The following is a 144179-nucleotide window of genomic DNA, read 5'->3' on the forward strand; positions in this document are numbered from 1 at the left end:
TACACCTCTCAAAATTGAGGAAAAAAAATTCAATTCGAGAATAATTAACATGAATATGTAATTTAATTTGAAGTTTTTCCCCAATTTTGAGATGAGTACAATATAGAGGAATGAGAAATTGAGAGAAAAAGAAAGAAAAGGAGGGAAATAGGGTGAGAAAGTAGTTAGTGGGCCCGACATAACATCACACTTCAATTCGAGCCAAGTAGTTGGAAATTTTGATTTTATAAAAAATAGTAGGTGGTAAATTTAAAAAAAATAATGTAAGTTGTAATTACTAAAACAACAACAATTGTAGGTGGTAATTGTCAAAAAATTCTAAAAAAAAAATTTGCTTTTTTTTTCGCTATCAAACTTCATTCACTATGTTTGGATGCTAAGAATTTAAATTTTGATTATTTTTTTATTTTGATTATTATTTTTTATTCTTGCTTTAATTCCTTCTCTTTTACTTTTTATTTATTTTTTATTTTTTTATTTATTTATTTTCTTTTTTTAACTTTTGCTGTCAGCATGGCCGGCTAAGGACCTGTGCAAATAGGCCCTTAGCACAGGGCCCCAATATGTTTAGGGCCCCAAAATGTTCTGAAGCCCAGTGTAGATGGTTGATCTGATTCTTTCCGCCATATACTCCTTAATCTCCTTCAACTTCCATAATTAATTACTATATACTTGTTCATTCTTTTGTTTTTTAATTACCAAAGTAGTTAAATCACTTGATTTTGGTAATTGATACTCATTAATTTTGGTAATTTAATCACTTGACTTTGGTAATTGATAGTACTTATTTCTAACTAATTTTTCTGAGTATCTTATTTCTCCTATTTCCTCCCATGCTCCGAAATCCAAATGTATACAGTTCTTAATTTTTTTTGGTTCAAAGTAGTACCAAATTATCATTCAATCAATTGATTGCCGCCTCCAAATCCGAACAAAAGGAGCTTCATTTCCCTAGTTTTAGTTTTTTATTAAGTTTTCTTTTTAACAAATAAAATAAAATAAAATAAAAAAATTCACTATTTTTTAATGAAATGGTTATCTTTGCGGGCTATGTGATTTGAGAAACTCGCGATCGGTAGAGCCACGGAGTTTTGTTCTCTACTCTCTTGTGTCTATATAAATGGGATTTTCAACTTTTCTATTCAACTTGGCTTACTGATGGAGTAATTTTTTTAATTAGTTGGACTAATATTGTTTTCAATTTAAAGTATGACGTCTATTTTTTTTTTAACTGTACCTTCGTTTGCTATTTTGGGGAAATAGCTAGCCTTTTTAATCTAGTTTGCATTTGTTTTTTTGGGTATTACTGGTTTTATTACTATGTTCTAAAGGCATCAAGGGCTTGTTTGGTAAATGGCTTTTTAGGTGCTTTTTTATTGGCTTTTGGCTTTTTATTTGGTCAAACATCCAAAATTTGTGTTTGGTTAATGGTTTTTTCAGCCAGCTGAAAAGTTGACTTTTAAGCCAAAATGAAAAAGCTACTTTTTTATTTGGTCAAACATCCAAAATTTGTGTTTGGTTAATGGTTTTTTCAGCCAGCTGAAAAGTTGACTTTTAAGCCAAAATGAAAAAGCTACTTGGAGTAGCTTTTGGCTTTTGACTACCTAAGTTACTAATAACATCCAACAACCAATTTTACCAAATATGTTTTTAGACTAATAAAAAGTCAAACAGCCAACAAAAAAGCCAATACAAACAGTCAATCAAACCAGCCGACAGCCAACAGTCAGCACCCAATTGTCAAACAAGGCCCAAAATTCAAACATTAACATAAATTGAATTAATTTTTAATTTCAAGGAATGCATTACCAAATATTATTTAAATTGTCTCTATCAAAAAAAAAAAAATTACTACTGTAGTAATTTAAATTAAAAGTAATTTTAGGGACCTGATTTTTATAATTGGCACAGGGCCTCCGAAATACTTGAGACGGCCCTGGCTGTCAGTTATCTTAATATTATGAAATTGAATACCTAAATGTAAATTTTGAAGTGCAAAACAAAGTAAAGATTTTTTTTTCTGTAAAATTGTAGAAGATGATCACATATTTTGTTTTGCTGATTTAGTCATTTACTATAATTGAGCTCATAAATTATGTAGTACCGGTTTTCTCTCTCTAAAATTTGAGAGCATCTCTCACTATAAGTGAGCTTGTCTAGCTTTTTGCTAGGGTTCTTATCTCCTTCTTCAAGGAGCCTTTCTGTTTGCTTTCTTCCAGCATATCTCCATAGCCCTTCTAGGTGGGAAGGGATTTGGATCGTTATCTTGTAATTGTGGTGATAATATCCTCCTTTTTCTTTATCCAAGGTGATTAGTTTCTTGGTTTTGTCTCTAATACTCGTTTCCCATGAAAGCCATCCACCTTTCAAGAACTTTTTCTTCTCCCAATATTTTCTGAGCGCCCCTCTTCGTTTTCTACACCCAATATAATTTGAGCAGTTAATGCTCCTTATTCTACTGGTGCAGTCACATAATAGCTAGAGTCGGCTAACCGTTTTTAGCATATTTATTTCTCTGATGTTTGCTTCCCATGCGTGCTTGTGTTTACTCTTCCAAGAACTCAAGTTGCATGTATAAATGTACTTGCACTCAGCCTTGAATTTTCATTCCTAAACTTAACTTCTCTTCTTCTTTCTTGTCTTTTCTCCTTCTTCTTATTTCTGTCCTCTTCTCCATCCCCCTTCTCTTATCTTTATTTCGTATTCTCTTTGTCTGGAACTATGAGTAATAATGATAATCATCCAAATTCTCATAATGAACAACATATTCAAGATCTGCGTGGGGGACCATTAATCCCTACCCCACAAGATTTCAGCTTAGATAATGTGACAATCGATTTTAACTCGTGCGTCATTGGTCTTTTTGTTGGACCACGACCCCCCTCTGAGCATTTTGTGCAACACATTGTTACCTCTCGTTGGATAAGGAGGGGGAAATTTTAATTCACAGATCTGGCCCGTTCTTTTTGTTTGAATGCAGATCAAGCAGAGACCAATAGAGTCTCATTCGTGCAAGCACAACCACGATTGATGGTCGATTAATAAATTTCAGGAGGTATCAAGTTGATTATGTACCTCACCATATGAGCTTTACTCTAACAAGAGTATGGGTGAGGGTGTATGGTTTGCCCTTAGCATACCTCACCTCTAGCTGGGCACGACAGATCCTTCGGCACGTGGGATATATAGAGCAGCTAGATCATGAAGGAAGTGAGCTCCCAATGCAAGCTGAATTAAGAGCTCAAATGTTAATTGATCTCTTTATCCCTTTAATCCCAGGATGCTTCATTCCATTGGAGGGAGATAGGGTAATATGGGTATACTTGAGATACAAGGGGATCTTCAAGTTTTGCAAGTCTTGTGGACGGGCGGGCCATTCGACTTATAGGTGCACTCTTCACGCCGCGATTGCAAGAAGAAGAGTAAGGCGTAGGCTCGAAGAGGTGGAGGCCGACAGTGTCAGGGTGCTATACGGACCAGCCGAGTATCCCTTTTACTCCAACTACATCCGCGGCTTGCCGGATTGGTATCGGTTCAGGAACACGGGCCTCGATCTGCGACAGTTTGATGCTCCGGAAGACTCTCCTCTCTATAGGAGATTTCCAAGGGAGGATATGGGGTTTGATGAAGGTTATCAGTTTGACGAGCCCCAATCATCTCAAGAGAGTGACGATAGTGAGCAGTTTCACACCGGAGAAGAAGAGTTATCAAACGGAGAGTCCGAGCTTGTGGAAATGGATGAGGAGCCGGTGCAGCCGGACCTCATGCTCTCACCAGGGCGACGCTTAGGCCTAAGCGGTGACCCGTATGCTGAGTTTATTCGAGAGGGTTTGCAAAACCCTAGTTTGGGAAACCCTAATGTGGGTATTTTTCGACAACCAAGGGTTGAACATCAAGCAACAGTTGGTCTTTTTCCCCCCACCATGACCAGTTCGGGCTTAAGCCCAATCAGGCCCGTCGCTGCTATGGGTTCTTCGGGGTTTGCTTTGGGCAGTCTTCCCAACTCAAACCGGCATCGATTTGCAAACTCGACTTATGAGGTCGGTGAAGGCTCGTCTGCTCAGCAAGGAAATAGGCGAGGAGGTGGGCCAGGAACCATTTTTCATACAATGGGAATTTCAGAATGGGCCACTTCGCCTATTGAGTTTGAAAGAAGTAATGCCGTGATTTATGGAAACTCAGAGGGGTACAATAGGGCTATGGTTGCCCCTCCCGGGATAAATATTGGTGGTTGGTTGGAAAGTTCTTCAATTATGGCAACTAGGAGGATTGAAGATGATGAGTTTCAACCGGATGATGAGTATGTAAGCATTATGGAAGCAAGTACAATTCTAGCTTTGGGAATTCGGCAAGCAAGGAGGGAGGAAATCCGGGAAATTCATCGTACTAGGAGGAATACTACTCCACCTTTCCTTCGTCTCTCTCCATCGGATTTAGCGGGGCTTCCAAATCTTCCTCTCACGGAGTTCTACCCTCCTAACACCCCGGTATCGCACCTTAGCTCTTTCAATTTCACGGATTTATTTAACTTTGATGATAGTGCAAATGACAAGAAACGAATTAGGGAAGCAGTTGGCCACCTTCCACACTCTTATGATGGGGATTCGATGAGATACAATGAAACTGACTATGAATGGGTTGAAAGAAAGAGGCTCAAAAGGCTTCATAGGTGGTCCGAGAAAGGTGGTTTCTCGATTTGGCTCAAAGATGGAAAAGGGGGGAACAAGTTTTCTTCCAAGGCTATCTCCGATCCCGATATGGCTAGGGAATTTGGGGTGGATATTGATGGTGATATCCGGATGAGGGGTAAGAACAAGCGCCCTCAAGACATTTCTTCTTCATCTTCGGAGTCCTACAAGCGTCAGAAAAGCGAGGAGGTTACTTCGGCCTATAGGGAGGTTAGGGATGATATGGACATCGATCTTCAGTTGTCTTTGTTTGAGTCGGCAAAAGCTTCATCGAAGGGTAAGGAAGCTGCTCCTAGTCAGCCCCCGAAAGGGATATGAGTGTTGTGGCGTGGAATTGCAGGGGTCTAAATGATCCACACTCTCTTGCAATTCCCTACCTAGTGTGGCTCTATCGTTCTAAGCTTCCTATGTTTTTGTTTGTCTCAGAAACTAAGATGGATTTTACTAATGCGGCGGATAGTTTAAGTGTTCTAGGTCCTACTTCCTATTTTGGTTGGAACTCGGAAGGAATAGTGGGGGTCTCTTAGTCTTAGTATGGTCAAATGATGTAGTTGAATGTTTGTATTCCTCTAAAAACTTTATCCTTTGTAAGGTTTATGAATGTAATGGAACTTTTAAGTATGTTTTGTTCTTTTATGGCGAGCCTAGAGTAGAAAATAGAAGAATTGTATGGGAACAACTTCAATGGTTCCTAGAAGAGTTTAAAAATGTCCTAATCATAGGGGATTTTAACCAAGAAGAGAGTGGGAGTGACAAGTTAGGAGGTTCGACTCAAATTAGAGGAATTGAAGCCTTCCTAGATTGGAGGTTTAGTAGCAATGTTACGGAGGTTCCTTTTTCGGGACCAAGATTCACATGGAGCAACAAAAGAGAAGGCAATGAGCTCATCCTTGAGAGGCTCGATCGGGCTTACATTACAGAGGAATGGTTCAATCACTCCCCCGATGGGAGAATTTCTCATGAGCCAATTGTATGCTCCGATCATGCTGCTATCACCTACTATGATAAGGCTATTTCTCCCTCTTCTAATAGGCCTTATCAGATCGAAAATTGGTGTCTTTCCTTCCCAAAGATCAAAGAAATGGTAAGAGATTCTTGGAAAGAGGAATTTCAAGGGTCACACATGTTTCAGCTTTCAAGGAAGTTGGATAAGCTGAGATCCAAGCTCCAATATTGGTGTTTGGAAAACAAAAAGGTTTGGGGGATCAATTGGAGGAAACTCACCAAAGATCTCCAAAATACAGGCATGAACATCAATTCGCTTCAGGAAGGGGAAGGTTACATCCAGCGTATAAATCTTCTCATCCCAGAAAGTCAGCTGAGTTTTAGTTTCTGGAAACAACGAATGAAGGCGAATTGGGTGAGGTGTGGGGATTGCCCCACTCCTACTATGTATAGGAAGGTGAAGCAAAGGCAATTAAACAACGAGATTCTTACTCTAAGGGTTGACAACGACACTTAGGTAGAAGGGCAAAAGGAGGTGGAAGAGGTAATCCTCACCTCAATTAAGGAGATCTACAACCCCGTCACTAGCGATAACCATGGGCAAGACATCGACCTCCTTCTTCGGCAATTGGATATTCCCTCCCTCTCGGAAGAGGATCGGCTTTGGTTGGATAGGGGGTTCACGGACGGGGAAATCAAGAAAGCTATGTTTGATATGCATTGCTCCAAATCTCCAGGCCCCGATGGCTTCACAGTGGATTTCTTCAAGGCTTATTGGGAGGAGGTGGGGCAACTGGTGGTTGATAGTGTGAAGCAGTTCCTAAGGTCAGGAAATATGCTGAAAGAGTGGAACCAGTCCCTACTAGTCCTGATTCCAAAGGTGAAGGTTCCGGAAATCGCCAGTCAATTCAGACCGATAAGCTTATGCAACACGGTCTATAAATGTATCTCGAAATGTCTTGTTAACAGGCTAAAGGTAGTGCTCCCCAGTCTTATTACAGAAAATCAGAGTGCCTTCATTCCAGGGAGATACATGGAGGACAATATTCTCCTGAGTCATGAGCTTATGCATCTCATAAACTCAAGGAAAGGGTCCAATTTTACAGCAGTCAAGATAGACATGTCAAAGGCTTACGACAGGGTGGATTGGCTTTTCCTTCTTAAAGTTTTACGTGCTTATGGGTTCTCAGACCATTGGGTAAAAATGGTCTCACAGTGCATCTCCACGGTAAGTTTTAAATCAGTCATAAACAGGAAAACCTCCAATCACTTCGCTCCTAAGTGCGGGTTAAGACAAGGGGATCCTCTCTCCCCGTACCTCTTTATTTTCTGCATGGATATCCTCTCCAGGATGCTGTCTTTGGCGGTGGATATAAATCAATTTCAAGGCTTGAAAGCATCGCGCAGGTCCCCCTTGATCTCTCATCTCTTCTTCGCAGATGATGTTATGATCTTTTTCAAGGCAAACGAGGAAGCTTGCGAATGTATCACAGACATCCTTCAGAGGTTTGGGAAAGCCTCTGGGCAACAACTAAACCTCCAGAACTCTTTTATAAAATTCTCGCCAGGGGTCGACAACGACAAAAGGGTAGCTGTAAAAAGAGTTCTTGCCATGCCTGAAACTGGAAATATGGGAATTTATTTAGGAGCCCCGATTGATATACAAGGTAAAAAGAGGTCACACTTTCAATTCTTAGTGGACAAAGTATCGGAGAAAATTGTATCCTGGGCCTCTATGCATCTCTCTCAGGCGGCAAAGTTAATTCTCATCAACACCGTTCTAATTAGCATGTCAGCTCATGTCATGAAGTGCATGAAACTCCCTCAAAGCATCGCAAACAAGATAGACTCTCTAATCACGCGGTTTTGGTGGTCTAACAACGGTAACAATGGGCTACACTGGGTGAGTAGAAGTGTTACTCAACTCCCGAAGAGTATGGGTGGCTTAGGGATTAGAGGTTCTTCAACCCTAAACGATGCCCTTCTGTTCAAGCAAGCAACAAGGATGCACCACAATCCACAGCTCCTGCTCTCAAGGGTACACAAGGGCTTCCAGCCTTGTGGTATCTGCAATATTTCCAAGCCGTTGGTCAGGAAAGGAAACCCCTCCATGGGAAGGTCAAGTCTACAAAAGGTTGCTTAGGTCTTCAAAGATGGGTTTGCATGGAAGGTTGGAAATGGGGTTAACATCAAGGCTATCAGTATGCCCTGGGTAAAAGGGGAGATACCTTTAGCAAACTCAGACCAAACTTTAAGGGCCGCTTCGGAATGGAGAGTGAAGGACTTTATTGATGAGGTTACTAGTTCTTGGAAAGCAGGGAAGATCAGGGAATGTTTTGATTGGAATAGTGCAAAATCCATCCTCTCGATGGAGCTTTCGTAATCAAGAGAGGATGACTTCCTTTACTGGAAATTCCACCCATCGGGAAGGTACACGGTTAAAACTGGCTATTACTATTTATCCAAAGATCTGGGGCTAGATAAAACCACCTTCCTAACTAGGGATCAGAATTTTGTAAAGCTAATCTGGAGAATGGATATTCAGTCGAAATGGAAGCTTTTCCTATGGAGACTCTTTCATGATAGTATCGCAGTCAAAGCTAATCTGGCTAGAAGGGGAATACAAGTTGATGAGATTTGTGATCACTGTAGGGTGGAGGTGGAGGACAGCCAACACCTCTTTAGATTCTGCAATCTGGCAAAGGAAGTATGGGAGAATGGCTCCCTTACCATTTGCCATGACTCTCCTGAGTCCAGTTCCTTGAAAGGCTGGATTCAGCACTATATCCTGCTCTTTTATAGCGAGGATGGCAAGTACAGTACCCGATGTGCATTGTTTATTGCAACTTTATGGGGGCTATGGAAGGCAAGGAATGAAAGATGCTTCAAGGGTGCTAGAGGTACGACAGGGCTAGTGGGGGAACTTATAAATTTAGCAATGAAAGACCACGAGACTTTTACACAACAGGGGAACTCAACCAATGGGGTGGTGGTCAACAATGGGAACGACCCAATTATCCCCCCGGGGTTTAACTATGTTCATCTAGGGAAAGAGAAAGTAGGATTTGATGATTTCATAGTGGAAGTGGATGGCTCCTGGGATAAGAAGTCTACAAGAGCAGGGATTGGTTGGGCGGTTAAGGCCAATTCCCAGGGCTATGCCATGGATGAAGGGGGAAAACATTGAGCGACTTCGTCAGCCCTCCATTGCGAGGCTTGGGCTTGTCTAGAAGCGATGAAATGGGCTCAAGCTAAAGGTAAGCAAGGGATCCTTATTTTATCCGACTCCATATCTCTTATGGACAACTTACAGGATAGTCTAGGTAAGGAAATTTTGATAACCTGGATTCTAAAAGAGATAAGGGAGGTCGGGTCGGTATTCCAAAGATGCACGATCTTGAAGGTTCGTAGGGATCAAGTTCAACGGGCGGATGACATCGCGAGAAAATGTAGGACTACCCTGGCTAGTTATTCGTAGTTGTGTGTTGCTTTTGCTATTGTCAAAAAAAAATATAATTGAGCTCATTTGTCCATACCCTTCTTCCAATCTCTCCACTCTAAATATATGAACATGAATACACACGCGCTATTTCAGTATCACCCAAAACAAAGGCAATAATAGTGACAAAAAATTAACCTAAACAATTACTCTCACTTTCCATGTATAAGCATTATTTAACTCATTTACAATTATATAGAAATGAAAAAAATTAAATTTTAGTCTAGTAATTATTTCAAGTTTTGCTCAGTTTGCTTATACGTAGTATGTACCGAGCGTTTCATCTGTACACCCAGATGCGTATAGTGCACCCGATAAAACTAAAAAAGGTGAAAAGAACATACTAGTGTTTGAAAAAGAATATACATGGTTAACAAAAGAACATGTTTGTGTTTGATAAAAAGCATGACATTACAAAGAACATAAAGTCTTTACAAAAAAAACATGATAATACATTAGAAAACATGTTCTTTTTCATGATTACAAGGTGGTTGAATTTAACATTTTTTTTTTTATGTACATACATTAAAGAACATATTGTATAATGTAAAGAAAATATAACTCAAACTCAAAGAACATAATGATCAAACTCAAACAACATATTATGCTCGCGTGCTTTATAAATGTCTATAATATTCTTTAAAATATGCATATTTCCGAGTGCATTATAAAAATTTCAGTATTCACCCATTTGTCATCGGTTGCTCCTTGTAGGGAACAATTGGTTGTATGGTAGATGAGCTGGAGAAAATGTTGAGGGACTATAAATTAACTAAAAATTACGGGCAAGTCATGATTATCCCTATTCCATTGATTATTTTTAATTGAAAACTAGTGTGTAGCCCGTATGTTGTACTTGCTACTTTAATTATTCCTTGTGATTATATGTATTTGATATTTATAATTTTTTTTTTTAATTAGACCTTGTGATTATAACATAGTTGATAATTGACTTAAATGGTCAAATAACCGTCTTTCTTATAAGAGGTCAGTGGTTCGGATCCCCTTATCATATGATTCAAGTTGATTGAGTAATGATGATGTGGCATAATAAGAGACGGAGTATGTGACGTGACGTGGTATACTTTAACTAGATTTTGAAGCTAATATAAGGTCGAATAATACAAAAAAAAACTTCTGAATATGGCTACTTTTGGCGCTTACATTCGCATTAGCCGCCCTAGTTATTATTTAAATAAATTAGAGTAGCTTAAAAATTAAGCTTCATTAAATAAATCTGACCATCCTAAGAAAGTCATTTAATTAGTAATAATAATCTAACAATAATAATTATTGAACATTACCGACATCAAAGAAGAGCATCTAGCAGTGGCAATGACGATGTTAAACACATGTTGAATAGTGGATTTTGATTGCATTCATTATTCACAAGTGACATCGTTATAAGACGTAGGACATTTTGTTATGAACGGCTATAAAAAGGGATTCAAAGTAGCACCAAAAAGAAAACAAATTAAAAGACACATATCAATATATGATATAATCAAATAAAGATGAATACAAAGAAATATGTTGAGGTTCTCTTGCTGCTTACTATGGCCATCATTTTGATGATGGCCTATGGTGCGGCTGCCCAAAGCGTACCATTGTCGTGCGCAGCAGCCGGAGAAGCTTGTGATATTCTACCAAATAATTGGTGTTGTTCCGGCTCAACCTGCAACCGCTACTTCAGCGGTACATGTGTGTCGTAGATCAACCTATGAGTTTGTCTATCAAAATAAATAAGCTACTTTTGTACTTCTACTTTATCATAGTAGAAGATCTTGTATGTTGTTTTGAACAATCTTTAATTTCATGTTCATTTCACATATTCTATATTTACTGCTTTTAATTAACTCATGCATGTGTTGTTGTACGTGGTTTAGTGTCCCTTATTACTATTGTACCGTGTGTTTTTTTATTTTGTGATATACACTATGTTCATTGTCTATCGATTTTCTTTCATTTATGCGAATAATATGCTTTATGTTTTTTTTTTTAAATATTTTTATTTTTATTTTTATAATGTTTGCTTAATATACTACTGATTCTCCCAAGGGCGGCAATCATGATTTTGTACTGGACTCATACATACTCCCTCCGATATGTTTCATAATAATCGCAACACTTTGAATAACAAACGTGTCAATGCATAGCTATTTAAACATATAAAGGGCTAATACAATAAAAATATACGTAATGACTAGTCCAAAAATATATTACATGGCAACATATGTTTTTCATATATTAGTATAAAGAATAATCAAAATAAGCACATAAATAGTACAAAAGTCAAATTGTATTGATCATTACGAAACGGCGGTAGTGTATATATACGGATTAGAAAGCATTTAATTAATAATCTTTTTTTTTTAAAATCAATTAAATTACTTCATATTTGCTAATACTTATCAAAGTAAATCAAGTAATATATAGAAGACAAATTAAATATTACTATAAAATAAATTTTGTATTTCAATTATTTTGATTATTGTCTTTGATTTCAAAATATAGATTGATAGAATATAGGATTAATATTCTTTGTATTCTGTTATGGAAGGATATATTTTGTAGATATTCTGTAATTATCTCTTGAGATTTCCTAACGTGATTAGGACTCACGATTGTACCCCTATATATATTGATTAATGGAAAACACTCCAATCAGAGGAGTTTCATAAAATCTAACATGGTATCAGAGCTTTAGGTTAGGTATGAGCAGTTGTAAACCTGCGCAGACACCGGTGGATACCCAATCCAAGCTCAGTGCAGATGCTGGACCTAGATTTCATGATCCAACACTTTATCGCAGTCTTGCAGGTGCATTACAGTACCTCACTTTTACTCGCCCTGATATAGCTTATGCAGTTCAGCAGGTTTGTCTATTTATGCATGATCCCCGAGAGGCTTATTATGATGCATTGAAACGGATTCTGCGATACATTCAGGGTACCATTGATCATGGGTTACATTTATATCCTTCAGCTCCGAAGAACTTGATTACTTATACAGACGCAGATTGGGGCGGGTGTCCTGACACTCGTCGCTCCACTTCCGACTATTGTTGTTTTTTGGGTGACGATCTTATTTCTTGGTCGTCTAAGCGTCAACCAACTCTATCTAAATCAAGTGCAGAGGCAGAATACCGAGGCGTCGCAAATGTTGTTTCCGAGGCTTGTTGGCTCCGTAATCTTCTATTAGAGCTCCATTGTCCTCTCCGGCAGGCTACTCTTGTTTATTGTGATAATGTCAGTGCCATTTATTTATCTCATAATCCCGTACAGCACCAGCGCACCAAACACGTCGAAATGGACATTCATTTCGTTCGAGAAAAGGTGGCGTTGGGGCATGTACGGGTCTTACACGTTCCTTCACGGTATCAGTTCGTTGACATTTTCACGAAAGGCCTACCTCGACAACTATTTGTGGATTTCAGATCCAATCTTAGCGTACGCCCTCCTCCCGCTACGACTGCGGGGGTGTGATAGAATACATGATTAATATTCTTTGTATTATGTTATGGAAGGATATATTTTGTAGATATTCTGTAATTATCTCTTGAGATTTCCTAACGTGATTAGGACTCACGATTGTACCCCTATATATATTGATTAATGGAAAACACTCCAATCAGAGGAGTTTCATAAAATCTAACATAGATCATTGTACATTACAACATATTATCTGATAATTAATAACGGTTGAGCATACTTGAATCACATCAAGACAATGAACGTATATATATTCTATAAACAGACAACCTCCAAAAAGACGAGGATAATTACTTAAATTCATACAATTCAAAAGATAAGCAAATATATAAATATATTCATAGGTAAAATGAAAGCTACAAGTAATATAAATAAAAAGATTGGAAAAAAAAATTAAAAATAACAAAAAATAAAAAATAAAAAATAAACGAATTTGTCTATCCTGTTATGAAATATTGTGTGGATGCCCATTTTACCCCTTGTATCATTTCAGAATATTCAAGATAGATTTAGGGTTTATATTCTTATCTAAGCAAACCCTAATTATATTGTATATATATATACTCATCAATGGAATAGAAATAGACTGATCAATTTATTTTCTCCCTAATTTCTCTCTTGTTCTCTCTATTTCACAATACGTTATCAGCACCAAAGCTCTACCCGATTGAATTTGATTAATCTACTCTAATACCAGGAATTTAATCTTAGTCGATTAAGCATTAACCTTGGCCGACAAGGCGACTAATCGTTTAATTTAGATCTCTATCAAAGGTACGCATATACTTCAAATTGCTTTATGTAAATAATTCTATGTACAAGCGAATATGAATAATTTCGATTTTATTTCCATCGATTTGATAATATCACTTAAATTAACGTATACTACTTCTATTGCAATTTATTCTTTTTCCGCTTTATTTTGTTCAACAATGATTATTAAGAGCAATTTCATAATGAATTTGTGATTATCCTATTCACATGTGCACAATTTTATTATTTTTTTTTTATTTGTATAATTGTATTGCATTGTATCGTATTGGTCAATATTCCTTTTTTTTTGGTTACTGTGACTTTGAATTAGTATAGAATTTTATAGCATGATCGGCAAATTCCATTTAAGCTTTTGAGATATTTGTTGATCATCAATTGGACTTGTTTATCAAAATCCTAACGGCTTATCAAGTCGGTAAATCGATTACGTTATTTTATCGTTTTGTTAATAAATAATAGGATCAAATTAACTTTCTATGCTAATCTTTATGTTCAGTGTTATAGTTTATGATACTGGCAAATTATATTGGCTATGATACGATAACTTATAACAATATGGAAATCAATCCTATTCGATAAAGCAAAAAAAAAAAAAATAATAAATAAATAAAAAAAAGGAAAACTAATCGTCATCAAGGTAAATGTTTTGTATTTACTGAAATAAATAGTATAAAATTTATCATGAAATCATCACCTTTTAAAATAAATGATTAAATAGTTTGTATAATCTTCTTATATGCATGATGAAGAACACAATTTGGTATATATATATATATATATATATATATATATATATATATATATATATATATATATATATATATATATATATATATATATATATATATATATATATATATATATATATATATATATATATATATATATATATATATATATACATATATATATATACATATATATCTTTATGATTCAATGATTTTTATACTTGATTATTTCTACCTTAGCTTATATATTATTGTACGTGCTTGATTTAGGATTATCATTGCTACCTTTTTATAATAAAGCATTATTGGATGATGGTGGACATATATATTGTCCAAAGTTTTTGATGTTTCGTATTTTTACTCTGATATGCGTATGGTATGGTATATTGGAGTCGGTTGAATTATGATGTTCAATTCTTATGTGCATTGAATTGTGCCTTTTTTATTCCATAAGTAGTAATGAGAAGACACTTAAAATATTATTTCATATGAAGATTGATATCATTATTTGTTAGTAGTGTTTGAAGTTAATTTTAATTGTTAGTGGTAATGATTGCCTTTGAGATTAATAAAATGTTGAATATATGGACAATTGATATAGAGTATCCATTATTATTCTCTTTTACAGGTTCAATAATTATCTTAAAAACTTCCTCCTTGTTTAAAGCATATATGCTAGTTTTCTAGTACAATAGAAATAAACTTGTATTAGTCCTGGAGTACGTAAATGTAGATATTAATTGTGTTACATATTTAACTTTAGGAGTCTAAACTATCTTGATTGAATCAAGTGATTATTGTATCATGTTAATACCGTTTTTGGTAGAATATAGTGAACCAGTCAAGTTGTGTAGCAAAGTACCAAATAGTACTATTTTATTAAAATAAAAGAAAGAGTCATAATTAGGAAGGTAATTTTTATATATGGTTCTGAACCTCTTTAAATTATGAAGGGTAAAAAAAAATAAATAAAAAATAAATAAAAAAAAAACTCTCCAAAATAACATGAAGATACGTATATGCCTTTAAATTACTATTAGTTTGTAAAGTATGTTGCTTAAATTATCTACCATTTCCAATACTAATGTGGTTTTATAAGCACAATGTCATAAGAGAATATACAAAAGATTTTGTATAATATTCTATCTGCATATCGAACTCAAGGTGAGAATTGATAATTCATATATTACATGATTTATTTACCCCCATAAGTGAATAGGAATTTGTGGGATTAATAGGATATATAACAAGTATGTTTGCATGATAATTTCTTGATCATATGAAAAGTTTATAAGAATATCTATTTGAGCAAGAAATAGTGTTGATTATGAGTTTAAAAAATTAAGCATGACATTATGATTTTCTTAGTTGAAAAATGTATTCATTATGCCCATACTTTAATTTTGAGAATTTTCAATATAAAGATTCATATAATTGGGCAAGAGAAAAAGAATAATTTTGCTTGATACATGCATTGCTAAAAGAATTCATGACTTAAAAGGACCAACAGATATAAAGATTGTTGGACTATTTTCATACCCCCATATGCAAGGATTAGGGGGAGATAGTGTTTATTCCATTGTTTTTATGTAATCCTTGCACATAAATAATTAAATATGTTGATGGTCAGTTTGGTACATATATATACTATCCTAAATATCAATGATATATTTCTTAATAGAGGTGGCCACATGATAACCAATATTGAGAATGATACCATCTTGAAGATGGATATGAATAAATGTCATTACCTATATACTAGCTATAAATGTATATATAAGTTGATGTCCTAGAAGGACAAGATCAGTTGCTATTGAAACTAGCACACTTGAAGTGTGGTAATCCTAAGGGTTACAACGATAAGAATCCTTGGAAGAGGAAAGGAGCAATAATTGACAACTGACAAATTTGAGAAAATGACACATTTTGATGGAGCTCCTGAATAGATCATTTATAGTACATTAAATGTGTTACGATTATGTAAAGTACTCCAGAAGAGTATAAAATGTTGTCCAACAAGATTAGCATGTATCAATATTACAATCAATATTCTACCAGAGTATGAGTATTAGTTAATTGTCTTGCCAGTTGTAGAAAGAAACACATTGGTGTACTTATATCACATCATACTCATGACCATGCATAAAGTATCTTTAATAAGGTGATCACCAATATTATAAAACTGACTATAATTTAAATACTTACTAAAGAAAAAGTGATTGGATGTGATAATTAAAAAATGAGGCCATCCGGGGTTTAATAAATTCCCGTTATAGAAACCTGAAGTTTCATTTGATGTTGTGCTGACGCTCTCTCAATGTTAGGTATATGAAATGAATTGAATAGCAAGACATAACATTGAAATTGAGGTATATTTGGATTGTGATTTTTAAATAGTTTGTGTTTAAAAAAAAAAGAGTTCAAGAGATAACATACTGGTTTTCTGAATAATTGCTGACCAGAATTTCACTAGAATAATTTATATGTTGACAAATATTAGGTGATTGGAAGCTCACCACGTACAAGTTATATGTGGAAATTTTAAATAACTAGTATCATACTGTCAATGTTTTTAGTGATCCCGAAGATCACCACCTAGTGTAATTACAAGAAAGTTTATATTTGTATTACAATTCTCTTGATTGGGGCTATTGTATGTCAGCACATAAGAAATAGAATAAGAACATAGACAACGACACAATTTATTACCCCCTATTAATATTGATCTCTAGAAGAGAACAAAATTCATTATTCTCCAAAAGAAATATAAATTTGTTGAATATATATGATTATCCTACGAGATGAAATTTGTAGCACATGAAATTATATTCTAAGTTGGTGAAAAATTGCCCCAATATTTGAAATATTTTACCAACTTAGGGGGGAAGAATTGAAGTAAGTTGGCAAAATTATAAAATAATAATTAGTTGATCCCTATAATAATGATATATACTTTGTAAAGTTACATGCCAACTTTTATGTCAAGATAGGTTGCACATCTATTATTTGATTTGTACACCGTTATGACCCATTCAAATGCAAAAGATATATATTGTGGTCATAGGAGAATGTGCATACATTGAGATGGATCTTGCCTATTTTCGTTAAATCACTACACCTGAAGTGTAGATTGTAAGATCGGTTCCAATATATGTGATATATGGCAAGATAGTGCAGTTGATATTAATACCATAATGTATGAAATATTGTAGATAGAAGTGGTATATATAGATATCTGAGAATTATACTAGATGGCCTATGATATGAAAAAAAAAATGTTTTAATGGTACCAATTGGAGATGCATTCAGATATCATAGTAGATTAGCATGCGAACTTGTATCTTATTGAATTTTATAATACCGGTATACTATGGAACCGATAAATAATATGCATATGCATTTTAGAATGGACTAGTGAATAAGGGATCTAAAATATATATGTCCATTTTAATGTCGACATAATGATAATAATTAAAAGTTTATCATGGACCAAAAGTCCAATGAAATATGGATTTTTAAATCTACACTGTACAGTGTCTTGCATTAATTTGAGTCTTATATCCATGTGCATGCGTGAGTCATATGTTAATGGATTGCTTATTGCATGTTTAGGAAATTGTTAGATGCATTACTCATTGTATATTTTGTTTAATATCTTATTATGATTCCTATATCTCATATTGCATGCACTAGTTAGTTTCTATATATTAATTGTGGTATGTGTGAATGTCTGTCCGATATATAGTAAGAAGTATATAACTATATACAACATCGATGGGAACTTACAAAGAAATATTTATATTCCAATGGGTTTACACTAGTGATGAAATTATTATTGATGACATCGATTTAATAATAGCTTGTTATGATTCATGTAAAAAGAGTTCCTGAATAACTTATATATGACATATTTAAATACCTAGCCCAACATATTTAATATCTTGAATATTACAATTATTATCAAACTCATGAAAAGTCAATGTGACTACGTCATTGATATCTCAACCTGAAGGTTGAGTATGTGAGATTCAACAAGTCTTTGTATTCATTGGCGGACTCTCATATAAAACATGAAATGTCTAATTAAAGAATAAAGTTGAGATACCATTGAGTGAGAATAATATTCTTATGGTCCAAAAGAGTCATGAGCAAAATATGTAATTAGTTTAATTTCTTAATTCATATGATACTGGAAAATGAAATATATATGATGATATCAAGTGTTGCCATGAAATTATGTTTGGATAATGTGATCAATTATTGATCATCATTTTGTAGTATATATGACCTCCAGAAGAAGGCATACACCTAATTGTTATGATAATTCGAAACAAAACTATTGAATGAAATAATGGTAAACACTTGTATTATTTCCACAAGTATGAAGAAATGAAAACGCCTCAATAAGTCCATGTGAAGATTTGAAGATTCAAATTCAATTTGAAAGGATCAATCATCAAGAAATGATATTCTGCTACATGGAAGAAGTTACCCAACCATATCGCGCCGGATTTACTGCACTGGAAAACTTCACGTTAATACGTTATGTATTCACCAGGGGGAGAAAATACGCGCTGCACTATTTTTTCCTTGACCATGATTTTGTCCCACATTGGGTTTCCCGATAAGGTTTTTAATGAGGCTGCATTGCAAGCGTATTACGAAGAATGATATACTCTTTTTCCTGTACTATGTTTTTGTCCCACAGGGTTTTTCGTAGTAAGGTTTTAATGAGGCACAATCTTCAATAATGGACATTCAAGGGGAAGTGTTATGAAATATTGTATGAATGCCCATTTTACCCCTTGTATCATTTCAGAATATTCTAGATAGATCTAGGATTTATATTCCTATCTAAGCAAACCCTAATTATATTATATATATATATATATATATATATATATATATATATATATATATATATATATATATATATATATATATATACTCATCAATGGAATAGAAATAGACTGATCAATTTTCTCCCTAATTTCTCTCTCGTTCTCTCTATTTCACAATATATCCAACAATTGTTCAAAGCAAAAACCTAGAGCATTGTCCAGGCCACGCACTATTTCTATGTACTACGTATTAAAAGCAATTACAGCATGTTACAGCTTAAGTACAGTGAAATTAATGACAAAAAATGTTGTCCCTTATACCTCACCAGGTTATAAAAATAGTGGTCCAAAAACACTCAATTGCCCATAAATCCACAGATATCTACTCCATTTCTCCAAAACTACTTGTCAGTTTTTGACTTTTTTTAACAGAATGACTTTTTTTTTTTTTTTTTAACAGAATTACTGTCTTGTCAGTTCAAAACATGGTCAACAGCAAAACTAATTACTGGGGTACTGTGCAAAGCAAGCCATGGCCAGGATTATGCTCCACAGGATACAGTGTTGCCCCTTTGACATATTTTTGGTGCTCAAGAGCTGCCTTCCGGAGGGTTGTTTTGGGCTTCCGATCAAATTGCTGCTTCTTTATTATGGAACATTGGCTTAGTGGATCGGTCGAGCCAGCTCCAACTCTCCTGTAAAGGGTTGAAACTGTTATGTGGGGGAGAACTTCTCAATATTAAGCATCAAGTAACATAAGCATCCATATGCTTCAGCCTTCATTTACTTTAAAATTAATTTCAAGGGTGACAATGTGACATCAAATAATACGCAGATATACCCAAGGAACAAGCTTAGAATTAAATCTTAGTGCAGATAGAAGAGGCAAATGCCTTCAAGATTACTTACGCCAATATCTTCTCAGATGCAATCCTTGCAGCAGCAATAATGCTGCGGCTGGGAAGCGACTTCACAGCACGATTTGGGTCAGCACGCATGGGAGAATGAATTTTGATCAGCTACAAAATGAAAAAACAAAAATGTCAAGGATCGTTCTTTTTCTTTTCAAGTCGGTGAAAGAAAGTCATTTCTTATTATCTTAGCTTGGCCTGAATTACAAATACTAGCCGCACAAAGATGCAGTTTTTGAATAGCTGAGAAACATAGCACAACTGTATTTTCCACATGACAAAATGGACTGTCTTCAGATTGGATGTAAACAATAATTTAGGTAACTTTCATGTTAAGGGAGATTAAAGTGGCTAATGCTCTGTTGTCTGATAAATACAGTCTTCAGAATGAAAGAAAGAAAATGGAGCGCAGAAAAAAAAAAACAACAAGAAAATCGCACGTGACACTCACACCCAAGCACTCCATCATCTGGTAGTATGCTCGACCATGTAAAGGAGTATGACCTCCACGGGATTCAGAAAAATACCTAGTCCTGAGATTGTCAACAATTGTCAATCAGAAAAAGAGCTAATACACTTTAATTACTGATTTACAGAGCAAAATGGAAGCTCATAATCATGACAGCATTATTCAGTATTACCATTCTTCGTAACCCGGATCAACAGTAAAGCCATAGATATCCACTGTGTCACATATAGAAAGTGCAAACTCCAACGCTTTAAGTCCCGTTCCTTTAGCAGATGAGCCAAAGGATGTACCTAACATGAGATATACAGGATTGAGAATAGGAATTTCCTGCAAAAGGGAGGAAAAAATAAATTTAGTGCAATAAAGTAGGTGTAGATAGCTCAGGGACAGCAAGAACACACTACCAGTGATAGTTAATCAAAGAAATAAAAAAATCACAGATATCATGAGCATTTTTAAATCAATTTGAGTTTGTTATAAACAGTTCCACTACTATTATTATAAAGCACACCCCCTTTTACATACCAAATTCGCAATTTCAAAAAATATAAATGAAGGGAAAAGCCAGAGGATAACGTATCCATTTCCCAAGTATGTATAATTAGACTGAAAGAGATGGGTGTCGGCTCAAATTACAACTGACTAAAGGAAAAATCACTACGCTTAAACCAAGGGGCAAACAAAAGAAATAAGGGAATGAATACAAACCCGGATCATTTTGCTCATTATGTCATGAATAGTTGTTTTAACTATCAAGGCCTCCTTTCCAGCATCTGCAAGATTTTCCTATCAGATACTCTAAAGCATATTGATTAAACCTCAAAGAAGTCAAGTAAAGTTTGTACCATACAGCTCAGCAACTTTATCTAGAGCTTTGGCAGACCCTCTATTCAGAAGACGAAATGTACTCTTTGAGCCTACATATTCAGAATAGTTCTGTTGCATGTCCAAGAAACCAATAATTAGAAGTGAATCATTGCACATCAAGTACAATTTAGAGAAGATTTAAGACCTGAATAGGTGCACCATTCTGTCGGAAAACAGCATCAAAAGAGTCTATCTCTTGGCCAAACTTGGTTTTCAGAAGATCTGCAGAATTCCCTACCACAGCACAACGGTGAAACTGCTTCGGATAATAAGGAGGTGTAAGAGGAAGAACCAGAGAGAGTTTCTCCATGCAAAGGGCCTTGTTTCGACAATTATTTCTGCAACTCAAAATATTCATGTTGGACTGGCGGTTTTACAGAGAGGCAATCAGGCATATCAGGTACTGCATGACACAAATTGATTAAAAAATGAACATTTGATATATTCCCTTCTCCTGCCCCCAAGGGCCCCAACCCCCCCACAATAGGCAGATATGTCTTGCTTATACTCCATTCAAGAGACAATGTCCATACTTGAGTCATTAGCAATTAATCAGCACAAGTTTGTTTGGATAAAGAATGGGCAAGGAAAAGAAGGCGAGGAAGGGAAGGGAAGAATGATGAGTTTTCCTTCCTAATCTCTCCATTGTTGGAGAATCAATTTCTTACAATTTAATTCCTCTACTTCTCTCCCCTCCAATTCCCTTCCTTCCTCATTTGTTATACAAATGAAAGATACTCCATCCCTCCTCCAACTCCCTTCCTTTCCCTCCATTTCCTTCAATCCAAACAAAGGGTAAGGCAATATATCTTCTGTGATATACTTTGCAATAATAAGTACATCAAGCTGGCAATGGCATCTCTCTGTGTAAAAAAAAACTTACAGCTGGATTCCCTTGTTGATCCTTTTCCATGCATAATCCTCCCAGCCATTAGGCAGAGCATCAATGTACTCTTTTGTCAAGACTGTTGTACTATTTCTAACCTGGGAAATTCAGCTCACTAAATAACAGATCAATGAAGAGCATCGAATTAAATCATGACTGAAAGTTCTCCACAAAACAATCATTGAAATGATTCATAAACAAGATTGTGAACCTTTGTTTTTTTTTTTTTTTTCCATTCCTTTCTCCTCCTTGTAACAGGGAAACAATATGATATTGAAATTTTTGAATGACAACTTCTAAATCAACATTGTGCATAATATTTTTCTTTACCTCCTTACTGTTCTAAAAATAAATGATACAAGAAAAAGTCAGCTAACCTGTTCCCAGGTTGCCACAGCTTCACAAAGATTGAATTCATGGGACAAGCCTTCAGCCTCTCCTGTTTTAGGGTCATTCTGTAAAAAATTATAGGCATTTTAGCAGCAACTCTTAATTAAAGAATTATAACATGGTGAAGATGATGTGGACATAAAAAAACCAATTTTCAGCCCTATAAAGAAACTAAATAGAATTACCCATTTGGAGACAGTTTCATCAGGAAATGTCATTGTAACTTTGCAACTATGTTTTTCAAATACAACTCTCAAACCCAAGCCATTTGCACTCTGCAACAATAAAGAGCAGACACAAAATTAATTATGAAAAATCAACAATTGAAGGCATCAATTCTTAAGAGTCTTAAACATAGTAAAGTAGGCCATGCTGGTCCGTTTGAACAAGGTTTATTTTCATTAAGACAACTTGGGTGCTTTACATGTTCAGGAATTCAACCTTAAAAGAAGGGCCTACAGAAAACACTAATCCCATCTTTCAGGCAACAAGACAAACTTGCATAAGAGAATAGTATACAACACAAAAGAAAAGTTACAAAGTTTGTTTTATAACGGATACAAGAAAGAAAAGCAAAATTAACAAGAAATTCACACATACTTACTTAGTTACTTGGTTCACCATTGGGTTTTTTTTCCGGGGGGAGGGGGGTTAAGCAAAATTTTAGGTACCCTGAATGAGAACCGAACCGAAACCTAATTAGGTTCCGGTTCTAAAAGCAAGTTTTGATTTCGAGTAATAAAGTTGGGCACCTGTTGCAATTGGTTCTAGTTCTGATTCCGGTTCAGTACGCTGTAAATACGGGCTCCGGATCTGAGTACTTGGAACCAAAATTGCCGATTAAGCCCAATTAATACAAGCCCAATATTTAAACAATATATACTTCCTCCTTTTTTTTTTTTTTTACTTGCAACAATTTACACTATCAGTGTTTTTTAAAGTATTACACTTTGACCAAACACGTATGTTGAGACACAACTTTTCCATTAATTTATCTAATTACATGTTAATAAAAATATAGAAAAATTGATATTACGAAATTATACATTATGATAAATCCAACGTATTATACAATAACATTTGTTTTTTATACTCCCTCCGTATTTTATTACAAAATAGATCTAAAATTACCAACAAATGAATAATCAACATACTCTGAATGATCAATAAATGATCGCTAAAGACTTAAATATTAAATGAAATCATAAGATTATAAGATTTTTCCCAAAACATGATAGCTAGGGATAAACCCAAGTATATGTAGTACTCTCTAATGCAGGAATCCTAAAGGGTAACTAATATCTTCAAATATTTACCAAGTTCAAATAACATTGGAACTTACTCTAGATTCGAACATTCATTAAATGTACCTTTAAGGTACCACATAGCTTGCCAATGTTCCTTCCTAGCATATGGAAGGATAGACTTAGCGCAAAACTTAGCATACACCGAGTCACCGAGCTACAACACACCTTTCACCTTGTTGTAATACACACAAAAATTATACGGATTCCTGTTGTAGTTGAACTTTGTGACTAGTTGCTCAAGCTCCAAACTTTGATGTGCATTACTAGTCGCACCATGACGGAAGTATGTCTAGCCACGAGTGAGATAATCTCCTTGTAATCTAATCCCTTTTCTAAAGAACCCTTCTTGCAATTATGTGAGCACTATATTTGGTTAAATCCTTCCCTTTGAAGACCCATGACACCCATCTACACGTGACGATCTTTTTCTCTAAAAGCCTTAAAACAAGTTCTAAGTTGAATTACTATGAGGTGACTCCATATCATCTCCCATTGCGGCAAGCCATTGAGCATACAGTATATAAAATAACTCCCTTGAACAACTAAGAAATATCCACCTCTTCATCAATACATAGTGCAAAAGCCACCATGTCTATACAATCGTACCTTTAGGAAGTGTTAACTAACTTCTTCCTGGTTCATCACTCTTGATGTGAGAATGAGTGACTAGTTGCTCCACAAGACTTACGATGTGACAGCATCAATGTATAAAAAGTCTCAAAGGCACACCAAAGGTGTTTCCAAGTTCCTTGCGCCTAAGGCACGCCTTCTCATTGAAATGAGGCACATATAATAAACAATAATACAAATTTTGGAAAGAAAAAAAAACATTTGTGCACCTCAATGCGCCTTACTCTGTGCGCCTTATCGAAATCGCCTTGCATACACGGCTATAAAAAGCGCATGACCCTTGAAGCCTAGGCGCACATTTTCAAACACTAGACAACGGTAGACCGAAAAAGTAGACCCTTGGTCTCCTGGTAAGACCTTTCAGCACTAGCAGACATACAACACTTTATGGTCACCTCTTAAGCTGAATCCCTTATTGTCTTATAGATTGAGTGAAATTAGATCCTTCGTCATGAGTGAAACAAGCCTAACAACTATGTTAAACCTTACACGGGCTTATCATTTTTGTTAGGCCCACGAAACTCGGATATAGGTAGGACACTAAAACACTTCATTTTAGTTCGAAATCATGAAATATTTTCACAAAATAGCCGAATCGGACACTTAGACACATACCCGTATAGGGAATGGGTACCCAAATACAAGTAACATAGCCTAGCACAATAAAACATGCAAAATTTACCATCATGTGTCCATATATTCTAAGTAAACCTATACCATCTATCTTGCATACTTATGTTGGCCATGGAAATACTATCTCCATTTACCTCTTGTAGTCTATAGAGCACTCTTTACGCAAACACATATAATAAGACACCCACCTACACAATGAAGTGATGTGTATCAGCAACCATTGTCTAAATTGGAGCTTATTATATTATGGTCTCTTCTTAAGACAGTTAGATTTCTAATGTCCCTTCTCCTTACAATCATTACAAACATCATTAGGTCTAAAACCCTTAAAAAATGGTTTCTTGAATTTACATCCCAAAATCTCCTCTCCATTGCCTCCACTTTTATACCTATAACCAAACATTTTATAGCTTGATTCTCAATATGAAAACCAGACCTAGCCTCCTTTTCTAGAGTCACCTTATCTTTACCAACCATACAAGACTACACAAAATTCTCATATGACAATGGTATAGATACTAAGATAATTAAGGCAGCATCCTTGTCCTCGACTCTAAGATCAATACTCCGCCTACTCCCTCCGTTCGTAATAATCACAAAACTAAATATTGCACAAAGTTTTACTAAAATTATGAGAAGAGACCAAAGTGGAAATTTTCTAGTATATACTTCCTCCATTTTTTTTAATATTTGTAACACACACTTATTTAATACACTTAAAACGAGGGTGAGAGATTGTTAGGTGTATGATTTAGTGGATCATGAGATTAAAATAAGGATTATAGTATAACTTTCAACAAAAAAAAAATTTCCAATTGTAATGTGTTGCAAGTACTGTGACATTACTGTGTTATGGAAGTGTTGCAAGTATTAAAAGGAATTAGTTAATAGGGATACATTTAATTGTTAGTAAAGGAGAGATATTTTTTAAAAATAAGGCAAGTAGAGCTTATGAATGACTAAACGAAATAATCACTATTGGTTCATGAAGCCAACCCCACTTATGGGATTAAGGCTATGATTTATTGATTGATTGAAAGGCAGAACGCTTTTAAAAACAAAAGTGTCGTGAATATCACGAAACAGAAGTATTATACAATTCTAATAAAAATTGTAATTGATCTAGGTATTTCTTAAGAGGAGTACCTTCAAACATTCGCAAACTAAATAGACATTGATTCATAAGCAACTTGTTGGTGAAAGACTTCGTCATATACATAGAACTAATGGGGTTTCCTCCTACAAACCTCGGTAATGATTTAATCTGCGAGACACTATAATTATTAAGATTGTCTTCTCCTTCCAGAAGGCAATCTCACCGGTTATGAAATCCGATGTCTTCTTTGACAACTGCGCCCACAACTTTGTTGCTTCAACAAAGCCCGCATCTTGATTTGCCACAGATGAAAACCATTCCTCCCTATGAACTTGTCGATCTTCAAATTTTTCACCAGAATAAAAACCCTAGCTCTTTATACAATATGTTAGAACGGATGTAAGAAAGATGAACAAAATCAATAAGAAACACATATTACGTGGTTCACCAACACATTGGCTACGTCAACAAGAAAAGTTTTATTGGTCTTAATCTATGTTACTCTATAACCCGGTTTTACGTAGAGTGTCACGACATGACATCCAAATATATAGTGGTCTTATATGAAATGTAATAAAATCTGGAGCGTCAAAGGATCCGACACCATATTAGACACGACACCCAAATCCAAGTGTGTACAACATAGATATTCTTAAGGAAATACAAGTTACATACTTGATCTAGAACACTCAATAGATTAAACAGAATGATCAACAGATTGGAATGATCAATGATCAACAGACGGATGATCACTAGAGACTCAAAGTACTATCTTAGATAGTTAGATTAGCCATCATTATAGCTCGTTGGTACCATGTGCACGCAAGAGCTATAGCTCACTCGCCTATAATTATATATCCACCACTGCAAATCTAAAATGGCCCTCTGAACGATAGCTCACTCTCTCATGAACTATAGCTCCAACCTTCCATACGTGATTCCCCTACAAACTTGCTCGTTCACAACTTATAACAGATTCAAGGCATATTTCAATAATCTTTCAGATGGGGTTTCTTATGTCCATGATATTGTAGCTTTTTCCTCACTACTTGTACCAAGCTTTATCCACCTTCTTCCCCCAAAAATTATACTCCGTATAGACGTATATATATATATATATATATATATATATATATATATATATATATATACATAAACATATGTTCATAATAACTAGACAATGAATCTAACTTCTTTTTTATCAAAGCAAGTACTTTCTGATGACGCTGAGCAACATGACTTTGACATCAACCTTAGAAGATAGGCAATAGGCCAGATCACAACACATTGTGCGAATCAACAATTAGTACCCCATTGAAAACATATAATCATTGCCAATAATCATGGAAAAGTTGTTGAGACAAGTTGTTGAAGCAAGGTAGTCTATCTTAGTTTTGATGGAAACAAAGAATAGAAAGCCTAATTGGACAAGTTGTATGATTCAATAGCACATCACTGCACCACAAACACCCTAACACTCAACACTCCAACATAAAATGGGACACTCACATTTACGCCAAAAACATCCAGTTAATACACATTATACCAAGTTTACAATAATCATACCACCGTCCAACTATATCCATATATTTCATACTACCTTCATCCGTATTTTAATTAGTTCAAATCATACTATCAACTATTCAACAACAATTAATTCATTCAAGACATCAAACGCAACAGATCGATTGGCAAAGCAAAACCCAAAAGGAAAATGCAATTCATAGTACAATGATTTGAATTAACATAGTTTAACGAAAAGCCAGTATATGAAACAGTAAGAAGCTTACCACACACTGTTGAAAACTATTCTGAAGAGCAAGTAATGCCTCCAAATCCTGATCAGAAAGCCGTGATTTTGAATCTAAAAAAATACCCAGAATTCAAAAATCAAATTTCAAACTTGCAATTGTAAATTGAAGAAAAGAGGAGAGAGAAAAAGGGAGTACCAATATTGGAGATTCCATTGATGTAAATGAGAATGATTGACAACCCAGAAGCTAAGACTAGCAGTAACCCAAAGGGCAGAACCCTCATCATTAAATTTACTTGGAAAATATGAAATTGTTTGTTTGAAAATTGATTTATGATTTTTTGGAATTTGAGAGAGTAGAGTGAGCGAGGAAGTGAGCGCTTATCGATGGTAGATCGGCCAGTCTTCGGCTTTCCTGTTTCGCTGGTACGCAAATGGAATTTTTAACAGTACAACGTAAATAAGTACTCCATATGGCTTTTTTTTTTTTTTAAGTCGCTACACTTTTATTTTTAGTATCCTACAGATATAGAGAAAAAAGAATGTCAAAAATGAAAAATATTGTAATTAATTAAAAATTTTCAAAATAAGAAAGTGTAGCAATATAAAAAAAACGGAGAAACTAAAAAGAAAATACAAAAAATTGAGAAGGAAATGCGGGAACTTAAGCAAGGCCCAATGGATGGAGCTTCTCTTGAGAGGTGTAAATCCTTGTCTTGTGAATTGGAGGACTTGAGAAGGTTAGAAGAGTTCTATTGGTTTATTAGAGCTCGAGCAAACGAACTTCGTGATGGGGATAAAAAATACAAAATATTTCCACCACAAAGCTAGCCAAAGAAAATCTCAAAACCGGATAGATGGTCTTATGAATGATGATGATGAGTGGAAAAATAAACGGGTGGACTTGGAGAGGCTTATATCGGCATACTTTCAAAACCTGTTTACTACTAGCTCCCCCATTGGCTTCCAAGGAGCCCTTGAAGGGCTCGATCATGTAGTTATAGATGAAATGAACGCTATTTTGGATCAAGAACCTACGGGTGAAGAGATCAAAACTGCGTTGTTCCAAATGCACCAAATAAGGCGCCGGGACCTGACGGTATGCATGCTTTATTTTTTCAGAAATTTTGGCATATAGTAGGCCCGGATATTATTCGTTTTGTGAAGGATTGGTGGAGAGGTGAGCGTGATTTGAATGTTATAAATAATACTTGTGTTGTTCTAATCCCGAAATGCAAGGAGCCGAAACTTGTATATGATTTTAGGCCTATTAGTTGTTGCAACATAATCTACAAAATCATCTTGAAAACTATGGCCAATAAACTAAAGGGATTTCTTGGGGAGGTAGGTTCACAAAATCAAAGTGCTTTTGTGCCGCAGAGACTTATAATAGATAATGCTATTGTAGCTTTTGAGATTTTTCATTCTATGAAAAGGGGAGGGGAAGGGAAGAATGGAAATGTCGCTTTAAAGTTGGATATGAGCAAAGCTTATGATCGGGTAGAGTGGACTTTTCTGGAGAAAGTAATGGAGAAGATGGGGTTCTCTCGTACTTGGATTGGGAGGGTTATGCTGTGCTTGAGCAGTGTTACTTTTGCTTTTAAAATAAATGGAAAAAGTGTCGGGTAAGGTTGTTCCTTCAAGGGGACTACGTCAAGGAGATCCTATTTCAACTTATCATTTTATGTTATGTGCGGATGCCTTTTCTACCCTGTTGACAAAAGCTGCTTCTAATAAGCTCATCCATGGTGCCAGAGTTTGTAGGGGTGCTCCCCGAGTATCACATTTATTCTTTGCAGATGATAGTATTCTTTTTGCTAGAGCCACTGTGCAAGAATGCTCCGTTATGGCTGACATTATTAGCAAATATGAGAGAGCGTTGGGTCCAAATGTCAATCTATGCACGACCGAAATTACTTTTAGCAAAAAGGTGTGTGCGACTCGTCGTAGGAAATTATTGATACTCTTGGGGTTCGTGAGGTTGAGAGACATGAAAAGTACCTTGGGCTTCCGACGATTATAGGGAGATCGAAAAAGGCTATTTTTGCAGAGTTCAAAGAAAGAATCTGGAAAAAATTGCAGGGTTGGAAGGAGAAATTGTTATCAAAGCCGGAAAGGAAATACTCATCAAAGCAGTAGCTCAAGCCATTCCGACATATATGATGAGTATTTTTAAAATACCGGACACACTTATTGATGAAATACATTCCCTTCTTGCTAGGTTTTGTTGGGGCTCATCCGATACTACTAGGAAACTTCATTTGCAAAGGTGGGAACTTCTTTGCCGACCGAAGAATAAAGGGGGTATGGGCTTTCAAGATCTCAGAGTATTTAATCAAGCGTTGCTTGCCAAACAATGTTGTCGTCTACATCAATTTCCGGGTACTCTTCTCCACTCTATTTTTAAAGCAAAATATTTTAAAAGCTGTGATGTTTTGGAGGTGGATGTTGGCTTTGATCCTAGTTACTCTTGGCGGAGTATTTGGGGTGCTAGAGCTTTACTTTTAGAGGGAATGAAATAGAGGGTTGGGAATGGTGATATGATCAATGTATGGACAGATTCTTGACTGTCGGGTTCAGATCATCCTCTTCAATTGTTCCTACTCCTATTTCTATGTGTGATCTGAACCTTAGAGTGAAGGACCTTATTGACCATGAGAATCACAGGTGGAATGCAGAAATTATTGCGAGCACTTTTAACTCGGAAGATCAAGCTATGATACTCGCAGTTCCGTTGTCTAACCGTATGCAAAAGGATACTATGTTCTGGTGGCCGAACAAAAATGGTATCTATAGTGTGAGGTCAGGTTATTGGATGAGGATGCAAGGAGGGTTGGCAAAGCAGATTGCTAGCTCTGATAAAGCTTGGAGATTGATTTGGGGTTTGAATGGACCGCCAAAGTTAAAGCACTTCTTATGGAGGGCTTGCAAAGGCTTCCTGGGTGTGAGAGAAAGATTATTTTACCACCACTTAATCCCTGACAAGGTGTGCTCCATATGTAGCAATGAGGAGGAATCAATCATTCATGCCACTTTCGATTACTCTACTGCTAAAGACATATGGGCTGCAAGCGAGTTTAGTGTGCTGTTAACTCAATGTCCAACATCGAGCTTCACTGACAGATTGCTTTGGCTTGCTGAATAATTACCCAAGGAGATGCTCGTGGCTGCTGCCTCTCTCATGTGGGCTTCCTGGGCATGCAGGAATAAGACTATCTTTGAGGGGGCGGATATTAATCCTATTGGTATTGTTGCTGGTTTTTCGAAGATGGTGTTTGATTATTGTGAGTATGCAGCTAGAGTATTTCCTGGGAGCAGAGGGATGGTTGTTATAGGGGCTAGTTCGTGGAGCCTTCCTGCTATGGGTGTTGTAAAAATAAATTGTGATGCCCACCTTGGAGGTGACACACCCATGGGGGCAGTGATCAGGGATGATAATGGCAGGTTACTTGTCACTTGTGGCTGCAATTCGTCAGGTGAGTGCGAAATGGAGTGTTGATGAGGCGGAAGCTGCTGCTAGCAGATTTGGTCTTCAACTTGCAAACAGGCTGGGTTTCTCTAGAGTGCAGCTCGAGAGTGATGCAACCAAGGTGGTTTCGGGTGTGAATAATCGTGTTGATGGACTCGCTCCTTTTCATATGATTTTAGATGATATTGTAGCTCTCTCTGTTAGTTTTGCATCTTTTTCTTTCTCTCATGTTAGAAGGGGAGGGAATACTTTAGCCCACTTAGTGGCAAGATGGGATTCTCGGGGTTGTGATGAGTTTGTATGTTTCGGTCCTTTTTCCCAAAGCCTCCAAACTTTGGCGGATCTTGATCTCAATTAATATATGATTTGTAGGTAAAAAAATGTCAAAAATGGAAATTGTTGCAATTAATTAAAAAATTTCAAAATAAGAAAGTGTAGCAACTAAAAAAAACAAGGAAGTACTTTTTTGTTTTCACAAATATTTTAAAAAATCGGATGTACAAAAAAATATTATACGTAGTACATCCATTACAAAGTAACTTAAAAATGATTAAAAGTTATCCTTAAATGAATTAGAGTTACCCAGTATATATAAGTTACCCTGATATAAATAAAAGTTATTTATGCTTTATTAATAAAACTTACCCAAAAAAGTTTAATAGTTGCCCTAATTTCAACAAAATTATCCCAATGTACAATAGTATTATTGTACATCGGATGTATGCAAAAGTTTTTGTTTTTTTTAGGATGCCCATCCGGTTCACCAAGCTTAGCTCCGACTACATCCGAATCCGACTCGGGTAGCACACCTGACTTATGATGGGTGAGTCTCCCAACAAGAGTTTTTGCATACGGTGAGGCTCGAATCCGAGGCCTCCCTTAAGCGACATCAACTTGCTTACCACTTGAGCCAATTCTAGCTTATTAGGGGTGTCTATTATTTGGATTAAAACCAAAATCCAATCCAATCCAAACCAACTTATAAATTCAGATCGGATTCGAAATTTAAATCGGATCGGATCGGATTGAAATTTTTTAAAATTCGAATTTTCGGATTGGTTCGGATTGACTCTAATTGGATCCAATCCAAATCGAAAATCGAATTGTAAAATTAAGCTTGTATAAATATGTATTTCTTTAATTTTTAAAGTTTAACTTAAATACTTACTACTACATAAATATATTAGAGAGAATTTGTATTAATTAATTAATGACTTGATGTTGAACTATTTATTTTAATAATGATTTTAAAGACTTGTAATTATACTAAAGCTTTATTTTTATAATCGTATTAGGCGCTAAAAAATATTGTATTATAATTTGGATTTTTGGATCGAATCCAAATAACCGAATTTTGATTCGGATTGGATCGGATTGGATTGAGAGAGAAATTCGGATCGGATCGGATTGAAAAATTGAAAACCAAATTATATTTCGGATTGGATCGGATTTGGGCTAAATCCAAATTGAAAACCGAATGGACACCCCTATGGCTTATTGTTCTTTTTTTTTATACAAGTAAAATGGTTTTTTTTCCCACTATTTATTTACTTGAACATACCATAGAATTTATTGAAATCGTCTCAATGAATGAATTAATGTATTATTTTTCATTGTTATAGTTTACTTTAATAAGGTTTTAATTAGTTCCAATAAGTTCCGATTAGTTTCAATAAAATCTAATAAGTTCAAATCTAGTCAAATAAGTTTTAATGTGGTTTGATTAGTCACAATCAAGTCTAATTAGGGCCTGTTCTTATTTACTAAACTTAGCTGAGCTGAACTGAATCGAATTGATTGGAGCTGAACTGAACTGAATTGAATTGAACTGAATATTTTATGAGAGCAGGAAATTAGGAACTGAACTGAACTGAACTGATTGGATCTGAACTAAATTGAATTAAACTGAAATTACGCTGAAGTGAACAAGCCCTTTTTCCTAATCAGTTCAATCGAATTTATTAATTTCCAATCGGGTTTTGATGACTTTGGTTCAAGTCCAATCAAGTGAAGAACATGCACCCTTAGTTAGACTAATATTGCAATAAATCAATTAACCAATAAAAGCGCAACATTAAAAGTAGTTCAAACTAATTAAAACCCATAATCTAACTCCATCTTTGCTGTAAAATGAATTTGATGTAATACATATTCAATAAGATGAATCTTTATTTAGAGAGCTCATACGATAAGATACTCTACAATAAGCACATTTGGTTAGGAGTAGTCTTACGATCGGTGACAAGTGTCAACCTATAAAGTTTCCCAAGATGCACATAAGTGAGGACTAAATGCGCTAGAATAACATATGATGGTTTATGGGGATAATAGTCAATCTATATTGCATATATGGGCTTTGAATAATATTAGCTTGTGTTGTGGGCCAATTGTCAATCCTCTAATTCCTTGCCCATTTGTTAACTATGCTAAGATACTCCCTAATTATGTGTGCTTGACTAGGAGTTATCTTCGGATGAGTGATCTCTTGATATTCAGAGTGTGTAAGTAGAAAACTTGTGTTACTCTATGAAGTCAAATGTTAATAAAGCCCAAAAATAATTTAAGTGATATGTTAAGAACCTAAAAAATTCTACTGTAAAATATATTAGGGTCCCAAAATTTTCAAGTAGTAGTTAAGTTGAAGTCTCAGAAGCTCCAATCAATAGGTTAGTTAGGGACCTTAGGGTCCCAAATTTTACAATTGGTAGGTTGATCAGGGTACATGAAAATAAAATCGATATTTACATTTAATGAAGCTTTATTGCATTTAATGAGCAAATATTTGTATAAAATGAGTTCATTGTGCTCATTTGCACAAAATGAGAAAATTTTCACCAAAATATATTATTAATGAAAACTTCTCATTTGCAAGCGTGATATGAGAGGAACTAGTGAAAACTCACTAATTCAATTTCAATTCATTACAATGGTTGATGATGAATAATTATGGGAGTAATTAGCTTTTTAAATAATTGATTGATTGAATAAGCTTCAAGATTTGAAACCTTTTTTTTTTGTAGAGTAAGGGCATGTTCACTTTAGTTTAATTTCAGTTCAGTTCAGCTCCTAATTTCCTTTTCTCATAAAATATTCGGCTATTTCACCAAATGCCACTGAGCACTTTGAAAATTCACCAAATGCCATCGGACTTTTCAGAATTCACCAAATGCCACTCACAAATAGTACAATGACATGACGTGTCATTAATGAGGTCTGGCCGTTAGTTGTCAGTTACTGCGAAACTTATTTCATGAAATGCCACTGAACAGTTTACATATTTCACCAAATGCTATTATTTTTTAAAATTTTTACACAAAACACCTCTGATTTAATGAGTTGCAACAACTAGTTTTTTTTTACCATTTTTGAATTTTTTTTTGGGAAAAACTAGCCGTTATACCCATTGTTTTGTATAAATTCGACACTAAGAACACACATAGCAGCCCTTTGTTATGTAATCACGAGTTTGATATCAAACACATCATCCTCAATACATGAGTATGCATATGTTAGAGTTCCAAACAAATTTTGCAAGTGTGGTAGGAAATACGCAATTAGAAGCTCGGAGTTAACATGTAATCCACAAAGGTTGTATTATAAATGTGATTCATGTAATAGCTTCAAATGGTGCAAAGCTCAAATGCAAGAAGAAGGTCAAAGCAGAGGAATCTCATTTGTAAGGGATGACTCGGAGCAAAGCAATTTGTATGAAGAAGTGAAACAATTGAAGAAGAAAATCAAACAACAGCAAAAAGTTCTGAATTGTATAATGAAATTAGGGGCACTGATGTGTTTTGTAATTGTGATTGTAATGATGAAATGAATTATTGTATTTGCAATGAAATTTAATAAAGAGGGAAATTTTCAATCATGTCCATATTATATAATAGCTTCCTGTTAAAAAAAAAAAGCTTCCTATTCATACTCATGAGCTTACTGTTCAAAACATGAGCTTATTGTTTGCATTAGTTTCCCAAAAATATTACATGGACATGTCAAAATAAACAAGACAACATAGCACACACTACACTGATTATGTTCAAAAAATTATAGGGACTTTTCAGGCTGTGCATTCAAAAGGGGAGTTGCTGTCCATTCATGTTGCTGCTCTATTTGATGTGCTTGCTTCAGTTGTAGGGGTTTTTTTCCTAGATGCACAAATCAACATGTTGTGCCCCAACTCACCATATAAGTTGCACTTAACTGTAGAATGCCTCTTCCCTCTCCTAGCTTCATTTGGCCCTCTTCTTCTTTGCTTTTTTGGTCTTCCTGGAGATCTTTTCACCAATGGTGGTAATATGTCAGGCAAGTTGACTGATGGCCATTGACTTGGGTCAGGCATTGGGTGCATATGCTCTACATAAGTAAGCTTGTATGCCTTCCCTTTGAAACAAGGAGCTACAAAGTCTGTAGGTTGTAGCCTCTGGTGATAAATAACCCTTAGCACATGTTTGTAAGGGATTCCTGAATGCTGCCACTTCCCACATCCACAAGTACCTCTGCTAAGCTTGATGGGAAAATGCACATGTTGATCTCTCACCTCAAATTCATCACCACCACATGGGGTTGCATATCATAGCCTAGACTCATCTGATCTTGCTTGCAGAATCTTTGTTGCATACTCAGTTAGGTCCATATCCCCCATGCCTATAGCTTTGTCAAACCTTGAGCCAATCCTCTTCATTGCCCACTACCTTATAGCTGCAATACAACATTCACACAAAAATGTAAAATCAGATAATGTATGTGTTAATGCAAGTAGTTCTATGTTGATGTGGTTACCTTCAAGTAGTTTCAGAACAGATAGATCTCTGTAGGGTTGTGTGCATGAGTTGAAAGACTCTACAAAATTTGTTGTGTTATGATCACAACACAATGCAGTATCAAACTTATGCCTAGACCAGACCTCAGTGCAGCTCTCTAAGTATTCAACAGTCTTAGGATTGTACTCAAGTATTTTCTTCATTGCTTTGTTGAATACATACTCATTGTATGCATCAGCTGCAATCCAGAAAAGCTTATGGAAGGCTGAACCACTAAATCCTTTGTCCTTGCAGTTTGTGTACAAGTGCTGGCAACACATTCTTCTAGTAGCTCTGGGGAATGTGTCATGAATTGCTGTGTCAACATCCTGCAAGCAAAGCCATGAGTTAATACATGAAAAAGTAAATCAGATTTTATAAAGTGTTTTCAAAGGTGGCTTACCTTCATTCTGTCAAATATGAAAGTCCAATCATCTCTACTGCAGCCTTTCTTCTCAAATAGGATTTTCAAATTCCTTAGGAAATAACCCCAGCTGTCAATGCTCTCAGTGCCAACCACTCCATAAGCAATGAGAAAAATCTCATTGTTCCCATCTATCCCAACTGCAGTGAGCAAGATTCCCTTGAAATGCCCACTTAAGTGAGCTCCATCAATACCAATTATGGGTCTACAGCCCCTCAAGAATCCCTTACATTGGGGTGCAAAAGAAAAAAAACAAGCCTTGAATCTTGGTGGCTCATTTGCATTTGATTCACCCCAAGTGACCAAAGCATAACTACTTGGGTTTGTCACCTTCACCATTTCAGCATACTTAGGCAATAGTGAGTATGCCTCTCCAAAACCCCCATGAATCCTCTCCTTACACATTGCCTTCACCTTGTAAAAAAGCCTTTTTTTAACTTCAATCCTAAACCTTTCCATACAGAGTCTTTGTAAAGACTCAACTGGGATGTCAGGAGTTGCTAGAATGTCTGACTGCAGATGTCTACACAGCCACTCAGATGTTACAACTGGGTTAATCTCCAGCCTTCCACAACTTTTATGCTCCCCTGTCAAAGTCTTGATTGCCCAGCTCACCTTGTCTGTCATGGTGGAGGCATGAATTCTCAAGTTGCAACCATCTACAGCACACCTTGCAATATATCTTGTTTTGTCAGTCTTTTCAACATAAACACCAAATCCTTCTTATATGCAGTAGTCTTTGAAAACTTCCATAAATGATTCCCTGTCTCCAAATATCAACCATGGCTCTAGTCTGATGGCTCCAAACTCTTGATATGTCCATATTTTACCATTCCTGTAGGTCTTATCCATGGTTGAACTGCCATCAAGATAATCCTCAAACTGCTTTTCAGGAATGTCATCATATAGACAATCTATCTCTGTCTCCTCCTCTATGAAGTCACTAATGTCTGCTTCATAATCAAATTCAACTTCCTCACTGTCAGATTGTATGTAATCATCATCTTCACTATCACTGCCAAACTCATCAAACCTCTCCTCTATTTCAGGTGCTCTGTTTCTTGCTCTATTTCTCTCTGATCTCCTTAAAGTAACACCTTGCCCCTCAGAAGTAACCTTTTTTGCAGCACTATTCTTGGACCTAAATCCCTCAGGTCTTGATCTGCCTCCCTTTTTAGGTTTAGAACTGCTAGCTGCTGTAGATGATTCAGGTGGACAGGCTGTTTGTGGTTGATTTGAAACTGGTGGTTGAGGTGGGGGAGTTGTTTGTGGTTGAGGGGAGGGTGGTTGAGGTGGTGGGGTTGATTGTGGTTGAGGGGAGGGTGGTTAAGGTGGTGGGGTTGTTTGTGGTTGAGGGGAGGGTGGTTGAGGTGGTGGGGCTGTTTCTGGTTGAGGGGAGGGTTGGGTTTTTTGGGTGTTTTTTTCCTTTTCTTAGGAGTGATTTTCTTCCTTGGACATGAGGTTTTGGGCTGGTTCAGAGGAGAAGTTGGTTGAGAGTGTTTAGGTGGAGTTGAGGGTTGAGTACTTTGTTCAGGCTGAGGCTGAGATGCCCCAGGGAAAAACCTCATCAGCTTCTTAGGTGCCAAACACTCTAACATACTCAAGATCACCCCCATCAACTTTAGCAACAGGAACCTCAACTGCAACTTTAAAAGGTTGTTGTTCCTCCAACTCTCTCTCAGCCTGGGCCTTTTCCTGTTCCAACCTAGGCTTCTCAGCCATGGCCTTAACCCTTCTTTGCCAATTACCCTCGGCATCCTTAAACACCTGTTTAGGAGTTTGTTCTTCCTCTAAGTATATTACTATTGTTTCCTTACCTTGAAACCACTCCCACATTTTCAACATGTCCCTATCCCCACTTAACTCCAACTACCTATTAGTTCTAGGTGGCATAACATACAAACTAAAGCATTTGGGAAAGATCACATTTTGCTTAACAGAGTCCTCAAACATAAACTCATACAAGTCCATTAGACTTGTTCTGTCAGTATCATCAACCAGTACATCAAACCCATGATCTCGGTAATGGACATCAAGCCACACTTTACTCATCCTATCAACAACAAATTACTGACATATTACTTTATTGAACATCAACACACATGATTCATATCAACAACCACATACCAAAGCCTAACATATGAATACAAAAATTGCAAAAAATGGAAGTCAAAGACTTCACAATCACAAACCATAACAATGCCAAATCAATACCAACAAATAACAATTTTTAACATGAAATTTAAAATTAAATCACACAAGTCAAGTCAAGTAATCACATTTAGATGAAAATTTCAGAAAACCCTAACCGTAACTCAATTTTCGCAAAAAATGTCAGATTCAAAACGCGGAATGAAGATCGAAAAGGCAATTGCAAAAAATGGAAGTCAAAGACTTCACAATCACAAACCATAACAATGCCAAATCAATACCAACAAATAACAATTTTTAACATGAAATTTAAAATTAAATCACACAAGTCAAGTCAAGTAATCACATTTAGATGAAAATTTCAGAAAACCCTAACCGTAACTCAATTTTCGCAAAAAATGTCAGATTCAAAACGCGGAATGAAGATCGAAAAGGCGATTATTACCTTTCTTGCTATCTCCAACACCCCAAAGCCAAATTCAAGTGCATTTTGCTTCTACTTCCTTCCCTACTTTGTCACTGCTGTTCTGGTTCGCCCAACTTCAACACCAAAAAAAGTTTCAATTTTTAGGAGTGTTTTGTTCAGGTGTTCAACAAAGCTTCTTGTTTGATTATGGATTACTGGGTTTGAATGATGGTGAAAGCTCGAAGAACAGAGAAGAACAATGAGGGAGGTGAATTTTTTTTTTTTTGATCTAACTTGAAGAAGTCAGAGAGTCAATGAGCTTTAACGCGCCATTAACCCCAATAAAGGGCATAAGGGCATACTGGTCATTTCGCAGTAACTAACAACTAACGGCCAGACCTCATTAATGGCACGTCATGTCATTGTACTATTTGTGAGTGACATTTGGTGAATTCTGAAAAGTCCGATGGCATTTGGTGAATTTTCAAAGTGCTCAGTGGCATTTGGTGAAATAGCCGTAAAATATTTATTTCAGCTCAGCTCAATTAAGCCCCAATCAGTTCAGTTCAGTTCCAATCAGTTCAATTCAACTCAGTAAATGTGAACAGACTCTAAATGGAAGAAGAAAAACTAAAGGTTTGAATGTACCTATCCATGTCCAGTTCACTTAAAAATGTCTAAATTGCCCGCTTATGTGAACTTTTACACCTTCTCTAACCAACAAATAGTCATTTCAAATGAAAGTCTAATACCAACACTTCAACCCTGGGTTTCATAGATGCCCTCAACATCGTACTTTAAACAACAAATGATAAGAATTTTAATATGTTGACAATTATTCTTAGCTTAAAAATAATGGACCATATTTGCCATGGAAGAACAGAATAGAAAGAATCGTAATCCATGTAATTTCGAGAAAGACATTCAATATTTACAAAAAAAAAAAAAAAAAAAAAAAAAAAAAAAAAAAGCCTCCAAACAGGAGCCCCATTCGGGTTAGACAACTGTGAACTTAAAAAAAAAAAAAAAAAAAAAAATTAGAACAAAGAGGGAGAAGAACAATAAGTCCTTAATTTCACAACACGCAGATGCAGCCCATATGAAACTCCTTTGGAGACGCTAAAAAAATAGTACTAATATTTTGCACACTAACATCCAACCTAACCTTTCCCCTCATCTTTATGCTACCACAAAATTGGAAATATTAGTCCAGCTTCACTGCACCATCCTCCTGATGCTCCTTCTTTGGCTCGGCTGGGAAGTATTTAATTCCAACCAGATCACCAACGTTGCTGATAACCTGAAATATTGACAAGACTTTTTTAAGAAAAGAGAATGATGCTTAAATGAAAATGAGCCCTAAAAAGCACAGCTCTTGGTCCTCACTGACCATCACGACCACAAATTTACAAATTGAGTAGATACTGCCTAATTAGTCACATTTGAGTGAAAACTATAAGAAATACTTCCTTTAAAAAAAAAAAAAAAAATAACATGTTTTGGCTTTCACACTTCTCAATGCGAAAGTTCAAGTACAATTATCAAGTAAAAATTCTAAAGAGTTGATTTGAAATTATACATTGACACATTTAACAATGACTTTTTTTTTCAAGTACACATCACCATGTATAATCAATGTAGATGTGTGTCAATAGTTAAACAGTCGAAACATTGCAAGTAAAGAATTTGAAGTATGAAGCATAGGTTATTGTGACATCTGAACTGTTCTTTCAGCCAACTACAAAACTGTTATATCTTGACAAATAGGAAATTTGACTAGTAGTTTAGGATGAGGAGGTATCCAAGAAATGAAAACAAAATGAACAAAAGAATATGTCCTGAAAAACACTGACCTCAAGAGCCTTAACAAGGTCCTCCCTTGAATGAGATGCAGAAATGCATATACGTGCCCTAGCCAACAATAGTGGTGTAGCTGGAAATCCCACAACAACAACAGCCACCTGTGTTTTTATGGACAAAAATAAATTACTACAATGCCAACATATAGAACAACCAATCTTAATTATGGCACATGTCAACATTCAGGAATAAGACAAAGATTGATCATGGTAACTATGCTTACATTTTGCTTGAGACATTCCCTAGAGAATGCAGGAATTTTGGAAGGATTGTAGAGCATTATAGGCATCACCGGAGAATCATTATCCCCAAGGACCTCAAATCCCATCTTTTGTAGTTCCGACCGGAAGAAGTTACTGTTTTCACGTATTCTGGTCAACTTCTGAGAACCTGATATGCATGACCACAAGTCAGCATAAAACTATGAAATACACATTAATTGTAACAACATAAACAACTGCATAGTAAAGAGCAGGTAAATTAGACCTCTACTCGAACCATCCTCTCCAAGAAGAACCTGTATCGCAGACACAATTTGTTGTGCAGCCGGTGGTGAAATTGATGTCCCATAAAGATGAGCCGGACATGTATACTTGAGATACTGAATAAGCTCCTGCATTAAAAGAGATAATATGCAAATTAGATTAGAGTGATCTAACAATGGTCTAACTACTTCAAATAAACCTCCATGTAGAGGTAGAAAATGCACATAAAACAAACCTTTGAGCCAGCAATATAACCACCACACGATCCAAATGACTTTGTGAAAGTTCCCATCATGACATCAACATCAGCTGTATCAACTTCTAAGAGCTCACAGACACCTCTACCAGTTTTCCCTACAGCTCCAATGCTGTGTGCCTCGTCCAGGTAAACGTACGCCTAAAATAAAGAGGGAAACGCAAAAGTGAATCCAAGGACAAGAAATGCAAAGAGACAAGCTTCCAAGGAGTTTTCAGAGTTATTTTCATGAGAATAGGAGGGGGAAGAAACAGAAATGCTTCACTTTGCAAACCAGAACAGAGAACGAATCACATTGTAAAATACACCTCACAATCTCACTTGAATTGGATACTAATCACACAAGATTACAGCTGAGTAAGTTAGTTCAAACACTTTCATCTTACATACACAAATTATCATGAATGACCAGCATTGATTACTTCAATCTCTCTCTGGAGAGGGAAAAAAGGAGTCAACTCTTGCTTTATTTTCATGGGACAGTTTATTTCATTCAAGGTTTGATCAACTCAAAATTTATACAAAGTATAAAATTAACATTTGGGTTTCTTAACAATATTACTTGATGATCTCTTTCTCCAAGAAAACATCTATGTTATACATTTGGTTCATGATGGCATTTAACTGCTGCCATGACAGGACATTTTTTTTTATCCCATTAATATACAAATTTCATTAATAAGCCTCTGGACAACTGTTCTAGAAACATCAGTGTCTAAAACATTGATAGCAGAGGATTAACATACATCCTAAGCTTTTATGAGCCACTGACTACACTCTTTGTCACACATTGAGGTGTTGAGCTCCACTGCTCCAGACCCCTCACATAATCATATTGTTTTAAGTAGAAGACGAGAGAGAAGGAGGAAGAGATCCAATTCCCCTAATTGGATAGGTAAGAAGAGGAGGGAAGGAAGGAGATCGCAGAACAGAACTTACTTCAAAATCCAACATTAAGGCCATGTGTAGTTCACCTTTATTTCATGACTTTTCGTGACTTTAATACTTATTTCAGAAATAAGTTCAAATCAGATCAAAAAACATACTTTATTGTTTTATGTGCGATTTTTTATTACTAAATATCTTTATTTTCGTAACTAACAAATCGTGAAAATCACATATTAATATAAGTACATGTGTTTACTCATGTCTTGTGGTTAAACATACTATAAGTGTAATTTCAATCAACTTTGTGGTTGAAAATTACCATCTTTAGACACCACTTTGTCAGCAAAATATCATAAAGGAAAAATTCACTACGCTTGTCCCAAGTATCAAGGTCTTTCCATAATAATCTCAAGTTCTCAACTATGGGTTATTCATGTATAATACAAACTATAGGGTCATGCTTCCCAAAATACTCCTGGATGACTCATGACTGGCAACCTGCTTAAGTCAAAAATTTTGCTCTTCTTAGTTACATAAGAATAATGGTCCAACACCAAAAGCTTTGTTCCAATAGGGAGGACTTTAAAAAAATCCATCTGTCTTACAGCTTTCACCATTTTACACTTTGAGCATCTTCAATGTTTCTGTCACTCATTCATTCTCTCAAAGTAGAAATATATGTTGTTGCTTTTGTTTTTTTTTTTCTTGAATAACCAAGTTGAGATTCTCCTTAATGCATCAGTAGTTCAATACATAAATTCATAGGCTCATAGCCATATGACTGTATCATAAAACTGAAACACAATCACAATCTAAATTCCAAAATAGCAATGAAAAGAATACTACTGGATCTTACACATGTGATAGTTCTTGCCTTTAAATTTGAAAAACAGTACAAATTAGTTTTTTTTTTTTTTTTTTTCGTGTTAGGCTGCTGGCTGGGAAAAAAAAAATAAAATTCCAGACTATAGTTTTAAAATCAAAAAACACAAAAGATAAGATTTATGGTGGCAGCAAATTTCATCTCTCTAACAAACTTCGGAGATGGAAAAAAAAGGAGGGGAATAAACTCCCTTGCGCTAATTAGGGATTGGAAAAAGGAAGAACGGGTATTTTCACTCCCTCATAAAGTTGTAAGTAAACACTATCTCTTCAAAATAGGAGAGATTTGGAAGGAAAAAGAGCTCCACCTTCTTCCTCCCTTTCTTCCCCCTCTCCTTCCATTCCCTTGTATTCTGCTATCCAAATAAATCATGTACAGCTATGTGTGTAACTTCATAAAAACTGAATCTGTCACACGCTCACACATGCAATCTCACTAGCAAGAACCAGTCATGTAGGTAATGAAAATATTTTGGGAAGCATAACCCTAAGTTGAGATTATACATGAAAAATCCATAGTTGGAATTACTGGCGTGAAACTTTCCTATCATAAATCATATTATAAAAACCTTAAAAAAGATTCGCATTACTCCCTGCCCCTGCCTCTATCTCCCCACCAAAAAAATGATAATACAAACAAAATTAGCAACAAAAAAAATAATACCCATAATTAATACATATCGCAAAAACTCAACCATCCATACCTTGTATTTTTTGCATATAGCTACAATCTCAGGAAGTTTGCAGAGTTCTCCCTCCATACTATATATGCCCTCCACAACAACAATGATTTTCTTCCATGGTCTGTGTGTCCTGGGTTGACCCTCGGCAATTTGTTCTCTCAAAACTTTCTCCAACTGAGATGGAGCTGAATGGAATAATAAAATAGAGCAAGTCAGATAGATGAAAGCAAGATCTTAAACACTTAATTTGAGTTATTAAAAGAGAGGGGAGGGGGTGGGGGCTATTGTTCTCATTAGCAGGTTACTTAATACAACTCACTGTTATGTTGGAAAACACAAACAGTAGCCCCTGATCCACGAGCACCGTTGACAATGGAGCTGTGATTCAAAGAATCACTAATAATCAACCCACCCTGTTATTGACAATCAAGAGTATTCAGATCTCCATATTAATTAATGCAACTCAAGAAAGAACCGTTTTCCAAAGATTAGCCCCTAGTACCTTCCCAATCAGAGCAGGGATAATAGCAGAATTTGTAACATATCCCATTCCAGTCACTAAAGCAGCTGGTTTTCCAACAAATTTGGCAACACACTCCTCTAGTTCACTGTGCAGTGTGGTAGTGCCTGCATGCATAATATGGAAATTCTTAGCCATTTACATTACATGGACCTGTTTCCCAAAAAGAATTAGTACATCTTAGTAAAAAAAAAAAAAAAAGGGCACCTCCATCTACAGATGGGCTACAGGTGCTGGCAGAAAACTGCTTTAGTGATTCAATTACACGAGGTGTGCAATACTCATCGGCTGCTGCAAATCCAAGATAATTATAAGAGCCCAAGTTAAGACAACGCTTAACTTTGTCAGTTCGTCTGCACAAACAATGCATAAATTGATTAGTATTATAAGACTAGAATTCTGAAACCTCCAAGAAAGAAAAAACCAAAAAGCTGAAACAAGCAAATTATCATTAACCGAAGGTTTAATCTTTTGCATATAGCTAAAACATACTTTAAAGTCTTGTTATGATCATTGGAATAACGTTCCACAACATCAAACCAAGCATCTGGGGCACTTGAGATCGGTCGTCCAAAGCAGTCCTAAAGATGGCGTGGAAAATTAGCCAACGTATTGGCAGAATAATAGTAGAACCACATCAGGGTACCAAAATTTCCCAAATTTACACTACGAATAAATTTGCTGCTGGACATGCTAAATCTTAGATGGATTGACTGGAAACTATGGAAATTTGTACGTCTCTAATAACTGATTACTGATAGGACTTTAAAAGTTTCCTCGTGAAAACCAAACATTGTATGCTTCACCAAAAATTAATATTCATCCAACAATTTAATCTCTCTTCTCTCCCTCCCCCCTTTCCCCCTTTCCCCCTCCCCCCTCTCTATTTCTCTCTTAAATTACCCTCTCCCGCTCACTCACACACACACACACAAAAGAAAGATTAAATCTTTGTCTTTCAAAATGTTCCCGTTTTGATTAAAGTTGTATACTGGCATTTCAACTTAGCTATTCCTGTATAAATTAATATATTAACACTTAATCAACGACTATGCCAATACAAGAACACACTGCAAATCACATCAGAGCTTGATCATGGCCTCATGGGTGCAGGCCACTTCCAGTCAATTTTTGCATTCAATCCACGTGATACGCTCAATCACAGACCCAATGCAAATTTCTCAGTCACTAACAAACCACAAATCTATAAGACTAAACCCATAAGACTACAATTCTATTATAATTGATGATGAACCTTTCAGCTTATGATTAATTTGAATAATTCACTATCTTAAAAAACAACTAATTCCCACTTAAACATAGCATGCCATTAAAATAAAGTAAATAAATCATAAAAAAGAAATTAATTGCAATTATAAGAATCAAATTACCTGAATTCGAAGGTAAAGACGACGAATATAGAAATCTTCATATCCTAAACAAATCGGCGCGTAACCCTAATAAAAAAAATTCCACAAAATCAGAAATTAAATTCAAAAACTAAAAAAAATTAAAGATTCAAACTTCCAAAAAAAAGGGAAAATCAACCTCAACAGTGCTGGTAGTCCACCGATCCACGATTTTACGGAATAAATCACGCAATTGACCGAAAACAAATAACAATCCATAACTAAAGTATGTTGTTAATGCAGTCAAATATGGAATCGTAATCATTTTCTATAATTTTTTTTAATTTTTTTTTTGAAAATTGTATGAAATTGATCAATAATTCACCAGATCTCAGAATAAATTAAAAGGTGAATTGGAAGAAAAAAGAGATCTGGGAAATTGAAGGGTTTAACAATGGCGTCGAAGAGGAGAGAGAAAGTGGAAGAGGAAGAGGGGTTGGGTGGCAGAGAATGATGGTCAAGTTCAAATTGGGTGACCCCAAAGGAGGAGGAAGAAGAAGAAAACCAATCCTCTGGGTTTAGTTGATTTTAAAGGATTTTTATCGTTGAATTTTCATGAATATATTGCTGACTTTTTTTTTTCTTCTTTTTAGCAATTGACAAGGTGGAATGGGTTGGAATTAGCTTACGTGGAAGGTTTCATTGGTCGGGTTCAGGTTGGGTTGATCGGGTTTGAATTGGATTGTAAATTTAAATCATCATGATTAATCAAGGTAAAAAAAAAATTAAATATATAAAAAATATATATATCTCTTTTTTTGTTAGAGCATCTTCAATGTTAAGCTAATCGTTAAATTAGCTTGCCATGCCACATATGATTTTTAGCTAATTCTCTTTGTAGCTATTTTGTACTCCAATGGTTAACTACTAGCTTGTTAATTAAATAAGCTTGATTTTCTCAATTAGCTATAAATTTAATTATTTTAATATGTTAATCTCCTAAAATTTTGGAAACTTTTTTCTCAAGCAAATTAGCTTAAACAAGCTAATTTGCTTGGCCAAGCTAATTGTAATTTTTAACTCCAATGGTCAAGCTAGTAGCTAGAAAATTTTGAAAATTGCAAGCAAGTCCCTAGCTATAACCATTTAAGTTGCTCTTAGGGGGCCAAATCTTATGTACGTACTCATATCTCATCAGCACCTATTCTGTACACTCGGGTATTTTTGTAATTATGCGCAGTAATTGGCCGGTGGCTCACGCATGCTAACACTTCTCCCTCCTTTTGCTTTTGATTTTGCTTTGTTCTCTGTTCTCTCTCTCTTCTTCTACAAAATTTAAGCTTAAAATTTTAGCAATTCTTCGAAAATTCATTCAAATTGAAGATTTAATTCAACATTAATTTTGATCTTGCAATTATTGAAGCTTTGAATAACAGAAATTGAACAGAAAAAAACAATCAAAAGCTTGAATTTTAGAGCAAACGATCCTCTTCAAAAAGTCATTCAACAATCTAATCCAGGTGTTATTTTAACCATTGATTAATTTATTAATTCATAATAATGAATTTTTCGAATTGATTTGCATGATCTGGAATTGCAAATTTGTTGTGGATTTGGTTGAATGCATTGCATGTATTAATGAGCAGAATTTGATTCATCTAATGAACATAATTTAATGAGAATAATTTGATGCATATAATGAGCACACTAGTAGAAAAAATGCTATTTGTAACTGGCGAAATTGACTTTTTGTAATTGGCATTGTTGGTTGCGAATGCCACCGTTACAACTAGTGAAAATTATTCGTAACCGGCTAATGTTAGTTACAAATAATGTACTATTTGTAACTGGCTTAACCTAACGCCAGTTACAAAAAGTCTATTTTCCAAGTTAGAAAGCATACTATTCGTAACTGGCGTTAAGTTACGCCGGTTACAATTAGAGTATTATTAGTAACTGGCAAATCTTAATGCCGGTTAAGAATATTTTTTTTATTTTTTTAAAAAATACTATTAGTAACTAGCATTAGATTACGCCAGTTACTAATAAATAAATAATATTTTTTATATAAATATTTGATTCAAATACAAGAATGGTAGTGTAGACACCTGAATGTGTCTCCCCAAAACTAAACCCAGTGATGAGTACCTTTCACGTCATTTGATTATCGAACGAAGTGAAAGTGTGAAAAGTCTTGTGACGCGGTTGTTTTAATAAAATATTTTTCTTTCTGTTTTCGAAAATATACTCTATTTATTGAAAATGTCCAGTCCAATTTAGGTTGGTCCGTGATAAGGGTCCAATAATAGTGTAGTTGGACTGGCCTCGAAAAGAGCTTTCCAACGATATATTGTAAGCCCAATTCCGATAAATAATGAGGAAGTTATAGCCAAAGTACTAAATTGGGCCTGAAACGATTTTATGGCCCAATGATCTAGTGGAGGGCCCATTAATTAATATTCCTAAATTTATTAGGATTGATTTTAATCTTCTAGAATAATCTAGAAGGTTATTTTGAATTCTAATGGGATTAGGATTAATAATTATATCTTTTATGAAAATTATGAATTCTATTTGAATTAAAACAAGTGTTTTAAAAGAGATTAAATCTGATTTTCAAAGATTTGTACGGATGTTGTTAATCGAATTTAATTAAATAAAGGATTTCGTACATGTTTTTAGAAAACGCGTGAATCAGCGGGAAACGACAAAGTCAGCACGCAACGACAAGCCTGTCGAACAGCAACAGGGGTGTCGCGTCGCATTGGACCTTGTTGTTCTGCGACAGGGGCAGTTTTATTCCTAATAGGATTCAGTCTTTTTCTGATCGTTTTCGAACTATTTTCCTTATAAATAGGGTCGTATTTCCCCGTTTTTAATCATTAACAATCATTCACAATCATCTAATTCTATTCTCTTCTCTTTTAAGCTAATAGCTTTTCTTTCTCCCTTTTCCTAAGCCTCCCCTTTTCAAATAAAAATACCGCATTCACGAGTTCTAGACACACCTAGCCAAGCTCGAATTTGCCTTCGCCCTAAAAGTGAAATGTTGATAATATCTGAGGGTTTGGTCCCAAATCCCTATTTCAATTATTTAAATTAATTGTTTGATTTAATATTATCCTTGAAGTTACTAACGTGTTGTAGACACCCAAATGTGTCTCCTCAAAACCAAACCCAGTGATGAATACCTTTCACGTCACTTGATTATCGAATGAGGTGAAAGTGTGAAAAGTCTAGTGATGAGGATGTTTTTATTAAAATATCTCTCTTTCTGTTTTCAAAAACATTTTTTTTCTTACTCTGTTTATGAAAATAGCCAGTCCAATTTAGTTTGGTCCATGATAAGGGTCCAATAATAGTGTAGTTGGGTTGGTCTCGTAAAGAGCTTTCCAACGATATATTATAAGCCAAATTCCGATGAATAATGAGGAAGTCATGGCCTAAATATTAAATTGGGCTCGAAATGATTTTATATGCGGCCCAATAATCTAGAGGATGACCTATTAATTATTATTCCTAAAGTTATTAGGATTGATTTTAATCTTCTAGAATATTTAGAAGGTTCCTTTTTAATTCTAATGGAGTTAGGATTGATAATTATATTTTAAAGAGTTTTATTTGGAATAAAATAAGTGTTTTATGATAAACCTGATTTTAATCTGATAAACACGGAATTTGCTGCTTAATTATATTAGGAAAAGGATTCCGTACAAAGCGCGTTTTATCTTTTAATTAGCGCCAAACGACAGAGTTTGTCGCCAGACGACAGAGTCTGTCGCCTGGCGCTAATGTCTGTCGCCTGACGCTAATATCTCTTGCCTGGCGCTAATTCTGTCGCCTGGCGCTGATGTCTGTTGCCTGGTGACAGACTCCAATTTTATTCCGTATAGAACTTGAAGTATTTTCTATCTTTTCTGGACTGTTTTCTTATAAATAGGGGGTCGTATCTCCTCCGTTTGCCATCAACAATAATCATCAACAATTCATAACCATCATCTCTCTCTATTCTCTCTCTAAAGCTAGAAGCTTTCTCTCTCTCTATTCTTTTTCTAAACCTTTCCCTTTCACAAAATTCCTCATACATTAGTTCTAGACACACCTAGCCAAATTCGAAGTTGCCTTCGCCCTAGACGTGAAAGGTTTATAATTTCTGAGGGTTTAGTCCCTAATCTCTATTTCAATTATTTAATTTAATTTAATTGTTTGTTTATTATTTTCCTTGAAGTTACTAACGCGTGTATTTTGTTATTAGAAAGAGATACGAGGCATCCAAGTAAATAATTGCTTTAATTGTTGTTATTTTGATATAGAAATCATGCTTTGATTATTTTGCTTCCTAGTATCATGTTTAGGGTTAACTAAGATTTCTAATATCATGCATGTTTCCATGATGCTTCCTTTTCTTTCTTTATATCATGTTAGTATCATGCTAGGGATAAAGCTTTGATCTTTAATGTTTAGTGACATGCTAGGGTTAGTTATTAATCTTGTTAGAATCATGCCTAGGATCTTGCTAATATTATTATAGCTTTGAGATTGAGAATATTATTATAATGATGATGATGATGATTGTTTTTATGTTGCTTGATAAATGTATATTATTGTTATTGCTTGATCATGCCTTTTATGCATGTTTAAAGGGAATTTGTACTTGTAATCATGCTTAATAAGACAATTAATAATCTTGTTTAGGTTAATATGATTATAATTCAAGTGATCGCCAATAATAGTTTTGTTTGTACATTAAATTCAACCAACATAGATAAACAGGTTTAGGGTTAATCTATTGATTGTATGTTAGTCAGAAAGCGCACATGAATACGAGAAGAATAAAGTAGAGGCCTATTTAGGGCAATCTCTTTTAGGTTGGATTTGTACCTTTATCCCCGAACTTCCAGTCATTGTTCCAGACCTATTGGAGTTAACGATCTCCTGGATCGTTAAGGGGTGTAACCTTCACCCTGTGAACGGTTTACAAGTTCCTAAAACTTGTTGGCGACTCTTTTACTCTTCCTTCCCTTTGGACGCCACCATGCTTAAGTGTATGATCACAGTGGGGCTCAAGTGTGGGATGCTTGAAATATTCTCTACACGTGTGTATTTTTGTTTTGATAGAAAGAGGTACGAGGCAACAAAGTAAGTTGTTTTAATCGCTCTATATCTTTAGAAATCATGTTCTTTATATTATATTAATGCCTAGTGTAGACACCCAAATGTGTATCCCCAAAACCAAACCCGGTGATGAATACTTTTCACGTCGAATCATAATCGAATGAAGTGAAAGTGTGGAAAGTCTAGTGTTGCAGTTAGTTTTCATTTCTCTTCTTTCTCTCTGTTTTCGAAAACCTATTTTATGAAAATATCCAATCCAGTTTAGTTTGGTCCATGTAAAGGGTCCAATAATAGTGTAGTTGGATTGGGCTCGAAAAGAGCTTTCCAATGATATATTATAAGCCCAATTCCGATGAATAATGAGGAAGTTATGGCCAAATTACTAAACTGGGCCCGGTTTGACCTTTATATGCGGCCCAATGATCTAGAGGAGGGCCTATTATGAATTATCATTCCTAATGTGATTAGCATTGATAATTGAGTTTTATGAGTTTTATTTAGAATAAAAGAATTGTTTTAAATGAAATTACAGTTTTACCCCTCGTACGCTTAATTTTATCAAAAATATGAAAACGTGAGAAAAAACTGCCTGCAGCGCCGCACCACAGGCTGTCGCCTGGCGACAGGCCTGTCGCACGGCGACAGAGGCTTGTGTAGCGACAACGTCGTGTTTTATTCTTCTTGAAACTCTGATTCTTTTTTAACATATTCCGGCTGATTTTCGTTATAAATAGCCTCCTTAGACCTCCGTTTTCAATCATAAAAAAAACCAATTCTTACCAACTCTCATCAAGAACTTCTTGATACCCTCTCTCTCTTTCTAAACCAACTTTTCACAGACAAAATTCCGCATTCACAAGATCTAGACACACCTAGCCCAATTCGAAGTTGCCTTTGCCCTAAACGTGAAAGGTTTGATATTTCTGAGGGTTTGGTCCCAATCTCTATTTCCATTATTTAACTTAATTGTTTGATTTATTATTTTCCTTGAAGTTACTAATGTGTGTATTTTGTTATTAGAAAGAGGTACGAGGCATCCAAGTAAGTACTTTAATTGTTTAATTGATATTTTGATATAGAAATCATGTTAAGATTGTTATTTGGTTCCTAGTATCATGTTAGGATGCTTTCCTTAGTATGATATTTAGGGGGATTTGCTTATATCAATTATGATTTCAAGGATGCTTCCTATTTTCTTTCCTAATAGCATGTTAGTATCATGTTAGGGCTAAAGCTTTGATTTTTATTGTTTAGTGACATGCTAGGGTTTGTTATTAATCTTGTTAGTATCATGCCTAGGATCTTACTATTATTATGCTTTATTTTTAACATGAATATGATTATTATTATGATGATTATTATTTTTATTATTATTGTGTTGCTTGATATGTTTTATTATTGTTATTGCTTAATCACACCTTTTATGCATGTTTAAAGGGAATTTGTACTTGTAATCACGCTTAATAAGATAATTAATAATCTTGTTTAGGCTAATTTGATTATAATTCAAGTGATCGCCCATAATAGATTTATTTGTGCATTAATATTCAACCAACATAGATTAAATAGGTTTAGGGTAAACGTAATGATTGCATGTTAGTCAGAAAGCGCACATGAATACGAGAAGAATAAAGTAGAGGCCTATTATCAGGGCAAGTTGAGTCTCTTTTAGGTTGAATTTGTACCTTCATCCCCAAACTTTCAGTCTTGGTTCCAGACCTATTGGAGTTAACGATCCCCTGGATCATGAAGGGGTGTAACCTTCACCCTGTGAACGGTTTACAAGTTCCTAAAACTTGTTGGCGACTCTTTTGCTCTAGCTTCTTTCCCTTTGGACGCCACCATGCTTAAGTGTATGATCACAGTGGGGTTCAAGTTTGGGGTAATGCTTGAAATATTCCCTACACCTAGTATCATGTTAGGATGTCTTTACTGCTTTCTAGTATCATGTTTATGTTGCTTCCTATTTCTTTTATCATGTCAGTATCATGTTAGGGATAAAGCTTTGATTTTTAATGTTTAGTGACATGCTAGGATTTATTATTAATCATGTTAGTATCATGCTAAGATCTTGCTAATATTATTATGCTTGATGATATTATTATTTTGATGATGATGATTGTTATTATGTTGCTTGATATTATTATTGTTATTGCTTGATCACGCCCTTTCTTGCAAGATTAAAGGGAATTTGTACTTGTAATCACGCTTAATAAGATAATTAATAATCTTGTTTAGGCTAATGTGGTTATAATTCAAGTGATTGCCAATAATAGTTTTATTTGTGCATTAATATTCAACCAGCATAGATTAAACTAACAATAGGTTTAGGATTAATATATTGATTGTATGTTAGTTAGAAAGCGCACATGAATATGAGAAGAATAAAGTATAGGCCTATTTTTAAGACAGGTTCAATCTCTTTTAGGTTGGATTTGTACATTCATCCCCGAATATCCAGTCATGGTTTCAGACCACTATGGAGTTAGCGATCTCATGGATCGTGAAGGGGTGTAACCTTCACCCTGTGAACGGTTTACAAGTTCCTAAAACTTGTTGGCAACTCTTTTACTCTAACTTCCTTCCCTTTGGACGCCACCATACTTAAGTGTATGATCACAGTGGGGTTCAAGTTTTGGATGCTTGAAATATTCCCTACAGTTTTTGGCGACTCTAGGATTTCTATTTTAATTCCTAAAATTTATTTTGGCAATAATTTTGAATAAGTGGATGAGACTCGAAACGTTCTTAGTATTCATGTGCGTAATTTTGATTAACATTATTGGCATATGCATAAAAAGGTCCGCATTGGATAGACCATCCGTAATGCGTCAAAAACATAGGATTTTTACATGTAGGAAATTTGGGAAATATCTTTCACAACTAAAATTGAAATAACGCTACGAAAAACTAGAAAATTCTAAGAACAGAAAGTTGCTGAGGCATGTAGGAACTGGTGCTGAGAAAACAGTGTCCGTCGCAGTGCGATGGCACTGTCGCTGTGCGACAGCAAGTCGCGTGGCGACAGGGTCATCGTCTGGTGACGGTCCTTGTTGTCTCGCACTAAGTTCTTCTAATACCGAGCCAGAAATCTACCTTCTTGCTTTGACCAGTTCTAGTATTGTTTGCTCGATTTTATTTCTTGATTAAGTTTTTCTCACTTTTCTGAACCCATATGTGTTCTACATATGGCCATAACCCTCTGGGAATTCACACTCTGTTGTTTCAATGAATAATACAAGAAGGGGGAGGGGGTTGAATTGTAGTATGACCGAATAGTCAAACTTTTTGCGGAATTTAAACTAAGTAAGCTAGAGGAACAAAAAAATAAGCTAAAGGAACTAAAAAATGCAAGAGAGATTTTTACGTGGAAAACTCCTTGGCCCTAATAAGGAGAAAAACCACGACCACTTGGGATTTTAGGAAAAGAATCTTCACTAGAATAGGGCAAATGGACCTATTACAAACTAAAGACTCTAACTTCAAGTTCCTCAACGAACTCAAAGCCCCGAGGAACAGGTCACCCAACTTGTTACTCTTCTCTTCTCTTTCTCACTTCTCTTTCTCTTCTCTTTCTCACAAACAGAATTTCACTCAAACTTCCCCATTCCCCAAAATACAACTCGAAAGAAATAACTCTAGTATAAGAACATAAGAACGCTTTCTTTCACTAATGTGGAATTGGACTCTTAACCCGAATAAAGAAAGCAAAAGCTGAAAACTTAATTGAGTAAGGGTGAGTTTTTCCAACTTAGATCGAAAACTATTTATAGAGCAATAGATACTTTGGAAAATCCCCTTTGTGCAAACTCCATTACGCCACTACTCCAACCCACTAACAAGAACATGTCCTAAAATTAAGGAAGCATGAACTCCTCAATGTGCTTGACCATGACATGAAGAAATCATGGGGAGTAGGCCGCAAGTTTTGGAAAACTTAAAATCAGATTTTATTTGTTAAAAAGATATTTTGAAAATCAGAATAAATAAAATCCTTTTTGTTAGAGAAGATAAACATTAGAAATTAACTGTTTTCCTAAAAACATGCTTGCACTATTTTATCTTCTAAGACCAATTCCACACAGCAAATTCAAATGTAACTTAATTCTTATACTTACATAAATCCTAAAATATAAAAATATATTTAGTCTTCATGTTCTCTGATGAAGCTTCTACTCCGAGGCTTCTGTTCCTCAAGGGGAACTTCTCTTCACTGGTGAAGCTTCTACTCCGAAGCTTCTGTTCCCTGAGGGGAACCTTCTCTTCTCAAGTCTTCATTTCTGAAGCACCAGTTCCTACAAAGGAACTCTTCTATTTTGGATAGCTTTGCTTCTGGCTCTTTTGTTCCTCATGGTATCTTCACAAGACACTTAGTTTTCCTAGTATTGCAACTGATCACTCACTCAAACAATCAAGCTCTTATTAGTTTGTAAGTAAGTGAGGTTGTGTCATCATCAAAATCATTAATTCCAACAATATTCCCCCTTTTTGATGATGACAAACAAACCAAACTTACTTACAAGGAAACAAAGATAATCCAACCTATTCTAAAAGAAGTAAAATGCAAAAACAAAGTACAATGCAGAAAGGGAACTACTATTAAGAAGGAAATACAAAGCAGAAAATGAAAAACTTGTATATACATTATACCTGCTTGTAGAGAGTAGGCAGCTTGTGAAGATTTCGAACAGAGACCATAGAATGATTAAGTTTCCTTGATAGTTTGCATCTCTTCCCTCTTTTGGCATTATCAAAAACCAACACACAAGCAATAGTATACCATAACACAGCACCATCTAAGTGGTTTAGTGTTAAGACAGGAAACATGCATAGAGAACAAATATTCACAAAGCATATAGGCAGAGCAAACATAGATACTAATCATCCAAAACTGATTTAAAACATCAGCCAAATGTACCAAATTCACAAGTTTAGCAAAAGAAATAAAAGTACCTAATAATTACAAACCAAAAGAAATTATTCCCAAAAGCAGATAAAATAGAGTTTTATCAAAATAAACAGGCAACAAGGTAAGGTAAGATCATGAAGCAGCACTCTGGTCATCATCAACATCAAGATCCTCCAGCTTCTTGCTAATTTGAGACACAATGTCCTTGACAATGGACTGTATCCCTTTGTCAGTGCTTGTGACCAGCTTCTTCACATCAGCATTAAGAGTGAGCACACTCTTCTTCAAATCCTTCATCTCTGCTTGGAACTTCTCTTATTCCCCCTATTTCCAACATTTCCCCTACGTCTTTCTTTTCCTCTTCCTCCTGCTCTCCCTCATCCTGAATATCTTGAACAACTTTCTCAATGACGCCTACTGCTTTCTTTTCTTCCCCCTCAGCTACATCACTCACTTCCTTTGGCCTCTTATCTTTTTCTTCTAGCACTACTGCAAAACATCCATTCACAATTTTCAGTTTATGGTTTTTAAGAAATATGGGCTGTATGAATTCGATGTTTTTGAGAGGCAGGGGTTCTTTCTTGGCAAAGGAAATGCCAAAGCTTTCGAAGACAAAGGTTAGTAAGTTTCCATATCCAACCTTCCATCCTTTTGGAACACAGTGGGTAAGGTGTTGGATCATGATTGAGGGAAAATTGATAGGTATTTTTCGAGCTAGGCAGTATTAGGACAAAGTCAAGCTTGTTGGCACTGTCTCTCTTTTGGGAGCGTGGGATTATGTCATTGAACACAAATTTTAGCTGAATTTTGTCAAGAGGGGTTAGGTCATTATGGTTTATGTAGGGTTCCTCAGGGTCACCTCCTAGATGCTTAACAATTTCATCAATGTTAGCTTCAGGAAAGGGGTTTCTAATGACATTGGTTTTGCAGTACAAATCATACCCAGCATTTGGCACATTAAACAACTCAGCCAAATACATAGCATCAAATTCAATTTCCTTCCCACACACCATACTATGAATAGTACCCTTAGAGTACTAAAATTTTTGTAGAAATCTTTTATAGCATCAACATACAAACTCCTATTAAAACATTCGCTCAACAAATTTACCCAATTTTGAAACTCAAGCAAATCAAGTAATTCATATAATTTCACAGATCTACACCAAGGTAAATTGAGTGCCAAACCTGTCACAAAGTGCTCGGCTATCTTCTCTTACTTTTTCATGGCGGCAGGTTTGTCTCGATAATTCACACCCAGTTCCGGAACACTTTCCTTTTCCTCTTTCATGTCATCGGCTTTCCTTTTGCGAGAGGACTGAGATTCGGTGGTTGATTCATTCTTTGGAGGTTCAAAGATCTCTTTGGTTGAGTTTTCCGGAAGGTTTTCCATGGTGGTATCTTCAATATATTTCCACACCGATAGCCTTTGTGGCCTAACCTTAGTGTCACTTTCACACACATCACAGATACATGACCAAATAATCTTTCCCTTAGGAACCCTTTGTCATGAAATCTTAACACAACGTTGAGCATGCCTTGTCATATCAAGATCACTCATTATCATAAAACATTATTGCGTCACAAAGTATAAAGTACTTAGCCTCCGTGCCTAAGTTACCCAATTTCTTTCATCATCAATCGAGATAGTCTGGCATTATCAATCCTCGCACCATGAGATGCAACCTTAATGCATACACTGATTAAGCTCATTCAACGTGCACCCTCAAACACTTCACTTCTTCCTTTTCACGTCTTTTTTTTTCGGAAGAAAGTCGGTACCCTCCACAAAAATGACGAATTTTTTTTTCTTTTCTGCATTTCGAGTCACACATTACAAAACAATGCACACACGACTCATGTACATCGAGTTGAGTCTGCACACATGTGTCAAAACACATTGAGTCAACCTCAAATCAGTTAATCACTAAACCTTGAGTCAACCTTAAGTCAAAGAAATCATAATGTCAAGCACAACAAACCTTGGGTCAACCCTAAGAAATACATAAGCAAAGTCCTGTAGTCCAAATCATAGATGCAGGTGCACTAAGTCCCAGACGGACAAGTGATCTTTACAAAGATCTAAGGCAAAAGAAGCAAGTGATCTTTACAAAGATCTAAGGCAGAAGACACAATGCAAAGCTATCACTTCCAAGGCGAGGAGATGAGAAAATTTGACAAGACGGCTCAAGGCGTAGTGATCTTTGACAACATTCCCTAGGATGAGAAAGTTGTCACCCGATTTGAGAAGATAGCTCGAGGCGAAGCAATCTTGGATGACGTTCCCTAAGATGTGGAGATTGTCGAACAAAACAACTTTGATTCAACAAAAATTTGTTGCGTCCTAAGGCATGGATGACTCACACAGCAAGTTTCTCAAGGCGAAGAGACCCATAATTATCGGACAAATTTTCCCAAGACGAAGAGAAATTGTCGATTGATGCACACTTCCCAAGGCGTAGAAGTTGGCGATTGCATCCCAAGGCGTGGGTATTGAGTGGAATTTCACTTAAGAGCTACTCAAGGCGTAGGAGCTCACGACACGACTCTCAAGGCGTGGAAACTGTTAAACTATTCAGAAGACTGCTCAAGACGAAGGAGTCTACGACATGAAGCCCGAGGCGAGGAAATTTATCATCATTCATTTGTGAGTTGCTCAAGGCGCAAAAGCTCATGATAAGAATTCCCAAGGCATGGAAAACCATCATCCAATGGATCGCTCGAGACGTAGTGGTTCACAATAAGAATTCCCAAGGCGTGGAAGACCGTTATTTAGTGAATCGCTCAAGACGTGGTGGTTCGCGGTAGAATTCCCAAGGCGTGGAAGATTGTCGTCCAGTGGATTGCTCGAGGCGTGGTGTTTTGCGATAGAATTCACGAGACGTGGAAGGACATCACAGCAAAACTGAAGATGGATACAAGCAGAGTTATCTTCGACGATGTTCCCTAGCTTACGAAAGATGGTCACAAAACGATAGAAGATCGCTAAAAGCAGAGCAATCTTCGATAGTGTTCCCCAAGATGAGGAAGACTGTCACATCGGAAATTGAAGGCAGCTACAAGCGGAGCAGTCTTCAGGCGATGTCCCCTAGCTCGTGGAGGTCGTCACAACAAAAGTGGATACCCCAGAGGCGTGTATTCGACGGTGCAAGATACGCGTTTCTAACTCTTTTATCTGTTTAACTAACGCTAGTTTGCAGGTATCGGTGTTACAAGAATGGTTTAGGATCGCAGAACGTTCTGAATCATTCTCCGTCCCTATCGATACTTTGATTTTTGTTTTTGAAACTTACGTTTCTCCAAACTCAGTCAAAGTGGGGGCTTCTGTAGACACCTGATTGTGTCTCCCCAGAACCAAACCTAGTGATGAGTACCTTTCAAGTCATTTGATTATCGAATGAAGTGAAAGTGTGAAAAGTCTTGTGATGCGGTTGTATTAATAAAATATTCTTCTTTCTGTTTTCGAAAACATACTCTATTTATTAAAAATGTCCAGTCCTATTTAGTTTGGTATGTGATAAGGGTCCAATAATAGTGTAGTTGGACTGGGCTAGAAAAGAGCTTTCCAATGATATATTATAAGCCCAATTTCGATGAATAATGAGGAAGTTATGGCCAAAGTACTAAATTGGGCCTGAAATGGTTTTATGGCCCAATGATCTAGTAGGGGGGCCATTAATTAATTCCTAAATTTAGGATTGATTTTAATATGCTAGAATAATCTAGAAGGTTATTTTGAGTTCTAATGGGATTAGAATTAATAATTTTATCTTTTATGAAAATTATGAATTCTATTTAGATTAAAACAAGGTTTTAAAAGAGATTAAATCTGATTTTAAAAGATAAGCACGGACGTTGTTAATTGAATTTAATTAAATTAAGGATTCCGTACAGGTTTTTAGAAAACGCGTGAATTAACACAAAATGACAAAGTTAGCGCGCAACGACAAGCCTGTCGCACAGCAACAGAGCTATCGCGTCGCATTGGACCCTGTCGTTCTGCGACAGGGGCAGTTTTATTCCTAATAGGATTTGGTCTTTTTCTGATCGTTTCAGGACTATTTTTCTTAGAAATAAGGTCGTATTTCCCCTTTTTTAATCATTAACAATCATCTAATTCTATTCTCTTCTCTCTTAAGCTAATAGCTTTTCTTTCTCCCCTTTTCTAAGCCTCCCCTTTTCCAATAAAAATACCGCATTCACGAGTTCTAGACACACCTAGCCAAGCTCGAATTTGCCTTCGGCCTAGACATGAAAGGTTGATAATTTCTGAGTGTTTGGTCCCAAATCCCTATTTCAATTATTTAAATTAGGGCTTCTTTGGCATCATTTTTGGTTTTCAGTTTCCTGTTTTTTTGAAAACCGAAAACCAAAAACAGGAAACAAGAAAAAGGTGTTTCCACTTTTTTGTTGTCAGTTTTCAAAATTATCATGTTTTTAATAAATTTAAATAATTTTTTATTCATTATGGGACATATATCATATATACTTTTAAAAAGCAAAAAACTAAAAAACAGAAAACCACAGCAATGCCAAACGAACCCTTAATTGTTTGATTTAATATTTTCCTTGAAGTTACTAACGTGTGTATTTTTGTTTTGATAGAAAGAGGTACGAGGCAACAAAGTAAGTTGTTTTAATCGCTCTATGTCTTTAGAAATCATGTTCTTTATATTATATTAATTCCTAGTATCATGTTAGGACGTCTTTATTGCTTTCTAGTATCATGTTTAGGTTGCTTCCTATTTCTTTTATCATGTCAGTATCATGTTAGGGATAAAGCTTTGATTTTTAATGTTTAGTGACATGCTAGGATTTGTTATTAATCATGTTAGTATCATGCCTAGGAGCTTGCTAATATTATTATGCTTTGATGATATTATTATTTTGATGATGATGATTGTTATTATGTTGCCTGATATTATTATTGTTATTGCTTGATCACGCCCTCTCTTGCAGGATTAAAGGGAATTTGTACTTGTAATCACGCTTAATAAGATAATTAGTAATCTTGTTTAGGCTAATGTGGTTATAATTCAAGTGATCGCCAATAATAGTTTTGTTTGTGCATTAATATTCAACCAATATAGATTAAACTAACAACAGGTTTAGGATATATATATTGATTGTATGTTAGTTAGAAAGCGCACATGAATATGAGAAGAATAAAGTAGAGGCCTATTTTTAAGACAGGTTCAATCTCTTTTAGGTTGGATTTGTACATTCATCCCCGAATATCCAGTCATGGTTCCAGACCACTATGGAGTTAGCGATCTCGTGGATCATGAAGGGATGTAACCTTCACCATGTGAACGGTTTACAAGTTCCTAAAACTTGTTAGCGACTCTTTTACTCTAGCTTCCTTCCCTTTGGACGCCACCATACTTAAGTGTATGATCACAGTGGGGTTCAAGTTTGGGATGCTTGAAATATTCCCTACAGGTAGTATATCCGACCAAACGACCCATCGTTAAATGGGTTGCAAACTGTTACAATTCAACCAACAAAACACGTACTCCGAATACTTCCATGTAACTTAAATTCACCCACATCAATACAATATAACAAAGTTAACTATACTTTCCAAAAAACAATTAAAACTTGAATAAAAAACATCATTGATTTATAATTTAGAAATGTAATAACAATAACCAATAGGCTAAATAAAAGTAGATATATAGAAATTTGTTATATTGTTTTATTAAGCTAAATGCGATTAATCATAACATGTAACAACCTAGAAATTCCTTTCTTTTAAAATACCTGTTTTGCCCTGTTTAAAACTTTAAATAGGAACATCTAAGATATTACTGCCACCGTGAAAACGGCTAAGGCAACTATCAAAGACACACAGCGGAAGACTCACCTTTAAAATATTTAAAACGACTCAACTTAAAAAGTCAACTCAAAATAAAGTCAAACCAAAGTAAAACAAAGTCAAACCTACAACTTGGAACCATTGTAGGTCCTTAACAAAACCAATTCAATTTAAAACTTTTACGTTAGTCTCGCAATAGAAATATCATAATTTTCATTCCAAAACTAGTATGATACTACTTGTAATCAATTAAACACATTTATCATGCTACTACATCAATAAAATCCTGCTACGTACGCGAACGTACCTTGTATACGATCTTAAAATCGCCACGACTAATAGAAATCACTCACTTCGAAGTCTCCTACAATTTAAAATCATAGAAGAGTATTAAAATCCTATCTACACAAATTTTCAGCAATATATACTATTATTAAACCCCTCAAAATTTCATAAAAATAAGCTGAAATTATATTTAAAACATCATACTTTAATCCCAATTAATGGGTAATTAAAATTCCTTAAAGAAACTTAATTTTTAATGCACTACCAAAAATTCCAGCATTATATTTTAATGAAAACTTGCTGTAATTAGGCCGTAAAACACTTAAATCAAAGGTTTAACCCATCCTATATCATAATCCTTCAATAATTAATAATTTATGATTCTAGGGTTTCAAAATTGGGGCTTTTTAATTAGAATTAAAATCTAAAAATTAAATTACATGCTACTTATAATCAAACATCATAATTTATTCACAAACTCATATTTAATAATTAGATCTAGGATTAAATTGATTTTAAAAAAAAAAGAATAAATTTTTTTTTGTTCGAAAATCCGGGCAGCAGCCACGGCACCACAGCCGGCTACCGCCGTGCTGCTGGTGGCGCCGCTGCTGTTGCAGGCGCTGCTGGTGGTGGCCGGCGGCCCACCGGCGGCATGGTGGTGGCCGGTGGTGGTGAAGGCCGAAAGAAAGGGGAAGGGGAAAAAGAAAGAAAAAAGAAAAGAAAAATAAGGAGAAGGGAGAGAAAGTTTACCTTGAGTTTTCTCCACTCTGGGCAAGGTTTGATTTGCCTCAAGTGTTGAATATTTATACCCTTTCTCTAGAAACCCTTCTTCTTAAACTTTTCCTGTTTAATCTTTTCTAATCCCTTTCCTAATAAAACTTTACTAAAATAAAACTTTCTTAAATAAATTCCCAATTTAAATAAAATAATTAATTAAATAAACTTTCCTTTTATGAAATATTTCTAAATTTATTAAAATGAATAATTAAAATACTATATATAAAACATTTCAATTTATTTAAAAACTTCTCAAAATACTTATTTTGAATAAAATACCTATAAAAATACGGGATATTACAGTCTACCCTCCTTAAAAGAAGTTTCGTCCCGAAACTTGGGAAACGAAATTCAACCTTTTTCCTCACTTAGTATAATATTGCCGTACTTTTTGTCATACCTTTACCTTTTTGTGTCTCTTTGAGAACACGATGACTCAAAATACTCGTTAAAATTGTGCAAAAAGCACAAAAATAACTGAAAATATAGGAAAAAAGCGCGAAATTCTACTGCATTCTACCCTCCTTAAAGAAAACGAGTTACGTCCTCGTAACTCAACATACTTGAAACAACTCTGGGTATTTCTTTTTCATTTCCTCTTCTGCCTCCCAAGTATCTTTCTCATATTCTTGGTTAGACCATAGCACTTTTACAATCTTAACATTCTTATTGCGTGTACTACGCACTTTACTGTCAAGAATTTTGACAGGTCTCTATTCATAGGTTAAACTTTGGTCTAGCTCAATGGTTTCAGGTTGTAGCACATGGGATTTATCAGGGATTTACCTTCTTAATTGAGACACATGAAATACATCATGCACTTTGCTTAGTTCCATGGGTAATGCCAACCTGTAAGCTACCTTGCCTATCTTTTGCAGTATCTCATATGGGCCAATATACTTTGGACTAAGCTTTCCCTTCTTTCTAAACCTCATCACCCCTTTCATTGGTGACACCTTTAATAACACCTTGTCACCAACTTCAAATTCTTCTTCTCTACGCTTTAAATCTGCGTAGCTCTTTTGGCGATCTTGGGCTGCTTGAATCTTAGCTTGAATTTCCATTACTTGCTTCAATGTATCCTCAATCATTTGAGGCCCTAAAATCATTGTTTCACTTATGTCGTTCCAACAAATTGGACTACGACACTTCCTCCCACATAATGCCTCAAATGGAGCCATTCCTCTGCTCTCATGATAACTATTATTATAGGAAAATTTAATCAAATACAAGCTATTCTCCCATCCTCCTTGGAAATCTATAACACAAGTTCTCAACATGTCCTCCAAGGTTTGAATGGTTCTCTTAGTTTGTCCATCTGTGGCAGGGTGAAAAGCTGTACTCATCTTAAGTATCGTACTAAAGTTTTCCTGTACACTTTTCTAGAATTTTGAAAGAAACCTGGAATCTCTATCAGACACAATATCCTTTGGAACTCCATGTAACCTCACAACATTTTTGATGTAAGCTTTTGCGAGTTGCTCCATCTTCTAAGTCTGATTCATTGGTATGAACACCGCAGATTTTGTAAGTCTGTCCACCATTACCCAAATGGTATCATTTCCACTCTTTGATTTTGGAAAACATGTCACAGAATCCATTGAAATGCAATCCCACTTCCATCCAGGAATTTCCAATGATTGCACAGTCCCTTGGGGTCTTTTGTGCTCTATTTTCACCTTTTGGAAAGTCAGACACTTTACTACAAATTCCGCAACTTCACTCTTCATTCTAGGCCACCAATACACATTTTTCAAGTCCTTGTATAGCTTATCCCCTCCTGGGTGCACTGAGTAGGGTGTATTGTGTCCCTCTTCCATTAGCTTTCTCTTCACTTCCTCACACTTTTGAGGTACACACCATAGACCTTTGTACCTCAAAATTCCATCTTCATGAATTTTGAAATTTGTAGCTTTGCCTTGTTTTATTTTCTTACGTATCCAATTTTACATCTCCTACTTGGTTTTCCCTTATTTCATCGAATATGGTTGGTTGGATAGTCAAATTTGCAAGAATGCCAGTTGGTACTCCCCATTCTACAACTTCTATGTTCATTTTCCTCATTTCTCTACATAACTCATCATCCACTACTAAAGTATTCAATCCATGACTGGTTTTACGACTTGGAGCATCTGCGACTACATTTGTTTTTCCTTCATGATACTGTATGTCCAAGTCATAATCCGTCGTATACTCTAAACATCTCCTTTGGCGAGAGTTCAAATCCTTTTGAGTGAAAATGTACTTCAAGCTCTTTTGGTCTGTGTAAATTCTACATTTCACTCCATACAAGTAATGACGCCAGATCTTTAGTGCAAATATAATTGCAGCAAGTTCTAAATCATGGGTTGAGTAATTCACCTCATGGGTCTTTAACTGCCTTGATGCGTATGCAATTACCTTCCCATTTTGCATAAGCACACATCCCAAGCCATTCTTTGATGCATCACTATACATATCATAGATACCACTGTCCTCTGGCAGTGTAAGCACTGGTGCTGTAACCAGCTTCTGTTTCAAGAGTTGGAATGCTTCTTCACACTTATCATCCCACTCAAACTTCTTATCCTTTTTCATCAGAGTAGTCATAGGTTTAGCAATCTTGGAGAAATCTTTCACAAAACGCCTATAGTACCCTGCTAGACCTAAGAAACTCTGAACGTCAGATACTGTTTTGGGCGTAGGCCAACCCTTTACAACTTCGATCTTGGCTGGATCTACTTCCACGCCATCCCTAGACACAAAGTGACCTAAGAATGCTACCTTTTCCAACCAAAATTCACACTTAGAGAACTTTGCATAAAGATTGTTTTCTCTCAGTGTTTGCAGAATTGCCCTCAAGTGTTCTACATGCTATTCTTTGCTCTTTGAATACACCAATATATCATCTATGAACACTACCACAAACTTATCCATAAATTGATGAAACACCCTTTCATCAAATCCATAAAGATTGCCGGAGCATTTGTCAATCCAAATGGCATCACTGTAAACTCATAGTGTCCATATCTCGTCCTAAATGCAGTTTTAGGAATGTCTTCATCTGCAATCCTCAACTGGTGGTATCCGGACCTCAATTCAATCTTAGAAAACACTGTTGCACCTTTCAACTGGTCAAATAAGTCATCAATCCTTAGAAGTGGATACTTGTTATTTATTGTCACCTTATTTAATTCCCTATAATTAATACACAACCTCATACTCCCATCTTTCTTTTTAACAAAGAAAACTGGTGCTCCCTAAGGAGACGCACTCGGTCTAATGTATCCCTTGTCCAACAAATCCTACAATCGCTCCTTTAATTCACTCATTTCTGCAGGTGCCATTCGATATGGTTTTGGATATTGGTGCTATCCCTGGGACTAAGTCTATGATGAAATCAATTACTCTCTTAGGTGGCATTCCAGGGATCTCGTCCGGAAATACATCCAGGAATTCATTCACCACTTCTATATCTTCTGGCTTAGTTGCCTCATCATGATCAATGTTTCTCATACTGCAAAAGTACACTGGATGCCCCTTTTTCATGTACTTTGCCAACTTTAACACGGATATCAACCTAGGGAATTTGGTTTCACCATGCATCCAATAAGTCACTGGCTCATTCTCATTTGTGTTCATTTTCACTTTCTGCGATCGACAACTGATTTCTGCATTGTACTTGCTCAACCAATCTATTCCCAGGATGACATCAAAATCTTTTAACCCAAACTCGATGAGTTCAGACTAAAACACTTTCCCCTCGATCTCTAAAGGCACTTCTCTAAGGGTTTTGGTACAATTCACTACCCCACCCGTCGGAATAGTTATTGGTAAGTCCACTACTTCTACTGTTTTCAACCAGTCTTTAAGTTTCGAAATAATTCTTTTCGAAATGAAAGGAAAAGTTGCACCAGAATCAAACAAAGCTTTAACAGGAATAGAGTGAATAGAAAAAGTACCAGTGATGACATCTTTCGTGGAATCAGCCTCATGCCTACTTAACACATTTAGTTTTCCTGTAGCTCCACCTTTCTGTTGATTGTTCCCACTGTTGCTGTTGTTGCTGCTGTTGTTGTTCTTTGCTACATTCTGCTGCGCTCCCTTGTTCCCAGTGAAGTTATTGTTGTTTCCCTGGAAGTTCCTTTGGGTCCCTCCCGAATCATTATTCTACTTATTCCCATTAGAACCTTTAGAGAAACACTCATGCTCTCGATGCCCCAGCTTGTTACAAGCACGACAAGTGACCAAGTTGCCCTCACAATCCTTTCTAGGGTGGTTAAATTTGCAACTCTTGCAAAAATAATGCCTCTCATTCTTATTATTCCCTTGGTTATTGTTTCTAGCCCCTCCATTGAAGTTACGTCCTCCTTGACGATTTTTACCTTGGGAATTGTTGTTGTTGTGGAAGTTATTGTTGTTATGGTGGTATTTTTGCTTCTTGAAATTGTTCTGGTTACCCTGTTGGTTCCCAGAATTTTGTCCCACCTTCTTTCTCTTTTCTTTCACTTCCACATCAGCCAGTTCCTTTTTTTTCTTTAACTCCAAAGCATACAAGTGTGCAAGCTCTGCCATACACCTCATCCAATGTTTCAAACACTTGTCCACATAACTTCAGTTGTAAATCAGTAGTCAAACCACTCTCAAACTTTCTAGCCTTTGCCTTTTCCGTAGAAACGGACTCTTCAGCAAAAAGAGACAACTCAATAAACTTTGTATAGTATTCAGTCACCGACATCCCCTCCATCTTGAGGTTTGAGAACTCCTCAGCCTTTTGCTTTTGTAAGAAGCTAGGGTATAACGTATCTCTCACTTTCTCTTGGAACTTAGTCCAATTGAATCCAAGTAAAGCTCTAATAGTTGTTTCATTTTGCTGCTACCAAAGATCAACTTCACCTCTCAAGTAATAAGTAGCACATCCCACCTTAGAATTCTCTGGGCGTCCAACTGGCCCAAACAGTTTCTCAAACTCCCTTAACCAATTTTCCAGTATGGTAAGGTCAGGCTCTCCTTGATAGGTTGGTCGTTTGCTTTGGGACACCTTCTTGAAAAGTTCTCCCTGAGCATCCCCATTGTTGGTTGAATTCCTGGCCAACTGTTGGGCTACAACTGCCAATTGTCTCACAACCTCATTCAAATCATTCCCATCATTACCAGAATTACTTTCCCCTGCCATTTTGCTTCTCCTGAATTAAGAACAAGGGTTTATATTAGAGATGGCTTTGGTTAGCTCTCAAGACATACACTCATCTATTACTTAACACCCTTGAAACATTCACAGTAATATTTGAAGCTAACAAATTTGGATAACAAAAGCTAAAAATTCCCTAAATTTGTAGCTTTGTCAATCAATTATTGATTGCTAACCAACCATACATTTAATAAAGCATCGCATAGATAAATAAAAATAATTCCCATAGGTTCCCATAACTTAGAAATAATTTATTGGAATTAATTTGCTTGGAATTTGGCTATTGGAATAGTGATGTGAAATGGAAGATTTTGGAAAATAAAATGAATTATTTATTAATAATATAAATAATTTAACAAATAAATAAATAGGATTTTTATTTATTAAAATAAAATAGCATTACTGAAGTAAAATTGAGTTCTAGAAACTTATGTACTACATAAGCTCACTGAGTCACTGTGGTCATACCACTTATTATTTTAAAACTGAAAGAATAATAAACTGTAATTAAAACTGAGAATCCATAATGAAGAAATCTATAAAAATCTAATCCTTTCGAACGTTATCCCTCTTGTCCGTTGACTGCTTGTAGCTACCAGGGTCGAACTCAGGATCATCTGCCTCCTCCATGGGTTTAGGTGACTCTGGTTCAGGTTCTACCTGCACGAACTCTCCCTCTTCCTCCTCATCAGAAGAAATTTCTATAATTATTGGAGGTGGAGGTGGATTTGGATTTGGATTAGAAATCTCCATGAGTGAACTATCTTCCTCCCCTTGCTCTCCATTCTCTACTTGACCATCATGTGAAGAAGAAGAACTCCTTGACTGGTGACTAGGAAAAGGGGGATTTTGCCCCACTGGATTTTTGAAATAATAGTCATGGTATGGAAGGTGGAGTTGTCGACAATGGGCTTTCTCGACCCTAACAAGATAAGAAATCAAAAATCTGTAATCCGGGTACCATTGTCCATAATAGTCCCTATATTTGTAGTAATTTGGGATGTCCCCTGGTAAATAGAAATCAGAAAATTTGGATTTGACAGCATAATAAGGAGGCTCATCAGGCAAGCAACGGACAATCATAGCTGATATACGATCAGGGCTATCAAAAACCCTGTCCCTTAAAACATTGCTCCTGTAGGAACAGTAGAAGCTAATCTTTTGAACATAATCATAGGGATGTTCATTAGGTTTCTTAGTGAGAGTGTCTAATTAGGTGTATCTGCTAGGAAGATTCAGCATCTTATAAAAAAAAGGCTTAGAAAAGAATTCCCTTTCCTAAAGAAAACAAAATAATACAGTTCTTGCATGATTTAGGTTCAATGTTCAATCCAACAATTTTTCTTATTTCTAAACACATAAATACATATCCTCAAGCAATATATTCACATGATTAAACATCCACAACCTAATATTAATGCATATAAGAACATGATTATTTCTAACTTATATGCCCAAATTCTTTCCTACCTATTCTCACTAACATGCTTTAAAAAAAAAAACTAGCCTTTCAACAAAAAATTAAGTCTAAAAAACTTAGCCCACTGTTCTCAAATCTCATCCAATTCTATATCGTTGTAGGCTGCAAGTCTTGCCAAATACTCCTGCAAATAAATAAAAAAAAAACGTGTCTATTATATTCAAATGAGCTAATAACTTGGAAAAGGATAACATAAATTTTAGTATCATCCTCAAATGAGCTAAATATAAGTTAAATTATTGTTCTCACTAACAATAAGGAGTTTAACAATATGCATTAAGCTAAGGTTTCAAAGTCAAAAATTAACTGAAGCTTGACAAAATATGTGAATATCCTTCATGCATTTGATAAAAATAGGAAAGGAAAACAAGAATCTATCGTAATAAGAAAAGACAAACCTTTGCTTTGTAAGCAAATCAATAAGTTTAATGGAACGGTTTAGGTGATAATTCAAAAACAAGACACGCAACATCTAAGAGCTCCTAAAATCTCAACTCCAAATTCCAACCATGAGTGTAAAACAAAATAAACATCAGGTCAAGGCTTATTATCTAGCCACAAAACCCCTAATCAGTGAGCATATCGTCTAATAGTATGTGTAACGTACATTAAGGAAAAGAAATAACATCTACAATTGGATCAAACAATTAGCAGAAGTTGACAAGGTTCACCGATCAGACAACTCCCCAAACCATTCATCAAAACTAAGCTCACCAACTCAGATCAACTATGAAATTGAGATTGCAGATTAAAATTTACAGCCTTGGTAACACATTGCTACCATGTTGAACAAGTTTGTAAAGATCATTAACTGAAAGACCATGCCTGCTCTCATCCTTAAAGAACAATTCCAACTTCCTCAATTCGTTCAAAGCTCCTATAACTTCCAAAACACAGATAAAAAAAATCAGGGGGAAAATTTATTATTAACATATGCAAAAATTCATACAATCAAGAAATCACTCACATAATTGAAATGCTACGAATCTGATCTAGTAGAAAAGCGATAAATTTTTTTTTTTAAAAAAAAAAACCAATCTCCATATACAATTCTCAGAACGAAGGGAAAAAATCAACACACAAATTATGTAAAGAAGTATTAGCAGCCCACAAAAAAAAAATCCCCATTTCAAACATGCAATAGTAAAAATTCGTCTACTATATGATTTTCTGTTCAAGGTAGTGTTTTCTCCATTGTCTAATTCATCACCTGTAGACACCTAAAAATGTCTCCCCAAAACCAAACTCGATGATGAACAACCTTTCACCGCCATTATTGGTCGGGTTGAGTATTTAACCTTTGGAGTGCTTAAATCCATATTCATTCCCATCACGTTTCATAAACCAACTCAATTCCTAGCTCATTTCCCTAGACCATAACTTACTTTCCACTTTTCGTGTCCACATCACAAAACCAAGAGAAACTGATTTTTTGGCCCTATAGTTTTGACCCAATTATTATTTGGTTGGATAGGACTTGAAATAATCTTTTGAACAATATATCATAAGCCCAATTCTGATTTAAAACGAAGAAGATATGAGCAAAATACTAAAATAGGCCCAAAATCGACACCCTTTAACTAAAATAGACATATCTTGAAATATACAAATGATTTTGACCTGATTCTAATTGGTTTAGAAAGTAGACTTGATAAGCTTTCCAACTATATATTATATGCCTTATTTCGAGTTATGGAACAAAAGTTATCATAGTTTTAAAAACGCATAAAAAACTGGAATTACCGCGCACAGTGTAAAAACGCCGCGTCGCGGCAATATCTGACGTGGCACGGTGCCTGGTGCCGTGACACGGTAATTTTCAACTTGTCACGGTGCTTTTTCCGTGTTTTTTCGCGTTTTCTCACGCGCTTATGAATCTGGACGTGATTTGGGCAGATTGCACACCGCAACACGGCATTGTGTACCGTGCCACGGTGGACTTGACCGTGTCACGGTGCCCAAATTAGGGTTTTTCTGCGGATCATCTCTTTTAGGGTTCCGTGCATCCCCTATTCGTCTCTTCTACAAATGCAGACTTGATTTCTGCAGTTTAGGGGCACAAAAAATCATTCTCTCTCTCTTTACACCAAAATCATTCTCTCCTTATCTCTTCTACACTAGAAATTATTCCCTTCTCTCTCTCTCTCATATTCTAAGCATTAAACCTATATTTCTAATTACATCATTCTTCCCTTAAGTACTCCAAGGAGTCCATACTTGACCCGAGGTTCTGTCCTTAAACCAAGGCGTGAAAAGGTAGAATTAACTGAGGGTTTGGACCAAATAAACTCTACATTTATTTAATTTAATTTCCATTTGATTAATATTTTTACTGAAGTTACTAACAATTTATTCATGATGTAGCAATTTTAAGGAACGCGCGTAATGTGAGTAATTAATTAATTTAATTACTTATTTTTATATTGCTAGTATCATGATTAGGGTTTGTTATTATTTGATTTGACTAACGTTATTATTGTTAAATTGCTTCCAATATTAATGTTGATTTTATTATATTTATTGATCACCATATTGCATGTTTAAAGGGAATATGTAATTGAAAATCACGCCTAATAAGATAATTTGGACGACCGGTTTAGGTTCCTTTTTAATCTTGTTGTTAATCGAAGTGGTCACAAATATTTTAGAATTATATGTGTGCATTAATATTCAACCAATTTAGCATAATAATAGTTTGGAGCGAATTGAATATTTTGTTTGCATGCCTTTGAGATCGCAGGAATCACTTTTCACAATAAGAATACAGTTGAGGCCAGTACGGGCGAATGTGACTCCATGACTCACTTCGTACCATCATCCCTGATCCTCCTTTCGGGGTTCCGAACCATATGGAGTTAGTAATCTCATGGATTATGAATGGGGTGTAACCTTCACGGGTCAATCGTTGTTGCCTTTGGTTGTCCCTTAATCGTGGTTGCCTTTTATGATCCGTGAACGGTTTACAAGTTCCTTAAAAACTTGTTGGCGGCTCCCTACTTTCCTTGTCCCTAATCGTATATGTCAATTCCCACTTCCTATGAGTGCCAAGCATATTCACCCATGCTTTAACGTTGGCGCACTTCGAACGATGCCTACATCACCCAATCTAGAGCAAGAAAGCAAACAATTGAGTAAACCAGGAAATATAAAAACAAAATTCAACAATTACACAATCATGTCAAAAATACCAGCAAAATCAAGCAAATAAATATTGGCAATATGAAAAAAAGGGTCACGAATTTAACAAGGTCTAATTAAACCAGTGATCTGTGTGGTAGGGTAATTGGTTCTGCAAAAAAGAAAAGCACAGACGGAGGGTTTGATTAAAGTATTTAACCAGTGGTTTCGTATAATTGACCAAAATTTGATTTTACCTTATTCGTCGCCAAAATTTGTCCTCTAAAGAAGTTGTTCCTCAGGCGACGTTAGTGGCATCATCATCATGTTCCTTTATGCATGACCATTGATAAGCAAAAAGTTTGTGATTAGAGGATTTGAAGATGATAAAAACAACTGCAATTCATTGCATACAAGTTGCTAACACTTTGATTCTCCAATCGTCATTTCTACTGCATTCAAACACTAATAACAACATAAATAAGCAAATTTCAAAAGTCAAATGGAGTCAAATTAGACTATACCGATTTCTTGTTATAGGTGTTCATGGTCTTTTCATAATCAACCTTCCTCTTCTCTGCTTTCTAGATGTAAGGAGCCTTCTCCTGTAATCAATTACAAACAATAATTAGTTCTAAATCGAATCACATACCACCAAGTTAACCTAGCAGAGAATTATGACTTCTTACATGACTTTCGTATGTGACTTAACATCATCTACCATGTTAGGTTCATGTTAAAATCTTCAGAATTATGACTAACCAATCAAATTATATAAGATTAAGAAAAGATGATGCAAGCAGCTCCCACACCCACCCCTCTTTTTATACCTTATGACAGAGATTGTGAATAACTAAAAGTCTGAAACTTTCTTCACACGATTTCTTGCATCTTCTTCAGCCAACATTCTAATATAGAGTGCCAATTCAATGCACCAATGCACAATGACTCTTCAACCAAGTAATTAAATTGATAGTTCACGATCTATAATTATACACGAATAGAGATAGAATCACATGATACTAATCTAACATACAATTGCTAAAATACAAATGTATTAAAAAAATATCAAATATTTGTTTCTTAATTTGAACTATTTCAATTGTATAATTGAATTTTTCATATGTACACTCAACCAAAACAATATGAAGCGATCAAAACATTTCAACCATAAAAAATATCAGTGAAATAGCAATTGTACCTTAGATGACACTTGTAGACACCCCAATGTGTCTCCCCAAAACCAAACCCGGTGATGAATACTTTTCACGTCGAATCATAATCGAATGAAGTGAAAGTGTGGAAAGTCTAGTGTTGCGGTTAGTTTTTATTTCTCTTATTTCTCTATCTTTTCGAAAACCTATTTTATGAAAATAGCCAATCCAGTTTAGTTTGGTCCATGAAAAGGGTCCAATAATAGTGTAGTTGGATTGGGCTCGAAAAGAGCTTTCCAATGATATATTATAAGCCCAATTCCGATGAATAATGAGGAAGTTATGGCCAAATTACTAAACTGGGCCCGATTTGACCTTTATATGCGGCCCAATGATCTAGAGGAGAGCCTATTATGAATTATCATTCCTAATGTGATTAGCATTGATAATTGAGTTTTATGAGTTTTATTTAGAATAAAAGAAGTGTTTTAAATGAAATCACAGTTTTACCCCTCGTACGCTTAATATTATCAAAAATATGAAAACGTGTGAAAAAACTGCCTGCAGCGCCGCTCCACAGGCTGTCGCCTGGTGACAGGCCTGTCGTGCGGCGACACGCCTGTCGCTCGACGACATAGGCTTGTGTAGCGACAATGTCGTGTTTTATTCTTCTTGAAACTCTGATTCTTTTTAATCATATTCCGACTGATTTTCGTTATAAATAGGGTCCTTAAACCTCCGTTTTCAATCATAAAAAAAAACCAATTCTTACCAACTCTCATAAAGAACTTCTTGATACTCTCTCTCTCTTTCTAAACCAACTTTTCACAAACAAAATTCCGCATTCACAAGATCTAGACACACCTAGCCCAATTCGAAGTTGCCTTCCCCCTAGACGTGAAAGGTTTGATATTTCTGAGGGTTTGGTCCCATTCTCTATTTCCATTATTTAACTTAATTGTTTGATTTATTATTTTCCTTGAAGTTACTAACGTGTGTATTTTGTGATTAGAAAGAGGTACGAGGCATCCAAGTAAGTACTTTAATTGTTAATTGATATTTTGATATAGAAATCATGTTAAGATTGTTATTTTGGTTCCTAGTATCATGTTAGGATGCTTTTCTTAGTATGATATTTACGGGGAGTTGCTTATATCAATTATGATTTCTAGGATGCTTCCTATTTTCTTTCCTAATAGCATGTTAGTATCATGTTAGGGCTAAAACTTTGATTTTTATTGTTTAGTGACATGCTAGGGTTTGTTATTAATCTTGTTAGTATCATGCCTAGGATCTTGCTATTAACATTATGCTTTAACATGATTATGATAATTATGATTGTTATAATGATTATTATTATGATGATTATTATTATTTTTATTATTATTATGTTGCTTGATATATTTTATTATTGTTATTGCTTGATCACACCTTTTATGCATGTTTAAAGGGAATTTGTACTTGTAATCACGCTTAATAAGATAATTAATAATCTTGTTTAGGCTAATTTGATTATAATTCAAGTGATTGCCCATAATAGATTTATTTGTGCATTAATATTCAACCAACATAGATTAAACAGGTTTAGGGTAAACCTAATGATTGCATGTTAGTCAGAAAGCGCACATGAATACGAGAAGAATAAAATAGAGGCCTATTATTAGGGCAGGTTCAGTCTCTTTTAGGTTGAATTTGTACCTTCATCCCCAAACTTCCAATCTTGGTTCCAGACCTATTGGAGTTAACGATCTCCTGGATCGTTAAGGGGTGTAACCTTCACCCTGTGAACGGTTTACAAGTTCCTAAAACTTGTTGGCGACTCTTTTGCTCTAGCTTCTTTCCCTTTGGACGCCACCATGCTTAAGTGTATGATCACAGTGGGGTTCAAGTTTGGGGTAATGCTTGAAATATTCCCTACAGTTTTTGGCGACTCCACTAAGGAGGATTTCTATTTCAATTCCTAAAATTTATATTGGCAATTATTTAGAATGAGTGGATAAGACTCGAAAAGTTCTAAGTATTTCATGTGCGTAATTTTGATTAACATTATTGGCATAAGCATAAAAAAGGTTCTCATTGGAAAGACCATCCGTAATGAGTAAAAAACATAGGATTTTTACACGTAGGAAATTTGAGGAATATCTTTCACAACTAAAACCGAATTAATGTTGCGAAAAACTGGAAAATTTTACGAACATAGAAAGCTGTTGAGGCATGTAGGAACGGGCGTCTAGAAAACAGAGCCTGTCGCCGAAGATATGGCTCTGTCGCCTCTGTTGGCTGGCATTGCGTTCTTCCAATACCGAGCCAGAAATATGAGTTCTAATTTCGACCAGTTCTAGCAATGTTGGCTCGATTCTACTTCCTGATTGAGTTTTTCTCACTTTTTTGAAACCCATATGTGTTCTACATATGGACATAACCCTCTAGGAATCTATGCTCCATCTACCTGATTGAACGCTCTGAGCAACGAAGGGTACATCCGAGAATGTTGAATTCACCAAACCATGGAAGCGAGTTTAACTCGCGGGATCCCATCCACTCGCGCCAACCCTTCCAAAGGTAAAGCTTCCACGCGGTGCATCCGGACTCATAACCATGGACCCTTTTTGACTTACCCATTTGCCGAACTTTAGAGAACTAGAGCCATGGTTAGGTTGAAAATTCATTGCATCATATTGTGCCTACTTGACTATTTGTGCATTATTTATTGTGCATACTCCATATGTTTTTCCTAACTGTTTGTTTGACTTGTATTTAAGCCTTAAATAAATTAATTAATGACTAAAAGGACTTTGCCTAATTAATTAATTAATTTGGGTAATTAAAGTTGAATAAATTAATCAGAATTGACTTAGTACGACTTTAGGCTTGTCCTGTAGAGTAAAAATACTGAAAGCAGTCCCAGATTAATGCTCCTGTAATGGCGCAAAAATGTGGGCTGCTATAAATAGGGGTCATATCTCCCTGTTTTCGATCATAAATCATCAACAATCAACTATCAACAATTCACAATAATCTCTTCTTTCTCTCTAAAGCTAGAAGCCTTCTCTTCTCTTTCTAAAACCTTCCCTCATACAAAATTCCACATTCACAAGTCTTAGATACACCTAGCCAAGTTCTAAGTTGCCTTCGCCGTAGATGTGAAAGGTTGATAATTTCTGAGGGTTTGGTTCCAAATCCCTATTTCAAATATTTAATTTAATTGTTTGTTTGTTATTTTCCTTGAAGTTACTAACGCGTGTATTTTGTTATTAGAAAAATATTCGAGGCATCGAAGTAAGTAATTGTTTTAATTGTTCTCTTGATATAGAAATCCAGCTAAGATTATTTTGTTGTTTCCTAGTATCATGTTAGGATGCTTTTATTATTGATTCCTAGTATCATGTTAGGATGCTATTATTGATTTCTAATATCATATATGATGCTTCCTTTTCTTTCTTTACATCTTGTTAGTATCATGCTAGGGATAAAGCTTTGATTTTTAATGCTTAGTGCCATGTTAGGATTTGTTATTAATCTTGTTAGTATCATGCCTAGGATCTTGCTATTATTGTTATGCTTTATTGAGATTGAGATTATGATGATGACAATTATTGTTATTGCTTGATCACGCCTTCTCTTGCAGGTTTAAAGGGAATTTGTACTTGTAATCACGCTTAATAAGATAATTAATAATCTTGTTTAGGCTAATGTGATTGTAATTCAAGTGATCGCCAATAATAGTTCTGTTTGTGAGGAAGTGGTCCTCACCTAACCATGTGACACTTGTTACTTTGTTATTCCATGGTTTATTTCACTAAGGATTGAATTCAACATTCTTTCTATGTGGGATCTTTTTGTGAAAAAGTCCCACATTGAAAGATGAGTGGAATTCACAAGGAAGCACTCCTTATAAATAGCCAAGGCATACCTTGGGATTGTTCACTTGAGTAAGGTGTTAGAAAATGCATCTCCATTGAGAAAACCTTTAAACACATATAATTACTCGAGTTTAGGTCGGGCTTAGCAAACCTCTAAGCATTGGACCTTGTCGGGGTCGTGTTGTGGGTGGACTTCCGTTGAAGGTCTTCGTGCGAGCAAAGCTAAAAACTTTCCGAAGTAAGAGCTCTTGTAGTGAGCGAAGCAAGCATCAAAGGTATTAATCTTTCCTTTTTTTTGTTGTTTAAGTTTATTATGTCTTGTGATCATATTAATTGTGAGTGTGGTCTTGGCTCGGGTTTTCTTCCGCGGTGAGTTAGACTCATCGAAACCCAACAGCGGTATCAGAGCCTTGCTCATTTATTTTTATAATCATAATTTTCAAGGTGTTTTTATGGCTTAATTTTTCTAGTTTTAAGTTGCTAATTAGATTAGTAGCTCGGTTTTATTATTTTTAAGCCCGTATTAGAGCTGTCTTTAGCCCAGAACCCAGATTTTTGTTGAAAAATAGTGAATTTTGAGTGGAAAACGTGTTCTGGAAATGATTTTATCCTTTTAAGGCTGTGTTGTTGGCCAAAATCCGACCAGAAATGCCTTTTTTGAGGGATTTTTCGTTTTGACTAAAAAGTTTAAGTCTTTCTGATCTTGAATCTTAATGGCATATTTATGGTGGTTATGTATTTGGTTCTTTCCTTAATTTTTTCTGCAATTTTAAACCTCTTTAAGCATAGTTACTTTGTAGTAATTGGTGCTTGAAAGATTGGTTCATATTTTCACATAATTGCAAATCTATTGCATTAAGTGTGAAAAATTTGTTCTTCGAGGCTTTAAGTACTAAAGATTCAATCATGTGATAGAAACCTTGAGTTACTAAATTCCATGAATTTTTTTGGTTGAACTTTTGATTTAATCATGTATTAAATTGATTGGAATCATAAAGTTTGAATCTTGTGATAGAAATTTGATTTATCTTCATGTTGGAAGATATAATTTTTCAAAGATTCACAAGTTAAAGTTGGAATCTTTATTTGAATATTTGTGTTCATAAATTCCAACTCCCCTTTATTTTTTCAAAATCTCATGATTAATTTAAATTAATTAAATTAATAATGAATTATTACTCTTGTTCATTTTATTGCACCAAGTTAAACCAATTTTATTAAAGAATGGTTCTTGGAAATAATTTTGGTTATGTGCACCTTGATGAATTTTTAATTTAAGTTGGACTTGTATTAATTTTTCATTTTTAGCTCATTTTATCAATTCTAAAATTAATTTGGAGTTAATTATTTAGTCACGCAAAAATTGGGGTTAAAAACCCGAGGATATTTCACGGGAATTGAGGGCAAATCATACCTTGGCGAGCTCGAGGAGGTGCGGTCCTGTGCGTGGCTCGGCTATTGTGTTGCTGAGCATGCTATAAATGTATGTATGCATGTTGGTGCTGGAAAGGGGTCAGTGTGCGTGGACATTGCTTACGAAACAATGTGGTGCAATAAGCACTCCAAGTCTTGGTGCTAGGCACTTAGACATTTTGGACAACGCATATTTTTGTGTTCTTTTGCCATTTTAATTATTTTAATTAGTTATTTTGGTTTTAATTATTTTAATTAAATTTTGAGGCTAGGCCTCGGTTTCGAGCGGCATTGGCAAAATTTAATTTTGGCAAATTTTTGGGTTTATCGGCTTAATTAATTGGATTAATTAAGTTGGATGCGAAATTTAGTGGGAGCTTCAATATTAATTGCTCTAAATTACATAATCGATTTAACAAACTTTGACTAGTTTTAATTAGGCATGTTAATTGGATTAACGACCTAAATTAGTTACTAGTTTATGCGTGTTTTATGCATTGTTACTTGTTTATCGTTGTAATATGCATGGGCCATTCACAAATAGTGAATGGATGAATGGAATGTATATTCTCCCGTAGGTTTTATAAAAATGGCAACTAGTGGGGCCCGATTCGGATAGAAAATACGGACTGCAATCCGTGATGTATTTTGTAAATCTAAATACGGTTTACGAACCGTTACGTATTTTTGTACCTTAATATTTAGATTAGTCCTAATCGTAGATACTAGCATTTGCATTATTATGGTCATGTCTTGAAGACGGAGGTTCTTGGAAGACGAAGCCATGAAGTTGCAAAAGACGACCCTTGAAGACTCAAGGAGTCATGCTAGTTGCCAAATGCATCTTTATTTATGTTTTCAATATATATTTATGATTATTTATATATGAATTGTATGTTAGATGCATATTTAAGATTTCGAATGTTGTGATGATTAATTAAGTTCACTTAAATCAACCAACATAGAAACCCTAAGTCCCTAAAATATTGAGTGAAATTGCCATTCCAAAACAACACTTATCAACCTATTGAGAGTAGTGATAGGCTGCACCAAAGCGAGGCATCACTATTACCCCCTAGGATACGTAAGGTATGATGATGGGTTTGCCAAAGCAAGACATCGCATACATGTTGGTTTTGGTTATACTCAACGGTATGAGTGATGGACTCCTAACATGTCGTGGAAAAGCAGATAAGTTGTTGAGAGAGCATTAGATGCGACGATTTATCTAACTAAGAGTGGCTTGGAGCCATTAGCAAAGAGTTTCTTACCTTAAAAGAGTGAGTGATAAGACAAGCCAAAGTATGCTTAACCACTCTTTGTTTCTTTGGATCTTGGAATAGCCTTATTCTCGCCAAATGGGGACAAATTTAATGCGTGGATAAGACTCTTGATAAGATTGAAAGTTTGCATGAATGCTTTTAAATTTCAAACTTATTATGTTATTTTCTTGATAAATGGTTATACTTTTCATCTATATTTGTAGAATTCCAAATTAAACTATATTGTTTTCCATGATTGGTAAAGGAAATCTTTGAGAATAGTTCTTAAAGAAAGAAAAGGAATTTCTAAGATACAATTCTCATAAATGACTTTTATAAGTCCGAAAAGACGGTTAGACATCATGTATTCAAAATACTAGATAGTTTTGATAAACATGAAGTATTGAGTTGGAAACTCAAAATTGTCAATGCTTGACAACCAACATATTTTTTTGCTTTATACGCAAGTGAGCACATCTCATTGATGTATTAGTTCAAGTACAAATTAAAGGAAAAAATGGAACTTTTTTATACGGCACATTAGATGCTTAATTATGCCTAAAAAAGTATAAAAGTCAAAGACTCTTAAAGAAATGATTCTGGAAGATTAAGAGATAAAGTATGATAAGAACTATAGGAAACGAGGAACAAAGAAAAGGAATTAGATTCCAATCCTGCTAAAGAGTTCATGTTATTCTAATTAACTTAGCAAGTTATTATATTCACAAGTATCAGATGCTACTTGAGTATTACACTTGGAAAGTGACCTCAAACTATTGAAGATAAGCTAAGTTATTGACTTACAAGCTTAGAATGAAGTAAGAAGAGCTACATCAGTTGTAAGGTCGTGTGCTTTGTTTAAAGACCTTTTAGGCTAAGGCTAGAACAAATAAATGGTTATTGTGTTCCATAATCAGCAAACAATCATTTATTGTTCTTGGTATAAATAAATGGTTAACACATGGAAAGACTCACATTCAAAGTAAAGAGCAACAGTTGCATATTTATTTGAATGGCATGGTTGTCTAAACCATGATTCAAGAATGCTTGATTATAAACAAACATTTCCCTAACATGTAAACTCACAAAGTTCAAATCATAGGCATGATTTGTGTTCCAAACATCTTTAGCAATGTCACATTAACAAGAACGTACTCAAAGCTATATAAGCTCTTGACAATTGATTGATTCGGAATCGATCTATGACAAGCAAGTCTTACTTGTTAAAAACCGACAAAGTAAAGAGCTATTGTTCTTGGTATAGACAATAGACTCCAAAAGCTAAAGATGATTCAATTACTTCAACGTTTCACGAAGAATTTGAATGAGTATTGCTATATTCATCAAATGTGAACAAACTTGACCTTGAATAGTTCAAGATTTCAATGAAGTACAGAGTCGACTTGGCAAGATATCAAAACTTCTAGATTAGATCAAGCGATGTTTGCTTGAGCCAAGCGTGACCATCACAAAGTTATGAAATTGAAATTTTCATAAATAACTCCACAAAGAACATAGTGTGTCTTCACGGAGACCTCGATGCCATTTAAAAATGACTCGAACAATGATGGATCACATCCCTTCCTATAAAGTTCTTAAAGATTTGCACAAATGACTAATGTTATACAAAATAAAATGTCGGAGCTATGAAAGGACACCATATTCAGTTATGGATAGAATTAACCTCTAAACGTCTTTTCTAGTATATGTCTAAAACTCTTAGCCATAGTGGGAGCTCACTGGCTCAGTGGGAGCTAAGTGACTCAGTGGTAGCTCATCGGTAGCTTAATGGCTCATTAAAGGCTAAGATAGCTCAAGTGGGAGCTAACTAGCTGTTTGTTTCACAACGAACTTTTACCCAAAGACAATATACATGTCTCTTTGTAAGCATTCAAGTGAGACTGCGGGAATTACCTCCACAACCTAAATGAGAGCATAATATTTGTTGCTCTAAGTGGTGTCTTTCTAGAAAGTAACACATTTCCAAAATGAAAAGTGGGAGGAAAATGAACTCGATGACCATCGAGATTAGAAACAAACTAGAACTGAGAATCTCGGAAGAACTTAAAAGGGCTTCGTAAGAATACTTGATCAAGAATACTCAAAAGGGCTTTACAAGTGTCTTAAAAGAGAATTCATTACTCGCAAAACTTCTGAAAAGTTTGAGTAAGATCAAGATAATCAAAGGGCTTTGGAAATAAACCTATAGATTTCACCAAAGTTTTGGATAGAATCCTATAGATTTTCTATTAAGTTAGAAATAAACCTAAGACTTACAAGCATACTATTTACTATTAGATAGTAAGGTAATAATGCCTAGTAAGATAGCTATGACAAATTCAAATTCCAAATAATGGTTAAAGGCCATAAGACCCGAAATAGACTCCATGTTTGAAAATCATGTTTAACACTTGATTAATTTGCATGAGGGGTGAAAGACCCATCGATCGCAAATAGTTTTTCAAGGAGAAAACTAACAAATGTGGAAATGAATATGCATACATAGCTAGATTGGTTGAAAAGGATATAATTAAATTCATGGAGTTGATTTTAATAAAAACCTATTCACCAATCGGAATGCTCAAGTCTTTTCGTGGTTATTCTAGCAAAATTGCACATATGAAATATGGAAAAATAGATACCAAAACCGCCTTCCTAAAATAGGATTTTGGAAGTGACTATGAAAATAGTCTAAGGGTTTTGAAAATCTAAATAATGCTGGATTTAAAAGCAAGCTCAAGAAATCCATTATGGGATTGAAGGAAGCATTGTATAAAGGAATTGGAACGTGTTTTCTCATAATGTTAATAAAAGGATTGGCTTATTAAGAAACATAGAAATTCTTATGAATAAGAAGTTTAGTGGGAGCAAGAGTCAATCTTGTAAGGTCCAACAAGAAGTTTACGAACTTTGTTGTAAATTAACTATCAAATGCTAAACGCTTAGATTTTTGAAAGTATTTTCAACAATGGACCAAGTAAAAGACGATACTTAGTACATATTGGGTATTAATATCTATTGTACAAACTTAATAAAATGTTTTAACGTGTAAAGGAATTTACCGTGTTAAACATGAATTGAAGGATTTTGAAAGACTTTCGACCTGTATGAATAAAACAAAGTAAAATTTTGAACTAAGTATGAGCTAGGATAAATACTAAGTCAAACAAGAAAGACTCTAGTAGGGAATTTCAACCATATTACATAGCAAATAGTTTAGCAAGACTCAGTGAAACTGGATGAGCTAAAATGTAACGTGGGTGGAAAAAGATTGAGAATCATTCTACAATTAAATCCATCATGTACGCTACGATATGGTATCGTCACACGACTTACTTGATTAGAGCATGTGAAGTATGTATATAGTACCAATCAACCTGAATCTATGTAATAGATTGTTAGATTATGGCCAAGAACATCCAAAATACTTGGATAAGTAATAGGATGAGTTCTTGACTTGTGGAAACAAATACAATTTGAAAATTGATGTTGCAAGCACACACCTTAACAAGGATTAGACCCTTAACAAGGAAGCTGTTTATAAGCACGAGCTAACAATGAGTCGTGGCTTGAGAATGGCAACATGGACGTGCATCCATGTGTAATGTGCGGGAACTTAAGGTAAATTTCCATGATCACAAGTGATTAGGGTATCCCAAATCATTGTGATCTGTTTGGAGTGAAACCCAAGCAAAGCATCATCAGGAAGTCTACTAAAATATATGTTGAGAATATTGTTGCCTTAAAGGAAATAATAAAGAAGATGCTCTATGGAAAGTTCGTTGTTGAACGTTAATGATTATAGGTTGTCAAGTTGAAGATCTCAATCATGAAAATGAGTGGGAGCCATCACTTGGACAATAAATCCTAAATCACATATAATCCATGACAGTCTAAATTTATCATCTTATTATGAAAGTGATCAGTAATGAAGATGCTAAGATTAGCAAAGTAATTATAACTAAACCTATGCAATAAGTGAACGACAACATTCACGATTGCACGAAAGAAATAAAGCATATTAGATATGGGTGTGATTTATATAAATGTTTTATGAAGAGTGTTACTCTTAAAACATTTGGAAAAACCATTTATCATAAGATGAACCATTCAGGTTTTTGAGTAATTTAAAATTTCATGCAATTTTATCATTCTGTTTGCTATTTAACTATGGTTTAAGATGAAATAATGAGTCCATTCGATTATGAGAATATTCAACATAGGATATCAAGACCAGTCTTGATAAGGAAACACCTATTAAGTGAACATTGAATATCATATTAAAAAATTATCCCTAATCGGGGTCATTTAAACGATAAACGATTAATGACCATTTATAGCACCGTTTGATTTATAGCACCGTTTCTTGTGCTACAAGGACATGATTGTCGTAAATCATTTGCACAGGTATTGGTTTGGAACCATACTAGATCGACCTATGAGAATACTTTAAGAGAATTAAATATCATCATAAGTATACTTCTCATTATGGCTATCGGAACCTATTTCCTCGACCATGAGTATTGTGAGGTATCTTGTTTGAGTACTAGTCCGCTTTGATGTTGTCAAACGTCTGCCGTAAAAGGGGATTATAACGACAACACTCGGGCGGCTAGATCCTCTCAGTAAGAGAAACTACATATAATACCCCGTATTTTTATATGTATTTTATTTAGAATAAGTATTTTGAGAAGTATTTAAATAAATTGAAATGTTTTATTTATAGTATTTCAATTATTCATTTTAATAAGTTTGGAAATATTTTATAAAAGGAAAGTTTATTTAATTAATTATTTTATTTAAATTGGGAATTAATTTAAGAAAGTTTTATTTTAGTAAAGTTTTATTAGGAAAGGGATTAGGAAAGATTAAAAAGGGAAATTTTAGGAAGAAGGGTTTCTATAGAAGGGGTATAAATATTCAACACTTGAGGAAAATCAAACTTTCCCCAGAGTGGAGAAAACCCAAGGTAACACTTTCTCTTCCTTTTCCTTATTTTTCTTTCTTTTTCCCCTTCCCCTTTCTTTCGGAATTCACCACCACCGGCCACCACCATGCAGCCGGTGGGCCACCGGCCACCACCACCAGCGCTGGCAGCAGCGGCGGCGCCACCAGCAGCACGGCGGCAGCCGGTTGTGGTGCCGTGGCTGCTGCCCGGATTTCCGAACAAAAGAAAAAATTATTCTTTTGTTTTAATAATCAATTTAATCCTAGATCTAATTATTAAATATGAGTTTTGTGAATAAATTATGATGTTTGATTATAAGTAGCATGTAATTTAACTTTCAGATTTTAATTCTAATTAAAAAGCCCTAATTTCGAAATCCTAGAATCATAAATTATTAATTATTGAAGGATTATGATATAGGATGGGTCAAACCTTTGATTTAAGTATTTTAAGGCTTAATTACAGCAAGTTTTCATTAAAATATAATGCTGGAATTTTTTTGGTAGTGCATTAAAAATCAAGTTTCTTTAAGGAATTTTAATTACCCATTAATTGGGATTAAAGTATGATGTTTTAAATATAATTTCAGCTTATTTTAATGAAATTTTGAGGGGTTTAATAATAGTATATATTGCTGGAAATTTGTGTAGAGAGGATTTTAATACTCTTTTATGATTTTAAATTGTAGGAGACTTTGAAGTGAGTGATTTCTATTAGTCGTGGTGATTTAAGATCGTATACAAGGTATGTTTGCGTACTTAGCAAGATTTTATTGATGTAGTAGCATGCTAAATGTGTTTAATTGATTACAAGTAGTATCATGCTAGTTTTGGAATGGAAATTATGATTTGGTTGTTATTGGTGATTGAATTATGAAGCATGAATTATTTGTGATGGATTAATGGTTGGAAAATAATAGTTTGGAATGTTGTGTATGAACCACACTTTTATTTATGGCATGATTGAAAGCATGTTTAGTTAAACTAAATGTTTGATTTGGCTTGGGATATTAAAAGAGAATTTTATTATGTTTCATATATTTTTTATTAATGCTTTAAGCATGAGAAAGGAGCTATGTAAGTGTCTATGTACACAAGGAATAAATTGTAGGTTGGTGCCTTAGTGCACTTAAGGTGTTTTTAACACCGAGAGATAGGATTTTTGACGCATTAAGCGCTTAAGGTGTCATTGACACCGAGGTAGATTAAAAAAGGGTTTAACATTAAATATTATGTGGTCACTAATTATTCAAGAATTAAATTAAAGTGTTTAATTGTTTGAATAATCATGATGTTTGATGTTGTTATGTTTTGAGAGTCATCACCAAGTTAATAAATTGTAAAGAACGTAAAGTGAAAGAGATTACGCACCAAAACTCTTGGAACGTATATACCTTGAGTATGAACATATGGGGGGAGTTATAGGGATTTATATTTTACCATAACTTCTATTGGAGTATAGGACGATGTACATTCCTTTTATTACTATTATGCGCAAGAATTCCGTCACTTACGAGTGCTTATTTGATGCTGGCACGGTTAGCTCCCGTGTTAGTAACCTCATTATTAGGAGAGGTTAGTTTGGAAACCTGTTCGATTGGTAATCAACGCTAAACAAATTATGTAATTGTCTAATTAAGAAGTTTTGTTAAATGTTGTGTGCTTGAACAACAGGTGCAACAAGGTAAGTTGTGTACTGATAGGTAAATGCATGTTAGTGTGTTAAATACGCTTATGTACTCAGCTTTGCTGATTGTGTGTTTTGTGTGTTTGTTGGCCTTGTCTTTATCTTGGCCCTATAATGACCCATTTTTAATGGAGAGTAGTGGAAACAAGTAGAGAGAAGCTTTTCAGGTGATGAAGCATATTCATGATGGGCATGAGTGAAGAGCAAATCATGCTAGTTTCCATAAGTATATGATGTGTTATTGCTTTATTTATATTATGATATTTCTATTGCGAGACTAACGTAAAAGTTTTAAGTTGAATTGGTTTTGTTAAAGGCCTATAATGGTTCCAAGTTGTAGGTTTAACTTTGTTTTACTTTGGTTTGACTTTATTTTCGTGTCTTTAATAGTTGCCTTAGCCGTTTTCACGGTGGCGGTAATATCTTAGATGTTCCTATTTAAAGTTTTAAACAGGCCAAAACAGGTATTTTAAAAGAAAGGAATTTCTAGGGTGTTACACTACATTACAAGACTGGGAATGTGCCCCTACTAAAATGGGGAAGATGTCTTTGTTGTTTACAAGGCCTCTAGAAGAGCAAGATTGTAAAAATGCATGGCCGTGCTCGGATGGATTTTAGAAATCATCTGTTTATTGACAGTCGGACTTGGAATCGAGAAACACTTCTGGACATAATAAGGATGACGAATAAATCTTACCGTATAGTTCATGAAGAGACATTAAGCGACATAGGAAAAAGGCTATACACTAAATGCGCACTTGTCCGGAAGGACTAGTGGGAGATTGATAGGAATGGTGTCCTTCAAACAAGTGTATTATTCCGATAGATGATTCGGAATTATTAGAAAGCTAATTATTCAGTGAGGTCAAGTGATCGGAATGCCTACGTGGAGGCGGCTTTCGATCAGTGATATTAATGTATAATTAATATTACAGCTTAATCTTAACTGAACCCTTCGGGTCACACCCAAGCAACTAACAGACCGACACAACGAATTAATCCGAAAGGAATTAATAAGTCACTCGAGTATTGTGAACATAGACGTCGGATTTCGAGCTTAGATCGTCGAAACCAAATCTTAAAAGACGAGCCAAAATTAAAGAATTGGCGAGACGGGAAAATGTTTCAAGGAACAAGTAAAAAACCTAGTCGCGGGAAAGGCTAGGGAAGCGCGCCAAATAGAAGTGCGCCACGTGGTAGTCACTACAGTGGCAGCATGCCACGTGGCGGCGTGCCACGTAGCAGCATGCCACATGGCGGCGTGCCACATAGCAGTGCGCTAAGGTGGCGGCATGCCACGTTGGTAGCCACCAAGTGGCAACGCGCCACGTGGCAGCTTGCCACGTTGGCAATGCCATGTGGCAACGGGTCGCGGACCTTGGTGGCGGGTCAAGGACGCTGGCTAAAAGGTGGCGACCCAACCGAACCTAACTTGGGGCTCAAGGTTGGGTGCCACATGGTTAGCTCATAATGCATGTGAGTTGCCTTGGGGAGCAAGTGAGGAAGTGGTCCTCACCTAACCATGTGACACTTGTTACTTTGTTATTCCTTGGTTTATTTAACTAAGGATTGAATTCAACATTCTTTTTATGTGGGATCTTTTTGTGAAAAAGTCCCACATTGAAAGATGAGTGGAATTTACAAGGAAACACTCCTTATAAATAGTCAAGGCATACCTTAAGATTGTTCACTTGAGTACGGTGTTAGAAAAGGCATCTCCATTGAGAAAACCTTTAACCACATATAATTACTCCAGTTTAGGCCGGGCTTAGCTAACCTGTAAGCATTGGACCTTGTCAGGGTCGTGTTGTGGGTGGACTTCCGTTGGAGGTCTTCGTGCGAGCGAAGCTAAAATCTTTCCGAAGTAAGAGCTCTTGTAGTAAGCGAAGCATGTGTCAAAGGTATTAATATTTCCTTATTTTTGTTGTTTAAGTTAATTATGTCTTGTGATTATATTAATTGTGAGTGTGGTCTTGGCTCGGGTTTTCTTCCGCGGTGAGTTAGACTCATCGAAACCCAACAGTGAAAAAGTCCTACATTGAAAGATGAGAGGAATTCACAAGGAAGTACTCCTTATAAATAGCCATGGCATACCTTGGGATTGTTCACTTGAGTAAGAGCTCAATTAGGCATCTCCACTTGAGAGAAAACCTACAAGCTCATTAATTACTCGGGTAGTGTTTTTGGTCGGACTTGGTTAACCTCTAAGTAGTAGACTGGCTGGGTCGCGTTGTGGGTGGACTTCATCGGAGGTCTTCGCCCTTTGTGAGGCTCGGCTTTCTCAAGTAAGAGCTCCATCCGATTGAGCGAAGCACGCTACTAGGGTAATTTAGTCCTTTCTCTATTCTTGTTATTTATGCATTTTGTTATATTAATTGTGAGTTTGTTCTTAGGCTTGAGTTTTATTTTCCGCATTGAGTCGGACTCATCGAAACCTAAAGCGGTATCGGAGCCTTGCTCATTTATTTTTATAACAAATATTTTCAAGGTGTTTTTTAATGATTTATTTTTCTAGTTTATGTTACTAATTAGATTAGTAGCTCGGTTTTATTAATTTTAAACCCGTTTTAAATCTGATTTTTGGCCATGAACCTAGATTTTCGCCCAAAAATAGTGAATTTTGGGTGGAATCAGCATTCTGGAAACGTTTTAACCCTTTAAGGACTGTGAAAAAGCCAAAATCTAACCAGAAATGCCTTTTTTCGACCTTGAATCTTAATGGCATATTTTTGGTGATTATGTACTTGGTTCTTTCTGCATTTTTTGACCTCTTTAAGCATGGTTACTTTGTAGTAACTAGTGCTTAAAAGATTGGTTAAATTTTCACATAATTGCAAAACCATTGCATTAAGTGTGAAAAATTTATTATTTGACGCTTCCAAGTACTAAAGATCCAATCTTTAATTGTTTAAAGTGGTTGGAACTTTGAGTTACTAAATTCCATGAATTTTGTTGAACTTTTGATTTAATCATTTTTAAGTTGATTGGAATCATAAAGTTTCAATCTTGTGATAGAAATTTCATTTATCTTTATATTGGAAGATATAATTTTTCAAGGATTCACAAGTTAAAGTTGGAATCTTTATTTGAATTTCATGTTCATAATTCCAACTCCCGTTTATTTTTGTCAAATCTCATGAATAATTTAAATTAATTAAATTAATAGTGAGAATAGCCTTATTCATTTTATTGCATCAAGTTGAACAAATTTTATTAAAGAATAGTTATTGAGAATAATTTTGGTTTTGTGCACTTGGATGAATTTATTTAAGTTGGACTTGTTATAATTTTCATTTTGCTCACTAAATTAATTCTAAAATCAATTTGGAATTAATTAACTAAGTCACGCAAAACTCGGTTTTAAATCCCGAGGTCTTGGTACGAAAACAAAGGCAAAACAACCCTTGGCTAGCCGGGCTGCACAGCAGCCCACATGTGGCTGCCATAGGGTGGCTGCATGGTGCGTGCAGCCGTGCGTGGCTGCTGCGTGCAGACCAGCAGCATGGCGTGCCACGGGCCTGCAAGCAAGCAGCGACATGGCGCAGCAACAATAGCTAATTGTGCGCGCCATGAACGCTGTTGTGCGTGTGTGTGGCGTGCGTGGCTGGTGCAAGCGTAAGCTTGTGCGTGTAATGCTTGGTGCATAAGGGAGATTAGTGCATGTCTAGCCGAAGCTTGGTGCCTAGCAAACAAAGCATTGTTACTTGGTCCTAGGCACACGAAAGTGTTGGGCTTTATTTTGTGTTTTGGCCGTTTTACTTATTTTAATTATTTTAATTATGATTATTAATTTTATTTAAAATTTTTGAGGCTAGGCCTCGGTTTTGAGCGGAACTTGCAAAATTTTATTTTGTCAAAAAATTTGGGTTTACTGGATTAATTAATTGGATTAATTAAGATGGATGCGGAATTGAGTGGGAGCTTCAATTTTAATTGCGCTAAATTACACAATCGTTTAAACAACTTTGATTAGTTTTAATTAGGTGCATTAACCACCTAAATTAGTTACTAGTTTACGCGTGTTTGTGCATTGTTACTTGTTTATCGTTGTAAATTGCATGGGCCATTCACAAATAGTGAATGGATGAATGGAATATATATTCTCCCACAGGTTTTATAAAAATGGCAACTAGTGGGGCCCTATTAGGATAGAAAATACGGACTGCATTCCGTCATGTATTTTTGTAAATCTAAATACAGTCTGGGAACCGTTGAGTATTTTTGTACCTTAATATTTAGATTAGTCCTAATCGTGGATTATAAATATTTACATTATTTTGTTCATGTCTTGAAGACGGAGGTTCTTGGAAGACGAAGCCATAAAGTTGCAAGTGAAGACCCTTGAAGATTTGAAGACTTAAGGGGTCATGCTAGTTGCCAAATGCATCATTTACTTATGTTTTTGATATATATTTATGTTTATATATATGAACAATATGTTAGAAGCATGTCTAGGATTTTGGATGTTGTTATGATTAATTAAGTTCACTTAAATCAACCAACAGAGAAACCCTAGGTCCCTAAAATATTGAGTAAAATTTATCATTCCAAAAAAACACTTACCGGCCTATTGAGAGTATTGATGGGCTACGCCAAAGCGAGGCATCACTATTTTTCCCTAGGATACGTAAGGCATTCCGAGTATGCATGTTGGTTTTGGTTATACTCATCGATATGAATGATGGAGTCCTAACATGTCGTGGCAAAGTGGATAAGTTGTTGAGAGAGCATTAGATGTGACAATTTATCTAACCAAGAGTGGCTTGGAGCCATTAGCAAAGAGTTGCTTACCTTAAAGTAATAAATGTTAAGACAAGCCAAAGCATGCTTAATCACTCATTGATTCTTTGGATCTTGGAATCGCCTTATTCTCGCCAAATGGGGACAAATTTAATGCGTAAATAAGACGCTTAATAAGATTGAAAATTTGCATGAATGCTTTTAAATTTCAAACTTATTATGTTATTTTCTTGATAAATGGTTATAATTTGCACTTATATTCGTAGAATTCCAAATCAAACTATATTGTTTTCAATGATTGGTAAAGGAAATATTTGAGAAAATAGTTCTCAAAGAAAGGAAAGGCATCTCTAAAATACAATTCTCATAAATGACTTTTATAACTAAGTCCGTAAGGACGGTTGGACATCATGTATTCAAAACACTAGGTAGTTTTGATAAACATGAAGTATTGAGTTAAAAACTCAAATTGTCAGAAGTTGACAACCAACATATTCTTTCGCTTCATACACTAATGACTACAATTCATTGATGTAGTAATTCTAGTACGAATTAAAAGAAACGATGGAACTTTGTTTTACGGCGCACTAAATGCTTAGTCATGCCTAAAAAAGTATAAAAGTCAAAAACTCTTAAAGAAATGGTTCTTACAGATTATGAGATGAAGTATGATAAGAAATATAGGAAACAAGGAACATAGAAAAGGAATAAGATTCTATTTCTACTAAAGAGTTCAAGTTATTACAGTTAACTTAGCAACTCATTATCTTCACAAGTATCGAATACTGCTTGAGGGTTCCACTTTAAAAGTGACCTCAAACTATTGAAGAAAAGCTAAGTTATTGACTTACAAGCTTAGAATGAAGCAAGTGGTGCTACATTAGTTGTAAGGTTGTATATGCTTTGTTTAAAGACCTTTTAAAGCTAAGGCTGGAATAAATAATGGTTATTATTATGTCCCATAATCAGCAAATAATCCGTTTACACACAAAGACTCACATTCGAAGTAAAGAGCAATAGCTACGAATTTATTTGAATGGCATGGTTATCTAAACCATGAGTCAAGAATTGTTAATTATAAACAAACATTTCCCTAAAATGAAAACTCACAAAGTTCAAATCATAGGCATGATTTGTGTTCCGAACATCTTTAGCAATGTCACATTAACAAGAACGTACTCAAGGCTCTATAGGCTCTTAAAAGTTGATCGATTCGGAATCGTTCTAAGACAAGAAAGTCTTACTAAAGTAAAGAGTTATTGTTCTTGGTATAGACAATTGACTTCGAAATCTAAAGAGGATTCAATTACTTCAACGTTTCACGAAGAATTTGAAATAATATGGCTATAATTATCAAATGTGAACAAAACTTGACCATGAGTAGCTCAAGAGTTCAATGAATTGAAGTACAAAATCGACTTGGCAAGATATCAAAACGTCTATATTAGATCGAGCGATGTTTGCTTGAGCCAAGCGTGACCATCTCAAAGTTATGAAATTGAAATTTTCATAAATAACTCCACAAAGAACACAGTATGTCTTCACGGAGATCTCGATGCCATTTGAAAATGACTCGAACAATGATGGATCACATCGCTTCCTATAAAACTCTTAAAGATTTACACAAATGACTAATGTTACACTAAACAAAATTTCAAAGCTAAGAAAAGACACCATATTTAGTTATGGATAGAAATAACTACTAAACGTCTTTTCAAGTATATGTCTAAAACTCCAAGCCTCAGTGGGAGCTAAGTGATTCAGTAGGAGCTCACCGGCTTATCTAGAGCTAGGTGGCTCAGTGGGAGCTTTATGGCTCATTAAAGGCTAAGACTTGAGCTAACTATTTGTTTCATAACGAACTTTTACCCAAAGACAATACACATGTCTCTTTATAAGCATTCAAGGGAGACTATGGGCATTACCTCCACAACCTAATTGAGAACATAATGTTTGTTGCTCTAAGCAGTGTCTTTCTGAAAATAACACATTTCCAAAACAACAAGTGGGAGGAAAATGAACTCGATGACCATCGAGCTTAGCAACAAACTAGAACTAAGAATCTCGGAAGACTCAAAAGGGCTTCATGAGAGTGATTGATCAAGAATACTCAAAAGGACTTCACAAGTGCCTTAAAAGAGAATTCATTACTCATAAAATTCTAAAAAGTTGGAGTAAGATCAACATAATGAAAGGGCTTTGAAAGTGCCTTAAAACTTAGTGTTTGATGCAATTACCCCGTATAGGTATAGAATTCACCAAAGGTTTGGGTTGAATCCTATAAATTTTCTATTAAGTTAGAAATAAACCTAAGACTTACAAGCATACTATTTACTATTAGATAGTAAGGGAATAATTCCTTGTAAGATAGCTACAATAAATTAAAATTTCGAATAATGGTTAGAGGCCATAAAATCCGAAATAGACTCCATGTTTAAAAATCATGTTTAAAACTTGATTAATTTGCATAAAGACCCATCAATCGCAAATAAATTTTCAAGGAGAAAACTAACAAATGTGGAATGTATACGCATACATAGCTAGATTGGTTGAAAAGGATATAATTAAATTCACAGAGTTGATTTTAATAAAAACCAATTCACAAATCGGAATACTCAAGTCTTTTCGTGGTTATTCTAGCAAAATTGCACATATGAAATATGGCAAAATAGATACCAAAACCGCCTTCATAAAATAGGATTTTGGAAGTGACTATGAAAATAGTCTAAGGGTTTTGAAAATCTAAATAATGCTAGATTTAAAAGCAAGTTCAAGAAATCCATTATGGGATTGAAGGAAGCATTGTATAAAGGAATTGGAACGTGTTTTCTCATAATTTTAATAAAAGGATTGGCTTATGAAGAAACATAGAAATTCTTGTGGATAAGAAGTTTAGTGGCAGCAAGAGTCAATCTTGTAAGGTCCAACAAGAAGTTTACGAACTTTGTTGTAAATTAACTATCAAATGCTAAATGCTTAGATTTGAAAGTATTTTCCACAATGGACCAAGCAAAAGACGATACTTAGTACATATTGGGTATTAAGATCTATTGTACAGACTTAATAAAATATTTGAACGTGTAAAGGAATTTACCGTGTTAAACATGAATTGAAGGACTTTGAAAGGCTTTCGACCCGTATGTATAAAACTAAGTAACTATTTGAACTAAGTATAAGCTAGGCTAAATACTAAGTCAAACAAGAAAGACTCTAGTAGAGACTTTCAACCATATCACATAGCAAACAGTGTAGCAAGACTCGGTAAAACTAAATGAGCTAAAAGGTCACATGAATGGAATAAAATTAAGAATAATTCTGCAATTGAAACCATCGTGTGTGCTATTGAGTCGTCACACAATTTACATGTTTAGAGCATGAGAAGAATAAAGTACCAATTAAAATAAATCTAAGTCATGGACCGTGAGATTATGATCAAGAACATCCAAAGTACTTGGATAAGTAAAAGGGATGGGTTCTTGATGCATGGAACAAATGTAATTTGAGAATTGATATTGCATGCCCAAACCTTACAAGGATCAGATCCTTAACAAGGAAGTCATTTATAAGCACAAGCTATCAATGCGTCGTGGCTTGAGAATGGTAACATGGACGTGCATCCATTTTTAATGTACGGGAATTTAAGGTAAATTTCCATGATCACAAGTGACTAGGATATCCCAAATCACTGTGACCCGTTTGGAATAAAATCCAAGCAAAGTACCATTAGGAAGTCTACTGAAATATATGTTGAGAATATTGTTGTTGCCTTAAAGGAAATAATAAGAAAGATGTTGAATGGAAAGTTCGTTGTTGAACGTTGATGATTGTAGGTTGTCAAGTTGAAAATCTCAATCATTAAAATGAGTGGGAGACATCACTTGTACAATAAATCCTAAAGCAAAGACTGAGAATGTGATCTAATGAAGATGCTAAGATTTGCAAAGTAATTATAACCAAACCTATGCAATAAGTGAACGACAACATTCAAAATTGCACGAAAGAGATCAAGCATATTTAATATGGGTGTGATTTCTATAAATGTTTTACAAACAGTATTACTCATAAAACATTTGAAAAACCATTTATCATAAGATAAAACATTAAAAGGTTTCATAGTGGAATAAAAATCATTACTAATAATTCCACAAAACTATTTAATTGTGGTTTAGATAAATATTTAGTCCATTCGATTTTGTGAATATTCAAAATAGGGTATCAAGACCAGTCTTGGATAAAGAAACACCTATTAAGTGAACTTTGAATATTATAATCGAAAATTATCCCTAATCAAGGTCATTTAAATGATGGACGATTAATGACCACTTGAGATTAGTGTGTAGTTTTATTTATAGCACCGTTCCTTTTGCTACAAGGACATGATTGTCATAAATCATTTGCACAGGTATTGGTTTAGAACCATACTGGATCGACCTATGAGAATACATTAAGAGATTTAAAAAAATCGTCATAAGTATACTTCTCATTATGGCTATCGGAACCACTTTCCTCGACCATGAGTATTGTGAGTTCTCTTGTTTGAGTACTAGTCTGTTTTGATGTTAGTCAAGCGTCTGTCGTACATAGAGATTATAACGGCAACACTCGGATGGCTAGGTCCTCTTAGTAATAGAAGCTACATTACAAGACTGAGAATGTCCCCCTACTAACAATAGGGAACATGTCTTTGTTGTTTACAAGGCCTCTCGAAGAGCGAGACTGTGAAAATGCATGGCCGTGCTCGGATGGATTTTAGAAATCATCTGTTTATTGACAGTCAAACTCTGATTTCGACAAACACTTCTTCTGGATGTAATAAGGATGACGAATAATCTTACCTTATAATTCATGAAGAGACAATAAGTGACATTAGAAAAAGGCTATACACTAAAGGCACACTTGTCCGGAAGGACAAGTGAGAGATTGAAAGGAATGGTGTCCTTCGAACAAGTGTATTATTCCGATCGAAGGCTCGGAGCTATTGGAAAGCTATTTATTCAGTAAGTTCAAGTGATTGGAATGCCTAGGTGGAGGCCGCTTTCGATCAGTAATATTAATGCATAATTAATATTACCGCTTAATCTTTAATGAACCCTTCGGGTCACACCCAAGCAACTAACGATCCGATACGAGGAATTAATCCGAAAGGAAGTAATGAGTCCCTCGAGTATTGTGAACAAAGATGTCGGATTTTGAGCTTAAAGCATCGGAACCGAATCTTAAAAGTCGAGCCAAAATTTAGGAATTGGCGAGATAGGAAAATGCTTCAAGTAACAAGTGAAAACCCTAGCCGCACGAAAGGCTAAGGAAGCGCGCCAAATAGATGTACGCCACGTGGCAGCGCGCCACAGTGGCAGCGTGTCACGTGGTAGCGCGCCACATTGGCAGCGCCATGTGGTAAGGGCCGCGGACCTGAGTGATGGGTCATGGACACGGGCAAAAAGGTGGCGGCCCAACCAAACCCACCTTGAGTTGGGGGCCACATGATTAGCTCACAATGCATTGCCTTGGGGAGCAAGTGAGGAAGTGGTCCTCACCTAACCATGTGACACTTGTTACTTAGTGATTCCTTGGTTTATTTAACTTGGAATTGAATTCAACATTTTTTCCATGTGGGATCTTTTTGTGAAAAAGTACCACATTGAAAGATGAGAGGAATTCACAAGGAAGCACTCCTTATAAATAGCCAAGGCATACCTTGGGATTGTTCACTTGAGTAAGAGCTCAATTAGGCATCTCCACTTGAGAGAAAACCTATAAGCTCATTAATTACTAGGGTAGTCTTTTTGGTCGGACTTGCCTAACCTCCAAGTAGTAGACCGGTTGGGTCGCGTGTTGGGTGGACTTCGTCTAAGGTCCTCGCCCTTTGTGAGGCTCGGCTTTCTCAAGTTAGAGCTCCATTTGGTTGAGCGAAGCACGCTACAAGGGTAATTTAGTATTTTCTCTATTTTTGTTATTTATGCATTTTGTTATATTAATTGTGAGTTTGTTCTTGGGCTCGGGTTTTATTTTCCGCGGTGAGTCAGATTCATCGAAACCCAACAACCGTAGGGCACAACCAAGCATTCAAGGAACACCAAGAATCAAGCAAACGGCTTGATTGATACAACTATAGCAAGGGAATCAAGAAATCAATTATGCGATTACATACCAAAAATACACCTGCTGAACAAGGAAAGAAGAATGAAATCAAGAAGATCTTCCCTGTTTGAATATATTCTGATATATTTGTAACCCTAGTTGTTCCTAGGTATAAATAGCAGAGTTATACATTGTAATAAGATCAGACACTCACTAATACATTAATACAAACAATATATTTATTGATTCTCTTGGAATTGTGTCCTTACTGATCAAGGAGTCTGTCCCAATTCAGTAATGTATCTCTAAACTCTCTCTTATATTTAAATCGTTTGTTCATTGCTTTATTATTGTTCTTTGTTATTATTTTTGATGTTTAAGGTTTGATTGTTATTACCCTTTAATTCCTAAGCAAATTCCTAGAGCATCCTAACTAAGATTTTCCTAAACATAGATGAGGTGTTTAATGTCAAAAGATATAATACAAGTACCCGAAAATGTTAGCATCACTGCCTTAATGATACGCTACATACATTTGATGAAGCCATCACAAAAAAAAAAAAAAAAAAAAAAAAAAAAAAAAAAAAAAAAAAAAAAAAAAAACCATTTTTAACACAACTGATATACTAATTTTCATCATTTTTATAAAAAAAGATTGAATTCTTGAAATTAATTTATTAATATGTTTTTGTTATTTGACGAGTTTTATTAAACATCAAACTGTTAAGTTTTGTACTTATGTAACAGTTTGAGAATGCCAAGAATATAAATTGGGACATGATTAGAAGTTAGAACCATCCCAAAAAAAATCATAAAACCTAACACGTGAAGTAAATAAGATAAAATAAATAACACTATTATAACTTTGATAATAAATCCTATGTTTTTCAATGTTTAAAAGGAGTAGTAGTACAATACAATTAGGATTACAATAATTGTACAAGTATATAAATATATAAGTTCTCAGCCCCATAATTTCTAAACACCGTAAAGACTAATTAGAAATTGAAAAAAATAAACATATATACATTGAAAAGCTTTGAATACGCTTTCTTCTGTTATTCATAGTTGAGATTTGTTGGAGATGAGTTCTAAAGAGATGAATAAGCTCTCTTCTGTTATTCATAGTTGAGTTCTAAAGAGACATCGGTCGGTATGCCCCTTTTCTACCACTCTCTTTTATGATATTTTCTTAATCTTTTAACGGATTTCTTTTAACTTTTTTGTGTTTTTGTTCAATTTTTAGTTTTATTAGAAGGTATCATCACCGAGAAAGTGACACAGATGAAGAATGTACTTGAAATTTATTTCATTTTTCAGGTATTAATATTTATTCTTTCATTTTTCAGGTATTAATATTGTGAACGTAGCTATAGTCTTCCCTTTCATTTAGATTGTTTCTTAACACGAATCTCAATCTAATCTTGTAGATAACCTTTCAACTATGCACAAGTCTAAAATATTTCATACGATATGGTTACTTTGATGTGTCATTTTATGATTGGTCAATTTTTTATTTACTTTTAAAAGCCTAAATGTACTGTACATGTACATATAATTGTAAATACATGTATTTTTTTAAAAAATACATAACTATAGTTTTTTAAACCTATTTTTATCTTTTATAAATCATTTTTGAAAATTAAATTAAAATTAAAATTTAGAAAATAAAAAAATCATCATTGTTCTTCATTATTCTTCATTGTTCTTCATTCATGATCTTATTTAATTACTGTTGGGAATATTTCAAGCATGCCACACTTGAGCCCCACTGTGATCATACACTTAAATATGGTGGCGTCCAAAGGGAAGGAAGCTAGAGTATAAGTCGCCATCAAGTTTTAGGAACTTGTAAACCGTTCACAGGGTGAAGGTTACACCCCTTCACGATCCATGAGATCGCTAATTCCATAGTGGTCTGGAACCATGCCTGGATATTCGGGGATGAAGGTACAAATCCAACCTAAAAGAGATTGAACCAGCCCTAAAAATAGGCCTCTAGTTTATTTTTCTCATGTTCATGTGCGCTTTCTGACTAACATACAAACAATATATTAATCCTTAACCTGTTTAATCTATGTTGGTTGAATATTAATGCACAAACAAATATATTATTGGCGATCACTTGAATGAAAATCATATTAGCCTAAAAAAGATTATTAATTATCTTATTGAGCTTGATTACAAGTATTAAATCCCTTTAAACTTGCAAGAAAAGGCGTGATCAATCAATAACAATAATATATCAAGCAACATAATAACAACAAATCATCAAAATAATATAATATTCTCATCAAAGCATAATAATATTATTATCAAGATCCTAAGCATGATACTAACAAGATTAATAAAAAATCCTAACATGTCACTAAACATTAAATATCAAAGCTTTAGCCCTAACATGATACTAACATGATAGAAGAAATACGAAGCAACCTAAGCATGATACTAGAAAGTAGTGGTGGGCATGGGCCGTGCCGGGCCTAGGCGGGCCATGAACAGTGTCGTGCCGGGCCGTGCCGGCCCACGGTGGAGGCGGGCCGTGCCGTGCCGTGCCGGCCTTCAAGCTTCCCCTGTCCACGGCACGGCACGGCCCACCGTGCCGGTCGTGCCGTGCCGGGCCGCCCGTCGTGCCGGCCACCGTGCCGGCCCACGGTGGAGGCGGGCCGTGCCGGCCCACGGCTTACCCTTTTTTCTTTTTTTTTTAAAAAAAAAAATTAAAAAAAACTTTAAAAAAACTTGAATTTTTTTTATGAAAGAAAAAATTGAATTGAATAATTATACAATTTAATATTTGAATTTAATAATTATTAAATTTTTTATGGAGTTAAGTTATATTAAATATTGTTTAAATTATATTAATATTTATTGTTCATTCATAATTTACTATATATCATATTATTCATATAACTATATAAGTATTAGACAAAAATTAAATAACAATATAACATATTCCATAAAATTAAAAGTTGAAAAAATTCATTCATAAAAATTTATTAAGTAAAAGATAATATGAAGTACAAGTGTACAACTAACAATAATTGATGAATAACTTATTTTGTTATTTTATTATACGGCTAATGTTAATAGAGTACATAGCCAACATAGGAAATACTAACATTTTCACTAATTAATAGAGTACATAGTAAATACTAGAATTTTCGCTAATTAATATTAATTCTCGAGTTGTTGGTAATCTTCAATCAAGGTCTTCATTATCTTCTTCGTCTTCATCTTCGGCTTCATGTTCACTAGCTAATGCGGAGGAGCTAGTTGAACCAGAACGATCGGAACCATCGATGTTGTCGTTGGCCGTAAAAGTACGATCTTGGATGCGTTCTTGGGCATCCATCCAATCCTTCAAGCAAACACACATTTCTAGTGTTTCGGGCTTCAAACTTGTTCTTCTATCGTCTAGAACCCTTCCCGAAGCACTAAAAGCTCGTTCCGAGGCAACGGAGGAGGCTTGGATGCTGAAAATATCACGTGCCATTGCCGCCAAAATTGGATGCTTTGTGCTTTGGGATTTCCACCAATCTAGGATGTCCATCCCCAACCTCGAATCTTCGTCCAAGCCTTTCATGAAGTCGTAGTTTAAGTACATTTGCAACTCCGAAACATCGCTTTGTGTTCGCCTTGATGATGATCCACTACCTGAAAACTTAGATAACATGTTAGCAGCTTGGGCCGCCAAACTTTTGCCCGTTTTACTTACGCTTTTGGATGTTTGAGAAGGGGCAAAATGAGTGACGGTTCCATATTTAGATTCATAAACTCTATATAACTCAAAAAATTTATCTTTCACATGATTTTTATATTGTTCGACACCATCACCGAGTTGCATGCATTCATAGTAAATATCAATTAGCATAAATGTGCCATCATACTTTGATCTAGGATCTAAAATAGAAGCAAACATATAAACCATAGGAAGCTTAGTGTAATATTTACGCCATTTAGCCTCCATTTGTGGAACATAATCATTGTAATCTTGTTGTGATCGATGTTCATAAAGAAGTTGAGCAAATAAACATGCATTTTGAAGGAAAGAATGAATGCAAGGAACATAAACAGAAGAAAAACAGTGAGTCATACTATATAATAATTGTAAAAATTGCATATATTTTTCACAATTATCCCAATCGGAGTCTGCTATCATGAATTGTGGTCACTAGAGCCGGCAGGTTGTGTGTTGCTTGCTTGAGTTGTTTGATAGTTAAATTCAAAAGGCATATCATGTGCGGAGGCATAATAAGGTGGAGATTGGGTGCTTTGCCATGGTTGGAATGTCCCTTGTTGATCTAATCCGGTGGGAAAACCGGTAGAAAACCCGGGGTCGGTGGGATTGGCCATTGTAGGGATTTGCATAGTAGGGATTTGCATTGTAGGGGGGGGCATAGAAGAGCCTTCCAATGATCGTTTAGATTTGGCTTTTTTAGAGGAGGATTGGTTCGGGTTTGATGCCATGATTAATTAAGATTATTAACTAATAAATAATAATTAACAACAATATTAACAATTATAACAAATTAACAATTATAAGTTTATAACACTAACAAAGTAACAAATTATAACAAATTATAACAATTAACAAGTATAAGTATAACTAGTAATACTAACAAATTAATAACAATATTAATAACAAATTAACAAGTAAACAACAATTAAAATAATATTAATAATAACAAGATAAAGATAAGAAAGATCTTACAACCGTGCTTCAAAGCTTTCCACTAAACCGAAACCCAATTTTTTTTCTTAATTATTACTTAATTAGTAAGTTAATAAATTTTCAAAAATAATTATAATAATAGTAGATTATCTAAATCAATGAGATCCCAGGTAGGTTATGGTTAGGATCGACGTTGTCCAGAGCCCAAATCCCGCCTTAGACAGATTTCAACAATCCAAATAACCCACAATTAAAATAGAAAGTAGTTTTTATGTAATTAAGTAGTTCCAAGTATACAACAATAATAATAATAATAATAATAATAATAATAATAATAATAATAATAATAATAATAATAATAATAATAATAATAATAATAATAATAACAATAATAATAACAATAACAATAACAATAACAAATTAAAATAAAGTTGAGTTAGATCTTACAATGACGCTTCAATGCTTTCCCAAATTTATAATTTCTCGAATTTATAATTTCCCGAAATTATAATTTCCCGAATGTAAATATAACAATTTTTTTTTTTTTTTTTGGTAGTAGACTAATAATATTAAAAATGTAAAATTTATAAGAGAATAAGAGATTAAGAAATATTAAGAGATTATAATTTATAAATTATAATATATGAGAATAAGAGAGTAAGAGAATGAGATGAGAAGATGAGTTGTGGAAAGAATTGGAAGTTGAGGGTGGTATTTATAGGTGAAAATAGAGCCGTTTATAGCCGTTTATAGCCGTTGGAGGGAAAAAAACAGCCGTTTATAGCCGTTAGCCCGCGGGCCGTGCCTGCGGGCCTTTCCTGCGAGCCGTGCCTGCGGGCCGTGCACGCGGGCCGTGCCACGGGCCATTTCACGGGCTCGTGCCGTGCCGGGCCATTTTTGGGTTTTTTTTAAACGCAGCCCGCACGAGGCACGAGGGGCGTGCCGTCGTGCCGGGCCGGGCCTGCCTTCGGGCCGTGCCGTGCCGGGCCATCCTCGTGCCGTGCCCGGGCCGCCCGCGTGCTGACCCGGCCCATGCCCAGCTCTACTAGAAAGCAATAAAAACATCCTAACATGATACTAGGAATTAATAAAATATAAGGAACATGATTTCTATATTAAAAGAATAATTCGGAAGTAATCTAATTACTTACTTTGTTGCCTCGTACCTCTTTCTATCAAAATAATACACACTTTAATAACTTCAAGGAAAGTACTAAATCAAACGGTTAATTTAAATACTTGAAATAGGGATTTGGGAGCAAACCCTCAGAAATTATCAACCTTTCACGTCTACGGCGAAGGCAACTTCGAACTTGGCTAGGTGTGTCTAAGTCTCATGATGGACAAATATTGTATTTGTAAAAAGGCTAGGCTAGAAAGCATGAGGGAGAAAGAATAAGCTAGTGCTTAAGAAAGTGGAGAAAGATGATTGTTAATGATCAATCTTGTTGATGCGTAAAATAGGGGTGATATGACCTCTATTTATAAGGAAAAAAGAGGGTCGAAGGAATAGAAAAGAATCCGAATTCGAATCGAAATAAAACTCGACAGTTAGCACTTTTTGCGGATTTTGTTTTTATCATAACTTTTTATCTAGAAGTTCAAATAAGACGTATAATATGTCGTTGGAAAGATCTTGAAGTCTACGTTCCAAATAAATTAGAACCAGATTAAAATATGTTGTAGAATAAAAGATACGGCCGAAATAGTGGGACAATATCAGTTTTGGATAGAATTTCATATTTCTTTCATATCTTTTTCGTTATAGATCAGAATTAATATTATAATATATCATTGGAAAGATAATTTCAAGATCTATCCAACCATATAATATTTGTATAAAAAAATGAGGCATGAAAATAATATTTTACTGTCTTTGAACGTCTTTCATTTCGAATAAAATTAGGACTTAAAAAAGGAAAGTTTTATCCAATTTTAAACTCTTTGATCTTATCTTTTTAAAAAGGATAATTAAGATCTTTTAGAAACTTATAGAAAATTCTCATTAATCCTAATTAGTTTAGGAATGGTATTAAACCTTTGGACCCTCCACATGATCATTGGGGCGTAGGTAAAATCCGGTTTGAGCCCAGTTTAGTATTTTGGCCATAACTTCCTCATTATTCATCGGAATTGGGCTTATAATATATCGTTGGAAAGTTCTTTTCACGCCTTATCCAACTATATCAATATTGGACCCATATCATGGACAAAAATAAACTAGACTGGACGTTTTTCATAAATAAGGTACGAAAATAAAGATTTTCGAAAACAGAAAGAAGTATTTTTATTAAAAACAGAGAGATTCATGAGACTCTTTCACATTTCACCTCGTTTGATAATCAATGAAGTGAAAGGTATTCATCACTGGGTTTGGTTTTTGGGAAGACACAATCAGGTGTCTATAATTACATACCCCAAAATCTTGTATAATCTATTCGAAACTCAGACAAAAATTCCGTCCAAAGATCCGATTTATTGGGTTTCAAATTTGCTTCATGATCTGATACAAATTTCGTTTTATGGTTCCATTGATAATTTTGATTTTATGTAAAAATCAAGTTATTTGATAGTTTTGAGGATGAAGATAGCCTTAGGAGCATGTATTATGATAATATAAACACATATCTTTCAATTTTTAACAATCAATGGATAACGAGGTATGCTCTGCGATTAAGAGTTTGATTTTTTTATTCGCAAACCTGTTTATCTAGAATTGAGATTTGCGATTATTTTAATCTGTTTGTGGTTAGGTAATTACCTATATTTAGTTAGCTAATTACCTATATTGAGTTAGGTAATTACCTGTATTTAGTTAGGTCATTACCTAACCCACAAACAATTTTGAGAAAACTTAATTACATTTAGTTAGGTCATTACCTACTTGTGACTTTTTTTTTTCTATAAGTAACTCTAATTTATACAAGTCTACTTCCCTAATTAGATTTTAATTTTTAAATTGAGTTCACTATTTTTTTTTTTTTTTTTTTTTTTGAGAAAATTGAGTTCTCTATAATAGGCTGCTTTTTTTTTTTCTTGATTAAAAAGTTCTTGATATTTTGCTTCAGTTATCTTGTTTACAATATGCCCAAATTCTTTATTAATACCAAGATTTCTTCTTTAAATAAACACTTTATTTTATTTACTTTTGTTTAGGCAAATCTCAGTTGGGATGATCTAAGAATTTGCTTAGGGATTAAGGGGTAATAACAATCAAACCTTTAACATTAAGCACAACAACCAAGAACAATAATAAAGCAATAAACAAACGATATTATATAAAAGAGAGAGTTTAAAGATACAATACTGAGTAAGGACAAGCTCCTTGATTAGAAAGGACACAATTCCGAGAGAAGAGAGAGACTGGGCACAAAAAAAATCAACAAATAAGTACTTGAAAAACATACCTTAGTAACCGAAATTGGGTTTGAATTCTTGAATTTGGTATAAATTGGCCAAATTCGACCATGAAAAGTTTAGATCTACAATTTTAATGGTCGAATTTGACCAAAAAGACCATTAATTTCGACCATGAAAAACACCAAAGAGAAGAGAAATGAGGAAAGAGAAGAAAGAAAGAGAAGATGGGGCGGAGGGGAGAGAGAGAGAAAAGAAGAGGGGCGCAGGAGAGAGAGACGGAAAAGGGGTGGAGGAGAAAGAGAGAGAGAAGAGATGCACAGGCGAAGAGGGGCGGAGGAGAGAGAGACAGAAAAGAAGTGCAGGAAAGAGATAAAGAAGATGGGCGTAGGAGAAGAGGGAGAAAAAGGGGGTAGGGTTTTAAAAAGAAAGGGTTTGTTTTTTATATTTATATAATTATATTTCGTCGAAAATTTCCGATGGAATATTCCGTCGGAAAGCCCATTTTTTCTGACGAATTTTTATTTCGTCATTTTCGACGGAATAAAAATCGATCGGAATTTTCGATGTTTCCGACGGAATTTCGTGTCCGTCAGAACCATTTCGTCGGAAATTAGCCTATTTCTAGTAGTGTGCCTAGTCTCAATTGTACGAGTTGAGTGTAGACAAGAGGTCTTTCATTAAGTTAACACAGCCTGAAGTAGTCGTGCAGATTGAGAACTTGGACGATTCTAAGTCTGACAAAGAAATTGCCCCAGCTATGTCTTAAGGTTTGTTTTAAATTTAGTTTGCATACACTCTGTAATGTTGCTGCTTTGTTTGTGTTGTGTGTTGGTTGTCTATGCTCTGTATCTCTTGTTATTTTGTCTTACCTTGTTGATTTCCTTTTAATTTGCTTGTTTTTCGAATTGTATATACTTATAGGTCGTTGAGGTCTCATGACTTGCTTAGTTCATCTTCTATTTTGGGTCGTATTAAGTAAAATGCCTCTAAGGCTGGTGAGGACATTCTTGAAAAGGTGATTGTACTGAAGAGAGCTCCCTTGCCTCCTTCACCTCGTTCTTCTGGTCTCAAGAGGAAGTTCTAGATGCCTGCTGACCTTGACGCTGCAACCTTCTCCTATGAGACTTTGGCTCCCTATGCGGAAAATTTGTTGTTCCCCTCCTTTTAGGAACACCAATCAACGCAAAATTTTGCTGACCTTACTCAGGAAGCTGCTGTGCAATCTTTCCAGGTATGGTATACTCCCAAAAAAAAAGAATAATAAAACAATGATAAAGGATTACTTGATCTTTACTGATGTGGTTATTTGTTTATCTAGAGTCTGCAATCTTGCTTGGGCGTGTTGAGTAAGGTGTTGGAGTTTACCAAGACCTTTGACGCCATGAAGAAGAAGCGTGATGCTCTTATTGATAAGTACAAGGCGGCCTCTAAAGCTCTGAAGGGTGAAAGGACTAAGCACATGGAATGTCGTGCTAAGCTTGATGAGTTGAAATGTACTTTGAAGGCTACTGCGAATGAGTCTCTTGACATGGCCAGCTATTACTTTGGGAAGGCTCGTCTGGAGATGATGGAGGATTGCCAGCAGGGAAAACATGAAGCGTGGGACTATACTGTTGAGAAGGCTGCTTTTGAGTCGTCTTTTCCTGAAGAAGTTGCTGCTCCTGGTTCACTGTTGCTCAGCTATGCTGATGAGGAGGTTGATTCTCTTGTGAATGAGGACGCGAAGAATGCTCCTGAGGAAGAGAAGGTCCCTCATGATAATACTGGAGAGAATTAGTTTTGTGGTGCTGTGTCACCTAGTATTTTCAGAACAATTTCTATTTTAATGTTTTCGGTATGTACGTTGTTGCTGCCTGTAGGTTTTTGTTCAAAGTGCGCCTACGTTAAGCATGTGTGAATATGCTTGGCACTCATAGGAAGTGGGAATTGACATATACGATTAGGGACAAGCACTACAAGAAAATTGTCATTTCGTAGCGATTGTACATTCACTACAATATGTAAGTATGTTTGTGAAATTTTTAAGGAAATCATATCATTTTACAATCGCCATGGTTTTACCATATAAAATCGATACGGAAAACATAATAATACATATCCACACTATTTTTGCACATTTATAAAATTATGAGAAATCGTATCATTTACAATCGCCACTAAATCCCAAAAATCGATACGAAAAGCCTTTTCTACACTAGATATATAAATTTTGTTTGACAAATAATTTATGAAATATGTCATAACTTATTGGTGAAACATTTAATATAAGAGTTTGAGGTTGCATGTTCGAATCTTGTAAAGATCATATGTATGATTATTATTTTTTTGAGGAAAAGGAGTTCAACATTTATAGCAATTATAATCGCTACAATAATCACCACGATTGGATGTAGTTTTTCATATCGATTACTGAGGCCAACCCCAGCGATATTGAAAACTACTACTAAAGGCTAAAGCAACGCCGGATATTGTATCGAATGACCATTCATTGGGAAAGCTTTTTGTTGCAATTACAATCGATACTAAAGGTTAAAATAATCGCTACGAAAAGGTTTTCTTGTAGTGAAGGAAAGTAGGGAGCCACCAACAAGTTTTAAGGAACTTGTAAACCATTCACGGATCATTAAAGGCAACCACGATTAAGGGACAACGATAGGCAACAACGATTGACCCGTAAAGGTTACACCCCATTCATAATCAATGAGATTACTAACTCTAAATGGTTCGGAACCACGAAAGGAGGATTGGGGATGATGGTACGAAGTGAGTCAAGGAGTCACATTCGCCCGTATTGGCCTCTACTCGATTCTTATAGTAAAAAGTATTTCTGCGATCTCAAAGACATGCAAACAAATTAAAGATTCAATTTGCTCCAAACTATTATTATGCTAAATTGGTTGAATATTAATGCAAAATATAATTCTAAAATATTGTGATCACTTGATTAAACAACAAGATTAAAAAGGAACCTAAACCAGTCGTCCAAATTATCTTATTAGGCTTGATTTTCGATTACATATTCCCTTGAAACATGCAATATAGTGATCAACAAATATAGTAAAAATCAACATTAATATTGGAAGCGGTTCAACAATAAATTGTTAGTCAAATCAAATCATAATAAACCTAATCATGATACTAGCAACAAGAATAAAAATTAGAGTAATTAAGTAAATAATTACTCACTTTCCACGTTACCTCGAATTTGCTACATCATGAATAAATTGTTAGTAACTTAAATAAAAATAAATCAAATTAAAACAATTAAATAAAAAGTAGAGTTTATTTGGTCCAAACCCTCTGTTAATTATACTTTTTACGCCTTGGTTTAAGGATGGAACCTCGGGTCAAGTATGGACTCCTTGGAGTGCTTAAGGTATGTATTGTGGAAAAATAGGGAAGGCTAGAAGTTAGGTTAGAGAGAGAGAGAGAGAGAGAGAGAGAGAGAGAGAGAGAGAGAGAGAGAGAAGAGAGAAGGTTTTTTGTTGATAAAGCTTGTTGATTATTGAAAAAGGGGTTATATGAATTCTATTTATAAAGAAAAAAGAAGGTCAAAGAATCAAGAAAAGATCCGAATTCGAATAGGAATAAAACTCTTGCGATAGGCAGCAGTTTTTTGTAGTTTTTGTTTTTATCATAACTTTTGATCCATAAATCAAAATAAGATAAATAATATTTTGTTGGAAAGCTCTTGAAGTCTACTTTCTAACCCAATTGAAATCAGATTAAAATAGTTTGTAGAATAAAATATATGGTCGAAATAGTGAGACAATGCCAATTTTGGATAGAGTTTCGTATTTCTTTTATATCTTTTTTGTTATAGCTCAGAATTAATATTATAATATATCATTGAAAAGATAATTTCAAGAGATATAAAATTATATAAGATTTGGATAAAACTATGAGGCATGAAAATCATATCTGACTATCTTTGAATGTCTTTCAATTCGAATAGAATTAGGACTTTCAAAAAGAGGAGTTTCATTCAATTTCAAATTCTTTAATCTTATCTTTTCATAAAGGATAATTAAGATCATTTAGAAACTTATAGAATCTTCCAATTAATCCTAATTATTATAGAAATGGGATTAAATCCTTTTGACCCTCCACATGATCATTGGGTCATATGTAGGGGGGGCTTAGATTCGGTTTAGGCTATGTTTAGTATTTTGACCATAACTTATTCGTTATAACTCGAATTTGGGCTTATAATATATCGTTGGAAAGATTTTTTCAAACCCTATCCAACTATTCAATCATTGGACCCAGATTATGGACCGAAATAAACTGGTATAGGCGTTTTTATAAAAAAGGACACAAAATGAATGATTTTAAGGGACACAAAATAAATTATTTTGGGTTTAAAGGCACGAAAAGAGGAAACTAAGTTACGGTTTGGCGAAATGGGCTAAGAATTGGGTTGTTTTATGAAATTTATTGGGATTGAATATGGATTTAAGCACTCCAAGATTAAATACTCAACCCAACCAATAATGGCGGTGAAAGGTTGTTCATCATCGGGTTTGGTTTTGGGAGACATTTTTAGGTGTCTACACTGCCTAAGTGTAGTAGGATATTTGGTGTTTTTTGTTTGTCTTTTTCCTACCTTGTTACAGCTGGATGCTTTGTTTATTTTTTTGCTTTATGCAACTAAGTAATCTGATATTTGCTACACTATGTATCCTATTTTTTCATGTTGTTCTTCTATGTATCCCAGTTGTATTACAGTTGTACTACAGTTGGGATGTAGTGTTACTTACATAATTTGTTCCTTGTGCGTTCTTTGTTCTGCAGGGAAGATCTTTGCGCTTTGTTGTATTCTGTACTGTACTGTTGTCCTTGCAAAATAGAGTAGGGTCAGGGGTGGTCGTGGGTTTCCCCAACGGCCCTCCGATGCTTAAGTCAGTACTTGTAGTGTAAAAAAAGTTAATGGTCTAAGTGTTATGATAGGGGAAAGTACCTTTTTCAAGTTGTGTTTGGAATGCCTTCAGGGAAATGTTCCTTTCTGACTAGTGTTAGTATAAGAATATGTAAAAGTAATGATTGCATACCTTTCTTCTCCTAGCTACTTGATTTTTCACATACCTTAGAAATGATAAAGCTTTAGGTGAGCTGCGTTCCTGCTTCGTTGAACTTCCTTCCCTTCTACATTCTTAACCTGTATGCCCCATTGCCTACTACTTTGGTGATCTTGTATGGTTCTTCCCAATTGGGTGCTAGTTTCCCTGCATTCATTTCTCTTGTATTCTCGTACGCTTTTATGAGGACCCAATCTCCTATCTTGAAGACTTTTTCTCTTACGTTCTTGTTGAAGCTCCTTGCCACTTCTTGTTGGTAGGCTGTCATTCTCATTCTTACATCTTCCCTGAATTCTTCCACTGTGTCTAAGTTATCTACCAATTCAGTTTGATTTCTGCCTTCAGTCATTAGTCTGTATCTTGTAGTGGGAACTTCCACTTCCATATGGATTACTACTTCACACCCGTATACTAGTGAGAACAGAGTATGACCTGTTGCGCCTTTTGGAGTTGTCCTGTTCGCCCACAATATGTTAGGTAGTGCGTTTGCCCATTTTCCTTTAGCACCCTCTAGTCTTTTCTTCATATTAACGATGAGGACCTTGTTGCTTGACTCTGCTTGTCCGTTCTCTTGTGGGTACCTTGGTGTGGATGTGATAAGGGATATGTTCCATTCCTTGCAGAATTTCCTGGTTTTGCTACTGATGAATTGGGACCCATTGTCCGTGATGATTTCTGATGGTACACTTAATCTGCTTAGGATGTTCCTTTTGATGAACGAGATGACGTGCTTGTCCTTGATGCCTTTGTATGCCTCAGCTTCTATTTGGAGAAGTAGTCTGTCATTGCCAAGAAGTAAACCCTTTGCCCTGATGAAGGGGCAGCTTTACTATATCCATTCCCCACTTCATAAATGGCCAAGGCGTTAATGTTGAATGTAATTCTTCAGATGGTTGATGAGTCAAGGGCGCATGTTTCTGACATGCTAGGCACTTCTTTGAGAACTCCGCAGCATCCTTTCTCATACTAGGCCAGTAATACCCCATTTTGAGTGCTTTGTTGGCTAGGTTCCTTCCTCCTGAATGATTTCCGCATTCTCCGATGTGTAATGATTGCAAGACTTGTTGTGCTTCTTTTTTCTCTAAACACCGTAGGAACAGTCCTGTTGCTGACTTTTTGAAGAGCACGTTGCTGATTAGACAATATTTGGATGCCTTCATGGCAAATGCGTGAGCTGCTGTCCTCCCTTTTGGTGTTACTTTGTCTGTGAGGAAATCTTTGAGAGGTTTTTTCCGGTTGTCTTCTTCTTAAATGGGGTCTGTCTGTATTTTGTAGACATTCATGGTTGACTCTTTCTCTATGGCCGGGGATAAGACGTGTACCAGCGGTATAGCTCCGAACTCATCAGGGTTGATGTTTGACCTAAGATTTTCTTGGCTTCAGTGTTCAAGTTTTTGGGTACTTGTGCGATCTTGAATTCCTTGAATTCTTTAATGGTATGCTAGGTATGCTATCATCTTGGTGTCTTTTGCTGTGTACTCACCATTAATTTGGTTCACAATGACTAAAGGAATCAGAGATCACTTCTAAATGGCTTATCTTCATGTCTTTGGTGATGGTCAACCCTATAATTAATGCTTTGTACTCAGCTTCATTATTGGTTGCCTTAAAGTTACACCTTACTGCGTGTGCGATTTTGTCTCCAAGAGGGGATGTGAGTACTATCCCCAAGCCTACGCCTCTTATGTTTGCTACTCCGTTTGTATGGAGTCTCCATTTGTGTTCGTCTTTAGGTTCTTGTAAAGCCAGCACTTCCTTTTGTGCTTCATGTTCAAGGGTTGGACTAAAGTCGGCTACGAAATGTGCCAAGGCCTGTGACTTGATTGCAGTTCTGGGTTCGTACTGAATGTCGTACTTACTGAGATGGAGTTCCCATTTTTCCATCCTTCCTGACATTTCTAGCTTTCTCATGATAGCCTTAATAGGATAATTCGTACACACATGTATAAAATGGCTCTCAAAGTATGGACGCAGTTATTCCTTCAGCTTCTGGAATGCCTCCTCATGCTCTTCCTCCCATTTAAATTCTTTGTTTTTCTTCAGTACGTTGTAGAAGACCTTGTTCTTATCTGAAGACTTGGAGATGAACCTGTTCAGTGCTACTATTCTTCCTGTGAGGCTCTGTATATCTTTCTTTGACTTTGGCCTTTCTAAGTCCAGGATAGCTTTGACTTGATCCAGGCTTGCCTCTATTCCTCGCTGTTACCATGTATCCCAAGAATTTTCCTAATTGTACTCCGAACGTGCACTTTGTAGGATTTAACTTCATGTCGTACTGCTTTAGGATGGTGAAAGCTTCCTTGAGATCTTTGACATGATCGGCTGCCTTCTTGGACTTCACCACCATATCATCTATGCATACTTTCATCGTGCTTCCAATTTGCTCTGCGAACATCTTGTTTACTAGGCTTTGATATGTCGCTCCTGCATTCTTCAATCCGAAAGGCATCACCTTATAGCAATAGATTCCTTGACTGGTGTAGGGAATATTTCAAGCATCCCACACTTGAGCCCCACTATGATCATACACTTAAGCATGGTGGCGTCCAAAGGGAAGGAAGCTAGAGTAAAAGAGTCGCCAACAAGTTTTAGGAACTTGTAAACCGTTCACAGGGTGAAGGTTACACCCCTTAACGATCCAGGAGATTGTTAACTCCAATAGGTCTGGAACCATGACTGGAAGTTCGGGGATAAAGGTACAAATCCAACCTAAAAGAGATTGAACCTGCCCTAAATAGGCCTCTACTTTATTCTTCTCGTATTAAACCATAAACCTGTTTATCTATGTTGGTTGAATTAAATGCACAAACAAAACTATTATTGGCGATCACTTGAATTATAATCATATTAACCTAAACAAGATTATTAATTATCTTATTAAGCGTGATTACAAGTACAAATTCCCCTTAAACGTGCATAAAAGGCGTGATCAAGCAATAACAATAATATATATCAAGCAACATAACAACAACAATCATCATCATAATAATATCAATCTCAATAAAGCATAATAATAATAGCAAGATCCTAGGCATGAGACTAACAAGATTAATAAGCTTAATTCCTAGCATGTGACTAAACAATAAAGATCAAAGCTTTATTCCTAGCATGATACTAACATGATATAAGGAAAGAATAGGAAGCATCATAAACATACATAATTAGAAAAGCAATAAAAGCATCCTAAATATGATACTAGGAATCAAAATAAAACAATCAAAACATGATTTCTATATCAAAATATCAATAAAGCAATTAAAGTACTTACTTCGATGCTCGTATCTCTTTCTAATAACAAAATACACGCATTAGTAACTCAAGAAAAATATTAAATCAAACAATTAATTCAAATAATTGAAATAAAGATTTGGGACCAAACCCTTAAAAATATTAAAACCTTTCACGTCTAGGGCGAAGGCAACTTCGAACTTGGCTAGGTGTGTCTAGAGCTAATGTATGAGGAATTTTGTAAAAGGGAAAGGTTTAGAAAAAGAGAGAGAGAGAAGAACAAACTTCTAGCTTTAGAGAGAAAAGATGATTGAGAATTGCTAATGAAAAACGGAGGTCTAGGACACTCACTACTACAATTGTTGCAAAATCAAACGATCTTAACAACAACGTGTCAACAAGGAACCGTTATATTGAGTAGCTTTAAAAATATACTATAATGTATGACAACTCTCCTTCTTGAACCATTGTTATAAGTGGATATCTTTAACAACGAATTATGAATTAGACAACATTTTATATTTAACTGGTGTTAAAGGAATACAATTTTAATAACGGGCTTTTGGTAAGCGTTATTGAAGGGCCTTAGTATCTTCTACTGTAGTAAAATTCCAATAAACTTTTTCTGCTTAAAAAATAATAATAAAAAAATAAAATAAAGTAAAATAAAATAAAACCAATAAACCCCCAAAATTTATCCCCAAAAAAGCATCAGCTTCTAGTCCCTCTATGACTCTATCCCACTCTCCCACAAAACCCACTCACAATAGAATTTGGCGGGCTGTGAAACTCTACTTCTCCGCTTCCACTCTCCATAAACGTGATGGAACTGCTACTATTCCACTCTCATTGTTTCTGTAATGGTCATATATATAAGGGAAAAAAAATCAAATCTCTCTTTTCTCTTTCCTCGTTCTAGTTTGCAAGACATCTTTCGGTACGGTATTCTATCAATTCATCTTGATTTCTTAGGGTTCGTTGCTTGAATTAAACTGATTTGAGTCTAATTTGATGTAATTAGGGAGGCTGAGGTTACAATTTGTGGAGTACATATCAGACAACTTATTTGCGGACTTCGATAAGTAATTCATCTACTCCGTATTACTAATTTTCAGCTTTTTTGATGTTTAATTTGTTTAATTTTAATTGCATGTGGCTTCAATGGCAAGAATCTGGGTAAATTGTTTCATGAAATTAGATGTATGGTGAATCAATTTTGGTCGGTTAACCATGATTAAGAGGATATGTATACATTATAGCTAACACACAATTAATTTAATTTGTATTATCTTTGGTATGTAGCTAATTCAAATTAGTTTCTTTCCCCATATTGATATTCTGTTTGTTGGATTGGTATGTTGGTTTCTTTCCAATTATAAAAAGAAAATACAATTCCACATTGATTTATTGGGATGATGTTGGAAACGGGTGGGATTTAGTGAATTTTTTTTATTGGAGCTTGTATTATTTTACTTGGCTATGAATAATTACACAATTTCATGTGCATTTAGAATGATATATATTTCGTATTTAGAGTAATAATTGCTTCTGGTTGGTAAACATAGTTTAATAACTACAATGTAAGGTTATATTATACTCCCTCCGGCCCTAAATGATAGTCACTTTTGCCATTTTTAGTGACCCTAAATGTTAGTCACATTTGATTTTTTCAAGAACCATTAATATTATTTTTTTACCAAAATTCTCTAACATTTGGATAAATATTTGTGCAAATTTAACTTTCCCATGTAAATTTTACTTTCCCATGTACTTTAATTACTTTCTCTCTCTACTTTTTTGCATACCCAATGTAACTTTACTTTATCAATGTACTTTCTTTAATTATCTTTAATTCCCGTTATTTTTCTTCAAAAGTGACTATCATTCGGGGCCGGAGGGAGTAGTTTTTTTTGCTTCTGAATGAGATAAAAGTACTTGACATCCATAATTAGATTTGTAGGCCTAATACACAATAACACTAGAACTTCGTATCTATTACACATCAACAAGAAAGACCCATTTATAAAATAGTGCTATCATGCTTATGGAAATGCAAAAAAGTACTCTTCCAAACCTCTAGCTATCTCAAGATGACCAACCTCTTTAATAGATTTAATCACTATGCCAATAAATTGAGTTTCAATCACATATTTTTTGTTGTAAGAAACACAAAACTAATAAAGGGATTCAAATTACTCCATCAAATTTACGCCCACTCTCGAATATATATCATGCAGTATTACTTTGTTCATATAATCTATATAATTCATTTGTAAGATAAATTAAAAGACTACAAAAAAAAAGCTCATTTATCATTTCTTTTTGTATCATTCAAAAGAGGTAATTGGGTTTCTTTTGAAAATCAAGCTTAGACTTAAATTATTGGAAAGTTGCATTTTAGGGTGGGGCTCCAAATCAAAATTCTGTTGTTACTTCATAAATAATAAAAAAAAATCTCTTGAAAATCAATTACTTATTTTATACCCTACTCTAATTGGATATGAAAACATGGATCATGCTCCATATATAATTCATCTTATATATCAGCCTTAGTACTTTCACTCGTCTCATTCTTGCTTAAATGCTTAGCCTTTGTAAGTATCTCTTTCAAACACACCTATATGAACATCAATTATTTTTTTTTATTATTTTTTTAGGCAAAATAATCATTTCAATACAAAGATGATAAAGTCACTAAGCCTTTAAATTTAATAGCCACAAAATAAATGATGAAAGATATTAGGAATAGATATATTTTAGTTGGTTGTCATGTAAAAGCAAAATTTGAATTGAATAGAATAAATCACCAAATGCATTAGTTTAAGTTAAAATTATCATAGTCAAATATATGAAGTCAGTACAAAGTTAGAGTCGTAGACACATTCAGAAACAAAGACTACTTGTATTACAAGAAATCTGATGAGGCATGCTATGTGGTAGCAGCAGCTGATGTGGCAGCTTATGTGGCAGCGTGAGTAATTCTGAAAAAAAAAATTGATAAAAGTATTAAATTAATAGTGTTTGATAATAATGAAAGAATATTGGACAAAATCAAATTAATCAAAATTTTGTTTAGATTGATTAAAATTTATTAACTCTTCAATAACACTGACCATTATGAAAATTTCCTCTTCGTGATTAGTCATAATGGATCGAAAATGGATGTCAAAAGATCGTACCGGGGGAGAATATGAGAAAGGAATGGAGGAGTTCATTGATTTTGCGATTAAACATTCTAAACATCCAAATAGAATAATATGTCCATGTGTTGAATGTTGCTTTCAAACCCGACTTAGTGCTGAAGAACTAAGAGATCATTTGACCATTTATGGAATAGATGAAAACTACACGAATTGGGTTCGACATGTAGAGGTTGGAGATGTTTCTCTTGATTGGGGTGGTGCTCACGATGAGCCAAATGAAGACAACACCTGGGAAGGAGAAGATCACTTAGAGGAGTTGACGCGTGTGATTGAGGAAGAATTACAAGATTGCCCAGAAATGCTTGATAACATAACTAATGATGCAAAAACACCCTTATATCCCGGTTGTACAAAACACACAAGATTGTCAACTATCTTAAAATTGTACAACATGAAAGCTGGCAACGGGTGGAGTGATAAAAGCTTCACAACGTTACTTAATTTTTTAAAAGATGTGTTGCCTGAGGACAATACAATTCCGAGTAGGTCATACGAGGCCCAAAAGATGTTGCGTTCAATGGGCATGAGCTATGAGAGGATACACGCATGTCCTAATGATTGCATTTTATATCGAAAGGAGTATGCATCTTTAACAAAGTGTCCTGAGTGCAACGTGTCTCGATACAAGAAGAAAGATAAGGTTCCTGCCAAAGTGTTATGGTACTTTCCCATTGTACCAAGATTTCGACGTTTGTTTAGTAGTCCAGAAGATGCAAAGAACTTGACTTGGCATGCAAATGGGAGGATTAAGGATGATGGTTTGCTTAGACACCCTGCCGATTCTCCGCAATGGATCAAAATTGATAAAGAATTTCCTGAATTTGCTGGTGAAGATAGAAATCTTCGTCTTGCACTCGCTACCGATGGCATGAACCCATTTGGCAGTCAAAGTAGCTCATATAGTGTATGGCCTGTTATTCTGGTTATATATAACTTATCTCCAGAGTTGTGCATGAAAAGAAAATATATGATGCTATCTATGTTAATCTCAGGGCCAAAACAACCCGGGAATGACATAGATGTTTATCTTGCGCCCCTTATTGAAGACTTGAAGATGTTGTGGGACACAGGTGTTGAAGTGTTTGATGCATCTCATAACGAGAATTTTAATTTAAGGGCTATGCTTTTTGGGACAATAAATGATTTCCCTGCGTATGGAAATCTCTCTGGATATAGTAACAAAGGATATAAGGCATGTCCTATATGTGATGATGGTATGTGTGACATGTATTTAAATCACAGTAACAAAGTTATTTATCCTGGTTATCGTCAATTTCTGCCATCAGACCATCACTATCGTAGACTAAAAAAAGCTTTTAATGGTAAGACAGAAGAGGGTAAAGCACCTAAGCCACTAACTGGTGATCAAGTTTTTGAAAAGGTAAAAGGGTTGGAAGTCAAATTTGGAAAACAAAATGCAGATCTTCTTCCCAGCACTGGTTATAAGAAGAAGTCAATATTTTTTGACCTTCCATATTGGAGCTCTTTGTATGTGCGACATTTTCTTGATGTCATGCACATTGAAAAAAATGTGTGTGATAGTCTTATTGGAACTTTGCTTAATGTTCGTGGAAAGACCAAAGATGGTAAAAAGTCAAGATTGGATCTCGTTGACTTAGGCATTAGAGAAGAACTAAAACCTCAGACTAAGAATAGGCGTACATAATTACCTCCAGCCTGTCATACGTTATCAAAGAAAGAGAAGGTTGCTTTTTGTGAATTCTTAAGGGGAGTTAAAGTTCCAGAGGGTTATTCTTCAAATATTAGTAGTCTTGTGTCTATGAAAGACTTAAAATTAATAGGTTTAAAGTCTCATGATTGTCATATTCTACTAGAGCATATCTTGCCAGTTGCTTTGAGGTCTATTTTACCAGAACGTGTTCGACGAGCCATCACAAGACTTTGCTTTTTTTTTTTTGCTGAAATATGTCGCAAAGTTATCGACCCTCAAAAACTAACCAATTTGCAAAAAGAACTTGTTGTCACTTTGTGTGAGCTTGAGATGTTTTTTCCACCATCTTTTTTTGACATTATGGTTCATCTAACTGTTCATTTTGTTAGAGAAACACAATTGTGTGGGCCGGCATATTTGAGATGGATGTACCCAATTGAGCGCTTTATGAAGATCTTAAAAGGGTATGTGATGAATCGAAGTCGTCCAGAAGGTTGCATGGTTCAACGATCCCTAGCAGAAGAAGCTGTTGATTTTTGTAGTGAATATCTCTTTAATGTTGACCCTATTGGTCTACCAAAGTCGCGAAGCATCACATCAACGGGTAAGGGAATTGTGGGAAATGTAGTGATATCCATATCTCGTGATGAATGGCGTCAAGCACACCTTTATGTTCTTCACAAGAGCTCTGAAGTTGAGCGTTATGTTGATGAACACATGGCTTTCTTAAGGGACTTGAATCCTACTAGAAACCAAGCATGGTTAGCTTCTGAACAAAATCAAACTTTTGTTAATTGGCTACAAACAAAGGTTGCTGAAGATTTGAACAGGAGACCAGATTCTGTTTCTGAAAGACTGAAAGCTTTGTTTCGAGGTCCCCGTATGGAAGTCATATCTTATTCTGCATATCAGATAAATGGATTTACTTTCTATACAAAGGAACGAGATAATCAAAGTACTATGCAAAACAGTGGTGTGGCTCTTGAGGCTGAGGCTATGCATATTTCTAGTGCAAAAGACAAAAATCCTATTTTTGCTAGCACGTCATATTATGGGTTTATTGTGAGCATGTGGGAGTTAGATTACAATATGTTTAGGTTACCCGTCTTCAAATGTATGTGGGTTGAGAATAAAGGCATCCAAATTGATAATATGAAGTTCACCCGAGTTGATTTCCGAAGGGCTAGCTATACTAAGGAGCCATTTATATTAGCATCTCAAGCAAGACAAATCTTCTTTGTTACTGACCCAAAGGATAAGAATTGGAGCATTGTCTTATCGACAAATAGAAAAAATGCTAGTACTGACCAAGTTGAAGATGATATGGGAAATGAATTTGAAGATCACCCATTCCCTGAATCATTACAATCCTTTGATGATGATACTGACGAAGATGATTTGTATAAGCGAGCTGATCATTCTGAAGGGATATGGATTAGACCTAGTAAGAGACGTCCAGGTGGGCCATTAAAGAAGAATTGGATGCAACCCCTTCGAAAGAAGCGCAAGATCTAAAATGATGGAAGAGACAACGAGTAGTTGGAAACATTAATTTTTTGCTAGATTTTTTCAATAGTACAATGATACATTAGAGTTTTAGTTACATTTGCACATTTATGAAACTGATGAATTAACTAATGTTATGGATTTAAAATTTAGTGTGATACTATGTTCTTTATTTCCATATATTTGCTTCCTTTATGGACACCAGTAACCTATTCTGTATTTTTTTTATTACCTATTATCATCAGGTTTCTCCTTTCTGAATTTACTAGTGTGTGTGTGTGTTTTAATCTGTGTGTGTTCTAATATGTAATGCCTTTATGGTCTTTTATTTCAAGTATATTTAGTTTTTGTTACAACTGATGAATTATACAGCTTTGGCAAGTGTATGTTTATGATCTTTAATTTTCTCAGCAATGTATTATTGATTGTATGTATCCACCTATTAGTAGCTACTACTAAATGTTACATTATTATGTTGCATTATTCGTAGTCTCCTCTCACTGCTATTTTTCCACTTAAATTTTATAGGTAATGGGATCCAGTCAGCAGGATGCTGATGGTACAAATGCTTCTTTTAAAAGAAATAGACCAACAACAACTAAGCGAGGTGCAACACGCATGAAGAAGGTTGTTCGAGCCAGGAATAGAAAAATGGTTTTTCCAGTACAGTGGAACTCAAAAGGCCAACCTATTGGAAATAATAGTGTGATCATGTCAAGTTATTTGGGAGCCACAACACGAAGCACAATTCCTATCAATTATGAAGATTGGGATCGAGTTCCTTATGCTTTGAAAAATGCAATTTGGGAAGATGTCTCGGTAATAATGTTCTCTTATATTATGATTTTGCAGCATTAATCAGTAATTTACTTTTTATTTAATTTAGTTTGATTTAATGATTTTTGTTTTTTTTTTTCTTTTATGATAGAAAACATTTAACATTCCAGAACAAAAGAAAAAATGGATCATTTCTAAAGCAGCAGACAAGATGAGGTATTTTAGGTGCTTTTTAACAAGAAATTGGCTCTACGATAACCATGGGAATGTACGTGATGAGCCACCTAAGTTATATCCATTTATTGAGAAATCTGATTGGGAGTCCTTTGTAAGTAGTCGATTGTCTGATGAATTTAAGGTAAATTGCTCAACCTAGATTATAATTATTATTAATAGCATATAAATCCTATAGACTGCACTTACATATCAGAATCATATTGGACAGAAAGCTAGAGAGGATAATCGACACAGAGCAAAGAAAAACAAATATCCTCAAAAGCGTTCCCGTAGAGGATGTGCTCGCTTAGAGCAAGATATGGTAAGTTGTAAACCCAAAGTGTTTTATAAATCTCTATTTCCACCAGAAGATCATTCATTTCCTTTGCATTAGTTTCACCTTTGTCTTTTCAGTGTTGAGATTTTAGCTATAAATCATGCCTTCTCTTTATACCTAGCTTTTTTGCCTATTCTAGAGTGAGTAATTTAGTGTAGGATGGTTAGTCATGGAGATTTTCAAGCTATATTGTATAATACATTTCATGCACTCTAGTTTTGCTTAAATGTAATACCGTGAAATGGAGATCATCACTTTTTTCATGCAGTTAGCAGAGTTGGCTTCTACTGATAATCCAATGACTTCAATAACACGAGCATCTATGTGGAAGGCTATACGAAGTGATAAAAAAACTGGGATAGTTTATGAGAAAGCTCAAGAAGTTGCGGAGAAAATTGTGAGTGTTTTCACGCCTCTTTTAATTATTTACTATTAAAACCCAAATTTTGTTCCTCCTACAACTAGCCTAAGCAACTATGCTAAACTCTTGAAATACAAGAATGTCTTATATACTCAAGAAATTTGACATGTTTTTATTTTTCTATTTATGTTGTTTTTAATCGATTGTCATGTACGATATACTAGAAAACCTTGCTGCTAATGGCGAGTTTCCAGATTCCGGGCGCGAGGATGTGCTCTTCAAGGCTTTAGGAAATAAGGCAGAGCATGGAGGTCGTGTAAGGGGTGTTGGTTCTGGTGTCAATATCACAGATTATTTTGGAAGCTTAAAAAATCCTAAAGAGTCACAAGATGAGGTAAAGGATTTAAAATCAATGGTGATGGCTATGTCAAACGAGTTAAGGGAGTTGAGATCGTTAGTAAATTCGGGAACTCAGTCCAAGAAGACAGCTATTTGTGATACTATCATTGCCGGAGAGAATGAGGAGGAGCTCACTCCAAGTTGCAATAGTCCTATCGAATTTCCAGAGGTATATTGTGAACTCATCTATATACTAATAAACATACAAGATAATATAGTATGCTGAAATTTGTGCACTGAATCCCCCTTTTCCTTTAATAGATTATAAAGATTATTTGTCATGTGTCTGATTAAATTGAAACTGAAATCTCTGATGATATAGGGCTTGACTGCGTGTGAACTAGCACTCTCAGAGCCAAGTTATCGCGTTGTAGCTACAGGTAAGGTGCATAACATCCCAAATGTTGCACGTGTTGTACATGGTGTACCACTATTGTCCAACCAAGTTAGAGTGTCGATTGAGTACATTTATGAGAAACAAGCTCTGCTGCCGGTACCTCTTAAAGATGAAGCTTATACTCTAAATGAAGCTCTAGGCACACATGTTGCTTGGCCTTGCCATTTAGTAATTATTGCCGGAAAGGTTTGTCAATCATGCAACCCATCTATGTACCAACTTTGCAGAATATAAACTATAAAAACTATCTAATTTATTTTGATACAAACTTGTAAAATGCAGATCCCAACACAGCCTACATCAAAAGCAAAACAAACTAGTTGCACCAAGGGTTCAAAAAACGATGTACACTTATTCACATTATTTTATTTTACACATTCTTAATTTTATAAAAATATACTATCAGATGAGCATAGGATTGGTTAAACTATTAACTTATTACTGAAATTGTATGTATATATTCTTACAGACTACATCAAATGCATTAAAGACAAGATCACTCCCTAGGCAAACCAATGCAAAGGTTAGTTATCTCTGATGTTATTCAATTACTATATAAACACACATACTTTTCTTAGTCATTTGCCTTCAGCTTGGATAATGTACAATTTTCATTACATTGTCTAAGATGAGTGTTTTTGTTAACATATTTAATTGTTGGGGAGAATGATATAGATTCCAATAACACCAAAAGTCAAAGAAAAAGAAGTTTCTCAATCTTGGCAAGCAAAAAAACCTGAAGAGCAGACAACATCAAAAACTAAGCTGTCAACAGTTGACATGGAAGTGGTTATTAATGTTGATACCCTACCTCATGAATTAAGATTGACATTTATGTATGCTAAAAGAATGAAAAAAGACGAGCAGATAATGATTCCTATGGAAGAAGCAATAGTGAATCAATCTCAACAAATTTTTATGGGCAAGGAGGAGATTTTTCAATTAATTGCCCAAGAAGAAATAGGTGCTTGCCACATGTCTGCATATATCATGTAAATTACCGTGATCTTTCTTTTCTTTCTTTTCTTTTTTATTTATTTTTTATATCATTGCCTCTACCAAATGTTATATTTTTTAAAAAAAGATTGCCTTTTTTCATTTTGTTAGACTGTTACAAAATAGTAATTTATTAAATCATTAAATGAAGGAAAAATAAGGTGATATGAGATGATAATGATCATCAAACTTAAATTGTTTTTTTTTTAAAAAAAAAATTGAAAACAAAAGCTTTAGATATGTTTAATTTATTAATAATATTATGTGTAATAATGTGTTTAGGTATTTAAACTAAATCCTTTTTTTTGTATCAGGTTAATGTATCGCAATTGTCAAGCAACGGGGAAGAGCAAATTTGGGTTTTTATGTCCGTCCTCAATATCTTTAGTGGTGCAAAGTAGACATGAAGAAAAGATTCAGGAGAACCGTGTAGAACGATCACGTTATATTGTTAATGCACTTCAGGGGATTACAAGGAAAGAAAAAGTTTATTTGGCACCATACAATGCTGGGTTAGTGTAATCTTATATATATTGCATGTCCATTTTTAAATTAATGCATATATTGGTTACTATATATGACTTACAATCATGAACTCAATGTGTAGGCGTCATTGGATATTATGTGTGATTGATCCGGAAGCTGATGTTGTCTATTATTTGGACCCCTTACGAAAGGAAAATTGTCCTATTGGAGATGATTTACGTAGCGTTGTGGAGACGTAAGCTTGATTATTAAAATACTATTAAGATTTTTTTTATCCATACATTTGACAATTTTTATATTTTACTTTTCTTAAGTTTGAAAAATATATAACCATTTGATAGGGCATTACTTACATATCAAAATCAAGTTGTAGGAAGTAAGAAGGTGAAGAAAAGTACAACTTGGTCCAAAATTCAGGTACTTATTTGCATATCACTTTCATGTCGATAAACTTGTAATATCTAGCTTTCATATTGCATTTTTTTTTGTGTTTGTTTAAGATTATGTGATATCTATAACCAAAAATTTAATAAAAAAAAAAGGAAACAAATGATGAATCTAAATTTTATTTAGAAAAGATAGTCATTAGTGCCTAAGTGCCTTACTCCGTAGGATACTAATTAATCTAACCCAAATTTCTTATAGCTTGTCTTTTATAAGTAAGTTGGAATCATTGTTATGTCTTTCCGCTCTATTTATTTTACTTATTTTTATGCAGTGTCCTCGTCAGACTAATAGTGTAGATTGTGGTTACTATGTCCTAAGGTTCATGCGAGATATCATTGCTCATAACCAACCACAAATTCCGGAAATGGTAAATTTATTGTAATGTTTTGTTTGTATTAAAAATTAACTATTGCTTTGATTATTGATTAGAATTTTTTTTATATGTGCAGTACTTTTCAAATTGTTTATGGCCCAACTACAGCACAGAGCAAATTGATGAAGTGAAAACTGAGTTGGCACGCCACATTCTCTACTTTGCTAGTTGATTTAGGAAGTTAAAACTAATTGGTGGAAAAATCCTTATGTTTAGATTTCTTATTAGTTTAATGTTTCTTAAATTGTTAAAGTTAATATTATGAATCCTTCGTATTTTTTTCTATTACAATGGACACCTTGAAACTTATTAGTTTTTATTATATATACATATATACAATCCATTTGGTTGTGTAAATTTAGTTGTGTTTGTATAGATCGATAGTCAAATAATTAAGTTCTTAGTTAATTAAGAGCAACTATTCAAGATCTTTACTTTAACAACAAACAAACTATTCACATCAACAACGGTTAGAATATCAATATTGACAGCGGTTAAATGGGTAGTCTAATGTTGTTAGCACCATACATTTAACAACGGTTAGAGTAATCGTTGTTACATGATACCACCCTCTACAACAACGATTTCATCTACAACGGTTGTTGACCGTTATCTATTGCTATTTTGAACCGTTGTCAATTAGCAATATTGTGGTAGTGACTATTTATAAGAAAACTGTTCGAAAACGATAGAAAATACTTTAAATTCTATATGGAATAAAACTTTCATCTGTCGCTAGGCGACATACATTAGTGCCAGGCGACAGACGTTAGAGTCTGGCGACAGGCTTTGTCGTCTGGCGAAAAACTCTATCGTTTGGCGCTAATTAAAAGATAAAACGCGCTTTGTACGGAATCCTTTTCCTAATATAATTAAGCAGCAAATTCCGTGTTTATCAGAATAAAATCAGGTTTATCATAAAACACTTATTTTATTTCTAAATAAAACTCATTAAAATATAATTATTAATCCTAATTCCATTAGAATTAAAAAGAACCTTATAAATATTCTAGAAGATTAAAATCAATCCTAATAACTTTAGGAATAATAACTAATAAGCCATCCTCTAGATCATTGGGTCGCATATAAAATTCATTCCGGGCCGAATTTAATATAATCCATAACTTCCTCATTATTCATCGGAATTGGGCTTATAATATATCGTTGGAAAGCTCTTTTCGAGCCCAACCCAACTACACCATTATTGGACCCTTATCATGGATCAAACTAAATTGGACTGGCTATTTTCATAAATAGAGTGAAAGAGGAAACATTTTTGAAAACAAAAAGAGAGAGATTTTATAATAAAAACATCCTCATCACTAGACTTTTCACACTTTCACCTCGTTCGATAATCAAATGACATGAAAGGAATTCATCACTGGGTTTGGTTTTTGGGAGACACATTTGGGTGTCTACAGAAGCCCCCACTTTGACTGAGTTTGGAGAAACGTAAGTTTCGAAAACGAAAGACAAAGTAGCGATAGGGACGGAGAATGATTCAGAACGTTCTGTGATCTGAAATCATTCTTGTAACGCCAATATCTGCAAACTAACGTTAGTTAAACAGATAAAAGAGTTAAGAAATGCGTATCTTGCACCGTCGAGCACACGTCTCTAGAGTAACCGATTTTGTTTGAAGATTTCTACGCTTGCAACTGCCTTCAATTTCCGCAGTTTTATGACCATCTTCCACATCCTAGGGAACACAATCGAAGATAACTTCGCTTGAAATCACCTCCTGTTTTCTGACAACCTTCCTCATCCTAGGGAACGCCGTCGAAGATAACTCCGCTTGAAGCCATCTTCAGTTTGTTGCTGTTGATGTTGTAGTCGCGCTTCGCTGTTGTTGATGCCTTGGGGGTGATCCTCTCTTCTTTAGGAATAATTTCCAACACAACTCTTGTACGACAATCCGATTTAGGGAAAGTTGTCAATGCCACGTAACAATCTATTCTAGGAAATGTTGCCACGATGAGGCGACACTCCGTATCTCGGAAATTTTGCCAAAATCCAATTTTAGGAAAAGTTGCCAATGCTTCGTAACAATCTGTCATAAGAACCTTGCTATGATGAAGCGACAATCCACGTCTTGGAATATAACTCTTGAAAGCAATCCACCTTGGAAATTTGCCAATGCTATGCGACAATCCTTTTGGGAAAATATTGCCACAATTGACAATCCACATCTTTAAACATTTGCAAAAAAGAGTCGATTCGACAATCCCTTTTGGAAAATTTGCCACTACTGAAATGAATGACAATCCACGTTGGGGAACCTTTGCCGAATGTTAAGATGAATAGCGACCTATGACAATCCTTTGGAAATTTTTCCGTAGGGAACTTGATGCATGACAATCCGAACTTGGAAAAACTTGCCACATAGAGAAGGAGCACGACAATCCATGCTTGGAAACATTGCCAGTTTGAGATGACAATCTAATCTTGGAAAAATTGTCGAAGATTTGATGCATGTATGACAATCCGAACTTGGAAAAACTTTCCAAATAGAGAATAAGCGCGACAATCCATGCTTAGAAACATTGCCAGTTTGAGATGACAATCCAATCTTGGAAAAACTGTCGAAGATTTGATGCATGTATGACAATCCGAACTTGGAAAAACTTTCCGAATAGAGAATAAGCGCGACAATCCATGCTTAGAAACATTGCCAATTTGAGATGACAATCCAATCTTGGAAAAATTGTCAAAGATTTGATGAATGTATGACAATCCGAACTTGGAAAAACTTGCCAAATAGAGAAGGGGTACGACAATCCATGCTTGGAAACATTGCCAAAGGGGACAATCCAATCTTGGAAAATTTGTCGTGGATTTGTATGACAATCCGAACTTGGAAAAACTTTGCCAATCAGAGAATAAGCACGACAATCCATGCTTGGAAACATTGCCAGTTTGAGATGACAATCCAATCTTGGAAAATTTGTCATTGAAGAATGATGCTCGACAATTCACTCTTGGAAATATTGTCGTTTTGGTGATGTGCTTGCTTTTGTGAACCATTACTTTGGTGCTTGCGATGAGCCAATACTTAGGCGCTTTAAGCTAAGTAAGACGATCTTTTGTCAGGTCGATCACTTACTGCGATTGTAATCGATCCGACTATTAATCATGTTAATTTGCTTATAGGGGCTAACTGGCGTACCAAGGAACCCAATCAATCAATATGACCATTTGACTCTAGTTGATTTGTTAAGTTGTTTGCGTCCTTTTGCTTCAAAATTTTTGTAAAGATCACCTGTCCATCTGGGAATTAGTGTACCTACATTTATATTTTGGACTATAGGACTTTGCTCATGTTTTTAAGGTTGACTTTAAAGGGATGCCTAAAATTCTGTCTTTCTCAAACTGAAAGTATTGAGAGAGGGCATTCATATTCCAGCTTCCATTTGTCTGATTGATCAGCTCACTTACCATCATGTTCTCCCTTGCACTACCCCTAGGAGAAATAATTTTACCTGATTGAGTCCCCGGCACCCAAGCATCCTTCCATACATTAATCCGTTCTCCATTTCCCACCCTCCACCTCAATCCTCTACGCACCACCCATTTCGACTCCCATATCCCCCTCCAAGTGTAACTAGGAAGGGAGCCCACATTTGACTCCAAGAAAGTCCAATTCGAATAATACCTTGCTTTCAAAACCTGCTCTAATAAGCTTCTTGGGTGCATGATTAATCTCTATGCCTGCTTACCAAGTAGTGCCTAATTGAACAATTTGAAATCTTTAAATCCCAGTCCACCCTCTTTTTTTGTTCGACAGAACTTCTTCCACGCTAACCAGTGGATCCTTTCCCCTTGCTTTTGATCCCACCAAAACTGAGAAACAAGGGATCTAATCTCATCACAAATAGAGGACGGAAACTTTAAAACACTCATTGCGTAGGTAGGCAGAGATTGGGTCACTGCCTTTATCATGACCTCCCTACCCGCCTTAGAAAGTACCATCCCCTTCCACCCTTGAAGTTTCTTCTAGAGCTTCTCCTTAACCCCTTTCGTAATGACCTTTTTGGAACGACAAACCACAGTCGGAAGACCCAAATAACGATCATGAATATCAACTTTTCGCACACCTAGCTTTGAAGCCAACTCCACCCTTTTTGCCTCCAGAACTTCTTTACTAAAATAAATGTCAGTCTTATCAAAATTAATTTTTTGACCCAAAGACTTCTCATAAGTGGTAAGGACTTCCTGAATCACCTCCACATCCTGTAAAGATGCATTCGAAAAAATTATACAATCATCCGCAAAAAGACGGTGGTTAATAGAAGGAGCCAAAGGAGCTACACGAATTCCCTGCAAACTACCCCTCTCCTCAGCACTCCGGAGAAGATGAGAAAAAACATCAGCACACAAAATAAACAGGTACAGGGAAATTGGATCCCCCTGGAAAATCCCCCTTTTTGGAGTAAATTCCTCCGACGGTCGTCCATTAATAAGCACAGAGAAAGTAACTGATTGGACACAATCCATAACTCTAATCCTCCACCCTGTATTGAAACCAAACTTTTCCAAAACAACCTCAAGAAGATCCCATTCAATCCTATCATAAGGTTTCGACATATCTGATTTCATAGCCATACAACTTTTCTTATTCGGCAAATTTTTCATATAATGAAACACCTCAAAAGCCACCAAAATATTATCATTAATCAAGCGTCCCGGAGTAAAATCACTCTGATGAACTAAAATGATACGATTCAGAAAGACTTTCAATCGGTTTGCAAGCACTTTTGATACCAGTTTATAGATCACCTTGCACAAGGAAATAGGCCTGAAATCTGACATACGGTCCACATTTTTCTTTTTCGGAATAAAAGCAATATAAGTCATATTCAGAGAGGACGGAATCGGAGCTCCATTAAGAATAGACAAGACCGAACTAGTGACCGCAGGACCGACAATATGCCAATAAGATTGAACGAATAAGGGACACATACTATCCGGGCCCGGAGCTTTGATAGGATGCATTTGACTCAATGCAATCTTCACCTCCGCTTCCGTATATTTTGCTCTCAGAGTAGTATTCATCTCATCAGTTACTCTATTATGAAAGCCCTATAAAGCATGCTCAATCAAAGTAGGATTAGACGACGTAAACATGTCCCGAAAATAGGACACTGTAACTGCTCCCACGGCTTCATCACCTTCATGACTCACGTCATCATCATCCTTCAAGACACGGATAGTATTTTTTGTCTTCTTGATAGAAGCACGCTGTAGGGAATATTTCAAGCATTACCCCAAACTTGAGCCCCACTGTGATCATACACTAAAGCATGGTGGCGTCCAAAGGGAAGGAAGCTAGAGCAAAAGAGTCGCCGACAAGTTTTAGGAACTTGTAAACCGTTCACAGGGTGAAGGTTATACCCCTTAACGATCCAGAAGATCGTCAACTCCAATAGGTCTGGAACCATGACTGGTGTTTGGGGATGAAGGTACAAATCCAACCTAAAAGTGATTGAACCTGCCCTAATAATAGGCCTCTACTTTATTCTTCTCGTATTCATGTGCGCTTTCTGACTAACATGCAATCATTAGGTTAACCCTAAACCTCTTTAATCTATGTTGGTTGAATATAATGCACAAATAAATCTATTATTGGCGATCACTTGAATTATAATCATATTAGCCTAAACAAGATTATTAATTATTTTATTAAGCGTGATTACAAGCACAAATTCCCTTTAAACATGCATAAAAGGCGTGATCAAGCAACAACAATAAATAAATATAATATCAAGCAACATAATAACAATCATCATAATGACAAAAACAATAATTATATCAATAATAATCACGTTAAAGCATAATATTAGCAAGATCCTAGGCATGATACTAACAAGATTAATAACAAACCCTAGCATGTCACTAAGCAATAAAAATCAAATCTTTAGCCCAAGCATGATACTAACATGATATTGATATGATATTAGAAAGCATAGGAAGCACCCTAAACATGATACTAGAAAGTAATAATAACATCCTAACATGATGCTAGGAATTAATAAATAATAAATAATAAACATGCTTTCTACAAGAATAGAGCAATAAGACTACATACTTTGATGCCTCGTGCCTCTTTCTAATAACAAAATACACGCGTTAGTAACTTCAAGGGAAAGTATTAAAACAAACAATTAAACTAAATAATTGAAATAGAGATTGGGACCAAACCCTCAGAAATTATCAACCTTTCACGTATAGGGCGAAGGCAACTTCGAACTTGGCTAGGTGCGTCTAGTGCTAATGTATGAGGAATTGTGTGAGAGGGAAGGTTTAGAAAAAGAATAAAGAGAAGAAAAGCTTCTAGCCTTAGAGAGAGAAAGAGAGAAATAATTGTAGATTGTAGATGATTGAAAAAGGTAGATATGACCTCTATTTATAGGATAAAAGAGAGTCGAAGAATAAGAAAAGAATCCGAATTCAAATCGAAATAAAACTCGTCGGTCAACAGTTTTTGCAGATTTTGTTTTTATCATAACTCTTGATCTAGAAGTCCAAATAAGTCACATAATACGTCGTTTGAAAGATCTTGAAATCTACTTTCTAACCCAATTAGAAACAGATTAAAATCTTTTGTAGATAAAAAGATATGGCCGAAATAGTGGAAGGGTGTCAGTTTTGGATAGAGTTTTGTATTCCATTCATATCTTTTTCGTTATAGCTCGGATTTATTATTATAATATATCATTGGAAAGATAATTTCAAGATATATCCAACCATATAAGATTTGGATAAAAATTATGAGGCACGAAAATAATATCTGACTGTCTTTGAACATCTTTAAATTCGAATAGAATTAGGACTTAAAAAAGGAAAGTTTTTTTTAAAAAGGAAAGTTTTATTCAATTTCAAACTATTTGATTCTATCTTTTCAAAAAGGATAATTAAGATCTTTTAGAATCTTATAGAAGCTTCTAATTAATCCAAATTAGTTTAGGAATAGGATTAAACCTTTGGACCCTCCCCATGATCATTAGGCCGTAGGTCAAAATCCGATTTGGGCCCGGTTTAATATTTTGGATCCATAACTTCCTCATTATTCATCAGAATTGGGCTTATAATATATCGTTGGAAAGGTCTTCTCGATCCCCATCCAACTACACAATTATTGTACCCTTATCATGGACCAAACTAAACTAGACTGGACGTTTTCATAAATAGAGTAAGAAAAGAAATATTTTCAAAAACAAAAAGAAGAGATATTTTAATAAAAACATCCTCATCACTAGAATTTTCACACGATAGGGATTGATAATGATTCATAACGTTCTGCGATCCTAAATCACTCTTGTAACGCCGATACCTGCAAACTAGCGTTACTTAAAATAGATAAAAGAGTTAAGAAACACGTATCTTGCACCGTTGAGCACACGTCTCTGAAGGTAACCGATTTGTTGTGACGATCTTCCTCAAGCTAGGGGATACCACCTGAAGACTGCTACGCTTGTAACTGCCTCCAATTTCCGCTGTGATAGTATTCTGCAAGCTAGAGAACACTATCGAAGATTGTTTCCTTTGAAACGATCTTCTACCGCCTTGTGACCATCTTCTGCAAGCTAGGGAACATGATTGAAGATAACTTCGCTTGAAATCACCTCCAGCTGTTTGTGACAATCCTCCGCAAGTTAGGGAACGTCGTGGACCAATGCTGCTACATCTCGAGCCTTTTCCTTGAATCATAGTGACAACCTTCCCAATCATAGCAAAAGTCGTCGAACACCGCCTCATCACAAACCGCTCTTCTCAAATCTTGGTGACAACCTCCACAATCTTAGCGAATGCTGTCGAAGACCGCCCATCTCGTGCTATCTTCTCAAATCTTGGTGACAACCTCCATAATCTTAGCGAATGCTGTCGAAGACCGCCCATCTCGTGCTATCTTCTTAAATCTTGGTGACAACCTCCACAATCTTAGGAATGATGTCGAAGACCGCCCATCTCGTGCTATCTTCTCAAATCTTGGTGACAACCTCCACAATCTTAGCGAATGCTGTCGAAGACCGCTCATCTCGTGCTATCTTCTCAAATCTTGGTGACAACCTCCACAATCTTAGTGAATGCTGTCGAAGACCGCCCATCTCGTGCTATCTTCTCAAATCTTGGTGACAACCTCCACAATCTTAGCGAACGCTGTCGAAGACCGCCCATCTCGTGCTATCTTCTCAAATCTTGGTGACAACCTCCACAATCTTAGCGAACGCTGTCGAAGACCGCCCATCTCGTGCTATCTTCTCAAATCTTGGTGACAACCTCCACAATCTTAGCGAATACTATCGAAGACCGCCCATCTCGTGCTATCTTCTCAAATCCTGGTGACAACCTTCACAATCTTAGCGAACGCTGTCGAAGATAAATTCGCTTGAAGTCATCCTCAGTTGTTACGATAATGTTCCAAAGAAAATTACTGAAGACCAACGCTTGTCGATCTTAAAGCTCGCTTGAACTTTGCTGTTGTAAATTTTTTTTTTTTGCTGTAATTTCCACAGTGCCAATACGTCGGCGCATTTTTGTTGTTTGTGAACCATTATGTCGGTGCCTTTGCGATAAGCCAATGTTTAGGCGTTTTAAGCTAAGTGAGACGATCTTTCATCAGGTCGATCACCTATTGTGATTGTAATCGAGCCGATTACTTAATCATGTCAAATTGCTTATAGGGGCTAATTGGCGTACCAAGGAACCCGAAATTGCTGCATAAGGTCCACATAGTCACTTATGAGGGCCATGTATCCTGTCGCCGCACCGGCGCACACTGGAAATTACTGTCGCTGTAATTCTGCTCTGTCGCCAGGCGACATCCTTGTCGTCTGGCGCTGGAGTCGGGTCTTCCTTATTTTGCTCTTACTGCTGCTGTTCGTTGCTCGGTTTTGCTTTGAACTTGGTCGTTTCCTTTCAACCAAATCTGCTCAAATCTTTTGTAAATTAAAGCTCTTCATCTCTAATTTACTGATCTATGTAACTCCTCTCATCTTGGAAGAATCTCATGTGTCATATTCGCGGTTTTTCGAAAAAATCCGGGAATGTTCTTGCTTGCTGGGATGCACCTGCATTTATATTTTGGACTATAGGACTTTGCTTATCTTTCTTTAGGGTTGACCTAAGACTTAGTGTTGCTTGACTCATTGACTTGACATGACTCAAGGTATAAAATTGACTTAATGATGACTCACTTCGTGTGACTCGTGTGTGCATAGTGTTGACTCATGAAGCTCGATATGTACATGACTCGAAATACAGAAAAACAAAAATTTCCGTCATTTTTGTGGAGGGTATTGACTTTCTCCCGAAAAAGAAAGGCGGTGAAAAAAAGAAGTTTTTTATGGTGCATGTTGAATGAGCTTAGTCAAACGTTGTTTGATACTATCTCTCGAGGTGCAAGGATTAACTCATCCTAGGCTATCTCAATTTTTGACTCAATGCTGAAAGTATTTGGGTAACTTAGGCACGGAGGCTAAGCACTTCATACTTTGTGATGCAATGATGAGTGATTTTGTTATGACAAAGTATGCTTCAATGTTGTGTTAAGATTTCATGACAAAGGGTTCCTAAGGGAAGGACTATTTGGTCATGTATCTGTGATGTGTGTGATAGTGACACTAAAGTTAGGCCGCAAAGGCTAAATGTATGGAAAGATATTATTTCAAGAAGAGTCAAATGATAGTGACTCTTAGGCTAGGTAAGTTAATAATGTAGGGATCAAGCCCCCAAGTCTAGCTCTAAATGAATAGGGATGAGCATTGGAGATCCTTTGATATGATCATGGTGTGAGTGCGTGAATGTGAATATGAATGCATGTTTATTACGGCCGCACCCGTTTGTGAGGTTGCCTACGTATCCATTGGGAATCAGGCCAAACGTAGCTCTAGCCGAACCTCGCACAAGTGTGTGTATACCTCAAAAAGGTCTTTTTAAGGGTTGTAATGTGGTTAGGCTATAGGTTATAGAAGAAAGGGATAAAGGCTCAAGACCCTAGATAAACCCCCAAGGTGTGCAACCTTGCTTTTCAATCTTTATATTTTTATGCTTGAGTTTTCTCATTTTTGAATTCTCTTTTATATTTTTGCTCTCTCTTTTTTGCTTTTGCATTTTTTTTTATTTTAAACTTTTTTATAAGTGTGGGCAATCCCGATCATGCGGTCTATCACTCACTTGACATTCATGTTTCTCAGGCACGGTACCTAGCACTCGATAAGAGACGCAATCTGAGACGTGTTCTTATCAAAGATATTTTCATATCAAAGACATTGGAACACTTCCCCTTTTGTACACTTTTATAATTTTTGCTTATTTTAATTTTTTTAAATTACTCAAGCTTTTATTCTTTGAAAAATTGCATAAGTTGCACACCATCCCATCCCAAGGTTAGGTAGATGTGGGTTAAAAAAAGAAAGGCCTATCGTTAGGTGAGACTTAAAGTGGTTTATCAAAAAAACGATTGTATATTTGAAAGGTGAAAGGTGATATGATGTGGCTACAAGGGTTGCCTCAAATCATTAGTATACCTTGTGCTTAGTTTGACATGGATTGATTTTTTTTTTTTTTGAATGCAATGCAATGCAATGATCATATGAAAGAAGAAGAAATGCTCTTTTATTTAAAAAGTGAAGGGTAGAAATCAAACTCTAAAAAATAAATCTAAGGAGGATGAAGGGTGCCTATGCTAGACTTATTGGGGAAGGGTTTGAAAAAAGAAGAAGAAAGCATGAAATCTTGGTAAAAAGCTTGCCTTGTGCATTTGTTTCATCATTACCCTTTTATTGTTTGTCAATCACATGACTCAAACTCGACTCAACATGTATGGATGGGAAAAGAGTGTAATAAGGTGAATGATGTATGAAGGAAGCATGTAAGATGAAAGTGGTGTATGAATGTAGAAAGTGTGAAAGAATAAAAGTGTAAGATATTTAATGTATGGGGAAGTGATGTGAAAGAATGTGGAAAGCTATAGAAATTTCTGGAATAGGACGGACCCCCAACTCAAATGACGGAAAGGACGACTCATGCATGAACCTAAGACATGGTCGTGGTGTGAAAAGAGTATGTACAAAGTGTGTGAATACTTGTGAGTGTAATTGATATGTTAGAGACTCGTCTCATGACCGTGTGACTAGACTATGTGACTAGACTCAAACAAAGACTAAGCTAAGACTTCACGTATGTGCACTAAACTGGACAGGTTGTAGTATTTTAGTCATAACTTTTGATCTGTGAATCCGAATTGGATGAAACCAACGGCAAATGAAAGATAAAACTTGGGGCTACAGATCCATAGGCTGTACGATTCGTGACTCTTCCTAGAACTCCTGCTATGACCAAAACAAGTTGACGTTTGTGCAATATACGGGAATAAAAATCCGAATTGACTCAAAGGAACTATAACTCGATTTTAGACATATTTATTAGCCAAATTAATTAACTAATTAATTAAGCAAAGTCTTTTAGTCCTTGTTTAGTTTATTTAAGCATATTCATAATTACAAGTCAAACCAAACGGTTAGTTTAATCACATGTAGGTTATGCACAAACAAATAATGCACAAGTAGTCAAGTAGTCACAACATGATGCAATGAGTTTGTAACCAAACCATGGCTTTAGTTCTCTAAAGTTCAGGATATGGGTTAGTCAAAGAGGGTCCATGGTTATGAGTCCGGATGCACCGCGCGGAAGCCTTACCTTTGGAAGGGTTGGCGCGTGTGGATGGGACCCTGCGAGTTAAACTCGCTTCCATGGTTTGGTGAATTCAACATTCTCGGATATACCCTTCGTTGCCAGGAGCGTTCGATTGGGTAGATGGAGCATGAATTCCCAGAGGGTTATGTCCATATGTAGAACACATATGGGTTTCAGAAAAAAGAGAAAAACTCAATCAGGAAGTAGAATCGAGCCAACAGTGCTAGAACCAGTCAAAACAAGAAGGCAGAGTTCTGGCTCAGTATTGGAAGAACACGGTGCCAGACAACAGAGTCTGTCGCAAGAAAATGACTCCGTCGCCAGACGACAAAATTATCGCTAGGTGACGAGGCCATTTTTCAGGCGATGCACTCTGTTTCCTAGACTCTAGTTCCTACATGCCTCAGCAGTTTTCTGTGTTCTTAGAATTTTCCAGTTTTCGCAGTATTATTTCGATTCTAGTTGTGAAAGATATTTTTCAAATTTCTTACGTGTAAAAATCCTATGTTTTTTACTCATTACGAATGGTCTTTCCAATGAGAACCTTTTTTTATGCATATGACAATAATATTAATCAAAATTACGCACATGAAATACTTAGAACATTTCGAGTCTCATCCACTCATTCTAAATCATTGCCAAAATAAATTTTAGGAATTGAAATAGAAATCCTCCCCAGTGGAGTCGCCAAAAACTATAGGGAATATTTCAAGCATTACCCCAAACTTGATCCCCGCTGTGATCATACACTAAAGCATGGTAGCGTCCATAGGGAAGGACGCTAGAGCAAAAGAGTCGCCAACAAGTTTTAGGAACTTGTAAACCGTTCACAGGGTGAAAGTTACACCCCTTAACGATCTAGGAGATCGTCAACTCCAATAGGTCTAGAACCATGACTGGTGTTCGGGGATGAAGGTACAAATCCAACCTAAAAGTGATTGAACCTGCCCTAATAATAGGCCTCTACTTTATTCTTCTCGTATTCATGTGCGCTTTCTGACTAACATGCAATCATTAGGTTAACCCTAAACCTCTTTAATCTATGTTGGTTGAATATAATGCAAAAATAAATCTATTATTGGCGATCACTTGAATTATAATCATATTAGCCTAAACAAGATTATTAATTATTTTATTAAGCGTGATTACAAGCACAAATTCCCTTTAAACATGCATAAAAGGCGTGATCAAGCAACAACAATAAATAAATATAATATCAAGCAACATAATAATAATCATCATAATTACAAAAACAATAATTATAACAATCATAATCATGTTAAAGCATAATATTAGCAAGATCCTAGGCATGATACTAACAAGATTAATAACAAACCCTAGCATGTCACTAAGCAATAAAAATCAAATCTTTAGCCCTAGCATGATACTAACATGATATTGATATGATATTAGAAAACATAGGAAGCACCCTAAACATGATACTAGAAAGCAATAATAACATCCTAACATGATGCTAGGAATTAATAAATAATAAACATGCTTTCTACAAGAATAGAGCAATAAGACTACATACTTTGATGCCTCGTGCCTTTTTCTAATAACAAAATACACGCGTTAGTAACTTCAAGGGAAAGTATTAAAACAAACAATTAAACTAAATAATTGAAATAGAGATTGGGACCAAACCCTCAGAAATTATCAACCTTTCACGTCTAGGGCAAAGTCAACTTCGAACTTGGCTAGGTGCGTCTAGTGCTAATGTATGAGGAATTGTGTGAGAGGGAAGGTTTAGAAAAAGAATAAAGAGAAGAAAAGCTTCTAGCTTTAGAGAGAGAAAGAGAGAGGTGATAGTAGATTGTAGATGATTGAAAAAAGGGATATATGACCTCTATTTATATGAAAAAAAAGAGTCGAAGAATAAGAAAAGAATCCGAATTCGAATCGAAAAAAAACTCGTCGGTCAAAAGTTTTTGCAGATTTTGTTTTTATCATAACTTTTGATCCAGAAGTCCAAATAAGTCATATAATATGTCGTTAGAAAGATCTTGAAGTCTACTTTCCAATCCAATTAGAACCAGATTAAAATCTTTTGTAGATAAAAAGATATGGCCGAAATTGTGAAAGGGTGTCAGTTTTGAATAGAGTTTCGTATTCCATTCATATCTTTTTCGTTATAGCTCGGATTTAATATTATAATATATCATTGGAAATAATTTCAAGATCTATCCAACCATATAAGATTTGGATAAAATTATGAGGCACGAAAATAATATCTGACTGTCTTTGAACATCTTTAAATTCGAATATAATTAGGACTTAAAAAAGGAAAGTTTTTTTAAAAAAGGAAAGTTTTATTCAATTTCAAACTATTTGATTCTATCTTTTCAAAAAGGATAATTAAGATCTTTTAGAATCTTATAGAAGCTTCTAATTAATCCTAATTAGTTTAGGAATAGGAATAAACCTTTGGACCCTCCCCATGATCATTAGGCCGTAGGTAAAATCCGATTTGGGCCCGGTTTAATATTTTGGCCATAACTTCCTCATTATTCATCGGAATCGGGCTTATAATATATCATTGGAAAGGTCTTCTTGAGCCCCATCCAACTACACAATTATCGGACCCTTATCATGGATCAAACTAAACTGGACTGGTTGTTTTCATAAATAGAGTAAGAAAAGAAATATTTTCAAAAACAGAAAGAAGAGATATTTTAATAAAAACGTCCTCATCACTAGACTTTTCACACTTTCACTTCGTTCGATAATAAATGACGTGAAAGGTATTCATCACTGGGTTTGTTTTTGGGGAGACACATTTGGGTGTCTACACACGCTGATGGAATAAACTAGTATTTTTATCCCCTTCTTCTAACCACAGGACGCTAAAACGCTGCTTCCAGAATACTTCCTCGTGTTGTACTAACCCCACAATATCCCTGACAAGAGCTCTCCTTTTCTCTAGTTTGACAGCCGTGAGTCCACCTTTATTCAATTTTTTTTAATTTTTTCTTTTTTCCATAACTCAAGAAAAGTAGCTTCAAACTTTTTAGCACTCCACTCTTTTAGATCACTTGCACACATTGCCAACTTTGACTCTAGAGAAAAACCAGCCAACCATGCATTTTCTACCACCCCTTCACAGCCATCCACCCCTTGCCAATATTGTTCGAACTGAAATGGCTTCTCTCCAAGTTTGACACTACTATTATCCTACAACACAAGCTTAATAAGGGCATGATCCGACCAATCTCAGTCAAGGTGAAACAAGTGAGATTTAGGGAACTTAGATTTCCACTCATCCGTCGCTAGAGCTCTATCGAGTCTACATTGAGTATTCTCACCCTCCTTTCTACCATTATCATAAGTGAATTCATAGCCTGAGAAACTGAAACTTCGCAAGCCACAAAAATCCACCGCTTCCCTATATGTATCCATCTGCCAAGCGGCTCTATCATTACCCCCAAGCTTCTCCGAAAGATAAAGAATTTCATTAAAATCACCAATACACACCCAAGGATTAGAGCATTACGAAGCCAATTCTTTAAGAAAACTCCACGAGAGATGTCTATTTCCTACCTCCAGCCACCCTTAAAACCCAGTTAACTTCCACTCATCCTCCCCCAAACCACCTCGAATCATCACATCCATATGATGTACTGACATTGACCGTAACACGACATCTATATCCTTTCTCCGTAACAACGCAACCCCACCCGAACGACCAACCGAATCAACAGCCAACCCATCAAAATCACCCAACCTACATTGAACTCGGCGAAACTCCACACTACTTAGCTTCGTCTCTGATACAAATATCATAGACAAGGCCTCCCTCCGAATAAGATCTCGGAGTCCACTAACTGTAGAGGGGTTGCCCAACCCTCTACAATTTAAGCTTAATATGCTCATTGAGCTTGGCGAGGTAGCTCATTTGCTAACTCCGCCACCCGCCATCCATTCAATGAATCATCAACAAGAGACTTTTTTGTCACACTTTCCAACTCCATCAACTCATTCTCCCCCTCCCTATTTCTTTTCCCCAATATAACATCCCCCTTATAATCCATCCTACTGACTTCTCCCTCCTTACTTTTATTTAAATTGAATTTTCTTAATTTTTTCCCCTTCACCTTTCTAGACTTATTTCCCACTCCTACCACAAAAGTCATAGCATTTATTTCTTCCCCTATACTCCCCAAATCCGTCTCTTCTCCCTCTACTGCTACTTTATCCTCTTCGCCTTGTACCTCCTAATGACTCCGCATTCCCCTTCTTCATAAAGCTCATGCCCTGCTACTACATCATTCCCACACTCCTCACTTTTTTCCTACAGCTCCTGCCTCTCCTTACTACTTACCCCTTCCTTCTCAACCCCACCCACCAGCACATGTATGTCCCTTCCCTCCTCAATATTCTCTTGCTCATCCTTCTTAGTGATAAATAGCTATTTTCTCACCTTTAGGAAAGCATCAAGCTCTTCGACCTCCTTCATTCTTCCTCGCCTCGGGGACGCCTTTAGCCATCGTCCCCACCCCAAATTTGACTTCTTACTTTCCTCCGACACCATCACACAATCACGTTCTGAATGCCCTATCACACCACACGCATAGCAAAAGTATGGTAAGCGTTCATAGGCAAACTCCACCATTACCTCCCTTCCCCCTTTATCTCTAATCCGCTGAAACCTCCGCAACGGCTTAGTAATGTTCGGCATTACTCTCACCCTTCGGAACCTATCTAACCCTAGCATATCCTCCTCCAGTTCCAAAACTTCCCCCATGTTAGCAACAATTTCCTTCACGTCATTGTCTGATCGACAATTAATTGGAAGGTGTTTGATCCTTACCCAAAATGGCGAGTGGACCAAAGATACTTGATCCGGTTGTTCATCTCCTTCCACTTCCTTAAGTACGAGAAGCATATTGTCAAAGCACCAAGGTCGACCATTGAGAACCTTCTCCTTATCCCTCCAATGGAAGAATTGGAATGCATAAAGATTAGGGCCAAGAACCCTAATTACTACTTTGTTCGATAGCGTCCATACCTTTGTCATAGTAGTTTTGAATGCTTCGACATTATACGGTCTTACAGTAACAATCCTCCCAATAAGCATTAGGTGAAATCGCTCAGGTGCACTATCAAATTCAACGACGCCTAAATCCACAAGTACTCCTTCATCATCAATAATTCGCATATTTGCATATCTCGAAACAATATTGTCCGCCATTTCCCTAGTCAGAAACCTGATCGGAAACCACCAGAAAAATCAACAATAGTCGTCTACACGCGGCAGTAAAACCCTATTGGAGTAGAGAGAGCCGCACTTTCTTTCGAGGGAGTTTTTATTTTTTCAAAATTCTTTTTACTTTTGATTAGTTTAGTTTAGTTTAGTTTTAGATTAGTTTTTATTTTAGCTATAGTTTTTGGATAAGTTTTTATCATGTTCTTAGATTACCTTTCCAACTTTTGTCAGACTTATTAGTTCGTTTTGGTTTTGTTATTTCCACTTATATTGTTTTCTTAGCTTCCGATCTTCGTTCTTTTACTTTTCTTATGTTTTATCCTGTGTTAACTTTAGTTTAATTTTATTGTTTTATTCTTGCTTTTAATATGTTTAATTTAATTGCTTTGTTTAGTTTAGATTTTAATATGTGTGAGTAGATTATTTTCTAGGGTTGTGGGAATCCATAAATAATATGAAGGGGTAATTTATTATTTTTGATTATCAATGCTTGATTAATTTCCTATTGATTGATTTAATGTTATGCAATTAGATTAGGCCTGGTTTAATTGTATGAGTTTTGCAATATTGATTCGAAATGAGAACTGATGTTTAGGCTTAGTTTCAATAGACAGGTTAATTTATAAATGGTTAAGTCAAGATTCAAGAGATGCGATTTAATGCCAGTAGATTAATTCTGTGATTATAATACGTAGCGAAAGCCCTTTATAATCTGATTAATTAATATTGTTTATTGGTGAACCTATACCCTAGGCTTTTATTTATTAATTTCTCCCTACTTTTATCTCCCTTAGTTTAATTTGTCATATCTATAATTTAGATACTTAATAATTTAGATTATTTTAATAAATTAGGAGTAGAAAGACTTGTTTCCCTGTGGATTCAACCCTACTTCCCTATCTGCTTTAGTTAGAGGATTTAGGAATTACTTTTGATTAGGTGATATGACTTCAGCCTGTCATCTGGTAGCCACTTTAAGGATGTGTCTTGCTGCACTTTACTAGATCTTGATGCTATCTTTCACAATCTCCCAATTCAAGGCATATTTCTTACACCATTTGAGTGCAATTATCTTATTATCCTCATATGATGAAGTTGTGCCTTTAGTCCTCTGTATTTTGGAAAGACCGCCTTCAATAAGATGAAGGTTTTTTTTAGAAGATTTAATAAGATGAAGTTGTACCTTTCTTTCGCTCTTTTCGCGTATAAAAAAAGGTGATTTTTTTCCACACAAAATTGACTGGAAATTTTGGATTTTAGCACCCGAAAAAAAAACCCATAAATGGGTTTTATCACCCGAAAAAAAATATTTTAACACCAACTTTTTTTTTAAACAAATTAGATTTTACCACCACTTAAGTGATTCCGTCCAAGAGTCCGTTAATTGGGGCCATAAAGCCACATGTCTCTATGTTATTGGCCAAAAAAAAAAAACCTAATTCTACCCAGCCACCCTACCCCCACCACTGACACCTTCACCTAACGCTACCGCTGGCGCATCCCCTCCCCCTCCCTTACCCAACCCACCTGAATCTTCCCCCTCCTTTCTCGCAGCTTTAATCCGCCCAAAACCACCTAGCCGCAACGAACCCTCCTTCCCTAAAACGACCACGAATTCGGCCATTAATAGTTGAAATCGACCGATTTTGGGGCTGAGTGGCCTTAATTTTTTTTTTAATTTTTATTTTTTTAAAACAAATAAAATGGTGTCACGTGTCACTGTGGAACCCACTTAATGAATTTTTTGGACAGAAATCGTTAAATGGTGGTAAAGTAAATTTTTGTAAAAACGTTTTGGTGTTAAAATAAAAATTTTACTAGATCTTGTGCTATCTTTCAAGCTCCCGATTCAAGGCATATTTCTTGTACC

At 35.5% G+C, this 144179-nt stretch overlaps 6 protein-coding genes across 6 annotated transcripts; 2 read left to right on the forward strand and 4 right to left on the reverse strand.

Annotated features, from left to right (window-relative positions):
• Window positions 1–8166: 8166 nt before the first annotated feature.
• LOC145566314 (uncharacterized) lies at window positions 8167–8820 on the forward strand. The gene has a single exon (XM_081625771.1). It carries the CDS (start codon window positions 8167–8169, stop codon window positions 8818–8820), a length of 654 nt encoding a protein of 217 aa, XP_081481897.1.
• Window positions 8821–19236: 10416 nt separating this feature from the next.
• On the reverse strand, window positions 19237–28370 carry LOC145568611 (sialyltransferase-like protein 2). Its single transcript, XM_081628044.1, has 12 exons — window positions 28105–28370; window positions 27946–28019; window positions 22675–22764; window positions 22477–22554; window positions 22097–22197; window positions 21359–21551; window positions 21192–21282; window positions 21055–21119; window positions 20519–20673; window positions 20329–20410; window positions 19876–19985; window positions 19237–19661 (listed from the first exon to the last, which is right to left on the reverse strand). The coding sequence occupies exons 1-12, from the start codon at window positions 28193–28195 to the stop codon at window positions 19472–19474; spliced, it is 1320 nt and encodes a 439-aa protein (XP_081484170.1). The 5' UTR covers window positions 28196–28370; the 3' UTR covers window positions 19237–19471.
• Window positions 28371–40211: 11841 nt separating this feature from the next.
• LOC145568612 (long chain base biosynthesis protein 2a-like) lies at window positions 40212–46642 on the reverse strand. The gene is made up of 12 exons (XM_081628045.1): window positions 46283–46642; window positions 46126–46191; window positions 45227–45315; window positions 44942–45087; window positions 44717–44841; window positions 44534–44627; window positions 44236–44399; window positions 41741–41902; window positions 41507–41633; window positions 41244–41410; window positions 41014–41121; window positions 40212–40460 (listed from the first exon to the last, which is right to left on the reverse strand). The coding sequence occupies exons 1-12, from the start codon at window positions 46406–46408 to the stop codon at window positions 40365–40367; spliced, it is 1470 nt and encodes a 489-aa protein (XP_081484171.1). The 5' UTR covers window positions 46409–46642; the 3' UTR covers window positions 40212–40364.
• Window positions 46643–111078: 64436 nt separating this feature from the next.
• Window positions 111079–111537, reverse strand: LOC145566316 (uncharacterized). The gene has a single exon (XM_081625772.1). The coding sequence runs from the start codon at window positions 111535–111537 to the stop codon at window positions 111079–111081; it is 459 nt and encodes a 152-aa protein (XP_081481898.1).
• Window positions 111538–117386: 5849 nt separating this feature from the next.
• Window positions 117387–119108, forward strand: LOC145566317 (uncharacterized). The gene has a single exon (XM_081625773.1). It carries the CDS (start codon window positions 117387–117389, stop codon window positions 119106–119108), a length of 1722 nt encoding a protein of 573 aa, XP_081481899.1.
• Window positions 119109–140655: 21547 nt separating this feature from the next.
• LOC145566318 (uncharacterized) lies at window positions 140656–142294 on the reverse strand. The gene is made up of 2 exons (XM_081625774.1): window positions 141619–142294; window positions 140656–140927 (listed from the first exon to the last, which is right to left on the reverse strand). Exons 1-2 carry the CDS (start codon window positions 142292–142294, stop codon window positions 140656–140658), a joined length of 948 nt encoding a protein of 315 aa, XP_081481900.1.
• Between the last annotated feature and the right edge of the window lie 1885 nt (window positions 142295–144179).

The sequence above is a fragment of the Chenopodium album genome, chromosome 11 (assembly GCF_948465745.1).
Source record: "Chenopodium album chromosome 11, dcCheAlbu1.1, whole genome shotgun sequence".
Lineage (NCBI taxonomy): Eukaryota > Viridiplantae > Streptophyta > Magnoliopsida > Caryophyllales > Amaranthaceae > Chenopodium > Chenopodium album.

Bases quoted from the DNA above. Each gene is read 5' to 3' on its own strand.
- LOC145566314 (XM_081625771.1), top strand. From the start codon at position 8,167: ATGGATATTCAGTCGAAATGGAAGCTTTTCCTATGGAGACTCTTTCAT.
- LOC145568611 (XM_081628044.1), bottom strand. From the start codon at position 28,195: ATGATGAGGGTTCTGCCCTTTGGGTTACTGCTAGTCTTAGCTTCTGGG. The intron at 21,120-21,191 runs GTACAAACTTTA...AAAATCTTGCAG, and splicing joins TAAAGTTGCTGAGCTGTATG to ATGCTGGAAAGGAGGCCTTG. The intron at 19,986-20,328 runs GTGAGTGTCACG...TTCATTTTGTAG, and splicing joins AGATGATGGAGTGCTTGGGT to CTGATCAAAATTCATTCTCC.
- LOC145566316 (XM_081625772.1), bottom strand. From the start codon at position 111,537: ATGAAGAAAAGACTAGAGGGTGCTAAAGGAAAATGGGCAAACGCACTA.
- LOC145568612 (XM_081628045.1), bottom strand. From the start codon at position 46,408: ATGATTACGATTCCATATTTGACTGCATTAACAACATACTTTAGTTAT. The intron at 45,088-45,226 runs GTATGTTTTAGC...TTGTTTGTGCAG, and splicing joins GATCATAACAAGACTTTAAA to ACGAACTGACAAAGTTAAGC. The intron at 41,634-41,740 runs GTTTGTTTTATG...CTTTTAATGCAG, and splicing joins GTTATATTGCTGGCTCAAAG to GAGCTTATTCAGTATCTCAA.
- LOC145566317 (XM_081625773.1), top strand. From the start codon at position 117,387: ATGGATCGAAAATGGATGTCAAAAGATCGTACCGGGGGAGAATATGAG.
- LOC145566318 (XM_081625774.1), bottom strand. From the start codon at position 142,294: ATGGCGGACAATATTGTTTCGAGATATGCAAATATGCGAATTATTGAT. The intron at 140,928-141,618 runs GTAAGAAGTCAA...ACCCCTCTACAG, and splicing joins TGTGATGGTGTCGGAGGAAA to TTAGTGGACTCCGAGATCTT.